General features: G+C 44.7%; 2 protein-coding genes across 3 annotated transcripts; one reads left to right on the top strand and one right to left on the bottom strand.

The window, feature by feature from the left end:
- Positions 1-30,196: 30,196 nt before the first annotated feature.
- LOC121574077 (teneurin-2-like) lies at positions 30,197-110,925 on the top strand. The gene is made up of 28 exons (XM_041886659.1): positions 30,197-30,486; positions 39,747-39,971; positions 52,340-52,562; positions 60,950-61,188; positions 82,493-82,615; positions 85,010-85,215; positions 85,440-85,635; positions 87,239-87,340; positions 87,724-87,918; positions 89,970-90,170; positions 90,506-90,691; positions 93,973-94,119; positions 95,850-96,057; positions 97,317-97,436; positions 97,589-97,850; positions 98,004-98,271; positions 98,773-98,916; positions 99,582-99,834; positions 99,945-99,965; positions 102,262-102,494; positions 103,089-103,243; positions 103,688-104,562; positions 104,932-105,107; positions 106,149-106,384; positions 106,788-107,084; positions 107,212-108,832; positions 108,965-109,095; positions 109,228-110,925. Exons 1-28 carry the CDS (start codon positions 30,471-30,473, stop codon positions 109,963-109,965), a joined length of 7,797 nt encoding a protein of 2,598 aa, XP_041742593.1. The 5' UTR covers positions 30,197-30,470; the 3' UTR covers positions 109,966-110,925.
- Positions 110,926-113,726: 2,801 nt separating this feature from the next.
- On the bottom strand, positions 113,727-129,812 carry LOC121574076 (cysteine-rich and transmembrane domain-containing protein 1). Of its 2 annotated transcripts, none has more exons than XM_041886658.1 (3): positions 129,501-129,812; positions 128,460-128,802; positions 113,727-114,309 (listed from the first exon to the last, which is right to left on the bottom strand). In XM_041886658.1, the coding sequence occupies exons 2-3, from the start codon at positions 128,800-128,802 to the stop codon at positions 114,203-114,205; spliced, it is 450 nt and encodes a 149-aa protein (XP_041742592.1). In that variant the 5' UTR covers positions 129,501-129,812; the 3' UTR covers positions 113,727-114,202. The 2 variants fall into 2 exon arrangements, with proteins under 2 accessions (XP_041742592.1, XP_041742591.1); XM_041886657.2 differs by having other exon boundaries at positions 128,460-128,826; positions 129,501-129,810.
- Between the last annotated feature and the right edge of the window lie 14,367 nt (positions 129,813-144,179).

Raw genomic sequence — 144,179 nt, 5'->3', positions numbered from 1 at the left:
CACACTCCAAAATGAAGCCATTAGGTGGCTCACCCAGGTCCCCACCCAGCTTAGGGAGGGATGGAGGGGCTCTGGCTGTTTGTTTTCCTGGGACCCGTCCTCACTAGACCATGTACCTGTGTCATCCCAGCGACTACACCCCCTCTGCTTTGTGCTGTAAGTCAGGGCTTTATGGCTGGCTTACAGACCCACCAAGGAGCCCCACAGTGGGGGAGTGGAAGGTGGAACAACAAGGTTAAAGGGAGGTGTATTCATTGCTCTGTATTCAGGTGTGGTTTTCCCCTTAGAGATGGGTGTTAAGGCTGACCGCTGGCCTGGAGTTGGGAGTTGGTTCATCAGACAGGGTTCGGTTTGAAACAGATCAATGGAGAGAGAGAAGAGCTGTGAGGATCTGATGGTCCCTCTCATTAGGTGTGCATGATAGCTATCGCAACCAGCTCTCACAGTCTCACGTCAGAATTAGACGTTCATCCATGTTTCTTAAACGTCAAATTTCGAAGTGTTTAAGGTTAAGTTCAGGCATTAACTCCAAATTCTTAAGGTTAGGCATTAACTCCGAATGGTTAAGGAAAGGGTTATGGTTTGGGATTGGCTTAAAACAAAAATAAAAAAAACTTTATCGCTGGATTCGAACTTATAATAATAATAATAATAATAATAATAATATGCCATTTAGCAGACGCTTTTATCCAAAGCGACTTACACTTGCAACCTTTGCCCCTAGTGGCCGGTTGTCCCGATGTCTTCAGACATGAATGGACGTCGAATACTGACTTGTATCACGGGTAACCTGGCTGAGCTATTTACCCATGTCCCACTGTCAGTTTTCTGTCTGTCAGTTTTCCTCTCTAGACAACAGTAACGGTAGGCGGAAGAAGTAACATAAAGCAATTCAAAGTACCCATCGTCCATGACTAATTTTGAATGTATCTATATCTGTGTTAGAAAGAGAAAATATGCACATCCAACAGGACAGAACAATGTATCAAAGAAAAAAGGAATGTCTGCAACTCTGGTATGCTCCTGTGGTGATTTAACCAGATGCACAAAAAAGACAACGTTTTGATCCGAGTTGGATCTTCGTCATGTCACAATCCATTGTAAAACACACCTACTTAAATAACCTCTAGAGGCATGTACATCCAGTCAATTGAATACATATAATACATTAACATCACAATCAATATTACACAGTAGAAATATATGGAAAAACTGGATTACATTTAGGTTTGTTTATCCATGTCAAGTAATATACAGTGCCTTCAGAAAGTATTCGGACACCTTAACTTTTTCCACATTTTGTGACATTACAGCCTTATTCTAAAATTGATTAAATTGTTTTTTTCCCTCGTCAATCTACACACAGTACCCCATGATGAGAAAGCAAAAACAGGTTTTTAGAAATGTTTGCAAAAAAAAGTATCACATTTACAAAGTACTTTACTCAGTACTTTGTTGAAGCACCTTTGGCAGCGATTACAGCACCGAGTCTTCTTGGGTATGACGCTACAAGCTTGGCACGCCTGTATTTGGGGAGTTTCTCCCATTCTTCTCTGCAGATCGTCTCAAGCTCTGTCAGGTTGGATGGGGAGTGTTGCTGCACATCTATTTTCAAGTCTCACCAGAGATGTTCAATCGGGTTCATGTCCGGGCTCTGGCTGGGCCACTCAAGGACATTCAGAGACTTGTCCGGAAGCCACTCCTGTGTTGTCTTGGCTGAGTGCTTAGGGTGGTTATCCTGTTGGAAGGTGAACCTTCGCCACAGTCTGAGGTCCTGAGTGCTCCGTTCATCTTTGCCTCAATCCTGATTAGTCTCCCAGTCCCTGCCGCTGAAAAACATCCCCACAGCATGATGCTGCCACCAACATGCTTCACCATAGGGATGGTGCCATGTTTCCTCCAGACGTGGGGCTTGGCATTCAGGCAAAAGAGTTCAATCTTGTTTTCATCAGACCAGGGAATCTTGTTTCTCATGGTCTGAGAGTCTTTAGGTGCCTTTTGGCAAACTCCAAGCGAGCTGTCATGTGCCTTTTACTAAGGAATTGCTTCCGTCTGGCCACTCTACCATAAAGGACTGATTGGTGGAGTGCTGCAGAGATGGTTGTTCTTCTGGAAGGTTCTACCATCTCCACAGAGGAACTCTGGAGCTCTGTCAGCGTGACAATCGGGTTCTTGGTCACCTCCCTGAACAAGGCCCTTCTCCCCCGATTGCTCAGTTTGGCCGGGCGACCAGCTCTAGGAAGAGTCGTGGTGGTTCCAAACTTCTTCCATTTAAGAATGATGGAGGCCACTTAGTTCTTGGGGATCTTCAATCTGACCTGCACTGTCAACTGTGGTACCTTATATAGACAGGTGTGTGCCTTTCCAAATCATGTCCAATCAATTGAATTTACCACAGGTGGACTCCAATGAAGTTGTAGAAACATCTCAAGGATGATCAATGGAAACAGGATGCACCTGAGCTCAATTTCGAGTCTCATGGCAAAGGGTCTGAATACTTATGTAAATAAGGTATTTCTGGTTTTGATTTTTAATAAATTTGCACACATTTCTAAAAACCTGTTTTCACTTTGTCATTATGGGGTATTGTGTGTAGATTGAGGATTTTTATTTATTTAATCCATTTTAGAATAAGGCAGTAACGTAAGAAAATGTGGAAAAAGTCAAGGGGTCTGAATACTTTCCGAAGGCACTGTAGTGCAATAGATAAAAAATGGGTGAGACAAATTTGTCAATCATTTTGTATACACTATTATATAGGGGAAATGGAAAAAAGCAGCCCCCTGTGAGCAGAACACGTTTATAGAAACAGTTTTATATCTAGTTCCTCGTTTAGACCTCTTAGAAACAGAGTGTTGAGGAAATGTATCCAAAAGGACTCTCGTCTCAGGAGGAAATTGTCAATATCGCCCTCTCTACATTTTTGCATGTTCAATTCCCAGGTAGCAGAGAGAGGACGAGTTATGCTTTGCCTGGGAAAAGTGCACAGCAAGGGGACATTTGATATCATTATTCCTTATGCAACTCCTGTGTTCTGTGATTCTTGTTTTAAGTGCTCTGTGTGTCTTTCCCACATATGCTAATTCTTATGGACATTTGATCAAATAAATGACATTGGTGTTGCAGGATAATTTGTCTTTAATTTGTATCTCTTTGCCAGTCTCTGGGTGATAAAAACCCTGGCATTTGTGAGTAAAGTTGTCCTGAGTGCAATGCCAACATATCACTAAGAAAGTGTCTCGCAGGGGGCGGGGTTGGGAGGTCTGCTTTCACTAACATGTCTCTGAAATTTTGGCCTCTTAAATACGACTCTTGTTGGTTTTCCACTCCCGAGTTTGTCTGTCAGACTTATAGGGAAGCGGATAATTGCAGCAGGTTCCTCCAGTTGGTCATTCTATCTATCTTGGTATCTATCTACATCAGGTGTGTGTGGGTTTTGTGGCTGTGTTTTGACAGGCAACCTACAAAAAACAATGCTGATGACATTTTCAGAAGTGCTTTATGTAACGTCATCAGCAGCACCCACTCAAGTAGGCCGGTGTTCCGTTGTTAAGGGACTGAACCTGAGCAAATCTTCTCGTTTGACGTCACCTCCTACGCTCTTTTTTTTATACCTTTCTAAACTGATACAGGGTGCCTGACATAATACACACATCTTCGTTAGCTCTATCTGTATGACTGTGTGAGTGGTGTAATGGAGGCCCTAATAACAGTGTTTGTGTGCTGCTGTGGGAGGCCTCTGATAAGGCAGCGCTGCTTCTCCACTGCCCATTATTCAGAGTGATGCTCTCATATCGGCCCGGTGATGTATGGCTTGATTTGTCTGCCAATTTCCGTCTAAGACATGCAGGGCGGATGGGGTGGGGGGATGGGGGGTTGCAGCACATGCTGTTATGTTTCCATGCCAATGGGCCTCCAGCTCCCATTACCCGAGATGTTATGGGCTTGTTTTAATTACAATTGAACCCTTATCTCGGATCTGCTCACCTATATATTTTTTAAATGTGTGTGCCTGTGCTTCCTGTGAGTGAGGTGTTAGCATGGATGGAGAGATTTATGTAGAGAACGTTGGTCCGCAGGTCGTGGGTTGCAAGGGTCTTGGCGTGTTAGGTCTCAAGGATAATTCACACACAGAGCGAGAACTGGATATTTTACAAGCATTAGACATACTGTGTTCTTTAAGCCCAGTGGCTGGGCCTTTTAGAGACTCCTGGGGGCACCCTGCAGCTGCCAACACACAGCCAATCCTGCCCCCTGCCCAGGCTCGGGAATGGGCACACACACTCCTCTTTCTTCTGCCTCTGAAGTGCAGTTAAAGCTTCTATCCCTGGGGGGCTGGATGACACAATCGCCATAATCTGCATTTTATGAAGGCAAGGGCGTGTTTGATTTCCCACACAGACACTAATTGTCTGGGGTCTTCCCCGGGTGGAGCGCCGCCCTGTCAGTGGTGGCCCCTTCTGCTTTGTGCAAAAGGCTAGATGTGTGTTTTTTACATATATCATTTTTCATCTTTTTATGCTCTCCTCTCTGGCCTCACTTAGCAGATAACAGTTGGACTTTGGGCTCTGTGGAGAGAAGGGAGAAGGGAGAGATAGAGAAAGACAGAGAAAGAGAGAGATGGAGAGGGGGAGGGAGAAAGGAAGAGAGATGGTATTGATCCTCCATGGCAACATGAATGGGGTTTAATTACCTGAACTGCATCGTGTGCTGCTCTGCTCCTAACCACTCTCAAAGGAGTGTGTGTGTTCGCGTGTGTGTGCGTGCATGTGTGGAGGGGATACTAATTGCTTGCGTCTGGTACACTCTTAGAAAAAAGGATTCCAAAAGGGTTCTTTGGCTGTCCCCATAGGAAAACCCTTTTTGGTTCCAGGTAGAACCCTTTTTAGTTCCAGGTACAGTGAGGGAAAAAATTATTTGATCCCCTTGTACGTTTGTCCACTGACAAATAAATAATCAGTCTATAATTTTGATGGTAGGTTTATTTGAACAGTGACAGACAGAAGAACAACAAAAAAATCCAGAAAAAATGATTTGCATTTTAATGAGGGGAATAAGTATTTGACCCCCTCTCAATCTGAAAGATTTATGGCTCCCAGGTGTCTTTTATACAGGTAACGAGCTGAGATGAGGAGCACACTCTTAAAGGGAGTGCTCCTAATCTCAGCTTGTTACCTGTATAAAAGACACCTGTCCACAGAAGCAATCAATCAATCAGATTCCAAACTCTCCACCATGGCCAAGACCAAAGAGCTCTCCAAAGATGTCAAGGACAAGACTGTAGACCTACACAAGGCTGGAATGGGCTACAAGACCATCGCCAAGCAGCTTGGTGAGAAGGTGACAACAGTCGGTGCGATTATTCGCAAATGGAAGAAACACAAAATAACTGTCAATCTCCCTCGGCCTCGGGCTCCATGCAAGATCTCACCTCGTGGAGTTGCAATGATCATGAGAACGGTGAGGAATCAGCCCAGAACTACACGGGAGGATCTTGTCAATGATCTCAAGGCAGCTGGGACCATAGTCACCAAGAAAACAATTGGTAACACACTACACCGTGAAGGACTGAAATCCTGCAGCGCCCGCAAGGTCCCCCTGCTCAAGAAAGCACATATACATGCCCGTCTGAAGTTTGCCAATGAACATCTGAATGATTCAGAGGAGAACTGGGTGAAAGTGTTGTGGTCAGATGAGACCAAAATCGAGCTCTTTGGCATCAACTCAACTCGCCGTGTTTGGAGGAGGAGGAATGCTGCCTATGACCCCAAGAATACCATCCCCACCGTCAAACATGGAGGTGGAAACATTATGCTTTGGGGGTGTTTTTCTGCTAAGGGGACAGGACAACTTCACCGCATCAAAGGGACGATGGACGGGGCCATGTACCGTCAAATCTTGTGTGAGAACCTCCTTCCCTCAGCCAGGGCATTGAAAATGGGTCGTGGATGGGTATTCCAGCATGACAATGACCCAAAACACACGGCCAAGGCAACAAAGGTGTGGCTCAAGAAGAAGCACATAAAGGTCCTGGAGTGGCCTAGCCAGTCTCCAGACCTTAATCCCATAGAAAATCTGTGGAGGGAGCTGAAGGTTTGCGTTGCCAAACGTCAGGCTCGAAACCTTAATGACTTGGAGAAGATCTGCAAAGAGGAGTGGGACAAAATCCCTCCTGAGATGTGTGCAAACCTGGTGGCCAACTACAAGAAACGTCTGACCTCTGTGATTGCCAACAAGGGTTTTGCCACCAAGTACTAAGTCATGTTTTGCAGAGGGGTCAAATACTTATTTCCCTCATTAAAATGCAAATCCATTTATAACATTATTTACATGCATTTTTCTGGATTTGTTTGTTGTTATTCTGTCTCTCACTGTTCAAATAAACCTACCATTAAAATTATAGACTGATCATTTCTTTGTCAGTGGGCAAACATACAAAATCAGCAGGGGATCAAATACTTTTTTCCCTCACTGTAGAACCCTTTTGGGTTCCACGTAGAACCCTCTGTGGAAAGGGTTCTACCTGGAATCCAAAAGGGTTCTACCTGGAACCAAAAGGGTTCTACCTGGAACCAAAAAGGGTTCTTCAAAGGGTTATCCTATGGGGACAGCTGAAGAACCCTTTTAGGTTCTATGTAGCACCTTTTTTTCTAAGAGTGTATGTTATGGACTGGATAGGCCTGAGTGGATGGTTTAACTGCATTTCTATCTAACTCAGTACTTAGCACTGCATGGATGTAGCTCTCCCCTTCCACCAGCTATGTGTAGCACCAACATGGCAGTTTCCCTCTGATCAGGATCGAACCTGCTTAGCTTCAGCATCAGACAGCAGAGCGAAGCAGGCAGGCAGGGTGGTATAGCTGCAGGCTACATCAGCATCACTTGGCTACTTGTGGGACTGGGAGTATGAGAACAGCAGGTTTACCACACCTGAGGTAGCTGAAACTATTATAGTATTTCTGTCATCCATTTCACATCAACCGTGGTTCATGATGAATGTTTCTTTCTTCTCAGTAGAGCATGGATTAAGTTTTTTATGGCATGCTAGTAGAATTGGATAAATCAATAGGCAATTACATGCAATGTACAATTTGCATATCCAGAGATAATGTGTAGCAGACATAGAATACATTCTCCTGAATAAAGCACCATTCTCTACAGCTAGATGGTTGCTGCTAATTGCTGTGTAAGATGATCTAATGAAAAGCCGTGCTCAGCTCTTAACTGGAAGTCGTAGCCTGCACCTTTGGGTGTTGGAAATAAACGCGGTCTGAACTCACAGCAAGATCAGTGTTGTTTTTTTCTGTTTTATTTCATAGCAGGAGTATCTAGCCCGTTCACTCGATAACGTGGAGCCCTGAGTGACATTTATAGCAAGCATGAGTGACACTCCGGTGTACAGTGCCTTATCATCATTCCTGGGTCTCCATTACTGTCAGGCCCAAAGATCATCTCTCACAGCTACCTGTGAGGCTGCAACGCAATGTGATCACTCTCTGATTACACTGATCATAGGCGGTGGGGAGCATTCTCCAGTCTTTTTCCCACTTTAAAGTATATCTGGTGAACAACTAGCCCAGTTTATTGTTGTTCTGTGTGGTGGCAGGTATTTTGGTGAGAGAGACTATTAGTTTCCATTGATCCATGGGGAGCCATATTGTTTCAGCCACACCCAATTAGCTCCCAGTTTGAGTGGCGGAGGGTCGTTTCACAGTCTGACGCCCTGGCCTCAGCGCTCGGCACGCAGGCAGGCAGGAATCTCACAGACGGCCATGCATGACAATGAGACAGTAGGTGGAGCAGCTCCATTCACAGACCAATTATGTGCCAGGCGTCCCTCCGCTGCTGACACACTTCCAGGAGGACATCCGTCTGGGCCCCGAGCTCCTTTGACAGGTCCACGCCGAGCTGTGATAGGTCAGAAGCATGGCTATAGACTACAACTGTTGTTGTTGTAAATCCTCACACTGTATAGTCAGGATGAATACATCAACATCAGCTGCTAGTTGAGATGAAATGTTGAAATGTCTCTTGAAATGTCTCTAGCGCTGTTGAAATGGGATTTCAGTTGGCAGGAGGAGTGCAACACACAGTGAAACTACACAAGGCCAGGTAGTATAGGGGGAGTATTAGAGTAGGCTAAGCATGATGGCAGAATGCTGTTAGTTGAAGTGATCTGCAGAGGCCTTGGGTCTAAACTAGGAACAGTGTTTTCTAGTTCAAATCAAATCAAAGTTTATTGGTCGGGTACACAGATTTGCAGATGTTATCACAGGTGCAGAGAAATACTTATGTTTCTAGCTCCAACAGTGCAGTAATATCTAGCAATACAAGAACAAATCACACATAATAAAAATCTACAATCTACAATGTTTTTTGTGCAAAATATCAGAATGAGCAATGTCAGTCCGGAATAAATATAAAGTGGTTAAAACAGTATGTAAACATTGACCAGTGACCAGTGTTCAATGACTCTAGAAGCCTCCAGAAGCCTTCAATAGAAAGACAACAAGGAAGGAGTATGTGATGACGTTTAAAGCATCCAATCTATGTCAGTATTGACCGGCAGCGCTATGGCCAATATCTCAATCTGACGAGCATTTCATTGATGAGTTGCTTCTCAACTATCTGTCTCTCTCTCCCCTCCAATCTAAATCAGGAACCTCATTTAACATCTCCCTGTTAATTAAAGCTCTTTACAGTTGTTTTTTCTCGCCGGTAAACACAGTTTCATCACAAACAGAGGCGTGTGTGTGGCTGCTTGCATGGAGGCCTGGCAGGGAGAAGGCAGGCAGGTGTAATTGGAATTCTGGTGTGAAGCGGGAGTAGGAAATGAATGTGACAGGATCAGAGGGATCAGGTCCTCTGCAGGAATCTCAATTAGAGCACCGGGCCCAGGGAAGGGAAGGAAACTCTTCCAAACTAAAGTTTCAACCTAATGATGCCAGCATAGACTGAGAGCCTTCCCCTGTTTTTGTGTCTGTACGAATCTGTAAAGAGAGAATATGACTCAGAATGCTTCTGTTGTGTGTGTGTGTGAAATGCAAAATACCCACGGTGTAGTCAAAGTGATGGTTTGAAATATGAAAATATGAACGCTGATAGTGTTTACATGTCATTTGGAAGTGTTTACTTTAACCCTCTCTCTACCTGGGTGGAATCACAGATGAGGCATGAATTATTTTTCAAATAGGCCAGACCCAAGTCAGTCAATTAGCATGGAACCAGCCTCTCCCTTTCCTGTTGTTTTACCCTTCCTCCAGTTCAAGCTAATTTTCAGTCCAAATTGTTTTTTTTGTGTTTAAATATGCCGTAGTTAAATGGTTTACTTTACACATGATATGGAGGTGTGCAGGGTTGGAATAAGGTTTTGTGCTTGTGTTTGGTTCACGGAGCACGCATACAGAATGGGGCAAATGGGTTTGTTTAGAGTGGAGGTGCTGCTAATGTGCTTGTTTGTCGGCTCATTGACCTTCTGGATTTGCATGCTAAGTTTTGCATGGTAACTGCTGCCAACGACAGGTTGTTTTGCATGTGTTAAGCCAGGCTACAATGCCTGCCCGCCCGCCACAGCGCTAATACTCCTCAATTAGAGCACTTTGAAAAAGGCTTGATTTAATAAACAAGGAGGAATTTTCATCTTTTACTGCTCATGCCCTCATTTGCTTTTCTTGACTCAGAATAAGTGACACCCATTTTCTCTGTAATAATGTTAATCCTAATGAGCTCGAGCCGTAAGCGGTTCCATCATGAGGCCTTAATGATGCGTATGTTGCCTGGCCTGTCTGATGTATTGAGTAAGGCCCTCAAATGAATCAGCGACTTACAGTCATCAGATAGCTAACATAACATCCCTCTCTGTTTGAGCCGGGTGTTTGAGTAGGCTAAACTAGCTAGCTGCATTAAGCTAGCTAAGTGAAAGTGAAAGTAAAAAAATAAATAAAAAAAAAAATCTCTCTCTCTCTCTCTCTCTCTCTCTCTCTCTCTCTCTCTCTCGCTTTCCTTAATTTGGAAGAAATTCATTTGTTAAAAACTGTTTAACTATTGTCTTTCTCTCTCTTTGAGTGAACTACTCACCATATTTTATGCACTGCAGTGCTAGCTAGCTGTATCTTATGCTTTCAGTACTAGATGCATTCTCTGATCCTATGATTGGGTAGACAACATGTCAGTTCATGCTGCAAGAGCTCTGATAGTTTGGAGGATGTCCTCCGGAAGTTGTCATAATTACTGTGTAAGTCTATGGAAGGGGGTGAGAACCAAGAGCCTCCTGGGTTTTGTATTGAAGTCAATGTACCCAGAGGAGGACAGAAGCTAGCTGTCCTCCAGCTACACCATGGTGCTAACCTACAGAGTGCTGCTGAGGCTACTGTAGACCTTCATTGCAAAACAGTGTGTTTTAATCAATTATTTGGTGATGTAAATATATTTGGTATAGTTTCATCTAAAAAGGATAACTTTTTAAATGTTTCAATATTTATATTTTTATGAAATTCACAGAGGAGGATGGTCCTCCCCTTCCTCCTCTGAGGAGCCTCCACTGGCTGAAGCACATTGTTCATCCAGCATTCTGATCAACAGGCTTGGCTGGCATAGGCTGCCCGTTGGGGAAGAGACAGACACAAGCTTTATCACTAGCACTCCTTAGCAACAGCCCTGTCAAGGTTTTCCTTATCAATAGTCACACCACAGTGTGTGTAAATGTTTTCCACACATTGTCCAGGCAGGATAATTAATGTGCATTAAAAAATGTCACAGGAAAACAACTATCAATACATTTTCCAGTCTGAATTCCCCTAGGGCTTCAACCTTACATATGTTGTAGTGAAGTTGCACTTGAAAAAGGTGAGGTGATTATGCGTTAGCCTCTCCTCTCCTCCTTCGGAGCTGTGTGTCTGTGTGTGTAGGGCTGTCATGCATCCATTATTTTAGAGGGGGCATGAAGTACATGAGAATTGTGCATTTTTCAAACTGCTTTTTCCTGCGATCTAGAGCCATAATCATTATGCCTAATTCTATGTAAAAAATAAAAATGAAGGGTACCGTAACAGTTTTCCGTGGGTTGGGTTCATTTTAATCCTACCCATATGCCCACAAGTAATCATCAATTAGGAGCGCAGCTGCAAGGTACCCAATCATAATGCCCATGGTCAATTTGGTTTGACATTTGATATCCCTATGGAGCTAGTTAGGGACCATCAGTAAATTACACAATGTACATGGGACAATATTTTTAAATGTCAATAGCTCTAAATGTCAATGACTTAAAAACCTCAAACCAACTATAAACTGTAGAAATACAAATATTGAAAGCATTTAATGAGACCACTGAAAGATGTGCAACATGAAAATATTGTCCCATTTACATTGTTTAATTTATTGACGGTCGCTAACTATCCCCAGAGATAGGCGATCCAAAGTCAAACCAACTTTACCACAGTCGCACACCAGGGCTGAGTTCAGTACGTTTTTACTTTCTGGAGCGTTCATCTGAACGGAAACGGTGCTGTACTGAATGACTAGTTCAATAATGGGGAGGGGTTGGGTTGTGGGTTGGGGAACGCTGTCAGCATGGCCACTGCCCTTTAAATACGTCACTCATTGCATCAAGCCACACCTCACCACACCCACCAAACAGGCGCAAACAAACCTAAAATCTGTTCAAGAATGTACAAGAACGTTTTGGGGAAACCATACAAACCGTTCCACAACGTAGCAAACGTTCAAGCGAACTAACCTCTGCCAGCTGAAGCTAATTGGCAAAATAATTTGTCTAACTCTTCCCACCTGCTAACACACACAAGAGACACCCACATCAAACCACAACCTGAAACCAACTCGCATTTGAGATCAGTCATGGCCGCTAGCATTTCTTAAAGGCCCATTGCAGTTTTTTTAATGATATTTCCACACTATAAGGTCAAAATAAAATTCAAATACAAATATTGAAAGCATTTGAGACCACTAAAAGATGTGCAACATGAAAATATTGTCCCATTTACATTGTTTAATTTATTGACGGTCGCTAACTATCCCCAGAGATAGGCGATCCAAAGTCAAACCAACTTTACCACAGTCACACACCAATGTAAATGTAAATGTAAAATAACACTGAAAGTATGAAAATTATAATAATGCCTTTTTTTTGTGTAAGAGCTGTTTCAAAAAAAATGCCTGGAATTTCAGCCTGTTCAGGTGGGATTTAGATTTTGGCTGCCGCATATCATTACAAGGTGATCTGATTATAGTATGTTTGTTATATGCAAATAAACGTTCATCGTATATATCCTCCTAGTACTGGTGCTGGTCCCGCCTAAAAGCAAGACATTTTGTGCAGTAAGGCTGTCTTTGTACTGTCTTCCATCCGAACAATCCTTTCGTCTGATTTGGCTTCGATTTATTTTAGGAGTTCAAGGGCGAATTGAGTTATTGCACACGTGCACTTCACAGAGTAGGCGTTCCCTAATGGAAATATGCAAATAAATGCTAGAACGCACCAATAGGATCTCACTAGCTCGTGCTTGGCTCTGCCCAACTCCTTGCTTGTTCTGCCCACTATGATTAATTTGCTCCCATTGGAAACGACAGGCTCTGGTCCATCTTGGGTTAGTTATAAAAATCTTTGACTATAGCATCTCCTCAGATAATGTTAGCTAGATTGCTAGCTACCAAAGTCTGTGAGCTAACTAATGGTAGCTAGCTAGCTAGCCTGTTGACTGTTGTTCAAGCTGCAGTCAGTCAGTCACCGAAAACAGACCAAGGTAGCCTACTTGATTTAGCTTGTGTCTTATCTTTTTGATGCTAATGTTTTCTTTGATGACATTGATAATTTCAAGAGTATTTGTCATTAGGTAAGACAAAAACAAACTGTCTTCGTATTAGATTAGTAGACTAGCCTGCCAGCCAGAAGAAAAAGAGAAGGTATATTATTATTAGCTAGCTACATATCTCATGTTTATCTGTGATATGATTACGAAAAAAATTGTAAGCTTTCTGCCTGTTGAATGTGAGAATGAATGTATAACCCTTATGATAGATCCCTCAAACTCAACTCTGGACCTCGAAGGCAGTTCCACTGCATTTTTTCATTGTTCCCCTCTAATCAGGGACTGATTTAGACCTGGGACACCAGGTGGGTGCAATTAATTATCAGGTAGAACAGAAAACCAGCAGGCTCCGAACCTCATAGGGCAAGAGTTGCATACCCCTGTGATAGATCATATGATTTATGAAAGCTCACTAAAACAGGTGTTCCTTATTTTGTAAGGATCAGAATAGAAATACCTTTTACTGTGAGTTATACCTTCCAGAGCTTAAGTTGTAAAACATTAACTTGGAAACAATGCCTTGATTTTGACTTTCATTATAACCCTGTTTATGATCTGTTTAGGACCCTATGGAACAATTCTTGGATAGCTTTTCAGAATGTACCGATAAATTGGCCCACATGGAAAACTAAAGGCATAGAAACCGTGAATGACTTTGTAACAGGAAATACATTTATTTCCATGACAGAATTAAAAAGCAATTGTGGACTGACCAATGTAGACATTTTCAAATATATGCAACTTAAAAGTTTCACGAAATTTTGATTTTAAATATTTTGGACAACAGAGCAATCTTGAGGGAATCCTATTTGAGTCAGAAAATGATTCTCATATGATAGGTTAGATCTACAAAACCTTGCAGAGAGCCTATCCAACTGACAATCTATTAGAAAAAAATATTAACTATTGGAACCAAGACTTAAAAATAACTGAAATTGGCACAAGATGGAAGGAATGTTGGAACATAACTAATGAAATTACAGGTAATGAAAATGTATGCTTAATCCAGTATAAACTAATGTACAGTATATCATTTATTATTCACAAATTCTACAGCAAAACAACAGAGTCATGTCTTAAGTGTAAAACTAAAAATGATTCAATAATCCATACCTTCTGGGAATGCTATGAAGTCACATTTACATTTACATTTTAGTCATTTAGCAGACGCTCTTATCCAGAGCGACTTACAGTTAGTGCATACATTATTATTTTTCATACCCCCTGTGGGAATCGAACCCACAACCCTGGCATTGCAAACGCCATGCTCTATCAACTGAGCTACATCCCTGCCGGCCATTCCCTCCCCTACCCTGGACGACGCTGGGCCAATTGCACGCCGCCCCATGGGTCTCCCGGTCGCGGCCGGCTACGACAGAGCCTGGATTCGAACCAGGATCTCTAGTGGCACAGCTAGCACTGCGATGCAGTGCCTTAGACCGGGAGACAGTCCAAAAGTATTACAATGTAAATGTACTTTTAATCCATCTGTCTGCATATTTCAAGACATGTCGTAGCTCAATTGGTAGAGCATGGTGCTTGTAACGCCAGGGTAGTGGGTTCGATCCCCGGGACCACCCATACGTAAAAATGTATGCACACATGACTGTAAGTCGCTTTGGATAAAAGCGTCTGCTAAATGGCATATTATGTCCTCTGTAGCTCAGCTGGTAGAGCACGGCGCTTGTAACGCCAAGGTAGTGGGTTCGATCCCCGGGACCACCCATACACAAAAATGTATGCACGCATGACTGTAAGTCGCTTTGAATAAAAGCGTCTGCTAAATGGCGTATTATTATTATTATTATTATTATGTCATATGAGGGGGCAGTGAGATACACGATGGGTTGGACAATACTCTTCTCGTCAATTATCTTGAAAAAACATATACTTGTTAAGACAATAGAAAAATCATATGCTTCATTATCGAAATATTGAAAGAGCGTTGGCAACGGAGAGGAACAAAATGGTGCAATTTGAGGACATGTGGCATAGAGTAGTGCAGGCACGGGAGATATGGGTGAGAACAAGTGGGTTTGGGAAGGAGTGATGTTGTTGATGTTTGTGTGTGTCTGTAAAGTGTGTTGCCTTTTGTATGTGTATGTTATTTATTCACTTTTTGAAAAATATAAATAAAATAAATAAAATGAAATAAAAAAAATATTTATATAAGTTATCTCCAGTATCATCACAAAGTATATTTCGCATAATGTGGATATATACACCACCGGTCAAAAGTTTTAGAACACCTACTCATTCAAGGGTTTTTCTTTATTTTTACTATTTTCTACATTGTAGAATAATAGTAAAGACATCAAAACTATGAAATAACACATATGGAATCATGTAGTAACCAAAAAAGTGTTAAACAAATCAAAATATATTTTATATTTGAGATACTTCAAATAGCCACCCTTTACCTTGATGACAGCTTTGCACAATCTTGGCATTCTCTCAACCTGCTTCATCTGGAATGCTTTTCCAACAGTCTTGAAGGAGTTCCCACATATGCTGAGCACTTGTTGGCTGCTTTTCCTTCACTCTGCGGTCCGACTCATCCCAAACCATCTCAATTGGGTTGAGGTCGGGGAATTGTGGAGGCCAGGTCATCTGATGCAGCACTCCGTCACTCTCCTTCTTGGTAAAATAGCCATTACACAGCCTGGAAATAAATTCCACAAATTAACTTTTAAGAAGGCACACCTGTTAACTGAAATGCATTCCAGGTGACTACCTTTTGAAGCTGGTTGAGAGTATGCCAAGAGTGTGCAAAGCTGTCATCAAGGCAAAGGGTGGCTATTTGAAGAATCTCAAATATAAAATATATTTTGATTTGTTTAACACTTTTTTGGTTACTACCTGATTCCATATGTGTTATTTCATAGTTTTGATGTCTTCACTATTATTCTACAATGTAGAAAATAGTAAAAATAAAGAAAAACCCTTGAATGAGTAGGTGTTCTAAAACTTTTGACCGGTTGTGTACTTTGTGATGATACTCAAGATTATATCATACTAAGTATTAGTGTCTTTATGCATCTCACAGGCCTAACACAGCAAGTAATACTGTGTTACTGTGTTTGGCCTCTCAGATGCAAAGGCCTATAATCTGCCCTGTAGATACAGTAATCATGGCATTCTGCAATGAATAGACAGCAGACAGGATGGTCCACCATGCAAACAGGCTTTTCTGGACCTGCATCTTCTGGTGAGCTACTTCTGGTGACCCATTGAAAACAGTACAACAATGATATAGCAAATTAAGATGCGTGATGGATGCTTTTTGTTTTGATGACAAAACAAAGTAGCCTACAATCCTGTGGAAGTTTGTCGCTTTCAGGGTCCAGATCCAGCTCCAACTGACAGGTTGAATACCATGTGCCTTTTATTTTTTTGATAGGGTAAGGGGGTTGGCTCTAGAGGATTCTATCAGCCAATCAGGGCTGTATGTAAATATATTCAAATTTGTATCCCCACGCCCACACAGTCAGACTGAGCATTTCAGTGGCCCAAGGAGGCTTAGGGAAATAAATTATAAAAAATATATTTTGAAGTTACATTAAAGAAATAAACACACACAGTGATTTATTAGACACATCTATTTACAAATACAATTATAAAGACTGCATGGGGGCTTTAATGAACCAAATCTAAAACGAGGCCAAATCAGGAAGTGCAGTCACACTTTAAGAACTTTAATGCCTTAGGAGTTTAGTACAACTGCCACACTGGTATATAGTATCATAACCCAATAATTAAAGCAATTTTAGCATTTTCTCAAGTCTACCAACCTTGTCAGCAGGCATGCCAACTAAGATAGTTTGACAAGCTACTCTAACTTGATTGATAGCCTGAAATGGCTTGGTAGCTAGTCATGAGGTTGGGATATTGTGAACCTATCTAGCTGGTTAGTAAAAAAAAAAAAAAAAGTTTAATTGTCAAATGCACCAGAATAAAATTGCTTGGTGGGTAGAATTACAGAGGAATTCAAGAAGGAATCAATAGGCTACATAGCTTGATCAAATTCATTTACAAACATACCTCCTGTGAGTCCTGCGCATCACCGGCAGCTAAAATCAAATCAAACTCTGTGTGTGTCATTCGACACTCTCTCTCCTCCTCCACTGACGATACTGTCTGCACGCACTAGAGCAGGCGTATTCAATTCTGAGCCTACTGGTTTTATTTTCTACCTGATAATTAATTGCACCCACCTGGTGTCCCAGGTCTAAATCAGTCCCTGATTAGAGGGGAACAATTAAAAAATGCAGTGAAACTGGATTCAAGGTCCAGAGTTAAGTTTGAGGGCACCAGAGTATCTAACGTCCTGCCTAGCATATCTTTGCTCCGTTTTGCACCTTGGAAGGAACCACTTACTAGGGAGAATAAGGAGAATTGCCTGGTCCAGTCAGTATGCCCCTTCTGCAAAATACAGCTGACAGATGTTTTTATAAATAATGATGATAAAACGTGGGCTTAAAAATTAAGTTTAATAATTAATTTAACATCTGAAAAATGAATGGTGTGAGAACAGAACCTGCTGTTGTTAAGGAAGCACTAATGAGCCTGCTGTACCTGCCTGGCATCCAGGTCCAGCTCTTGCTCTTGCTCTCCTCCATCTCTCTTTATTCCTCCTCTCTCTCTCCCCTTCCTTTCTCTCTCTCTCTTTCTCTCCTTCCTTCCCTCTCTCTCTCCTCTCTGTTTTAAAAACATATTTCTCTTTCTCTCGTTCTCTCTCTCTCTCTCTCTCTCTCTCTCTCTCTCTCTCTCTCTCTCTCTCTCTCTCTCTCTCTCTCTCTCTCTCTCTCTCTTTAAGAGAAGAGAACACAACACAGGACCTGGAGGAGCTATCTGCTGTGAAGAGCCCTGCCAGCCTCTCTCTGTCTCTCCCTCCAGTCTGGAGTTGCCTGCCATGCTGCCTGTTAGAGTCCACAAAGTCAAGGGCAGAGAGAGAGAGAGAGTCAGTCCTGGGCGACCCATGTGTGGGGAATGCCTCCTCGCAGATATCCTTGGTGTGCAGGTGTGGAGACGAAGGGAGAGTGTTGCTCACAAATCTCATAAAGGCAGCAGGCGCCAGGAAGGTTTTAATTGCCAGGCACGTCTTCTAAATCGCCCCTCTGATGGCTGATGGGGGAGGGCAAATCAATTGGCTGATGGTTTTGTCAGAGCGTAGTGCACCTGATGGAGCCGGTGTTGGCTGTCAGGACTGGAGGAGCTACCAGGGGCACAGTGAACAGAGACCAGAGGAGACTCATTCTTTTTCTGTCCCCCATTAAAGTTCAGTCCAAGCTAACTTTATTTCTGCTAATTAAGGCAACTTTCATCACCCTGTCAGGCAGCTCAAATATTGGGAATTAGAGTTCATCTCGTCAGCTTTCTTCCGTCTGACGGAGGGAGGAGAGTGTAATGAACCAGGGCCTGAGTTGAGTTCTGTCCTGTGTGGTTCACCATAGGTAGGGCAAGACAGAGGATGGCTACAATAATGAAGCCAGCTGAGTATTTTTAGCCTTTGGTTTTCTCCCATATAATTTATCTTTAAAGACATGAAGAAAAAAAGTATTTAAAGCAAACGTAGGATTGAGACAGACAGTGGTTACAAGATGTTCATTACGGATTTTGTTTTGCTCGGTGGTGCAACAAGTCAGCAACTAGATGATTTGCGATTTACCATGTCATGTGTTCCAGTTTCTAAATGAAGAATTCTATGCCTGGAGATGTACTCTGTAATTTATGCCTCTCTTTGCATAATTTATTCACTTGAATGTTGTTTGACTGCAGAATTGTGCCATCACTGAGAGAGAGAGAGAGAGAGAGAGAGAGAGAGAGAGAGAGAGAGAGAGAGAGAGAGAGAGAGAGAGAGAGAGAGAGAGAGAGAGAGAGAGAGAGAGAGAGAGAGAGAGAGAGAGAGAGAGAGAGAGAGAGAGAGAGAGAGAGAGAGAGAGAGAGAGAGAGAGAGAGAGAGAGAGAGAGAGAGAGAGAGAGAGAGAGAGAGAGAGAGAGAGAGAGAGAGAGTTATATTTATTTCTCTCTAGATCCTCCCAGGTGAAGTTTTCCCCCCGTCCATTTTGTTGGCGTTAACGTTGCATTTCATAATTTATCTGCTTTTAAAAAGCCAATGCCATTCAATTCACTGGAGGCCAGAGCTGTCCAATCAAACTGTCTAGTAATATTCCTCTCTATACCTCCTTGGAAGCTGGGAAAGTGGGTTGCTCTTGAGGGGCGGTGTGATGTGCTTGCTACTGCTTTAGCTGAGCTGTTTACCCCCACACAACACAGCACACCCCACCTAAATAAGGTAATTGGATTCTCTCCCCAGCAGAGTGCTCATATTGACAGTCCATAAATCGTGGGGCAGAAATAGCTCTGCTGTATTTTGTGTGTGTGTCACCTGGTCTACTGTTCTCTCATTGTGTATGTGATGCTGCAGGAGTTCTATCTGGGTGGCCAGGTAACATTCCTGAACTTCACTGGCTGCTGCACAGGCAGCCCAATTATTGGCAGAAGATCTGATTGTTCAAAATACCAATTAGTGGGGGGAAAAATCTGAATTGAGCTGCCTGTGTAAATGCAGCCGGAGTCTGCTCTTATCTCACCAAAAAAATGTGGTCTGAAGTGGCTTACATGTGATGGTCTATGGTGGTCCAAAGACTGTGTGATCATAACGGAATGAATGATGCTGTACATACAATATAGATGGGTGCACATGCCCCAAGCCCCCTTACTCCACGCTGGTCCAGACCTCAATCTCTCAGATACGGTAATGGGGCAATTCAGTGAGAGAACAATAAGTATTATGAAAAATGTATGCACTCACTAACTGTAAGTCGCTCTGGATAAGAGCGTCTGCTAAATGACTAAAATGTAAATGTAAAATGTATTAGTTGTGAGCTTTAGTCAGATCGGCTAGGTTCAGTGTGGAGTGAATGCTATGCTAATGTATTATTAGGATGTGTTCAAAAAGAGACTGAAAGGAGATGGCGTGGTTGAGAGAGAGAGCGGATTGCGAGGATTCTATATCCCACAATCACCCTCCATGAAAGAATATAGAAGGACGTTTTGAATGGAAGAGTCTGTAAACATGCATATGACCAACATGCTATCAAAGGCACCCAAGTGCCTTATCCAGCATAACTAAATCGATTAATTGTCCATCTGAAATGTACTGTTTACATCTGTCAAAACAATGACAGTTGTGGTCTTTGAACAGTAATCAATGACATTCAGTTGTAATGATAGTGACAACAACAAGTGTGGTTAATCATTGGTTGATTGATATCTTCTCGCCCCTACACTAGCTGGTCCCAGGTCCTTGTCATTGTCGCTGGTGTCCCAGCGAGTGGTGGCCATTTGCCACACAGTGAGTCGTCAACGTCAGGGTCGCTTATCCGCATCTGGCAGCGGTGGTTAAAAATGGACGGGGCTGAAAGGAGCAAGGGAAGCATTCCACACAGATATTGTCAGATAATAAATAACTTTCCCTTTCTGTGAGGTTATTCCTAACTCGACTGATTTGGACGGGCATGAGACCTTTGCTGTTGTTCTACAGCCCCCCCCCCCTCCTCTAGCTCTTCTCTCACAAAACCTCTATCATGCAGCCAGCTCCGCTCCACCATGCTGTCCTCCCACTCTCCCTCCACACCATCAATAGGTCACCTCTCTTATTAGACCCTCAGACGTATTCCTCAAATTCTTCCTTTTCCGCTCTCCTCTCACTCCCACTCTCTCCTTCGTCTCTCTCTCTTTCTCTCTCTCGCCTGTCTCCCTCATCCCCCACTTTCTCTCACCCTCTATCCTCTATTCTGGCCTCAGGGTCAGTGCATCACTAGATAGATCTTGGCTATTCTTGTACCCTTTAGATTCTGTCCAATTTTCTCTCCTCAGTCTGTCTCTTGTAATCCTGCCCTTTGCCCTGTCATTTCTCTCTCTTCCTCTCTCTCTCTCTCTCTCTCTCTCTCTCTCTCTCTCTCTCTCTCTCTCTCTCTGTCTCTGTCTCTGTCTCTGTCTCTGTCTCTGTCTCTGTCTCTGTCTCTGTCTCTGTCTCTGTCTCTCTATCTCTCTATCTCTCTATCTCTATCTCTATCTCTATCTCTATCTCTATCTCTATCTCTCTCTCTCTCTCTCTCTCTCTCTCTCTCTCTCTCTCTCTCTCTCTCTCTCTCTCTCTCTCTCTCTCTCTCTCTCTCTCTCTCTCTCTCTCTCTCTCTCTCTCTCTCTCTCTCTCTTTCTCTCTCTCCATCACTCTCTCAGTTGGATGGCTGTGTTAGGACTGTAAGATGACTGTTACGTGTTGGAACAGGTTGTTGCTGGATATATTTTTCTCACTAACACTTCCCGAGAGCAGTGTCCTGTTTCACAGGTGCACATAGAGTATATAGGTATACAGTATACGCAAAGATAACTGTCAGTTATGTCTGTCACGTCTTTTATTTCAGAAACTAGTCTCAACACCAGTCTTTGGATCTTGATTCTCTTTCCCGGGAATCAGCTAACGCTTGCATGGGTACAGACAGACCACTTTGAATCAGTGTGCAACAGGACTACCCATCAAGAAGCCCATCTATCTCTGGCTCCAAGGTGTGGGAGAATGTATTCTCCCTGTTTTTGGTCCGAGGGGTGACATCAGTGCCATGGCTCGTTAGCCACCAACAAGCCCCATCACAGGCCCTCATTAACATCCTGGAGTCAGCAGCAAGATACTAGTGGAGTGAATCACTGTCCTTAATGTGCTGTGTGCTGCACTTTCCATGATGTCCCTGTGCCCCCCCTCCAATGTCGCTAACAACCTAGCGCCCTGGCCCCATTACTCTCCCTTTCTAATTTAGCTATTTGTTTTGGGGTGTCCTCCTCTCTCTCCCTTCATCAGTCTCTCTCTGATATTCTGTATCTCCTCTCCTGTCCTCTTTTCTGTCTGTCTCTCTCATCTCATCTCTCTCTGTCTCTGTCTGTCTATCCCCCCTATCTCTCTTTGTCTCACCGCCCCTCTCTCTCTGACTATGTCTCTCCCTCCCTTTCTCTCTGTGTGTGGTGGTGTGACTCCAGGTTTTAATTAAACTCTCACAGCTGGCAAGGGCACATCATATCCTATCTCATCAGCCCTGCCGCCTGGCTCCCATCAGTCTCTCAACCAACCTGGCTGTGTTACAGCCCCTCACTCCATCTACCCCCCCCCCCGCCGCCATCCATCCATCCATCCCTCTCTCCCCTCTTCTATCGACGCCTAGGGCCAGTCCTGACACTCCACTCCTTCCCATCCAGTCGAAATTTATCACAAACCAAGCGCCACTGAAAATATGTAGAGGAAACGGTAGGGTTTTAGACATGTTGATCTGTTGTGTTGTGTAAGCTATTTAACCTGGAATGCTTTCATATGTTTATTATGTTATTTGTAGTAGGGTTTGTATTGTGTTGCTTGTATATGCATGTGTTGAGAGAAAGAAACAAGACCTATGTAAACATCCATTAGAAAGATAATGTGACAGTGAATGGAAGTCCTCTCTGTGGAGAAACCACAACGTTTACAAATGTGAGAAAGCAGGGAACAACAAAAACTCTCTCTCATTCAGGAGACTAAATGTTTGATGAATGGCGTTTGCCATGAAGAAATTGGCATTTTATCTCTCTAAAGGTTTTGTAATTGCTGCAGAAAGAGGATCCAGTACTCAGACATATTGCTGTAATGGGATAAAACAGGGGCAGGACTCTGGCAGAGCAGTGCCAGTAATCTGATTCTCCACAGTGTGTCTCGTTGCTTCTCCTGATCCTGTCTCAGATCTTCGGGTTCACTTCCCCTCCCTGGGTTACGGGGCAGCATGGGAACTTAGGACCCGGTCCTGAAACGTTTCAAAGCTGCCGGCTAGACCTGGATGGCAGCAGCTTTGGTGTTCTGGCAGTTGTTGCTCTCGCCTTTGTATGAAACAGGAGGCATTTCCAAAGAAATATTGAAGGAGTAAATACATTACTTTAAATGGTGTAATAATGTGTATTGCATTATTTGAAAAGCCTTTACGGTGATTGAATATGTGTTCTTAACAGGGCGTGGAAACATATGTGTGGGTTTAGCTCTGATTGGTTTGAGATGTGCCTGTTGATGTGGAGCAGTGGCTCACACGGTATCTGCATATTTTTACATAACACAGAGGTATTTCCATATGCTGTTTGAATCGGCCTACAGCTCTTAAGCCTTTATTGCTGGTGAAGTGGCTGAGATTAGGAAAACTGTTGAAGCGTTTATAAGGCTGAATATCCAATGCCAGAGAGCATGTGTGTCCAGACTGACCATGCAGCTATCAGTATACCCTGGCATATACCTTTTCTGGCTCCAGTCACTGACCCTGCAACCAAAATGGCAGCACGGACATGACTGCTTTTCTAAGTAAGAGTACTCAATAAAAGCTATCTGTCTTGCTCCAGATATCGAGCTTTTAGACCAGAGGTGGACATTAGTTGTCCTGGAGGACCCTGGCGTACTCATGCTTTGTGTCCCCTGATTAAATTACTTCATTAGAGGGAAGGTAATCCAATAAGCACTTTATTAACAGCTGGCGGCAGCAGTGTAGCGCAGGTGAGCTTGGTGACTCACTCCTTTTAATGACACTAGGATGGGTGGAAGGATGGTGGGTGTACCATGCACACAGGCTCATTGGACAACAGCAGGCTCTGGGTTAATCACACACACCTCTCTGTCTGGACTGGTTAGAATAGCTGAATTCAACTCATCTTTGACATATTGCACTGTGCAAACTGTCAATGACATAACTTTCTTTTGACTTTAAAGTTGCATGGTCAAGATTCATTGCGGTGCTTTTATACAAGGGATACAATGCCACTGTACACTGACAATGCTTTTTGGTATGGAAAACTGAGTGGAACCCTAGGTTCAAGAACAGCATACAGTGGAAATTGAATATATTTATGTGAGAAATTAATATTTTTAACAGTTCCATCACAAACAAAAGAAGAATGTTCAACATTTAAAACAGCACTTTTTCTGTTGTTTTCTCTTTCTTTCTCTCGTTTGCATAGCCATCTCTTTCCATCATAGCTGGAAAAATGACACCTGCACCTTAGCATGCCTCCTGCAGCGTAAGTCCTCATGTTGCCTCTGAAACAACCTGCTGGCTGCTCTGCTACCTCCATACGGCACTTGGCAGCAAGAACTCACACATTCACAGTGGTTCATTCAATGTAGCACACACACCACCCCTACTCCATGTGCCCTTCACTGTCTCTTGGGCTTTCTGTCAGCCTGCACCTCCATTTCTCCTTTCAGCCTCCCTCCCTTTTCCTCTCCTAATAAGCTCGGGGACTGACCATCCGCCTGAGTGACTGGGGGAAGCCTCCCGCTGCTTCGCTTTCCTCGCCAATTCCAGATAGAAGGCCATGATTCAGTGGCTCCGCCTCTGATGGTCCATAGCTGCTAAGTGAAATTTAATGAACAGGGACAGATACTTTGAGGAAAAATCTGGGCTCTCTGAGCATGAGTACAAGGATATTGGGAAAGCAAGCAAGTAAATCCGCACATTGGCTTACTGCTGACTTGCCTCTCCTCCTGCTACCGACCCTCCCTCCTACCACCTCAGATATTTATAGGACAAGTATTGGCAATGACATAGAATAGGATTATACAACTCCACTCCTGTAGGACTGCTATGTCTGCTGGTTTTAGTCTAGCCTCAGCACATAATTGATCAGTGACAGGCATTGATTGGATGGTAATCAAACCCGGTTTCCCAGGCCTTATCCTTTTGCTGATTGAAATGTGAAACGATGAAAGCAGCAGACCTGCAGGACTGGAGCCGTACTCCCCTGGTACAGAGGAACTCATAGTACTGAGTAAAGTCACACCTGCATAAATTGTTCTTCTCTATTCCTCACAAGCTTTAACTATTGGGGGGCAAAAGCATTAGGTATTCAATGGTGGTCTGGTCTCCCTGGCCTGTGGATGCAAGTTACATATTTCAGTTCTTTATGACAACAGCTAATGCAGCCTGAATGCATGCAAATGTACATGTTTTTACTTGACTGTTGTGTGCTATCTGACCGTTGCTGCTGTTTCCTGAAACATTGCTGATAATTGCATTTAGACTTCATTGAGGACGACCAGCTAGAAACCAAATTAGGTCAGTATATCTGATGGAAATATTCAATTTAAAAGAGAAAGAGAAAGAGAGGGGGAAAAGTCTTTCCTGTGACATTTGACTGGGGAGCAGTTCACATCAAGGACGTTTTGCGTGGCAGGGGGCTGAAAGGAGGAAATTGCTCCACACACATGCGAAATGTAAACAAACAAATCTCACCAAAAGTAAATGTTATGGCGCGCCACGTAGAAGAAAGAAAGGTAGGGCGAGGCAGATAACGAGAATTTAAACACAGACTGACACACCTGTGGGGATAGGTTTCAGGGGAAATGCGAACAAACCGCTCGCTGACACTGCACCAACTTTTCTCCCTCTCCTCCACTTCCTACTGAGAGAAGTAATAGGAAGGATGGATCTGGTGCACTTTCAAAGGCTCTCTCTGTGGAGAATACCCAGCGGTGCTGTTTTGACAGACACACATCCTGGAATGAGAGTGTGTTGCAGAGTTAGGTGCATAAAAGAGAATACAGAGCATGACTGAGAGCCCACCTGTATTAAAAAAAACAGACTCCTGCAAGGATAGCAAGATACTGGAGAGGACAGATAGACACAACAGAATCTTTATTTTTTTTAAACTGCTCTGTTTCATATCCCTGAAATTCACTTTTTATTACAGATATTATTTTTATCAAAATGGCCAGCTGTCCAATGGCTTTGTGAAAAAAAATGTACAGTCAACAATTAAAATCACAGGTCAGGATCCTTTGCCCTTGAAAGATTATTTTTATGATTCAAATGTAATCCCCCTGCTTAATTTGTTTAAGCATTTAAGCAGTAGTAGTTGTGGCAGTGTAACAGTGTAACATTCATTTCCAACGGGTTGATTCCACATGCAGCAAGGTAAGTGATGGTTTCATGTGTATGTGTGTATCCTGGAGTGACAAGGACAGATAGAGGAGAGTCTCCACATACAGGAGGCTAGAACCAGCAGTACAGCAGTCTGTACAGGAGGTTATTGTCCATTCCTTTTGGATTGGACATGAAACTTGTTCATAGGAATGCAACGCTTTCTGAACTGACTGGAATTGTGATGGAACTGAACCTAAGTCTTTACAGGGCCATAGTGTAACTGTGCTGCGTTTACTCCAGTTTACCTTGTTTTTTATTTCCCATCCTTCTCCTTCCCATCCCAGGATCCTGTGAACACCTGAGAAGTTCATTAGTGTTCTGGTTCCAGTCACTGCTCCTCCGCAAACAGCCCACTCCCCCTGGGGGCACAAACTCACGTCAAGAAATCCGTTTTACATAATGTGGGACAAACTTTCTCCCAGTGAAAAGCTGAGCACCCCTAAGTCAATTTGGCAGCGATACAGGGCTTTGTTCCACCCTGATTGAAACAAATGCCGGCTTTTGTCTTTATTTCCAGTTTGTACATGATGGTGATTGAGACCTGTCTGCCAGCCCACCTGATTAAAAGTGCTCATGATTAAACATCCCTACGAGAGAGGAGAAAATAACTAATTTGAATATGTATGGGGAAAAATGCTTAATTGCTTTCTGAAATCGTTTGCATCATCAAATTGGAAAACGTCTGTTATTGTTTTGTAGTGCAAATCAATGCTCAGCTTTGGGTGAGGCATTGAATAGTGTTCTGCATTTTTGAGCTATTGATATGTGTGTTAAGGAGGCCATAGAGGAATAGTTAAAATATTTTATCTGTTCAATCACGATTTGGAGTATGTATTCTACTATACTGAACAAAAATATAAACGCAACATGCAACAATTTCAAAGATTTTACTGAGTTACAGTTCATATAAGGAAATCAGTCAACAAAAATACATTAATTAGGCCCTAATCTATGGATTTCACATGACTGGGAATACAGATATGCATCTGTTAGTCACAGATATACCTTTAAAAAAAAGTAGGGGCGTGGAACAGAAAACCAGTCAGTATCTGGTGTGACCACCATTTGCCTCACGCAGCGCGACATCTCCTTCGCATAGAGTTGATCAGGCTGTTGATTGTGGCCTGTGGAATGTTGTCCCACTCCTCTTCAATGGCTGTGCAAAGTGGCTGGATATTGGCAGGAACTGGAACACGCTGTCGTATACGTCGATCCAGAACATCCCAAACGGGCTCAATGGGTGACGTTTGGTGAGAATGCAGGACATGGAAGAACTGGGACATTTTCAGCTTCCAGGAATTGTGTACAGATCCTTGCGACATGGGGCAGTGCATTATGATGCTGAAACATAAGGTGATGGCGGCGGATGAATGGCACGACAATGGGCCTCATGATCTCGTCACGGTATCGATAACATGCAATTGTGTTCGTTGTCGGTAGCTTATGCCTGCCCATACCATAACCACATCGCCACCATGGGGCACTCTGTTCACAACGTTGACATCAGAAAACCGCTTACCCACACGCAATACACATGGTCTGCAATTGTGAGGCCGGTTGGACGTACTGCCAAATTCTCAAAAAATACTTTGGAGGCGGCTTATGGTAGAGAAATGAACATTCAATTCCCTGGCAACAGCTGTGGTGGACATTCCTGCAGTCAGCATGCCAATTGCACGCTCCCTCAAAACTTGAGACATCTGTGGCATTGTGTTGTGTGACAAAACTGCACATTTTAGAGTGGCCTTTTATTGTCCCCAGCACAAGGTGCACCTGTGTAATGACCATGCTGTTTAATCAGCTTCTTGATATGCCACACATTTCAGGTAGATGGATTATCTTGGCAAAGGAGAAATGCTCAATAACAGGGATGTAAACAAATTGTGCACAACATTTGAGAGAAATAAGCTTTTCGTGTGTATGGACAATTTCTGGGATCTTTTATTTCAGCTCATGAAACCCTTTACATGTTGCATTTATATTTTTCAGTGTATTTGGGGGAAAAATGAAAACAGAGTGGAGGCATGGAGAGGTTCATGCTGGCAATAGGTGGAGTCAGAAGGGATTGCTGGGCGAAATAGCACTGGCGTGTACATACAGTATCATACTGCAGCAGATTCTAATAGAATTTAAATGGATTTTATGTCATTTTTTGATAAATGGCCCTCTTGGGTGTATGTGTTTCTGTGTGTTTCCTTGCGTATGCTTGCCTGTGTGTGTGTGTGTGTGTGTGTGTGTGTGTGTGTGCGTGTGTGTGTGTGTGTGAGCCGTGTTTTGCCCTGTTATTTTTAGGCTAAGGTTAAACTGTTTGTTGCTGTGTTCATGGAGCGAGCCTTGACAGTTTAGTGTGAAGAAAACCCATAGAGTTGGGCTGGGCTCTTTCATTTTCTCTCATTTAAGTGTGCTTTGAGAGGGGAAAGGCCAGCTCTCACCTCTAAGGGGCACTTGGGAGAATTGCGAGTGAAAGCATGTTTTAGCAGGGCTACACAATCTCAGGAGGGAGCCCAGAGTGTCTTAGGTATCACTGTGTGTGCGTTTGTGTGTGTGTGCTTGTGTGTGCGTTTTGCCTTTGTTATTGGGAGACATGTACTGTACAATCTGCATGCCTGCAGCTTTGAATGCTGGGAGATAAACAAAGGTCTGCCTCCATTGTTTTAGCTGCGGAGAGTGAGTGTGAGTGTAGCTGGGTCCAGGGTTTGGGGCCTCTGGGATGCGGATGCATTTTCATCAATTTTCTTCCTGTCAGGGAAAGAACAAAGGGCACACCACATCTTATCTCCCTCTATTTCTCCTTTTCTCCCTCTCTCCCTCTATTTCTCCCTCAATTTCTCCTTCCTTCCCTCCCTCCATCTCTCCCTCTCTCCTCGCTCGCTCTCTCCCTCTTTCTCTCTGCATCTACTATTGTTCTGTTTCCACCCCAACTCTCCGGTGCCGGTTTCTTTCTGTGGCACAGCCGAGTTTCTACGCCATGGCGCTCTTTGTGAGCTCTGGCAGTCGAGAACTGCCGTGGTTAATGAGGACGGATGCCCGTGCGTGGGAAGCGCTGGCGCTTTGTAGTGTCGCTGTACAATGGCGAGGCTCCTGGAAGCAGTCAAAGTATTGCCACACAGTAAACAGAGCTGGCCAGAAACACGGGTTTAGGAAAGACAGTTTTTTGAAATAGCACTAATTAGATTAATACTTATTCTAACTTATGCTTAACTGTGGGTTGATACTCTATGCTCAGTGTCACAACAAAAATATTAAAAGGGAGGAAAGTGTAGTTGACAATGATATTTCCTCACCTCATAGCACAAAGCTGTTGAAACCGAAGCAAAGCGGCACTGTGGTTATAAGTGGCTCCTTGGTGTAAGTGGCCTTTTTGTTAGCCTCTTGTGGTCTAAAAATAGAACAATGGACATTGGACAGATTTTATCATCTCAATCTCACTTTAGACGCACACAAACACACACACAGACAGTGAATGAACAACAGATAGGCTATTATATGTTTCCAGAACTAGGCTTGAATCTGGTTGTATAGCCTACATCAAGAACTACAATTGTATCAAATGCACTGATTAACCTTAGAATATTGTGTTTCTGGACTACCGAGACAGTGATTTAGAACAGACACAGATTAATCTACTTCTGGACTATTGATCATTTTGTTTCATGGACATGGTTTGTAATATTCAGCAATATAGTGTACATGAATATATAGGTAAACACACAGGCAGAAGGTTGTTATATAAAATGTAAAGTAATCAGGGAGATTATACCCTATCTGTGATGGCACTCTATATGGGTGGCACCCCCAGACTCTCAACATGAAAACCATGCCATTTCCCCAGTCTGTCTGGGCAACTGCAGTATGCCATGGAGAGTTTACCCATACTAGAGGAACACTGCCATGTCAGCTGTACAATACCCTACACTGGAGGATATTGTAAAGGCTCTTAATCGTGTGTGTGTGTGTGTGTGTGTGTGTGTGTGTGTGTGTGTGTGTGTGTGTGTGTGTGTGTGTGTGTGTGTGTGTGTGTGTGTGTGTGTGTGTGTGTGTGTGTGTGTGTGTGTGTGTGTGTGTATGTGTATGTGCAGCCTGTAGGAGTGGAGAGCTAGAGAAGCATCCTTAAAAGCCCTATGGTGCATGGCATGATGTCCTAAACACAATTTGACTGACCCCATCGCGAGATTATAATGGCACTAAATGTATCCCTGAGATACTTGCTGCAAAGGCAGCATAGCAAAGAGTTAGAGAGAGCTAGGAGTCGCCTAGTTGAGCACGCGGGAGGTACAGACAAATCCACTCCCTATAATGACACCATGAGCTCACCTTTACGCACCAGCCCGCCCCTCTGCAACATTTGTACTGGACACTAACTGCATGGCTCGTTGTCTTTGTCAGTTTGGCTGCGCGTAATTCATGGTCACGTTAGTGCACTGTAGCGCTGAAGATTTAAGTTGGATGTCTGTCTGTTCGTTTCGATTCGAACATAGCAGCAACAAGACAAGGCTACCCGCTACTCCCGCGGATGCTAACAACCTCATTTTCGCGCCTTTCACTGTTTTCTCTTGGTGCACGTCTGTGTAGCCGATACAGAACACAGTGCTCTTTGCTGATGCTGGAAAAATGTCCACCTCTCTTGGATGAGTAGAGCAGAAACTGAGTTCGCAGCATGGTGAAAAGCAAAGGTAAGCCGAATAAATCGACTTATCTTTCTTGCTGTGTGTGGCTGATTCAACTATGCCTGGATGCTGTTAAAATAATATTGGGCGGTTCTTGCGCTCCCTCTGGATATGGTTTTAAAGTTCGTTGACATATGGGGGTGCATCTGTCGTGAGATATCCTATTTCAGCCCGTTGAGTTTTTTGGAACTGAATTTTGGTCTGAATTCTGACTCCCATTCAATGATAATGTCAGCATGTTTTGGAATAAATCATTCCAACATCTACTGTTTAGGATGTAGTGTAGGATCAGAGCTGTAGGCAATATATTCTGTATTAGGGCTTCATCTAACAACACCTGGTTGCTTTTCATATGATTGTTTTATTTTATATCACATTAACAATGTATCCCCCATATCATAATTGAAGCGTCTTATGTAACCTATAAACAATTTATGAACTGCGTCTTGATATGTGTTCGAAATTGTGCATAATCTACACTCTTAAGGGCATTTTAAGTGTGTGTGTGTGTGTGTGTGTGTGTGTGTGTGTGTGTGCAATTAATTAGGTTGATGAACGTTGTTTGATTTTGTTGTTAGAATAATCGTGACGTTTTAATGGAGTCTAGGGACACTCCCAGAACAACTGATTGCAATCAAAGTAAGGGGTAGTGGTTACCAGCTTAAAATGCTAAGTTATTCTACATTATTCCTCAAATAATCAACATTTTCTGATATAGTCCACCTGTTATTAAATATTCCTGTTTTAGTGTTCTTCAGTAATTGTCAGTCTCAGGAAAATGTATATGGAACCAAATATTCATCTACCACTGAAAATCAGATTTACTAATCATCAACATGTATTGCACCATCTTCTATATCTATTTTAGGACATGCCCTGTGATGTGTTTTGAATTTGAAGATATATACTTTTTATATGTTCTGGATTTAGGCTGTTATTGTTTTTACAGAGAATTTCCACAGCTCTTGTTTGGCCTATATAAAGTGTTTACATAAATGCATTCAGGGAACATTCTCATTAGCATATTCTCTCTTTACAGGGCTGTAACACTTATACCGCCTTTTCTCCTTTTTATCATAACTACTATCTACGTAGTACTGTTTTCATCACTGTCTGTGTTTCGTGTCGCTAGGCAATATTCTTATTTAGCAGAGCTGCCTTTTCCTTCTCTGCCTCTTTTCAGGTCAACTCAGCGCCCATGTCTCAAAGGCTGATACTGTCATTACTAATTGACATGGTGGACTGTCCAATTCATAGTGCATTACTGTACTATATTCTAGTGATGGGGATAAAAATTGATAGGGTTACATATCGCAATATTATTGTTGGACGATATTATATCAATATTTGACTCCAAGTATCAATTTGTAAAAATGGATATGACGTCCTATAGCTTGTTCTCCATCTTCTTTTTAAATAGTGAGCCAGCATGTTTTCAGCACTTATAGTGGCTGATCATGGCTGATCAAAAGAAACATTGCAGTATCGAATCGCAATTCGATACTGTGATAATATCGTATCGTGAGGTCCCTGGCAATTCCCAGCCCTAATATATTCTGATATATGACCTCGCCACACGGAGGCAACCCTTCTCAAAGCCTCTGCCAAGTTTGACGCATGCAAAGTCCTAGATGGAGAGAGGGCTAGCGAAAGAGAGCTGCTTGGAGAGTTAAGGTCATAAAATAAGCCTAGTTTATTGTTGGAAATTTTGTGTACTATGTGGGAGCCAAACTATACATTTCTCTCAGAGGTGTAAATATGGTTAACGTGGTGATTGGCAGGGGATTATAATACTCTAAAGTTATATTCTTAGACTTAGCCTTTATGTGGGGCATAGGCTTTTGAACCAATTCTCACTTAATAAGTCAAAATGAGCACTTCCCTACTAAGACATTCACTGTTATCAGTGTATTGATTAGCCGAAAGGGGAATAGTTAGTGATGGATTGATGACATTTATAATAAATGTATTAGCAATGTAGGAAAAACACTAATGATTTAAACACTAAGGATCTCATTTACAACTAGGCAGTCCGATTTTCCACATCTGGAAAAGAAAACATAGTTCATAAATTGAGGAATGTTAATGACTTCCTCTGGTTGGAGAGGCTCGATAATATTGCTCTTCATGAATACTGGAGTGTGTGTATCACTGACTATCCTTGAACTGTCCAAGGAAGGAGCACACTTCGGTTTTTCAAGGCAGTGTTTTTTCTGTGTTAAGTGAAGTGAGTACATGCTTATGTCTGATTGGGCATTACGTACAGTACAGCCAAGTATATGCGCATCATACATATGTGTGTGGGTGTATGAGAGGGAAAGACAGACAATGACGAGCACATGTATGTTTGTTTGTGGTTTGCGTCAGTGCAGCAGGGTATTGCCACAGCCACTGTGGGGCTCTGTAGGGGGAGCTGTGCAGAACAACATCAGCCAGCCTGCTCCTCGGGGTCAGATGATGCAAAGAGGAGCAGCGTTTGCCTCAGTGTGCTGTGTGTGCTGATCCCAGAACCTGGAGTAGTGGGGCTGATCCTACTACTGGCTGGCCTAGCGCTGCGTGTCACACAGCCCTGGCCCTGTCACCATGCCCTGTCACAGTGCCCAGTGGGCTGCTGCTCACTAATGATCTGGGTCCTGCTGCTGTGCCCAGGGCCCCCTGGACACTGATGCTACCAGTTTTCAGATGGCTAATATATGACTGGCATTTGCCTCTGGGATTCAGGTAAAACATTCTGACATTATTTTATAAGGCACTATAAAGGTTTAGGAGGGGGTTGTGTGACTGTGTGTGTGTGTGTGTGTGTGTGTGTGTGTGTGTGTGTGTGTGTGTGTGTGCGTGCATGCATGTGTGTCTGCGTGCATGTGCGTGTGTGTAATTTGTGCGAGCTTGGGCGATATACCGTATACCGGGGTATTCCGAAATACCTACAGTATGATTTTCAATACCGACCACTGCTTGTAACTATAAGTATAACTATAAGAAATCTAAGATGTGTCAAATAAATTATATTGTTTGGTTTGCTAACTTGCTATCTAAGTGGCTAGATGTCAAGATCAAGCTGCTTGGTTACAGCAGAGACATTTTCGAGGCTTCACATGTTGTCATGGAAAATATTCATGTTATTTTCAACAACCAATGAGCAACTCCGCCGTAAATCCAGCTGCATATTGAACGTTGAGATTGCCGAAAGGCCAGTCTCTTTGGCAATGACATGGAGTGGCAAGGAGTGGAATGTTAGTTAAAAGACTGGTACCCAGGCTAGAGACATTCAATCCCCTCCTAGATCAAGATCCCTGTTGCCTAAATCATTTTGTGCGGAAAAATAATAATACATTTAAATTTCGCCCCTTGTGTGCACTTCTGGTAATATCGTATACCCTGGTATGGTACGGAAAATCTGGATACCGCCTAAACCTAGCATGCGTGCCTACACGCCTGTTCAACCTGGTCTCAGAGCATTTCGTATTATTCTGTACGTAAATCCATGACACTCAATTTAGTATGATATGTTATGTTTGGTATAGTTACATAAGACAGATGGTTACTTAAGGCAAAAACGAAAGGTGGTTGGTCGGGGTAGTTGTCAAAGGTTGCGAGTTTGAATCTCATCACGCACTACTTTAGCATTTTAGCTAATTAGCAACTTTTCAACTACTTGCTACTTTTTTGCAACTTAGCATGTTAGCTAACCCTTCCCCTAACCCTATCCTAACCTTAACCCTTTTAGCTAACCCTTCACCTAACCCTAACCTTAACCCTTTAAACTAACTCCTAACCGTAACCTAGCTAGAATTCATAACATATCATATGTTTTGAAAATTCGTAACATATTGTACATTTCACAAATCCGTAACATATTGTACGTTTTGCTAATTCGTAACATATAATATTAATTGTTATTCGTAACATATAATACGAAATGGGTGATGGACTTCCACAATTTTAATACAAAACCTGCGAAACTTAACATATCATACTAAATTGAGTGTCTCGGATTTACATACTGAATAATACGAAATGCGAACGTCTAGCAACCCAAAGGTTGCGAGTTCGAATCTCATCACAGACAACTTTAGCATTTTAGCTTTTTAGCAACTTTTGAACTACTTACTACTTTTAGCTACTATGCAACTACTCAACCCCTAACCCTATCCTAACTTTAACCCTTTTAGCTAACCCTTCAACTAACCCTAACCTTAATCCTTTAACCTAACTCCTAAACTTAACCTTAACCCTAACCCCTAGCCTAGCTAATGTTAGTGAGCTAACGTTAGCCACCTAGCCACCTAGCTAGAATTCATAACAAATCATACGTTTTGCATATTGGTAACATATTGTACGTTTTGAAAATTCGTAACATATTGTATGTTTTGCTAATTTGTAAAATATAAAACTAATTGAAATTCATAACATATCATACGAAATGGGTGATGGACATCCACAAATGAATACAAACCATACGAAACGTAACATCATACTAAATGGAGTGTCTCGGATTTACGAACAGAATAATACGAAATGCTCTGAGACCAGGTTGGTCTGTTAACAAGCCTTTTAGTTATCATTCATTTGGTTCAGATTTCATGTTTACAGTGCAGTATGTTGACTTGAGTAAATTAATAAAGATGGTGGCATCTTTGTGATAGAAGTGTATCCTCTGAGGCCAGTGACTCAAACTCATTACCGTTGAGACCTGCTTCAAATAAAACTCAAAGCAATATAGTGTGTCTGTGACAAAATCTTTATCCCCACTTCAAAGGCATCACTTCATTTGAGTAATTCCCTTATTTTGGGATTATGAGTGCTTTCGGTTGGTGGCATAGGAAAAACACTTTCTCCAAGTGAACGATCACATGCCTCCTAAAATCAGGGAGAGAGTGAGAGAGTGGCAGAGAGAGAGAGAGAGAAGAATTGAGGCGGGGGGGTGGGGAGGGGGCAGAAAGTGAGGATGCAGAAAGTGGGGGGGGACGCTCGAGGATGAGTCAGGGTATAGAAAAGTAGGCTCGTTTTTTGTTACTTTTGCGACACCGGATAAAAATAGAGCCTGTATGGAAGCATCCTACTTCAAAGGCAGCCGTACGGCTGGCGATGTAATAAGTAATTTATACCGTACATATATTATAAGGCAACAGCTGATGGCAGAAGTGCATCTTTTAGTGGAGCTTTGTTCTGTGTGATGGAGAGCGGAGTCAGCACATCTTAACTCGTTTCCCAGCTGTCTTTATAATGAAACATACATGGATAGAAAGATAGATGATAGCGATATTATTGCTCAAGTCTGGTTTTCCGATGTGCTTTGCAGCCGAGCCTAAGTCTTGCTTCTAGCCTCCCTAGCCTCCCTTCTGCTGTGCCACGTTGCCATGTTCTGTACATCTGCAGCGAGACACACAAATGACAGTAGGAGGGATGTGGGTTTGCTGCTGAGGTGGCTGCTGTGTTGTTTGTGCTGCAGGATTGATAAAAAACACTCTCCAAAACCATCCGTGTTTCTGTTGGGTTGAGGAGGGGTAGCTGGGTTGATGACTAGTGTTTTACTGGGGGTTGATTGATTGATGAGGTCATCTCATATATCATTGTACACATATATCACCATATCACATTGTGGTGGATCATTTCACCCATTTGCTCGAATGAAATTGAACAACTGAGCCGACGTTGAGATCCCACAATGCTCCATAGAGTTGTCTCCATGGCTGATGAGAACATAGTTGGATTTCCATTTCAATGTGGACATGGAGATGCCACTGCTGATGGATGTTAAGGAACCACATGCTCCAGAGTGTTGGTGAAACTGCTTGTGGTTGTGAGATCACAGGGAGAGGTAGTCTGAAGAGATGACTGGCCGGTGCAGTGTGTATAATAGTGGCCTGGTGGTGCCTGTGGAGGAGTGTGGAGGAAACCGTAGGATCAAGTAAATCCGAGGCCATGTTGGTGTAGACGGTTCTAGAGAAGAGCCACACAGAGATGAATAACTGCAAGTGACGGAGGCGATGGGAAGTTGTGGAACAAAAAGCTCTTGGTTGGTGGGGGCCATTTATCTTGCACTAGTTATCCCTGTACACAGCCAAGTGATATCTGACCTTGTGTGGGATTCTGTAGAAAATGATTTGAGAAATAAAACGTGATTCCATGTGAACGATGGTGCATGGGGCTACTGGGGCTGTGAATGTGCTGAGGATGCAGCAGGGAGCCATCCCAGTCACGGGGAGTGATGAAACAAAGAGGCCATGACAAAATGGAGTCAGGCCGATTGGAGCCAGTTCTTTTCAGACCTCGCTGAATGTTGTTGCGTGAAAAGGCCTTGGCCCAGGAGAGAGGGGGCAGTGGGACTCAGATGGATTAAAAGAAAGGGGGATAGAAATGTGCTATTATGGAGCCCCCACATATGAATGCTATCAGATATATATATGAATGCATATCAGGCAATAGAAAAAAGCGTACTGTACTACTTGGTCCAAAAAGACATTATGGAAAGCTTAGCATTCATTTAAATTTGAGGTGCATATTGAACTATTTATGGTGCACATCAAAGCCCTCAGCAATCAAAAGACCAACATAATCAGATGCTCATATGTAATGCAAGGCACATTAGGTAGTGTGACGTCTCTGCAATCCTTTGGAAGTGACATTTGTGAAGTAATCTTTGTCGACTTGTCACATTAGAGCTGGCTTGTCCTCACTTTCTCTCTCTCTCTTTCTCGCCCCTTCTTCTTGATGTCAGCGTCTGGAGCTGTGTTAAACATGACAAAGAGGACAGAGGCGAGGAGCTCTGGTTTCTTTTGGTCCTCTAGTTTTGTCTTGGTGTGTGATGTGGGAGGACACTGATATGATAAATCTCTGCAAATGTCACAGCTAAACCTGCTCTGTGTAGACAGCTTCAGCAGGAGTCAGCGAGGAGGAGAGACGAGAGAGGAGAGGGGGGGGAGGTAGCGGCCCTGTGTGTTGGCTTCCCAACACATTATGTGACTCAGAGGACAGGGACGCTAACAGCAGAGGATAAGGCTTGAAACAGCGATAACGGCTCCAAATGAGCCACAATGAAGGCCTGTGCCAAACATCCACACTGGAATAGGAAACGAGGGCTGTTTTGATGCTCTGTGACAGGAACCGATTTCATCCTCCAATCTTCCATTCAGAAAACCTTCCTATTTTATGTTGATGTTCTGATATAGTGGCTAATGTCTGTTGTTGACAGGAGAGAAAGATGAATCCTCATCATTAGAGAGAGATTTGCCCTCTATCGCCGTCCAGCCACTCCACAGTACTGTACTATATGTCCTCTTCCCCTCCACTGCCCATTCCAATGTTCTGCTAGCTTATTTGCTTTGAAGAGTGCTGTGTGCCAGCAAGCTAGTGATGCAGTGGTTGTCTTCCACTCCGGGACTTTGAAGCAGGCATATATTATTCAGCAAAAGCAGGCCACTTTTTTTTAAAACTACACATGACGAGAACTGACATTAAGTAAAAATCACCCGACCTCTATACAACGACGCGTTTGCCAAAGCAGCCATGGATGTTGGATCTGCCGACTTGCTCAGAGCAAAGTGGGTGGTGTTGTTCATTTAATTAGTGAGAGTATTCACACTAGCTGGGAGTGCTTTGCCTTGTACTAGACAGTTAAAGGGCCTTGGTGACACCATTCCATCACACCACAACAAGGTGTAGGGTTGATATATGTGTCTATGATCTTGATGAGATGCATCAAAACTAATCTGAAAGGACACCATGGATGCGGGGGAATAGCCCTTTGGAGGGAATCAGCCTTTAAATTCTCCATTGCTGTGTTGGACATAAGTAGGAAAACAGAATATATAAAATGGAATACTGTAATTGACTGAAATCAGAATATGCAGCAATAATTCTTTTGAGAAATGGTAGCCTTAAATAAATGTACTTTGCTTACAAATGCTCTTTATTGAAGAATGAGTATTTTATGGAATTTCTAGGCCACGCATGATCATACATTTTTTATCATTCTCAAAACACATTATAAAATCTCCTTTGTTATCTCCTTGAAATGTCCTTATAAGCAAGTTGATGTCCTATTTCACAAGATAAATACTTGTGGTTGGTGGACATAGTTCACTTTACAAACCAAATATTTGATGGCCTAAAATAGGATGTGAGTAAGGGTTTAGAATGAAACATAAGTAAACATGAGGCTACTCCTCGGATTTTATGTTCTTCTCGGCACTCTCCTGTCCCCTCCTCCATTCTCCTCTCCTATTCTCTTTCAACTCAATCTCTAATTTACTATGGCCAATCCTTAACCCTGCTGTATGCTTCTCCATATTCACGAGTCATTTCATATTTCACTGTTTACATTAACTACATCAAACAAACCTGCTAGCTGGGGCTACTGCCCATGTTTCCAACAGTTGATCTAGTATTCCAGAATATATTTTTGCACCACCAGTGAAAAATAGTTGTGGTGCCTGCCTGATCAGTTATAACTATGTAGGTAACATCATTAAATGATAGGCGATAATACTGGGAGTCAGCTATGATTTACTTTACTTTAGCCCAGGGTCGCAACTTTCACTGGAGACAGCTTTAGCCAGTTTTAATGACCATAAAGCAGAGGTTTGGGGTCAACCATTTTGCTTTAGCCAAATCTACAACTCTAGTTTCTGAAGTGTTACTGCAGGCTTAATCATGCAAATCAATGTTATTTTCTCAGTTCAATCGGTTTTGGTTGCAAAACATCCTCCATGATTATGGCAAAATAAAGAAAATTCTGCACCATTGATTGCACCAAGAATCATAATGAAAACTCATACGCTTTCACTATATATTTCTCAAGGTCAGAGTCAAATGCAGGAGTTCTTATTTCAAGGCAAGTCAAATACCTTACATGATGGTTAATTTAAAAGCCTGCATAGGACATCAAAGTTGACCTCCTTTCACTGTGCTGCTCTTAAAGAGCAAGGTTATCGGAGCGATTGAAGGAATTGAAAGCCCTGTAATAATTCCTCATTTTCTATATTTCTTTCTTGCTCTCAACTGTTTTTCTTGTCTTTCATTATCGTCATTATAGAATTGACAGTCTCGGCTTGAACACATGAATAATGGTAGCCATGAAAGACATTGACAGTGAGTCTAAAAGAGCATTGTATTGATATGGTGACGAGATTGTGTCATTTCTAGCACTTCATCATGTTCAAACAGGACGATGCCCGTCGTCCACCTTTAACTTACAATAGCAGTGTGTATAGTAACATGTACCCTCCGTCTTCTGTGTGTGTGTGTGTGTGTGTGCTCTCCAGGTCGTCCCTTACCTCCCACACCTTCGTCCAGCCTGCTACCCCCTGCCCCACCTCCACCCACCGGCCCGCCCCATCCTGCCCCCCCAGCCATCAGGGAGTGCCAAGTGCCTCTGCTGGACAGCGGCTCCCCCCACGTCATGCTGGACCCCCCTACTGATGACGAATTCTCCCCCAATTCTTACCTACTCCGGGCCTGCGCACCTCCACCCCAGCCCCCCTCTGCGGGTAAGACCTTCCCCAGCCAATGTAAAGTATCATAGATACGCCATCTACCATGGAATAACTCTCTCAGTCTCTATTCACTGTGGTTCAGGGATAGATACAGATCTCTGCAAAAATCTGTTGAATAGTTTAGATTTAGTTTTAAAACCAAAAAGTAAGCGCACATTAAACGATTATGCCAGAAGGATGTTCTACAACGATCATTTGTAATGTTAATCTATTTTATTTTTTTTATAACTCACTTGCTTCTGGTAGAATATAAAATGTATGTGCTAAGATTGAATTCATTGATATACTGCAATTCCAAATATTTTTCACACAACAAAGAAAGTAGTCATTATGAATTTACAATTATTTGCTCTTCTGCCACCCAAAGTCATAAAAATAGGAAAGCGTTTTGAAAGCAGCTCCTTTGAATCGGAACATATTATTTCCATATTAATAACTACCATTCCATAGTAAATTATGAATCCCTTATCATTGACTAAGTTTCTACCTGTGCTTGTGAGACTGGTTGCATATACAATGAGGAACACACTTAGGGTTTATATTTCCACTGTTCTCTGTGGTTTATTGGATAAAATGAGGAGAGCTTGTTAGTGTACATTAGTATTAAAAGAAAATACAGACCTTTTAATTGGCTAAGAATATATTATTTATAAAATGGAAGTTCTGTGTTCATTTTCAGTTCAAAAAAACCAAACAGGTGAATTTACCAATGCTTTGGAAATTGATAAATATCACAATGGATAAATTGTGGTTTAATAAAGTATTATTGAATTGAAGTAGTATTAAATTGAATTATTGGATTGAATTGAGTCTGAAATGCAAAAATATGCTTGAAAGATGTTGAATTGAGGGAATTTGTGGAGTTTAATTTAATTTCATTGAGTTCAATTTGTGAAACTGTCCCCCACTGTGAATGTCCATCAAAAAACTTTATTCAAAAGCATTAGTCATTAGGAATGGTGTAGAAATAGACTTAATTCATTTTCATATTTTCTGCCCGTAATTGCTTTGCCTTTTTCTGCGCTACCATGAACAAGCAAGAAAATTGTGCGTCTTTGAGTGTGCTTTTGTTCCAAACACCGGGAATGCAGCTGTTAGTTTCTAATCACGTCAGTATTCAGAATGAGAGTTCCTAGGTGACTGAATTCTCCTCAGTGGGAGAGAATGGTGGAAGGAAAGGATTTGAGACGATTACTGCGATGTCACACAGAGACTCTGCTTGTAGCCGGAGATACAGAGGGGGCTTTGTCTGGGTTTCCAATGGTTTCTCGCATTCATTTATGTTTTTCTGACTGTAAATTCGACACTAAAGCTATATTACTTGTATATTTATGTCTTCTAAAATGTGGATAGGAAGCACAGCTGTTGGCTATTGTCGTTTCATGTTGAATAGTTCTGGGACTACACTTTTATTTTTGTACGTACCAGTGAATATTCCCTTGATGAAATTGTGTACTGTAGGCTTTGTATTTTTCTTGCCAGTGCACTTATTTGTAGGTAATGAATTGTCCCAAAATAGCACATCTTTACATGGTATTGTTTATATTTCAGTGTTGGAAAACTGCTCGGCCTACACAGAAATATGACGTTTTTGAAATGCAATCAGTGTGAGGTTGTAGCCTACGTTTGAATTCCAGCACAGGTCACAAAAAGAATACGTATTGTATAGCTCATTGGACACGTTGCCTTTACATATTTCCAACCCACTGCATCTGTGCACCACAAAGTAATAGTACATTATGGAATAATACAAGTAGGAATATTACATTAACCAAATGTTCCTGTTTATGGTCCGATTAGCAGGTAACAGATCCCTTTTGTGTCACTGTATCAACAGGCTGTAGATCTGCTCCTTGAAATGGGCCTGTCCTTCTCCTAAGTTGTCTTCTGATCCACATCATCCCATTGCCTTTGAGTTGAAAGGCCACTGACTCCCATTGTTGGGGTCATGCGTTTTCCTCTGTGAATAAACTGAGGTGACACCTCACTAACTCGAAGATAAAAATATATATTCTCTGTGCTTGGTCACTCTGGCTCTTTCTGAACCTCAATGCTCCACGTGAAGTCCATTCCCTCTGAGGAGGCAATCAGGAAAGCTACTCTGAGCAATAACTGCCAATAACTCAAATAATTATAGAATCAAGTCAACATACTGACGCATGATGGGAATTAAGGGCAGAAAGCTGTAAAAGAGACTTCCTTCCTCTTCTATGGATCTAAATTGGTAAGTGATAGATCAATTTGATAAACGCAAATCTGTTTTTCAAAATCAGTTGGAACCGTTTTTTTGCTCGAACAAGGTCTAGTCTTAATTAGATTAGCCTGTCCTTTAATCAGCCATAACTCTTTATTAAAACCATTGGGGGTGGGGTTCAGAATTTGAGAGTAATGTGATTATAGCTAATTTCAAATGACTTTGCATTAGGGCTCAAATTGGTTTACTTTTCAGAGGAGCCACATCAATCATGGCGAAAGCAGTGACAGATATCATAACAAATAGGTTAGTGAAACGTTTAGTCCTCTTAAGACAGATATTTTGACTTAATTAGATTTTCATTATGGTAGCCTATAGGTCTTGTTTTCAACAGATACACATAGTAGTATGATATTCCTATTGATGATTGTGTTTGATAATATATTGCTGCATGCCTTTTCTGCTCTTAAAGGGTTTTCTGGGAATTGGAGTTTAGTGTAACATTTCTCCATGCTGTGTTTTCATTAGGCCTAAATGTGGAAAAGAATCAGCACAGAGTAGTTTAGTAAACAGTAAGATGCAACAACTAGAGGGTGCTAGCCATTTGGTGAAAATACTGTATGTGCCATTTTTCAGTACAGCCGACATGTTGCTCTGGCAGTATTCTACTGCAAAATGATTACGTTACTCTTAAAATATGCTGTACTGCATATTACCGAGTATTGCATCTCTCACTGTTCACCTACCACCTCCTATCACGTACCACATTAACAGGGAGTAACTAAGAATACTTTGAAAAAAGAAAGAACAGTCACCCTAGTTACTAGGATTTTAACTTTTTGTTTTTACACAGTACTTGGTATGATGAGTTTTTCAATTAGATTTTTGCATTCATTATGATATTTGTTGTACATACCATAATTCATATTGTTTGCATTATAAAAACAATTAAATATAATTCTACATTTTGTTCACACATTTTCAATCGCTAGACATAGTTAAGTAAGGACAAGTTATTTCATAGAAGTATTTATTATTATGTTTAGAGATCTAAATGTGCGTTTGGAAAAGATGTGATGAAATAATGCAAATGTATTTGTATTTTATTGACTTGACCATGGCACTTTAAAGGGGCAGTCCGCAGTTGCTACATTCATACTTGGACTTATAAATCAATTATATATACCCATTGATTCATGACGAATATAACATATAAATGCCTCATGAGCTTAGTTAATATGTTGTACCCCATCAGAATCCAAAATATAAGCTTGCTTTACTCCATTGTTTATAAACAACAAATGTAAACAAACACTGTATAGCCTCAAAACATGGTTAAAACTATAATTTGGATATCATGGATGGTCAGTCCTTGTATCCATAGCTCTGTCTATGAATTTGAGAGCAGTTACATTTCTTCACCCCCATCCCTCAGCTTTTTTGGAAACAGCGGTAGTGTGAATGCTTCTGTTATTGTTTCAACAGTGGATTGGCCCTTTAACATCCAAAGTACATATTCAAATATTGCAAAAATATAAATTATCTCCTGTTATTGATTTTAAAATATGTGAATCAATACGTTTCTGACCTAAACAAGTAAATACGTATTATATCTATGCACATTGCTTAGAAAATCAGTCATACCAGCTTTTACTCATCACATGCATGCAGTTAATAGAAAATCTATGCAAGAAGTAAAATAAAATAAATCAGTCAGTCAGGCGGTTAAAAGACCATAGAATGATTTTTCCATGGAAGTGTCAATACTTGTAGGTATCACGAAGTGGTATGTCTACGACATGAAATAGCATATCACCACAGCCTTATGGAAGTTGATGGCCTGGTGCTGCAGTATAAAAGCCTTTTATATGATTATCTGCTTCTCACGCCGTCCTGTTTGGAGTCAGAACAGAAGTGATATTTTCGACTAAACACAATTAACCCAGATTGTTAGACAGGTAGGCGCTGTTAGACACTGTAGGCAAACAAACACTGTTTTACATGGAAGGAACGTTGGAGTATTTTTAGCTCTGAGAGGTATAACAGATCTAAAGCGCTTTTTAGATTTCCTTGTCATCAATTCCATTGAGATTTCAAACACATCTCTTCCTTTTGTCAAGTTTTTCTTCATTGGTTAGGTAGCTGGATAGAATAAAGAATATTTTAATTGCCTGTTGTTTTCCGCTCTGGCATCTCTTTCCCTGTTGATTCTGATAATGAATCCTACTATCATTTTAGATTGAGGTTCCTGTGTATAGAGCACATACATTCACATACTGTATTCTGTAATAGGATACTATAGTTCTCTACAAAGCATTCTAATGGGCTGTTTTGTAACTTACTTTTTCCGCCATCTGCACACATTGTGTAATTTCATTCTGGTCTTTACTTTTCTAGTACAATCACCTCTCAGAGGGAAACATTTTCACCAACAACCACCAAGAAGCTAATTGATGAAACAGATCATGAACAATTTTTTCCTTCATTTCAGTTGGATTTCCTGCCCATATGCCTAGGGTTATTCAGTTATCGACTGATTCCCTTAGAATGATTATGACAACTCAGTCATCAATCCCCTCTACTCCTCCTGCCTCATTACATATTTTGCTATCCCAGTTTAAATCACTGTGTGTTGAAGTTGGATGACTGTTGATTTTTGTGTTTCCTGCTCCTAAATTCGACATAATATTCTTGTAGCGGCTTTTTCATTCTCATGATCATATTTGTATCCAGAGCGTCTTACATATTGTGGCAGTGTTGCATCTCTCCAAACAAATGCTAAACGTTGCCTTCAAATGTATAGTCTGCCCCTGAAGCCTCCATTCTTAGCCTTGCTCTTGTGGCTTATCCCCAGTGCCGGCTGTGCGTAATTGGTATGCATTGTTAGTCTCCTGCAAATTTTTTGCACTAACCCATGCTACAGCATTAGCACCTTGTGTACACTCCCTATCTCTTCCTGAGGCTGTCAAATTCTCAGGTGTCATGGGGGAAAAGTGAGGTGTCTATGGCATCAGCACTGTACTGTGTGCCTGTTGGGGCCTGTCTCTCCACACCCACACTCTTTGGGAAGGTTTAGCCAGACGCAGTAGCTACTCCTGGAAAGAGCCAGGCTCTTAGCGCACTAATGCTACCAATGCATTATTCATCTGTTGTTTTTTTCCCTCTTGCGATTTCCGGTGTCTTTGCGTTTGGAAGTAGAAAAACATTCCAACAGGGAAATCACAAGAAGTTTGTGTGGTGTGTTGAATGTTTGATCACTCCATTCTCTACACCGCTTTGTTACCAAAGGAAAATTCATTTGTCTGGTCTTAAATTTTGTATTAATAAATTGTATTAATGCGACAGATTGTGTCTCTGGTGATGAATGTAATTTCATAGCATTGGGGCATTTGATTTGGAGGGGTTTCAAATTGAATGTGCAGTAGTCTCGTCTCCTTGACTGTTGCTGCTGGGCAGTTATTATTGTCTAATTAGTGGAGATGAGTGGCCGAGGCAGAGATATGCTGTGCTCTGAATATTTAAAAACTATCCGTCTCATCCCCCCCTCCTCTCTCCATCAGTATGTCTCTGTATTTCATTTGCACTAACGTACTGCAATCTTTGCTTTTTAATTAAATCCCCAAGAAATAAAAACTTCAAGGGGACAGGGCTAAGTAGTGCACTCCGAAACTGAGCTGTCCTTCGGCACTTCCAGATCCCCAGCTCTTTAGAAGAGTAGGGGTATGATCCATGGCTTGTCAAGCATGGCCGCTCACTGATCTGACCCGGTGTGGTGTTGCTGCGGGTCTGTTTTACCACCCATCCTATTGCTCTGGAAACGCCCAACAGAATTGTCAACATAAGGTTTATTCATTGAACAGAAGTCCCTGGAAAAATCGAATTAAACTGCTTCTGCTAATCCTGCCATTCTCTGTTACGATATGATGTACTAGTAGTGAAAGAAAATGAAGTCTGCACACCCTCAGCTGAATCCTGGGTCTTGCATATCCATTACACCGTTCTTACCAATTTGCAGCCGAAGCCAAATGTTAACCCATTCAACTAGGCATATGTTGAGGCTTTGAGAGCTGTCATGAGTGCACTGACCTTTGGGCCTGTTTCAATGAAGACATTTGCACCTTTCTTTGGTTTGTGTAAAGAGATAGGTGGAACTAACAAAAGAGTGGAAGACAGAAAAATGCCCCCTTTCCAAACATGCCACCTCATTTCTTTTTAAGCAGGCTGAGTCACAGTAAAAATCACAATTTCTATTACCTTGTGCTGTCTTGGGGCGTCTCCTGCCCCGTTTAGATTGTGTCTTTTATCATTCCAAATTGACATTTATGCTTTTACTCGTATTGTTTTTCCAAGGTTCCCACCACTCATGTTGGGCAATTTATTTTAATCCTTGTCATTCTAGTCCGTAGCCTGCGAATCTGAGCTGCAGTAATTTCAACATCGCCATGCACCACTAACAACAACAAGCGGACCCGGGAAGCTGTTGTGCTGTGCTTCCATTTTTCCCTGCATTGCCTCTGAACTGTAATTGCTTTTAGCTCTTTTATTCCCTTTCAGCATTCTGTCTCTTTTCTCTCTCTACATGTATATTTGATAGCTGACGTGGCTATAAAACACATTCTACACCTGGGTCATTATCTACAGCAATTTTTATTTTATTTTGCCTGGACTCCTAAACATTGGAGAAAGAAATAGACATGTAGACCATTTTATGTGTTTGTGTGTTTTCCTCTGTTCCCATACTGTTTAAAGAGAGTATTCAGTTGGAGCAGATTTTCAAGTTCAAACTGAGTGATTTTCAAGTTCAAACAGAGTTTTGTAGCAAATTGCCTTGAACGCTCATCCAGTTTTTTGTTCAGGAATGATACAAAAACAACAAACATCAAATAGTAGCTTATTTGACATGGGCTCTCGTCTGTGTTTTATTGAGTTGTCTTTTACATGCTGTTGGTGTGCACAGTAAATTAGAACTTAATTATAAATCAACTCTGTTAAATGACAGGGAAGAGAAGGCATTCAAATAAAAACACATTTAGAAAAGCAAGTTGAGGTAGAATGGAGGGAAAATGAATGTCATTTTATTGGTGGAGCTACAGCTCAGTGCTGTTTCCCATCTCAACAGTTTTTACATTAAAGGAGCTTATGATGCAGGATGAGATCTAAAGCTACAGAACAAAGTTTTAGTCATGCTCATATGGATGTTGCTGCAGCTTGGCTAATACCACATTTACTTGGATAAGACCCACTGCCATAAATCTGTGTTTTTAATGAAAACATTATTTATAATGTATTTATAATTGAGCAAATTTTTTTTTTGGGGGGGGTATTTTTGGTATTACAATATCCCAATTTTCTTGGAAAAATGTGAATTTTTTTCTGATTCATATAAAGAAAACAGACACGCTCTCAATTTCAATGTCTGCCACTCTGTAGCGAGGAGCTGCCTTGCTGACAGAAAAGCAATTAACCTTTTAGAAGTTTCTTCATTCTATATCCATGGAGTGGTAATTACCAACATGTCTGCCTGTTATTAAGTTTGTATCCTCTATTGCGAATTTCTAGTTTGCCTCTCTTGCTCCTCATAGGACTTTGTTCGTTTGGAATTGGAATGATTGTCTTCCAGGCTGAAAGAGAAAAGGCATAATTCTCCGGGGATAGGTTGTGTGAGTGCCCTTGTTCTGCCTGGCTGATGTTGTTGCTTTCTGTTCATGTGTATGTATGTGTGTGATCATGTGTGTGCCGTGTTAGGGACCACTCCACTGTGCTGCATCTCTTTATTGTGCAGGGTTAAGTCATCATGTCACCCATTCTGAAAAAGCTGCTGCCCCCACTACTAAAACAGCAGTGCAACCCCGCCATTCCTCTACTGTGCAGCACAACTGTTTTTTTAAGATGGAGTATGTCGTTTTAAATAGGTATGAAGATAGTAGTGCTGAGCCACAGTGGGAGGACTGATCCTCTGTGGAAGGACTGGCTGTGGCAGGTAACCGGAGGGTTGCCAGTTCAAATCCCGGGTCAGACCGGAAATATCTGGCGGGATTTCTGATATCAATTCCTGGATGCCATTGCCTGCCGATGTGCCCTTGAGCAAAGCACTTAACCCCTCCACAACAACAGGTCCCCAGACTCCCAGTGTGGCAGCCCCCTGCACCTACATTTACATTTACATTTACGTCATTTAGCAGACGCTCTTATCCAGAGCGACTTACAAATTGGTGCATTCACCTTATAGCCAGTGGTCAAAACTGTATGTATGTGTGTATTTCGGAGGGGTTGGGCTAAAAGCGGAAGTGAAATTGTGCAATCGACCAATAAAGTGATCTATATCTTAGAGGGCCTTTGTATTAGAGCTATTAAACACACAATAGAGTAAACTAATAAAGGCCAGCACGCTGCAGAATGCTGTAATCTGCGTATTACAGTAGGGACTTTGACAACCCCCCTGCTCAGATCTCCACTGTGATCTCGGCAGTATGTTTAAACAGATGAGGAGCCGGCCATTGTGTCTGTGGGATTTCACTGGTTCACACAGGGATGTCGTTCCTGAAGGTTAGAAACTGAGGGCTCTGACTGCAACAGCCCTTTTGTGTGCCCACAGACCTGTTGAGGGTTGGTAAACAACCTCCACGGCTGTCAGCTTAATTTGAGTTTGAACAGCAGTTTGCGGGGGGAAACAGAGGAAGAAGCATCAAATCAGAGCCCGACCAAGCGTTAGTACCAGAATGCCATTGTGTTTAGCCGGGGCTGCAGTTTGGAGTGGTGCTTTGATGGACACGTCACACTTTATAATCCACTGCTCTCAGCCCTATTGTGCTGCTCAGATTGTTCCCTGCGTCCCTGCAGTCCAAACGCAGCTTTTGTGAAATGTGGGTTTTGTAGCACTAGGTCTTTCTGCAGTTCTTACACAGTGTGGTGTGGGAGATTACACACCCTGGCCCTCCAAACCATGACTGATCTCAGCTCGGCCCAATCCCTCTTTCATTTCTCCTCTTTTCACAAGACGTTTTGTGTAAAGGGCCTCTCCCTTTCTTAGCTCATGTCTTATGTCTTGGTATGAGTCTCATTCTTCAGTTATCAGTGCTGTATATGTAATCACTGTTTTTTATCATGTTGACTTTATATACTGTATGGGTAACTGATATTTTGATGTTACTTTTGAAATGTTCTATAGCTGACATTAAGTATACAAGGAGAGGAAGACGAAACCCAATGGAGAATATACACAGAGTGGACAAAACATTAGGAACACCTTCCTAATCTTGAGTTGCACCCCCTTTTGCCCTCAGAACAGCCTCAATTCGTCGAGGCATGGACTCTACAGTCGTGGTCAAAAGTTTTGAGAATGACACAAATACTAATTTTCACAAAGTCTGCTGCCTCAGTTTTGATGATGGCAATTTGCATATACTCCAGAATGTCATGAAGAGTGATCAAATGAATTGCAATTAATTGCAAAGTCCCTATTTGCCATGAAAATGAACTTAATCCCCCAAAAACATGTCCACTGCATTTCAGCCCTGCCACAAAAGGACCAGCTGCCATCATGTCAGTGATTCTCTCGTTAACACAGGTGAGAGTGTTGACGAGGACAAGGCTGGAGATCACTCTGTCATGCTGATTGAGTTAGAATAACAGACTGGAAGCTTTAAAAGGAGGGTGGTGCTTGAAATCATTGTTCTTCCTCTGTTAACCATGGTTACCTGCAAGGAAACATGTGCCGTCATCATTGCTTTGCACAAAAAGGGCTTCACAGGCAAGGATGTTGCTGCTAGTAAGATTGCACCTAAATCAACCATTTATCGGATCATCAAGAACTTCAAGGAGAGAGGTTCAATTGTTGTGAAGAAGGCTTCAGGGCGCCCAAGAAAGTCCAGCAAGCGCCAGTACTGTCTCCTAAAGTTGATTCAGCTGCGGGATCGGGGCACCACCAGTGCAGAGCTTGCTCAGGAATGGCAGCAGGCAGGTATGAGTACATCTGCACGCACAGTGAGGTGAAGACTTTTGGAGGATGGCCTGGTGTCAAGAAAGGCAGCAAAGAAGCCACTTCTCTCCAGGAAAAACATCAGGGACAGACTGATATTCTGTAAAAGTTACAGGGATTGGACTGCTGAGGGCTGGGGTAAAGTCATTTTCTCTGATGAATCCCCTTTCCGATTGTTTGGGGCATCCGGAAAACACCTTGTCCGGAGAAGAAAAGGTGAGCACTACCATCAGTCCTGTGTCATGCCAACAGTAAAGCATCCTGAGACCATTCATGTGTGTGGTTGCTTCTCAGCCAAGGGAGTGGGCTCACTCACAATTTTGCCTAAGAACACAGCCATGAATAAAGAATGGTACCAACACATCCTCCGAGAGCAACTTCTCCCAACCATAACTAGGTGGCTCGGGGAACAAAACATCGACATTTTGGGTCCATGTTCAGGAAACTCCAGACCTTAATCCCATTGAGAACTTGTGGTCGATCCTCAAGAGGCGGGTGGACAAACAACAACCCACAAATTCTGACAAACTCCAAGCATTGATTATGCAAGAATGGGCTGCCATCAGTCAGGATGTGGCCCAGAAGTTAATTGACAGCATGCCAGGGCGGATTGCACAGGTCTTGAAAAAGAAGCGTCAACACTGCGAATATTGACTCATTGCATAAACGTAATGTAATTGTCAGTAAAAGCCTTTGACACTTATGGAATGCCTGTAATTATACTTCAGTATACCATAGTAACATCTGACAAAAATATCTCATAACACTGAAGCAGCTAACTTTGTGAAGACCAATACTTGTGTCATTCTCAAAACTTTTGACCACGACTGTACAAGGTGTCGAAAGCATTCCACAGGGATGCTGGCCCATGTTGACCCCAATGCTTCCCACAGTTGTGTCAAATTGGATGTCCTTTTGGTGGTGTACCATTCTTGATACACATGGGAAACTGTTGAGCATGGAAAACCCAGCAGCGTTGCAGTTGTTGACACACTCAAACCGGTGCGCCTGGCACCTACTACCATATCTCGTTCAAAGGCAATTCAATATTTTGTCTTGCCTATTCACCCTCTGAATGGCACACATACACAATCCATTGCTGGTTTGTCTCAAGGCTTAAAAATCATTTATTTAACCTGTCTTAATATACACTGATTTGAAGTGGATTTAACAAGTGACATCAATAAGGGATCATAGCTTTCACCTGGATTCACCTGTTCAGTCTATGTCATGGAAAGAGCAGGTGTTCCTAATGTTTTGTACACTCAATGTATGCGTTTGTGTGCTTTTTTACACAGTAGGCGTTGCCTTTTAGTCAATAAGACTGTTATTGCATTATGGAAGAAGTATATATTGTCCTTTCTTTTTGCCCTTTCGAGGAATATGTCAATTCATTGATGTCTTGCCATTGTCTGATCAGTCCATCAAACAGGCAGAATGTGTGGAGGCGGAGGCAATATAAGATTTGAGTCATGTTGCTACACAATTTGTCCTCTGTATCATACAATATATGTCGATAGAAATTATAATTATCCAAATATTTCTCTTTAGACTTGAGTAATTAGTGATATTTTCTAATACCTTAATTTAGAGATATTTAGATCTCATTGGCCAAAATCGGAAGTATTTACCTACTTTCATTATCTTTTAATTAAATGGTATAATTCAGGGCTGCTACAAAAATGCATACAAATATTTGTATCATATTATTTGATTAAAGGTTTAAAAGTAAACACTTGATTCCAATATTTGGGTAGTTTTAATCATAATTAACATTTTAAACTTTCACAAAGTTATAATTCACAGCTTTCAATTGTCTTATATGTTACCCTTTTTTAGTTAAAGAATGGATAAGGTGAATTGGTCACTCTACAGGAGGTTGGATTTAGTCTGTAAAATATTATACTTGTACAATTTTAGTTATTTCTTCAGAGGTGTTTTCGTATTTGGATCTCATATAGCAATTTGTAACACATGAAATGAAAAATGTTCTATATGAAACTAAAGCATCCAAACATACATCACTGTCAATGGAAAATGCTTCCATTAAATCAGTCAAAACAGGCTGTGAAGTAGTACACATTTTAAAAAGCCACCGTCAAGGCTACAACAAATGAAATATACACTATGCGCTAGAACACCATTCCTGTCAAACAATAAGCCCTAATTTGTTCCTGTGTTCTCCTTCAGGTCCTCCCAACAACCACCACAGTCAGTCTCTGCGGCCGCCGCTCCCTCCTCCCCACAACCACCACCAGTCGTCGGCCAACTCCCTGAACCGCAACACCCTGGCCAGCCGCCGCGGCCCAACCCATGCCCCCTCGGCGGCCCCCGGGGAGGGCCCCTCCACGCCAGAGTCAGTCCAGCTCCAGGACAGCTGGGCGCTGAACAGCAGCGTGCCCCTGGAGACCAGGTCAGTCACACTGTCTCCCTGCCTGCCTGTCTGCCATCCGTTCATGTTTGGACATATTTATCCAAGTGACAAAGGTCTTTACCTTAAACCTAAAGGCTCTGGTCAGGTTTGTGGGTGCCCTCTGCCCAGCTGCTAGAGCTCTGAACTCAACATCCCCTCCTGCCGTTGCCCATCTTCCCACACAGCCACACTGGCACACAGGCAGAGGCCCTGCCTGCTGCTCTCGCTCTCTGGTGTTCTGGTAGATGGAAGCTGGTGCCCTCCTCTCTCCCTCTGTTCTGTCTTCTGTTTGGTGTGTGATTGCCCGGCTCCTGCTGGGTTGTGGGTCGCTCCTCTATGTTCCCAGATCACACCCCAAACACGCCGCATGCACAATTCATGAGGCCGGGACTACAGGGCGTGTCTCTTTAGATGTTTTATTCACCAGGAGCACAGGCGCAGCTCCTGCTACTCCTGCTACTGCCGGGCGCCTTCATCTACCTGCTCCCTCCTCTCCAGTCACAGCCAGCATGCCTCTACTGAGTGAGGAAATCAGTTTGAAAAAAGAGTTATACTATTGGAACTCCAAATGATGATATACTGTGCACAGTATAGATATTTATCAATGTTTCTCAATTCCATAATGTTAGCTGAGATACGCAGGAATAACGAGACAGTGTTCAGGATGTTAGGGTTGTATTTCCTGATTTGGTGTCCTAGCAGCATGAGTTTTTAGGCCAGACGTTTCCCCAAACGTCTCCAGTATGGTGGTTTGTTAGTTAGTTTATTAGGTTTTATGACTTCCCTTTCTACCGTGGACAGCAACCCAATTTCCTCTTCCTAGTCCTACACTTTACACAGACAGCTATATACACATACACACTCACACAAATGCACACAAACGCCAAATACAAACAAAACAAAACAGTACAAAAACACTGCGTCTATTCCCTCACTATCTTCTCCCCCTAGTGCTCCTTGCCCTTTTCTCCTCTCCCCCCTTCTGTCTCTCCTCTTCTCTCTTCCCTCTCTCCCTGCCCCCTCATTGCCTGTTCTCAGCAGGCAGATTAATATAGCTTCTGTCGGGGCATATGGGCCTGACCTCACACACTTCAGTTCATAATTCTTTGTCTTTCAGATGCCCCTGTCTAGGGCATCTTGCAGCGCTAGCACTTTTACTTAGTTTCACCCATTAATACTGCTTGGTCTTTGTAGAGTCTCCCTCATAGGCACAAAACAGCATTTCATCTGGGGCCTGACCCTTTACCCTGTGACCTGGAACCACCTGCCATGCTGTCCATCATACCACTGCTGGAGATAATATAACTCATACAGTACATTCAAACACACACTAACACGCACACGCACACGCTCTTCTCTCTCTCTCTCTCTCTCTCTCTCTCTCTCTCTCTCTCTCTCTCACACTCACACTCACACACACACACACTTGGGTTTGGCTTGGAAAAAAAAATTTTTTTGCAATGGAGCAAATCAACTGTAAGCTTACCATATTGCACATGACTACAGTAGAAAGACACATAACATAGTGCAGGGGTTTTGAAACTTGGGTCCGCGGACCCCTAGGAGGTACTGCAGGAGTCCGCAATTTTATTGAATACATTTTTGGGATTTTTTATATGAAAAATATGAATATCGCTAGCTACAACATAATACCATTGTGGATAACAGTTTTATCTCTCTGCGTCCAGTATGAAATAAGTTAGAGGTAGTTTCACGAACCAATGCTAACTAGCATTAGAGCGTTGTTCATCCAACTCTGGGGAAGTAGATAAATGGCTTCATTGCCAAAATCTCTAACTATCCCTTTAATATGGAGGAAATTACAGTCATTGGAGCTAATTACAGTTTTTCTTCTGTATATAAAATTCTTAGGCGGGCCGTCTAAGTGGTCATTTTTGGGATGGAAAAACAGTTTCAGTGTCAACTTAAACGACCAAAACCAGATAGAAAGCATGCAGAAAAGATATTGAACTATATATTTTTTTTTATAAAACAATCTTTGAAAACTAAGAATCGAATAAAAGCTAGACAGTCAAGGAAAATCCAAAATTAAATAAAAATGGCATTCAGGGCACATGCCCATTGATTTTGTTGTGATGTTTGAGCAGAGGAACACAGCATTAGACATGGCAAAATGCATAGAATTGCAGGAAATTAGCTTTAAAGCTGCAGAATTGTCTCTCAGCTCCATGCCAAACTGTGTAGGATTGCTGGAAATTAACTTCAAATCTGCTGCAGTTCAATGGAAAGATTTGAAGAATTGCAGACAATTACCTTTAAAACAGCTAAATGTTCTCACCACCGCCAAGATACCTTTACCTTTCTAGCTAATAGGCTATGTTAGAGTTGACACTTCCTCTTCCAATTTAACTGTGGGGTGGTCAAAATAATGAAACTGTCTACCAAATCTATTAATTAAAAAAAAAATATTACTTCTACTTGCCATTATCATTCACCTTTTTGCTAACATATGATGGGGGTACCTGGGTCGCCAGTTTGCATGGGCAAGAAAAGTTTGAAAACCACTGTCATAGTACAATATTTTATATAATTCCCTCATGAAATGCTTGCCCTAGTCTTTATGTGCCATGGAACTAGAGTGCATAAATGAGCAGCAAAAATGTTCAGGGTGACATCGATGTTATCTATAAAGGATCCATATTTTGTTGTGTTACAAAGTGGGATTAAAATGGATTTAATTGTAATTATTTGTCAACAATGTACACAATACTCTTTAATGTCAAAGTGGAAGAAAAATGTGTACATTCTTTAAAAGATTAATAAAAATATAGTTGTTGCATAAGTCAATGCATGTTAGAAACACCTTTGGCATCGATTACAGCTGTGATTCTTCTTGGGTAAGTCAGAAGAGCTGCACACCTGGATTGTGCAATATTTGCCCATTTATTATTTTCAAAATTCTTCAAGCTCTGTCAAGATTTTGGGGATCATGGCTAGACAGCAATTTTCAAGTCTTGACATAGATTTTCAAGCAGATTTAAGTCTAAACTTTAACTTGGCTACTAAGGAACATTCACTGTCTTCTTGGTAAGCAACTCTGGTGTAGATTTGGCCTTGTGTTGTAGGTTATTGTCCTGCTGAAAGGTGAATTCCTCTCCCAGTCTCTGGTGTAAAGCAGACTGAAGCAGGTTTTCCTCTAGGATTTTGCCTGTGCTTAGCTCTATCCCGTTTCTTTTCATCCTGAAAAACTCCCCAGTATTTCGTGATGTCAAGCATACCCATACCATGATGCAGCCACCACCATGCTTTATGCAAAAAAGTGTCTTTCTTTGCTGTGTTTTTTGCCGTATTACTTTAGTGCCTTGTTGCATACAAGATGCATGTTTTGGAATATATATTTTTTCTGTGTATTTGTATTCTTCTTTGCACTCATTTAGGTCCCTACAATGTTGTTGATCCATCCTCAGTATTCTCCCATCACAGCCATTAAACTGTAGCTATTTTAAAATCACCAATTGCCTCATGATAACATCCCTTAGCAGTTTCAACCCTGTCCTGCAGCTCAGTTCAGAAGGACGACTGTATCTTTGATGTGTCTGTTTGGTTTAATACATAATCCACAGCATAATTATTTACTTGACCATGCTTAAGAGATAATCAATGTCTGATGTGTCATTGTTACCCATCTACCAATCACTGCCCTTCTTTATGAGGCTATTGAAAAGTTCCCTGGTCTTTGTAGTTGAATCTGTGCTTGAAATTCAATATTTGACTGAGGGACCTTCCAGATGTTGTATGTATGAAGGACAGAGGAAGGGTCAGTCATTCAAACATCATGTCAATCCCTATTATATCACACAGAGTGTCCATGTAACTTATTCTGTGATTTGTTAAGCCACATTTTAATCCTGAACTAATTTAGGCTTGCCATAACAAAGGGGCTGAATACTTATGCAGTGACTATATTTTAGTTATGAATGTTTTATTTATCTTAAAAAATATATAAAAATGACATTACAGAGTACTTTGTGTAGATTGTTGACAAAAAAAGGACTATTAAATACATTTTAATCCCACTTAGTAGCACAATAAAATGTGAAGAATTCCAAGGGGTCTGAATACTTCTGCAAGGCACTGTAAATCTGTCATACTCTAGGGTCCAGTCTCATCACATTCCAGAAATTGTGAATTGAAATGAAATAATAAAAAATCCATTATCCTGAGAGGTGAGCTGAGTCACTGCCCGGTCCGCTTTCTCCCTGTATCCCAATGGGCTTGTTTGAGACGTCTGGACCATTCCTCTCTCTCTCTCACTCTCTTCCTCTCTCTCTCTATCTGCAGATTGAATGTCCTCCTCCAGCAGTCGATTTCTGCTGAGGAGCCCTGAAATTAAACAGGTTGGGGGAGATAAAAAATCACAAAGTGTAGCGAGTAGCGGCCACCTGTGCAATGGTGCTGTAGGACTATAGGTGTTCCTCCCTATATTCTCAACAACAGAATGCATAGCCTGTATTTACTCAATGTGCATGTATGAGCCGAGCCCTACTACTGTATGTATTAGACAATACTCATGAGCAGTCTGCTCATGTAATATGAAGACCAAGCCACTGATTATTATGGTGCTGTATTAGCATGTTCATGGCATCTTTATTGAAATTCATTATGCACTATTAATGGCTGCCATGTTAAATGGTAGTGTTTGTAGCTTGTTCAATTTCCAAATGGAGACCTAATGTGAAATGCCTTTTTTCACTGTTTCAACCCCACTGAGACCCAGTTTCTTAACCGTGAGCTCTGTCAAGGAGAGACATCTTCTGAGAATAAGATATTTTTCTCTGTGTTCAACTGCGGCATTGTGGTTGCTATCCTGTCAGATTTAGTTTTGTTGTTGTGGAAGTCTTCAAAAGTTGATTGATTCTATTCTATTTGACAGTTTTAAAAAAAATGACATATACACACACACAGTACATACATTTTAAAAACTAGTCTGGGATAACAAAATAAAGTCAATGACTTATTTTTATTGTGGTCCCTTAAAGTGCATGGTGCAATACACTACATAAATACAATTAAATGTATTGCACAATTGCAAGGTCACTTGAAGAGTTAACTTAAATTCCTTCTGAAGGTAGTAAACAAAATGATCCAGCCACACTAGGGGGGTTCAACTCCCGAACCTTTTGATGTTGCTTTTTATTAGATTAGATTGACTGACTCTGGCACCGTCGGTATGGTCAGGATGGTTCAGTGTGTTAGCACCCAGCTCAATGTGTTGCCGTGGTTGCACCTTGCAGACAGACCTGGCCCTGCCTGCCTGATATTCTGGAGGTATTCGTATTGAGAGAGAAGCAACCAGAACATCCAACAGTTCAGCCCTCCGTGCCTTGAATGCCAAACAGGGTTCATTACATAAATTCTTATGCTACATTTCTGTTGCCCTTGATAGCTTTACCATTATGTCCTGGCATGTCTGGTAGAATACTAATAGAGCTAGACTCCAGTTGAATTCCTGTTCATTATCTGTAAAATCTCCATTTACTCGTTAATTGCGCTGGCTTTACACGCCCTCCCCCAGGATGAGAGAAGTGTTTACTGTGAAAGAGAGACTATGAACACAGTTTTGTCTTGCTGTTTTGTTTTGTTCTGTTTGACTTGGTTTGTATTCATCTGTGGTTTTGTTTAACTGTCTGTGTGGGATAAACTCCTCTGAGTGGCATGTTGTGGCCAATTTACAAACAGGAGCAGGAAGGAAAGAAAATACTTTCACCATTAGTGCTATTTAAAATGATGATAGATTAACATCTGGATAAAATAAATAAACAAAAAGGCAAAAAGTCTCACCTGAAAGAAAATAGTTTTTTGGGGTGTTCTTATTCAAATGAAGCTTTGAAGCTGGCTCTCCTCTTTTAAAAATGTAATAACTGCTGAATAGGACATTTATTTTTACTATTGACTGATTTGGATACAAACGGCCTTCTTTGTCATGTCAGGACAGAGAATATTAAATGCTCTTCTATGTTGTGATAATATTGTGTTGTTTCATTCAGGTGGTAATACCCACACATTATCAACTGTGATATCATCCAACTCATCTCATCTCTTGTGTGCTTGCCAAAGCTATCTCTGACGACGGCTATACGACTTGTGCCCTGGTGAATAAAATATGATTGATTTATGGATTCATTTTCCTGCCGCCTGCTCTGGTGCAATTAACATGCATCTAGTTGAGAGGATATTCTCTCCACTAACACGGTGTGACGTGATGGCCGTGGCCAGCCGCCTGCCTGTCACCAAGGGACAGGTCATTAATCAGGCAGTGTCAGCGGGCAGGCCAGGGTAAGGGGCAGGGCGCTAACCTCAGCCATGTTTTCATTAGTGCACATACACAGCCGTCAGGAGGGGCCGCTCCCAGTGTAACACCTTCTCAGGTTGCCGCGGTGACACCTCTTTTCACTGTCTTCATCCCCCTTTAGTATATACAGAGGAGGAGGTATAGAGGATGATACTCTGAGGAACCATAATGGCCATCTGGAAAGTCAGCATATGTGCATCGTGTTAGGCTGAACTCATATTTAACACAAGCAAAATGGGGATCAACCAAACATACGTACATCAAACATATTTTTGGATGTCATCCCTTTGATCGCCGCTATACAGCCATATACAGTATATTCAATATATTATGTTCAGACAAACCATTCCTGAAGGTGTTTATTTCTCTTCACATGAGATTGTTAGAGTGAATTGAATGTTGATTATTAGCTCACATGTTGCAGACCTTGGGATTAGTTGATCTCATCAGCGAGCCATCATTTGATATTAACTGATAATTGGGTAGACAGGCAAGTCAGCCCACTTTATCATCACTATTCCAGGGTGAGGAATGCCGATACACAATCAAAATGGCTATGAAAACAGGCTGTTGCCTTGAGCAGGTTTCACAGTTGACCTTGCCTGCATGTAAATCCCAATGTAAGACTGATCAGAAATGTAACGACTGAGAGAGACACATCGAGGTAAGACCTTGAGTTATGAGATGTGCGCACGCCTCCTACAGCTTGTTTGTGCATACAACCTGTTTTTTTTTTTTCTCTCACTCCTCCTCACTTTGTCTCTCACTCATATCTAAGTCGTTCTGTTCCTTTCTCACCCCATGAAATTATTTCTGAGCTGACGCTGTCATTTGGACACAGACCACCAAACCGGTGAATTGAGAATTGACGGTCAATCCATTTGTTACTCTCTCTGCTGCTTCCCCTTACCTACTTCAAAGAAGAGCTCTTTCCCTTTACAACACATATAGTCGATTTAACAGACATCTTTGACAGATTTCCTACTTATTTCTAATGTTAATTCCCAGACCTTTTGTTACAAGTCATCCTTGGTGTTCTCCATCGGTTCTTCGGTTGGTTGAGAGATGGGCTGTGGAGAGCCTGTTCGTGTTGATGTCAGTCTTCTACGGCTAGGATTGGTCAGACACCAGCTCAGGAGTTGAGACGCGTAATTGGTAGATATGCACCATTGATCTAGTCACTACTTCTCCAATTGAGGAGAGGAGAAGAAACTGTCCTTTTGTTGTGTGTGAGTGAATAGAAGGGAAATTTAGTTTTTTGAGGCGAGAGAGGAGTGACACCATGATGATTGATGCGGGGGGTTTTGGACTTCCTTCCCTGTCCGGGCTGGAGCTGTGGAACGAGATCTGAGAGGAGAGTGTTTTGGGGTTCAGTGTGGGGCAGCAGCTTGTGAGAGCTTCCGACCGGCATCAAAGCGGCACGGTCAACTGTCTTCCACTTTCATCCCCATCCCATCTGCCTCCTCGTAGACCTCCCCGCGGGGTCTGCCACCCACCTGGCACAGGCCAGCATTGCACTGGCCTGGCACTGGGGTCTGCCCGTAGCCAAGCTGGGCACTGGACACGGCCCACAGAGTCAAACCGACGGCAATGAGGTGCTGGGGGAGAGATACTGTTGAAGCGGACTCCTTTAGCTACAGTATTTACTAATCTTCACATTGGTATATATGCAGTATGTTGTTGTCGTGCAAGACGGGTAGAAATTAGACTGCTGATGACGAAGAAGCAGTTGATTTTTATCCTTAGCCTAAGCACTAACCATGATAATGAGTATAATAATGAAATGCCAGGAAGGAGATCATCTTTATATTCTGAATGCTTTTAGCTGTATAATTCAGTGTCCTTAGACCGCTTTGAGTAGCGTGAATAAGAAAATCAATGCAGGTGAATAATTGCTGGTAGAATATAGAGGGGCACTTCATTGCTCCAGATGTCCCATTATATTCTGAAAGCTACTGTTCACTCCAACACAATTTGCACATTCTATTGGCAATAGAGACCCTGTAGCAGCTGATTGTAACTCTGTGTGTCCGCCTCTTTCTCTCTCCTTTCCCTTTTCTCTCCTTCGCTGTAGGCACTTCCTGTTTAAAACCCCATCTGGGACCACTCCCCTGTTCAGCAGCTCGTCTCCAGGGTACCCCCTGACGTCTGGGACCGTCTACTCCCCCCCACCGCGGCTGCTACCCAGAAACACCTTCTCCAGGAGCTCCTTCAAGCTGAATAAACCCTCCAAGTACTGCAGCTGGAAATGTGCTGCCGTGTCGGCCATCGCTGCTGCCGTCCTGCTGGCCGTGCTGCTCTCCTACTTCATAGGTAGGCAATGGTACACTTCAGAACAGTACTGTAGGCCCCCTTGTTATAGTGATATGCTATCTGCTATCAGATTGGCTTGGCTCATATCACCTGTTTGGGAATGAACTGGAAAATATTCCACCTGAAAATCAAGGGTACCATAGGCCTATCAAAATAATGATATTAAAATTCATAGATACTTGACATGGAAAAGGAATTGCTAGAACCTTGCACATATATCATAATTAGCTTGACATTTGACACACAATGAATCAGTACGTGCCGTTTTGCATATTATGTTGGTTATTATAAAATGGAATATGTATTCATGCTCATGACAAATGTATGACCGTGGATGAAGCACATTGAAAGAACAGGCTATATGAACACTCAACCTACTCTAGCCTTACTCCGTGATCGGTTTCATCCCACAATATTTACTATGAGCATTTTGTTTTGTGAGGTAACGATTTATAGCCAGAATGAGGCCTCTCAGGCAGTGTTCAGATCTGACATGCTGATTGTGAGTCATCGCAGCACTGCTGTTAGCTCCCCACACCAGGCTGAGAGAGGGAGCCTGTCGCTCCCCAAGCCTTGCTCCTCAGAGGACTGTGGACACAGTCGATACTGAGGCGTAGAGCGCTAGAGTGAGAGAGGGAGCAGAGCCCACTGCAGGAGGGTTGGAAAATAAGAGCAAACACATCAAAGGGCTTTGATGAGCTGATCAAGAGCCTCACTGTGGTCGTGTAGCTCAGTTGGTAGAGCATGGCGCTTGCAATGCCAGGGTTGTGGGTTCGATTCCCACGGGGGGCCAGTATGAAAAAAAAAAAAATATATATATATAACATGTCTGCAGTGGAGAGCTCAGTAACTCTGGATAAGAGCGTCTGCTAAATGACTAAAATGTCACATAATAACAGCTAAGGCCAATCTCCTGTGGGGGGTGGGGGTTGCCTGAATGTGTTGTATTAAGGGCTCTGTGTGGTAGAAACCGATACATTAGTTGTGGTGGCCAAGCCTATGTGGTTTTCGGTCGACTTCACCCTGCTTTCAGGGCTTCACTGTTTGGAATTGCAATGTTTGTGGATATATTTATTCACTGTGAGATTGCGTTGACACGTTTGTCCTTTTCAAAGCTGGAGAGACACACACAGAGGGGGAGAAAAAACAGAGAGAGAGAGGGAGAGCTGTCTCATTGTCTCTGGGCAGCCATGGGTGGAAGCTGGCTGTGTGTGTGCACTGGTGTGTGGTGCGTGGTGAAACTCCCCCATTACCTGTGGGATTATGTTTCGCATGGCGTGGCACTCAGGCACACCGAGGGAGGGAGGCAAGGTCACCACTCAGCAGGCAGAGTGCTCTGTATCCCAGCGCGGGGATGGGGTTCGAGGCTTTACGGGCTGAGCGGTTCTGATCCAGCCCCCGGGCCAGGCCAATACTCAGTGGGCCTGGACTTCTGAGCAGAACCGGCCCCTGTGCGTGCGTGCAAGCTGCAGAAAGAAATGTGACCGTGGCTTTTTACAAACAAACAAATCTGGGCGGCTGCAGCTGAGCTCTCCACTGCAGACACATCCATAGCCACAGACTACACAGAGAGAGGCCCAGACTCTGTTTACGTACCTGGGAGATCTGCACTAATGCATCTGAAAACGCAGCAGTCAGACAAATATAGGTTATTTCTGTTTCCCTCTTCCATAAGTGTCTAAAAAATGATTCTATCTGTCCTTTTTTTGAACTCCACAATTAGTATTTGAAGAGAACTTCTCTCAGAGACTCAAGACAAAGAATATGCTCTGAAAGAGTTGAATACTAGTCTCTGTTTGAGTCTGCGTAGCAGCATGCCTCTTAACCCAATACACTTGTGGGATAGGACTAAATTGAAATGTTTCTTACAGAAGAAATATGGAAAGCGTATGCATAAACCATGGTAGCAAAGAGGAATCGATATAGGTTCTAATCTCGTCTTTATGTGCATTTTACATTGACTGTACTTTTCGCCACATTTGTTGATAACGAAATCTGTAAATACTCTGGATACATTCAGTAACATGACTCGACTATTCCTGTAAAATGTGGGGTAGGTGCAACATAAGACAAAAAATTGACAAGGGTTTGAGTGAGAGGACTAACTGGAGTCTCCAAGTGGCCACACACCTCTCCAAAGTGTGCACAGTTCCTACGTAATTTTAATGCACCTTTATGACTCAAAGAAGAGTCTTCAACTATAAGGTGCTATTTTGAGCTCTCCTAGCTGTGCTGTTGAGGAACTAGAGCAAGCAGACTTGTAGTTGTTGTCTTTGGAACACAGCCCTGCATCCCCGCCTACACAATTACTGTTGTTGTTTACACATTCCAAAAACAGTCCATTATAAATCGCAATCTGGTCAGGTGGGCATCATTTGAAAGCGTGTTCTATTGCCAACATGGCTAGCTAGCTAAATTACTAAATACGATCTTACAGTGTTAGGCTTTCACAAGGCAATTCAGAGAAGCAGATCCTAATTTTGGTGCATTCAGATGCGTGTTCCCCGCCAAAGTTCTTCACAATACAACAAACCGGCTCATTCTGTTCAGGACAACCCAGGGTATAAGGCCATGTCATCTTGGAACTGTACATCAAACATAGTGATCATAAACGTTGACACTATATTACGAGTTTTATGATATGGAAATGGGAAGTGCACATTTGGACTCACGGGTGTTTGGCTTGTATGACATCAAAGCGGTATTTATTATAATTCTCAATGTCTCATCTTTCGACATACATCGATTCCTCTTTAATGACAGCGTTTCCCTAACTCAGACAACAACACATTTGCAAAAGTTGCCCAATTAGTGGGAGGGATCGGGGCAACGTCTTGTCACACGCGGTGTTCACGTTCAGAATCGCTGTCAGTCGAAACCAATACTGCACTGTGAAGATGAGACCTTGAGCTCTGACGTCATGAGTAGCATGTTGTTGTACAGCCACTGCGTTCCAATTTAGGCACAGTGTCCATATCTGCTATTTTGAACCCGTATACGGGTACGAGTGTAAAGAACTACTGGGCCAATCACAGGGACGTTGTTACATCATGAAAGACTGACACCCACCAATTGTCCTTGTATCTCTCCACTCGTCCATTCCTCTAAAGACACTTGTTTGCCACAAAGGTGTTTTTATAATCCTTGTGTTTTGTTTGGAAACACACTCGCTCACAGACCTACCGCATCCAAGGGGCTGAGAGGTTTACTGTTGCTAGGACACAGGTGAGGTGAGCAGGCCTGATGCAAGCCGAGCAGGTCTAGCATCATTATGCTAGGTGGGGATGGCGATGGGGAGTGGAGAGCCCTGCTGCTGCTGCCTCCTGCGTCTTTCTCTCTCTCTCTCTCTCTCTCTCTCTCTCTCTCTCTCTCTCTCTCTCTCTCTCTCTCTCTCTCTCTCTCTCTCTCTCTCTCTCTCTCTCTCTCTCTCTCTCTCTCTCTCTCTCTCTCTCTCTCTCTCTCTCTCTCTCTCATTTCTTAAAGGACAGCAGGTCTAATTTACACTAATTGGTGAACGAGGATGAAAGGAAGAGATAAATGATGAGTATGTCTAGGCTAAGCTATCCACCTCCCAAACACCCTGTTGATATAGGTTCTACTCTTATCCCTGTCTTGTTTTGTACGCTTTGTACAAAATAATAAAATGCAGGACGACAGGATATTTATAAACGTACCTCTTTATTAACTAGCTATAACGTGCATGTCCATGTGTCTCTGGCCATGATCATCTTAGAATGACCTCACCACCTGGGTGGTCTTAACCAATCATTGCACAGTATGATGCATCCAATTACAATTCAGTATGGTGACACATATGAATATTACATCCCCCTTCTTTTAAAAAAAAGAAAAAATATGTGGAACAATAAAGCGTTTCTTTTGAATATATGCTCTGTAGTTTGAACTCGAGGTAAGTAACCATTTAAACTGCACCAACTGCATCAACATAACAGACAAACAATGATTCAGCATATTGTTATTTTTAGAACAAATATTTCTCAGCAACTCAGCTTTTCACTGTAGCAATGACATCTCAACATATCAAACAAATACAATACCAAAGCATTTCAAGTTAACTTTCAATAACAAGTTTACAGTCTGGAAACTCTTTTAGGGCAGCGATCCGCCTACACCCTTTGACATTTCACAGGTCTAGGACAGCTCTAGGCTTGACCTCTCTTCCTGACCTTGTGTGATATGAAGCTGAGCATGCTTCTGTGTCAGTCAACAGTTATTGTGGTGTTGCAGGTAAGTATGGTGTATGTTGTGTTGTGTCTGTGTTTAGTCCATCCCGTTCTCTTTCAGGGGAACAGTTCATCTCGTCAGTGTGTTGTTCTTTTGTGTTCAGTAGGTGACGACGATTGCGGCGGTACACCGCTCCTTCTGCGGTGCGAACGTGATATGAACGTTCAGTGTCAGCTGGTTGGATGACGACTGCTGGCTTCCAGTAGCCATGCTCCTGGATTCTAACTGACTCTCCGTCGTTCAGTGGTGGCAGTGGTCTGGCTGACCTGTCGTAGTATCGCTTTTGCTGTTGCTGTCTCTGTGCACGTTTGCATGCACTTCCTTGTAGCTGACGACCTCAGGTTGCAGCTGCTGGTTGGTGCTGGGGAGGATTGAGCGAAGTCTGCGGCTCATCAACAGCTGGGCTGGTGATTTGAAGTTGTCAACTGGAGTGTTGCGGTATTCAAGGAGACTGAGGTAGGGGTCTCTCTTGTCTGCTTTTGCTTTGTCCATGAGTGATTTAGCGATCTGCACAGATTTTTCAGCAAGGCCATTACTTTGAGGGTAATGTGGGCTTGTGGTGACGTGTGTGAACTCCCATGCTTTTGTGAAGGATTCAAACTCATTTGATTTGTAACAGGGCCCATTGTCAGATATTAAAGTCTCTACAATGCCATGCCTGGCAAAGGCTGCTTTCAGCTTGTGTATCACAGCTGCAGATGTGGTGCTGTGAAGCTTGTCGAGTTCAAAGTATCTGCTGTAGTAGTCCACTGTTATAATGTAGTCCTCGTTGTTCCACGTGAACAGATCGGTTGCCACGACCTGCCAGGGTCGGTCTGGGATACGGTGAGGTAACATTGGCTCTTTGGTGTTCGAGGGGCGTCGTTCAAGACACGTGGGGCATTTACCAACCATGTCCTCTATTTGTTTGCACATTCCGGGCCAAAACAAAATGTCCCGTGCTCTCTGTTTGCACTTTTCCATGCCCATGTGTCCAGCATGGATCTTTGTCAAAATCTCTTCTCTGAGACTGGTAGGAATGATGATTTTCTCTCCTTTGAAAATGATTCCGTTGATCTGTGATAGTTCGTCACGATGGTTCCAGAACTCTGAGACGCTCTGAGGGCATTTTCTCCTCTCCTCAGGCCATCCTGACTGTATGACTTTCCTCAGCTGTGTGAGTTGTGTGTCTTTTTCTGTTTCTGCTCGGATCTCCTTCAGTTTTGTGTCACTAACTGGTAAGTTGCTGTACACAGTGTGCACCTGCATGTCCATGCCTTCACTGAGGCTGCTGTCCTTGTAGGTAAGAAACTTCCTGGAGAGTGTGTCTGCGACAGGGATGTCTTTGCCTGGACGGTGAGTGATTGTGAAGTCGTATTTTTGTAGTTGAAGGATCATTCTCTGTAGCCTTGGCGGGGCTGCGGCTAACGGTTTCCTCATGATTGACTCGAGGGGCTTGTGGTCTGATTCCACAATGACTTGTCGTCCATAGACATACTGATGGAAACGCTTACATCCGAACAGAATGGCGTACAGCTCCTTTTCGATTTGAGCGTAGTTGATTTCACAGTCTTTTCTTTGTTGGGGTCGTAGTAGGCAAGGATTGAACCTGGTTCTTTCGTGATCAAGTCTTTCACTTTCTGGAAAGCGATGTCGTGTTGGTTGTCCCAGAGGAACTCACTGGACTGCTTTTGTAACGATCCCGGCAGTCTGAGTCGGGTCCTGTCTGGTGACTAGTTTTTCCTGTTCGTGATCTCCAGTTTCCCGAGGGTTCGGGAACGCTCCGGGGAGCTCTCTTGTTTTCCGCACCTGCATCCCATCAGCAATCTGCACACCTGGTCCTGATCATCACCCTTCTTAGGCTCTGGCCAAACATCCAGTTCCTGCCGGATCGTTAGCCATGAACAGTAGGTTTATCAGAGTATCAGTTCTAGAGCTTCTAGCGTTAGTTTTGTTGTTTTGTACCTTGTTGGTTTATTGTTGACTTACCTCCGTTTTTGTTCCATCTCCAGTCACTCGTCCGGAACCCTCACCCTACCTCTGCCTGATGGTCGGCGGCTGCCGAGCCATCATTGGACCAACAACTGCACCCTCAACAACTCATCCACGCCGCCCGCTCTGTTCCCTGGATTATCCTGCACCTTTTTGAATCTGTAATAAACCCTCACCTTCGTTCAACTCTCCTTGTCCTGGTCTGCTTCTGGGTTCTGTCTGAGGGAACCGTGACAGAACGATCCGGCCAGTAATGAACCCAGCGGACCTGGACTCTGTTCGCCATGCCATTACCCATCAGGAGAAGATGTTGGGCCATCATAGCACGGTACTACAGGAGATCGCGTTGTCAGTTCGGAACCTTTCTACCGGTCTGACGGAGGTCCAGAACCAACGCAAGTTTCCGGTGGAGGATCCACTACCGGTTTCACCCATCTCGCCTGCCGCTTCTGGAGCTGTGTCCTTCCGTGAGCCCGAGGTTCCGACGCCGGATAGATATGAGGGGGAGCTGGGAAGATGCCGTTCCTTCCTTATGCAGTGTGGATTAGTGTTCGATCTACAGCCCTACTCTTATGCCACAGACAAGGCTAGGATAGCCTTTGTGATTGCGTTGCTGCGTGGTCGAGCGCTGGAGTGGGCTTCAGCCGTTTGGGAACGACAAGACCCCTGCATGGCTTCATACCAGGGGTTCACGGCCGAGATGAGGAAGCTCTTCGACCATTCCGTCCGAGGGAGGGACGCAGCTAGGCGCCTGTTTTCGCTTCACCAAGGAACTCGCAGCGTGGCCGACTTCGTGATCGAGTTCAAGACGTTGGCGGTGGAGAGTGGGTGGAACGAGGAGTCTCTGCAAGCGGCCTTTTACCAGGGTCTGTCGGAGCAGCTCAAGGATGAGTTGATCTCCTATCCGGAGCCTAGTGACCTGGACAGCTTGGTAGCCTTGTCTATTCGGGTGGATAATCGAGTCCGAGAGCGAAGGAGGGAGAAGCAATGGGGTCCGTCCAATCGATCAGCTTCTCAGTTCCCAGTCGGGTCGGGTGGTGGACCAGAACACGTCGATCATTCTCCACCACAATGGATTAGTGGAGAGGTCCTCTCTCCCGATTCTGAACCCATGCAAGTGGGGCGGCACGGGTTAACCAAGGAGGAGCGTCAACATAGACGTAGGACCAACTGCTGCCTCTACTGTGGTAGCTCGGGACATTACATCTCCACTTGTTCCCGGCGGTCGTCAAACTGCCCGGCTCGCTAAAGTTGGGAGGACTTTTAGCGAGCCAGTTTCAACCTCTCAGTACCTCTGTCAGACCCCGTTTCCCGGCTACCCTTGTGAACAGGAATCAGAGCTTAGCGCTTAACGCTTTTATCGATTCAGGTGCCGATGGAAGCTTTCTTGATGCCGAGTTGGTGGAACAGCTGGGGCTTTCCAAGGAGCAATTGCCGGAAGCCATTGAAGCGACCACTCTGAACGGCAGTAGTCTGGCACGTATCACGATGAGGACTGAACCGGTTAAGATGCGGTTGTCGGGGAATCATTCTGAGATGATTTCATTCTTCATTCTGCCGTCTTCCCATGTTCCTCTGGTCCTTGGATACCCCTGGCTGAAGGAACACAATCCCACGTTCGATTGGGTGACGGGCAAGGTAACGAGTTGGAGCCTTGATTGTCATGCTAACTGTCTCAAGACTGCCTGCCCCCATTCGGTTCCCAGTCAGGTGATTGAGGCTAAACCCCCAGATTTGTCCCTGGTTCCCGAGACATATCACGATTTGGGGGAAGTTTTCAGTAAGCAGAAGGCTCTGTCACTCCCTCCCCACCGACCATATGATTGTGCCATCAACCTGGTTCCTGGAGCTGTCTACCCCAAGGGAAGGTTATACAGTATCTCCCGACCTGAACGTGAGGCGTTGGAGACCTACATCAAGGAGTCCCTAGCTGCTGGTCTCGTTCGTCCTCGTCATCACCCCCTGGGGGCAGGATTCTTCTTTGTGGGTAAGAAGGATGGCTCTCTTCGACCGTGTATTGATTATCGGGGGTTGAATGACATCACGGTCAAGAACAAGTATCCCCTGCCCTTGATGAGTTCTGCCTTCGACTCCTTACAGGGTGCTACGGTGTTCACCAAGCTAGACCTACGCAATGCGTATCACCTGGTCCGGATCAGAGAGGGGGACGAGTGGTTGACGGGTTTCAATACACCGATGGGTCACTTCGAGTATCAGGTGATGCCGTTTGGACTGACCAATGCTCCAGCGGTATTCCAGAGTATGGTGAACGACGTCCTGAGAGATATGATCGGTCTCTTTGTGTTTGTTTACCTGGATGACATTCTGATCTTCTCGAAGGAACCTTCCGACCACGTCCAGCATGTCCGGCAGGTTCTGCAGCGATTGTTGGAGAATCGCCTGTTCGTGAAGGCCGAGAAGTGCGAGTTTCACGCCCACACGACATCCTTTCTCGGGTACATCATCTCCAGGGGAGAGATTAGGATGGACCAGGAGAAGGTTAGAGCGGTTCTGGAATGGGCCCAGCCCGGTACGAGATTGCAGCTCCAGAGATTTTTGGGGTTTGCGAATTTCTACCGCAGATTCATCCGGGATTACAGCCGTGTGGCCGCTCCATTAACTGCCTTGACTTCCAGTATCAGGACCTTCAAGTGGAATCCGGAGGCGGATCGAGCGTTTCTGGATTTGAAGAGGCGATTCACCAACGCACCGATTCTCTCTCAACCGGACACGGCCCGTCAGTTCGTTGTTGAAGTGGACGCGTCTGATGTGGGAGTTGGCGCCATCCTGTCGCAGCGATGCTCCACGGACAGTAAACTCCATCCCTGCGCCTACTACTCTCGTCGCCTTTCGCCTGCGGAGAGGAATTACGATGTGGGTAACCGGGAGCTTCTCGCGGTGAAACTTGCCTTGGAGGAGTGGCGCCACTGGTTGGAGGGGGCGGAGCAACCGTTTATTGTCTGGACTGACCACAAGAATCTTGCTTACGTGCAATCGGCTAAACGTCTCAACTCCCGCCAGGCCAGGTGGGCGTTGTTTTTCGGACGATTCAAGTTTTTCCTGACGTTCCGACCTGGATCTAAGAACGGCAAGGCGGACGCCTTGTCCCGGATGTTCTCCAAGACGGAGGAGAGTGGGTCCAAGACCGAGACAATTCTCCCCGGAACTGCGTCGTGGGAGCAGTTATGTGGAAGATTGAGGAGGAGGTGCTGGCGGCCCTTCGGACTCAGCCCGGTCCCGGTAACGGTCCACCCGGTCGGTTGTTTGTGCCTGAGTCGGTTCGTCCTGCTGTCCTCAAATGGTCCCACGCCAGTAAGATGGCTTGTCACCCTGGCGTGGCTCGGACAATGGCGTTTCTTCGCAGACGTTTTTGGTGGCCTGCCATGGCCGAGGATACTCGGGGTTTTGTTGCTGCCTGTCCAGTGTGTGCGCAGAATAAGAGTACCAATCGGTCCAGCTCTGGACTACTTCACCCCCTTCCTATTCCCCGGCGACCATGGTCGCATCTGGCCCTGGACTTTGTCACTGGGTTGCCCGCTTCTGAGGGGAACACGGTCGTTCTGACTATCGTGGACAGATTCAGCAAGTTCGCCCACTTTGTGCCAATTGCCAAGCTTCCCTCTGCCTCGGAGACGTCCGAGATCCTGGTTAGGGAGGTTTTCAGGGTCCACGGTTTGCCCAGTGATATCGTTTCCGACCGTGGCCCTCAGTTTACCTCTGCTGTCTGGAAGTCCTTCTGTTTGGCCATTGGAGCTACAGTCAGTCTCACATCTGGTTTTCACCCCCAATCCAATGGTCAGGCGGAGAGAGCCAACCAGAAGATGGAATCCACGCTACGCTGTCTGGTCTCTTCCAACCCCACCTCCTGGGTCTCTCAGTTGCCTTGGGTTGAGTATGCCCACAATACTCTCCCCTACATCTGCCACTGGGATGTCTCCCTTCCAGTGCCTGTATGGCTACCAACCTCCCTTGTTCCCTTCTCAGGAGAAGGAGCTCTCAGTGCCTTCTGTTCAGGCCCATATTCGCCGTTGCCACCGGACCTGGCATCGGGCCAGAAAGGCACTCCTTAGAGTTTCGGACCGGTATCAGCTCCAGGCGAATCGTCGCCGGATCCCCGCTCCCACCTACACCATCGGAGATAGGGTCTGGTTGGCCACACGGGATCTTCCTTTACGGACTGAGTCTAGGAAGTTGTTACCGAAGTTCATTGGTCCGTTTGTGGTGGAGAAGGTGATCAATCCAGTGGCAGTTCGACTCAAACTACCGAGGACGCTCAGAGTCCATCCCACCTTTCATGTCTCCTGCCTCAAGCCTGTTTTCCTCAGTCCTCTGTTGCCTCCTCCGCCTCCTCCTCCTCCTCCTCGGATGATCGGAGGTGGTCCTGCCTACACGGTGCGTCGCATCATGGATTCCAGACGGCGGGGCCGGGGTTTCCAGTATCTCGTGGACTGGGAGGGGTATGGTCCTGAAGAGAGGAGTTGGATTCCGCGGCGACAGGTCCTAGATGCTGACCTCATCAGTGATTTCTACCGCCTCCATCCTGGCGCTCCGGGAGGTCCGCCCGGTGGCGTTCGTCGGAGGGGGGGTACTGTAACGATCCCGGCAGTCTGAGTCGGGTCCTGTCTGGTGACTAGTTTTTCCTGTTCGTGATCTCCAGTTTCCCGAGGGTTCGGGAACGCTCCGGGGAGCTCTCTTGTTTTCCGCACCTGCATCCCATCAGCAATCTGCACACCTGGTCCTGATCATCACCCTTCTTAGGCTCTGGCCAAACATCCAGTTCCTGCCGGATCGTTAGCCATGAACAGTAGGTTTATCAGAGTATCAGTTCTAGAGCTTCTAGCGTTAGTTTTGTTGTTTTGTACCTTGTTGGTTTATTGTTGACTTACCTCCGTTTTTGTTCCATCTCCAGTCACTCGTCCGGAACCCTCACCCTACCTCTGCCTGATGGTCGGCGGCTGCCGAGCCATCATTGGACCAACAACTGCACCCTCAACAACTCATCCACGCCGCCCGCTCTGTTCCCTGGATTATCCTGCACCTTTTTTGAATCTGTAATAAACCCTCACCTTCGTTCAACTCTCCTTGTCCTGGTCTGCTTCTGGGTTCTGTCTGAGGGAACCGTGACAGCTTTAGCAGCTGACGCAGGGGTGCATTAGCATTGGAGAGGCTGGGTGCGAACTTGGCTAAGTAGTTGACCATGCCAAGCACTGTTTCCAGCTCTGCGCGGTTCTTTGGTGGCTCCATTTCCTTTATGGCTGAGATCTTCTGCGGATCTGGCTTGATTCCATTCGCTGTGAGAAGATGCCCGAAGTAGCTGACCTCTGTAGCGCCGACTGTGCTCTTCTCGGGGTTGAGCCGGACTCCTCTCTCGCGGGACCTTTGCAGCATCGCGCTGAGGTTTCTGTCGTGTTCCTCTTTGGTTCGACCATAGACAAGGATGTCGTCCACAATTGCCACGACTCCGTCGAGGCCTTCGTACACCTCGTCGATCTTTCGCTGAAACTCGTCTTGGGCTGAGATAATCCCAAAAGGCAGGCGACGGAACCTGTAGCGTCCAAACGGTGTGTTGAACGTTGTGAGCTTAGATGACTCTTCTGTGAGCTTGATAGCCCAGTAGCCTGATCTGGCGTCCATGACACTGAAGTAGCGTGCGCCCGCTAGCTTGTGTGTGATGCCATCTAGCGTCGGTAAGGGGTAATGGGGGCGTTTGATAGCCTTGTTCAAGTCTCTTGGGTCGAGACATACTCTGAGCTTGCCTGTCCGTGGTTTCTCCACCACCACTAACGCGTTGACCCAATCCGTCGGTTCTGTAACCTTGGTGACGATGTCAGATTGCTCCATGCTCTCCAACTCTTTCTTCAGACGGGCGCGGAGAGCAAGTGGAATCTTTCTCGGTGGGTAGATCACAGGGGTTGCGTCTGGGTTAAGGTGAATGGTACATTCTCCTGGGAATAGTCCTATTCCTGTAAAAACATCAGCAAACTCCTCCATGACATTCTCTATCTCTACTGGTGCTGTCACTGATAAAACTAGCTTGATAAGGTCCATGTCTAAACATGCTTTAAGACCTAGCACTGCAGGTGCTCGAGTGTCAACAACGTAAAAGTCCAACATCATGTCCCTTTCCTTGTATTTGCATTTGAGAGTGCATGTGCCTTTTACTGGGAGCTGTTCACCACCATAACCAGTCAGTCTGCGCGTGGTGGGCTGTAGCTCACACTCAGATGTCAAGCTTCTGTACTTACTCAGAGGAATAATGTTTACTTGTGCACCAGTGTCTAGTTTGAATTTTAGCTCTGTGCCTTGTCTTCCTATCTCAATGTCAGCAAAGGCTTGCTCTGTCTCTGATATCTGACTTTTCTGTGTCACTGAATCAATAAACAGTTCATCAGCATTTGACTCTTTGATTGACATTTCATCTTCACTCACTGTATGTACTGTTTTTCCACGGTAAACTCTGCACACTTTTGCAAAGTGATTCCATTTTCCACATTTAGTACACTGTTTGCCTTTAGCTGGGCAATTCCCCTGTTCGCCATGCACTTTGTATCCACAATATCCACATGTTTTGGGGGCGTTTGGAGTCTGTGTCGCTCTGTTTTGGAGTTCTGTCTGTCTCCGTTCTGAAACATGCTCTCTGGGCACTGGAGGTGTGCTTTGATGTCTGCCTGACTGCGTGCACTGCTTGTTCACGTGATGCGCTCATGCTGCCGCCTGAAATGGTTTTCATCTGAACCTGTGCTAGCTCGTGAGATCTGGCTATGTCGATAGCTTTGTCCAGCGTTAACTCTGATCCAACATTCAAAAGTTTCTCTCTCACTCGCGGTGATTGTATTCCAAATACAATACGGTCCCTGACCATCTCATCCTTGTTTGCATAATCACAGTCTTTCACAAGCAGACGCAGCTCAGTGACAAACTGTTCAAACGATTCACTAGCGCCTTGTACTTTCTCATGGAATTTGTACCTAGCGAAAATTGTATTGGTCTTTGGCAAAACATATGCTTCAAAACGATCGTAGTATGTTTTCAGTACCTTTGATTCAGCCTCGGTAAGTGTCCATGTGTTGTAAATGTCTCTCCCTTTTTCACCGATCCAGAGGAGCAGGTAGCTGCACTTTTCCTCTTCTCCTCTTTCCTTCAGAGGACCCGTGAACATCAGCTCCACATGCTGTTTGAACTTACGCCATGCATCGGGTAGATTTGTAGACCCCCAATCCATTCGAGGTGAAGGAACTCCAGCAAAATCCATCTTTTAGTCCTTTTACTCTGACACCATGTCTTGTTTTGTACGCTTTGTACAAAATAATAAAATGCAGGACGACAGGATATTTATAAACGTACCTCTTTATTAACTAGCTATAACGTGCATGTCCATGTGTCTCTGGCCATGATCATCTTAGAATGACCTCACCACCTGGGTGGTCTTAACCAATCATTGCACAGTATGATGCATCCAATTACAATTCAGTATGGTGACACATATGAATATTACAATCCCCTTAGTTACAGTGCATTCAAAAAGTATTCAGACCCCTTAACTTTTTCTACATTTTGTTATGTTACAGCCTTACTCTAAAATAAAAAGAATCCCTCATCCATCTACACACAATACCCAATAATGACAAAGCAAAAACTGGTTTTTAGAATTCTGTGCAACTTTATACAACATTTAAAACTGAAATATGACATTTACATAAGTGTTCAAACCCTTTACTCAGTACTTTGTTGAAGCACCTTTGGCAGCGATTATAGCCTTGAGTCTTCTTGGGTATGACGCTACAAGCTTGCCACACCTGTATTTGGGGAGTTTCTCCCATTTCTTCTCTGCAGATCCTCTCAAGCTCTGTCAGGTTGGATGGGGAGCGTCGCTGCACAGCTATTTTTTAGGTCTCTCCTGAGATGTTCGATCGCGTTCAAGTCCAGGCTCTGGCCGGGCCACTCAAGGACATTCAGAGACTTGTCCCAAAGCTACTCCTGCGTTGTCTTGGCTGTGTGCTTAGGGTCATTGTCCTGTTGGAAGGCGAACCTTCGCCCCAGTCTGAGGTGCTGAGCGCTCTGGAGCAGGTTTTCATCAAGGATCTCTCTGTACTTTGCTTCGTTCATCTTTACCTCAATCCTGACTAGTCTCCCAGTACCTGCCGCTGAAAAACATCCCCACATCATGATGCAGCCACCACCATGCTTCACCGTAGGGATGGTATTGGCCAGGTGATGAGCGGTGCCCGGTTTCCTCCGGGCTGTCATGTGCCTTTTACTGAGGTGTGGCTTCCGTCTGGCCACTCTAACATAAAGGCCTGATTGGTGGAGTGCTGCAGAGATGGTTGTCCTTCTGGAAGGTTCTCCCATCTCCACAGAGGAACTCTGGAGCTCTGTCAGAGTGACCATCGGATTCTTAGTCACCTCCCTGACCAAGGCCCTTCTCCCCCAATTGCTCAGTTTGGCTGGGCGGCCAGCTCTAGGAAGAGTCTTGGTGGTTCCAAACTTCTTCCATTTAAGAATGATGGAGGCCACTGTGTTCTTGGGGACCTTGCTGCAGAAATGTTTTGGTACCCTTCCCCAGATCTGTGCCTCAACACAATCCTGTCTCGGAGCTCTTCAGACAATTCCTTCGACCTCATGGCTTGGTTTTTGCTCAGACATGCACTGTCAACTGTGGGACCTTATATAGACAGGTGTGTGCCTTTCAAAATCATATCCAATCAATTGAATTTACCACAGGTGGACTCCAATCAAGTTGTAGAAACATCTCAAGGATGATCAATGGAAGCAGGATGCACCTGAGCTCATTTTCGAGTCTCATAGCAAAGGGTCTGAATACTTATGTAAATAAGGTATTTCTGTTTTTATTTTTAATACATTTGCAAAAATGTCTAAAAATCTGTTTTCACTTTGTTAATATGGGGTATTGTGTGTAGATTAATGAGGGAAAAATATTTATTTAATCCACTTTAGAATAAGGCTGTAACGTAACAAAATTTGGAAAAAGTGAAGGGATCTGAATACTTTCCGAGTGCGCTGTATGTTAGCTGGACTGGTGCTGGAGCTGCTAATCTGGCCATAACATTACGCATGACATGAAACCGGGAAAGTTGGGTAATTGACACTGAAATCAACCTAATGACTCATAAAACAGGATTATAACGGGCATATTTAGAGTAAAACACTACCTGACACACACAGGCACAGGCACACACACACATATATCCACTCATATTATTCACCCTCTGTCTCTGGTATCAGTGATGGAGCAGGGTTGGCGGTTGTCAATTTTATGTGTGTGTTCCGATTGTAGTCATCTGTCCATCATTAGTGACAGGCCATGTGATAAAACGTGTGAGACAGGTGGTAGACGTCCTCAGCCCTGCGTGGATTTCCTCTCCTCTCCTCTCTCTGGGTGAAGCTAGTGCTCCATCAATACACTCAGTCTGTCACATTCTTTTTTCTTTCTCCCTCATCAGACTGGCTCTGCCCTGGAAAACACGACCCCCAATGTCCCCAAGCCTTTGGAGACTTTGACCTTCATGCCGGCAAAACTTTTAGAGTCATGTGCAGAATGAATCCGGTGTACACTGGAGAGAGCCCAACCTGAAATTCCTTCCCTTCCTGTTTTGGAGATGAGGCTTTGAGTGAAGGTTCTCCTGATGCCGCATGTCATGGATGTGTTAGATATTCTATACAATGCACACGCTTTAAACTGGAGAAAAACAATCCACAACCCTGAGTCCTCATCTCTTCATTCTACTCTAAATTCTGCTTCTGGCATACAGAAATAACAATCAAAATTCGACTTTATTTCCATTCCACTTAATTTCATATTTTTACCTCTCGCTATAAACAAATGCCAGCCTGCATAGTAATAGTAAATTCAGGTCTGTTTCTGTTTAAAAGCAGCGGAGAGCAGAGTGCCCTGGCAGTATTGCTGGAATGGCCAGCCACCACTGGTGAACTTGGCCGGTTACGGTTAGACACATATAGTATGAGCTGTATGGAGATGCAGCTGTGGAGAGGGTGGCTGAGCATGTGGCCTGACTCCAGATATTATAATAATAATTAATAATTGATTGGATTTATATAGCACTGTTCTACCAACTGACGTACTCAAAGCACTTTACATAGTAGGGGGAAATTCACCTCATCCACCATCAATGTGTAGCACCCACCTCAGTGATGCAGAGCAACCATTTTTGTGCCAGAACTCTCACCACACGTCAGCTAGACAGGTGAGGAGTGATATATGCCAATTAGGAATGAAGAGGATAATTAGGTGGCCATGATGGAATGGGGCCAGGTTGGGAATGTTGCCATGACACTGGGGTTAACACCCCTACTCTTACGATAAGTGCCATGGGATTTTGAATGACCACAGAGAGTCAGGACACCCGTTTATCATCCCATCCGAAAGACGGCACCCTACATAGGGCAATGTCCCCTTCACTGCCCTGGAATTGGGATCTCCTTAGACTAGAGGGAAGACTGCCCCCTAGTGGCCTCCAACAACACTTCAAGCAGCATCTGATCCCCCATCCAGGGACCAACAGGACCAACCCTGCTTAGCTTCAGGGGCAAGCCAGCAGTGGGATGCAGGGTGGTATGCTGCTGGCATATGTGTGGATGTTCTCCCTGGCACTCCTTCATGAGACCGATAGTTTGTGTGACAGCGCTATATACCCCTGTCTCCTCAGCACTTGCACATGGGCAGGATGGTGACATGGTCCATTTGGAGTCGGGGAAAGAGTAAGAGAAAGAAACTCATAACACGAAGGTTGTAATTATAGAAGAAGAAAAAGGTGTCTGGGGGACTGATGGTTGAGCTCAGGGATTTTGACAAGCGGAGTGGAATAGATTGGATCCATCTCGTTACGCTGTTCTTCACACCCACATCTCGCCCTCGCCGAGTGGGGGTGCTGGCAGAGGGAGGGGGGTGCTGGTGGGGTGGTAATCCTTTTTAGATTCCATGGGTCTGCAGAGAGGGTGATGAACAGACAACAAAATGACTCAGCAGCACAGGCATGTGGCATCATCTCTCAGAGGTGAGGTGATGAGGCTGGGGTCCCTCAGTGGTCAGGGATAGAGTGGTGGATACAGATACACGCTGTGGAGAGAACGCTGCAGTGGGGATGGATAGACCCCAGAAAGGGCTGCTGTTATTGGCTTGGCTTTTCATTGTTAGGAGAGACACTGTCGATTCTCGTAGTCACACATTTGTATTCACAACAGTGTTGCTAGAAGCTGTGAATGACAAATCAAACAGACTTCAAAGATGGAAACACGCCGGGAGATCAGTGGGAATAAAAGCTTTTTATTTCATAGTGCGCTTTTGTCCATGCAAGTGTTTGTGTGTGTGTGTGTTTGTTTGTTTGTGTGCATGTGTATTAGTTTCTGTCGATAAGTGTATGACTAACATGGTGTGTATTAGAGAAAGAGCCAAGTGTCAGTGTTTACACACCTATCATTTGAGTTGTCTCTCGGGGATGGGGGAGGGGTGGTGTTGCACAGACTGCACACCTGCTTTTAGCTTCCTGTAATCCTGTCCTCAGATTGCTGTGAACTGCCACTTAGTTGCATCAGTCAGAGGGGGTGTAGCCCCCAGGGAGCAAGGCCCATGGCTGTTTTCATTACCGGTTCATCAGAGGCTGGTCCTGCCAGGGGACCAACCGAGCGGGCCTGAGCTCCTCTCCTCCATCACATCACGGCCCATCCTCAACCCCAGCATGGCCTGCTTTCCTCTCCTCAGCCGGCCCGGCAAGCTCCATCCCTGGCCCCTGGGCCTGCTCCACTTTGTGGTTGAACTTGAAAGCCTTTAGACTTAGCTGTGTTTGCGTTTGCAGGAGAGGGAGCAGCTGACATGGGCGTATTACAAGAATAAAGGGTTAAATAAATCTGCCACACCCAGTCTCAGTCCCCAAACTGTCTTTCTGAAGTCTCTTCACCTGTTAGATTCATAGAATTCATCAGACTCCCCAGACCAATTTATTTCAACTTGATCTTTTTTGGAATGTCACATTGAGTTTTGATACATAACCAAATGAAGTGAGTGGTAGCCAATAATAAATCATTATACTGCATTATTCCACCGGGGGTATCTCTCTGGGCTGTTCGTTGATGAGGGTCTAACTGCCTGTACAGAACAGAACAGAACAGAGCAGAGATGTGATGTGAAGTCGGAGCGTCCTGCTACTGCAGAAGAGACAGAGACAGAGACGGGGGACTCACGGTGCCGTCCCGGTAGCATTGAGGTCATCTCTCATATGAGTCCTTCTCTAGGTAATATTATACATCACTTTGAGGAGCTGAATTATAGATAAAGATTACATAAATTGTTATGCACCATCTCATGAATTTCTCATCTAACACATTTTCTGTTAATTATTCATGTTTATTGCGGGGCCGAAAATGAGTTTGTGAAAGATTTTCCCCCAGATGTGATTAAGCAGTCTAAGTGCATTGAAGCGACACAGAGCATTTAACACTTGCCATGCTAGTTTATTGACAGACTGATTAACCACTGATTACCTAGCTTACATTGTTTTCCATGTATGCATGTGTCTTTAGAGAGGCCTGTGTTGTACCGAAAGACGCTAGGGAGGGATAGGATCCCGAAGGCAAGGATCTATTAATGCCTCTGTAGAATTTGGGTTCTTGTACTGAATGAACTGAGGATGACCAACAGCTTGAGGGGCCCGCCTGTCATTTAGGTATATTTTGACTGTCTCTTCGCCTCATTGGCAAGCTTTTATTCAATCAGCTAATGATTATCTAGGTAAACCTTGGGAGTTGTACAGGCAGTGTGCAGACAGCAGTAAGGAGTGCAGTGCTGCTGCTCTTGTCTTTGAGCTAATGCATGCAAAGTGCCTGCTTTTCTCTGATCCTTTTCCTACACTCATCCCCATGGGCACATTTATAGTGTGCATAACTATAGCTGCACAGCCAGCCTGATTTGTTTACTTTGTTTAAATGTAGGATGACTGTGTGCACGCCTTAAGGAGATGGCTTGAAAATAGTCATTGAGAAGTGCTATTTTTAGAATAGCATCATTTGATTGTTGTTAAATGATGTAATAGAATGGACAATTGACTGTATTTGTCTTTTGGCACCATCCTGGGTTGAGGAAGGTAGCGCCATTGCTGTGGAGTACTGTATAGAGGTGTGTCTCCCTGCAATACAGAGCCGATATGCAGTATGGCTCCCCATGCATAGACCTTATCAATAATTCCCCTTTGAACTCTGCAATGGTTTATAGCAAGGGTGCCCTCTACAGGCTGAGTAGAAAGACGACAGGTTTCTTGCCAGCATCGACAGAAATGCAGTGAATTGTGTCACATTAGACAAAGCTTTCAGAGAGAGCTTATTATTGATAACGTTTCTGGACTTCTTTGTCCCTGATCTGTCCTAGGATCAGCAGCAGCAGCCCAATGTCTCGATAGCAAAGTGTATCTGGGACATAGGCCTAGTGACTGCTGAGGGTGAAAAGAAAGGTTGCAGAGAGAGATGAATGAAGGAGATGTGGATTGAAGGAGAGAGATTGTGACAGATAAGCAGATAGAGGAGAGAAAGAGCGAGAAAGCGGGAGTAAATGGATTTAGTGGAGAAAGGCTGTTCCATCTCTGCCCCTCTGTGGCAATAGAGAGAGGTTAACAGTGGCGTGGCACAGGAGCATAGACTGCCTGCCTGACTGCCTGCCTGCCTGACTGACTGACTGCCTGACTGCCTGTCTGCCTACAAGTCAAGCTGAACAGCTCAGACAGGAGCGATACTGAGGGGCCCATCCTGCTCCATTCATTCTTCTCAGCCTACTGTCTGCCTCAGCCCTCAGTCTGTGCTCCAGCTCACTGGAGAGGGGGTGGGAGGAGATTTAGGTGGGCTAGTAGGGCACAGATGAAAGTGAGTCATTAACACTAATACTGCATACGTCTGCATCGTTGTGTGTGTGTGTGTGTGGACGTGTTTATCTATACTTATGGGGACAACTGGGGACATTTTGTTGGTCCCCACAACGTCAAATGCTATTTCTAGGGGTTTTGGGTTAAGGTTAGAATTAGGTTAGGGTTAGGAGTTAGGGAATATACGATTTTGAATGGGACTGAATTGTGTGTCCCCACAAGGTTAGTTGTACAAGACTGTGTGTGTGTGTGTGTGTGTGTGTGTGTGTGTGTGTGTGTGTGTGTGTGTGTGTGTGTGTGTTTGTGTGGCCTCTCTGCTTGCATGCATACTCCTGTGCCTGTACATGCGAATGTCAGTGTGTGTGCTGGTGTGTGTCCATGTGGAGTAGGGAAAGAGGGACTGGGTAGAATATTAAGACCCCCTCTGCCTCTCCCCACATAGCCCTTGGACCACTCTGCATGCTGTCATGTAGATGACCTTAGGAATACTGACTGACAAAACGACTGTTCCTTTTATTATCATAGAGCATCGATCTGTCTGACTTGTTATAGTGAGGTTGATGTGTGCTTCAAGCAGATTACATCCCTGTCCCAGCCTAATAGCTACATTTTTGAATTTTGATATATCTGAATGATCTACTCTCTGGGTTTCGCTCTGTGCAAAAGGTCATTGGCAGCAGTAATTGGAGTTCTGAGGAGCAGATGAAAAAATTGCTGAGATATTAATCCAAGGTCTTTTCCTGGCAATGAATGTAAGAGCTGGTTAACTCAAGAAGAATAGTCATCTTTGCTTATGTCACTTTGTCACTGAATTCATAGCATTATATATATTATTTTTTATTATTATTCCGATTCCGCCTATTTGTCTTTTTTTAATCAAGATTTACGATGTCCCAGCATTTAATCCAATATACAGGAAGGTATTGAGACAAAGCCAGTTTTCACTTGAGTATTGGAATGAAGTGATTTACCTAAAGGCCATTGTGATTAAGTAATGAAGTGAGAGGCTGATTAAACTGTTCTCCTGGGCTGTGGTCTTACAGTCTACCTGTGTGAGCAAGCTGCCTGGCCATTGTGGCCAGCCCAACCCAGCACAGGTCAACAGCTCAGCTCTGTGTATTAGTGGTATATACACTACTTTATTCACACTATACTATTGTGCTCTCTCTCTCTCACACAACTCCCTATCTCTCTCTCTCGCTCAGTTCTGAATCTGCTGGGGCTCAACTGGCAGCTGAAACCGGCCGATGGTCACCTGATCAACAACGGACTGAGCACTGGGCTACCGGGCAGGAGCGACGTGGCAACAGTGCCCTCCGGAGGCAGAGGTAAGAACAGCCAGAGTCTGCACGGCTACCGCCCCTGGCCATGGTGCTCAAACCATCCACTACACTACACTGAGGCTGCATGGATGGCTGGAAACTGTACTGGGGGCTCTAACAACTAGTGAGGCCTGCAGAACAAACTGGTCTGGTAGCTCTGGGCTAGATTTGTTTATGAATGGAGGGAAGGATGTAGTGGAAACCTACAACCTGCTAATGTGCAAGAACAAACAAACAGAGAAGAACAAGAAGTGCCTGGCTTTCATTTGTTGATGAACAAATTACAACGAGTTCTCCCTTTTCTGCTGTCGGGAGTGTTTGAATCATATTGAAGCTTACCCTGTCTAGTGCAAAACTCCTAATAGAATACTAATCACATCAACAGAGCTTACACAGGTTCTATTAAAGGAGCTTTGCCAATTGCATTAGAATTCAGATGATTTACCTTGTGCTTTGAAGTTTGCAGTTGGAGCGTATTCAAAGGATGACACAAGGCTGACCATCCGTCCACCATAGTGCATGTAATGCCTCATTTCCCTTGTGAATTAGTAACACATTAGAAAGGAAGTCTTCAGCCCTCAGATAAATCCTTAGTAATTCCTCACACATACCAATGCACATTTTGTTTGATTGCTGTTAAAACGCCATATCACTCCCTCCTGTCTGTGGAATTTGCTGGCTGCGTCAGAAGCGCGTCTTAATTTAGGAGGACTGTAACGACACATTCCATCTAATCCAGCGAGAGGAGGCGTAGTGTGGGCGGAAGGAGCTGTGAAATCGCTCTCGGAGACTCGAGCTGTGAACTCGTCCTCTGAAGTGTTTTTCCAACAGTGTGACGTTGGCTTTGATGGAGGGCCGCTGGAGTGGCTCTGAGGAGCCGCCAAGCACGGGCTGTCTGATGAGCCGACACGCACTCACACACACAAACACACAAACACACACACACACACACAAACACACACACACACTGCATGTCTGTGCCAAGCTAGTTTGTTTAAGGCAGACGCTGAAATTGAGCGTTTGAATTTGCTGGGCTTCATGTCATTAGAGAAGGTTGTGGAAAGGACAAGATATGAGTGAGAGCACATCTGTCATCTGTTGGGAATGGCATCAAACACCTCTTTACTGAGAGATACAGCAGTCATGTTGGGCTCTCCGGAGTTTGGCAGGACTGGGAACAGTTTTTCATAAGACTGTGTTGTGAGGCAGACCTCAGACTAAACGGTTGATGCCTCCCTAACCTCCAGGGCTTGGATCCTGGTGTCTAGATGAGTTGAGGTCACTCTGCAGTAAAGACAGAGAGAGGGAGCTGTGAGACTGTGCTGGAGGCGAGCCAGAGCATTGTGGGTAGTGTGATTCTCTTGCTGTGTGTCTGTGATCCTCACTGTCAGGAGGACTTTGCAGATCTGCCTGATGTGTTCAGGAGGAATAACACCCCTGCCTTAATACTGTGGGAGGAACATATCGCTACCCAGGACCTTGTTTATTTCTCTGTCTCTCTGTATCTCCCTTCACTCTCTCTCTCTCTCCATCCCATTCTCTGTCTATCTCTCTCCCTCATCCATTTTTAATACAGCCAGAGGTTTCTCAGCTAGGAAAATAAACTATTTTGGGTTAACTGCTCAAAAACAGAGAGGGATAGCAATGCTTGCAGTTATAGTTAATACTAGGAACTTCATGTTCCTGCACCAATTTCTCAAGTGTTTTGAAGGGGAGATACAGTATGTTGCACTACAAATGATGGTGGACTACAACGATTTAGCAAAGTCTTCACTATTGTCGACCCCCTCAGTCCCATGAGAGCTGCATGACAAACAGGTCTGGGAATACTGCCATCCTCCTCTCCGAGGGAGGAGGATAATGGTAGCAGATCTTTAGTTCCTCGCCGTCCCCATAGGGAAACGGAGCTACAGGAGCTGTGTGATGCTGCATCCGACAGTACTACAGTGTAAACATTCATCTAAAACCCTTTTACTGTGTGAGATGATTAATAGTGTCGTAAATACACACCTTAGTAAAACAGCATCTGTATGTTGGTTTTATCCGCTATGAAACACAAATATTTGCATTGCCTCTCCATAAGCTGGAGACATTGACTTTCTTCTGGGTTTCATCACAGCAGAGGTGTTCTTTCAACAGAGATCTGAGGGATACTCACAGGGACCTTTACCTTGGATTTGATATGTCTAACCTACTCTTTCTCTCGCACTCTCTCTCTCTTTTTCTTTCCCCTCATCCTCTCTCTCTGTTATTCTTTCACTCACCCCCTCTCTCTCTCTCTGTCTCTCTCTCCCTCTCTCTCTCTCCCCTCCCCCTTCCCTCCTCCCCCTCTCTCCTCCCCCTTCCCTCCTCCCCATCTATCCTCCCCCTTCCCCCTTCCCTCCTCCCCCTCTCTTTCAGGACCATGGGTCTACAGGAACAGTAGTATAAGTACAGGTGAGCTGGATGTAGGTCGGCGGGTGAGCCAGGACATCCCCCCAGGAGTGTTTTGGCGCTCCTTACTGCACCTCCGCCAGCCCCTGTTCCTCAAGTTTAACATCTCCCTGGGCAAAGACGCACTCTTTGGGGTGTACATCCGCAAGGGTCTGCCCCCCTCCCATGCACAGGTACCCAGCAATGGCCATCTATATTGTTTTAGACCTAGATAGGTCATGTTTTAAGACCTGGATATAGCTATCATAGAAGTATATTACATATGTCACAGATATGTTATAGACCTTGACATTATTCCACCTGAATTTAATAAACAGGGTTTATTCAGCAGAATTGACTACTTCTTACCATGCCCCTTCCTTCCGCACTCCGCACTAACCCTGTTCTCTCTGTTCAGTATGACTACATGGAGCGTCTGGACGGGAAGGAGAAGTGGAGCGTGGTGGAGTCTCCTCGGGAGCGCCGCAGCATCCACACGGTGGTTCTGAACGAGGCCATCTTTGTTCAGTACCTGGACCCTGGCACCTGGCATCTGGCCTTCTACAACGACGGCAAAGACAAGGAGTCTGTCTCCTTCAGCACCGTGGCTCTAGGTGGGTGCTGTTATGGTATTTACCTGCTAGCTCTATATTTCTATTTTCTCTTTGTAAAGGCAGGGAAAACATTTTAGATTCTGGTAGTAAGTAACACCTCTGAGTTCTACAAATGTACCATTCCAAGTTTGCAGCCCTTTTGGCCAGATAGGGTTGGACTGATATTGGGAGTGAACTCTGAATTTGAAGGAAAGGTTGGAGATTGAGTGGGAGAGATTGAGTTATAAAAGATGTATCCCTGTGGAGTCCTCTCCGTCTGTACGCCCCTCCTGTCACACAGTTCGCCATTGCTTAACAGTAAACAAGCATGCAATAGCTGAGAACAATCTAGAAAAGAAAACACAGGAATTTTTGCGCTCGCTTTGGTATTGAAGTTTTCATGACTGTCGGGAGCTCCCCCGAAGAAAAACACTATCTCTACACGGCACGCAGTCTCTGGTGCAGTAAAGGCATGAAACAACATCTTTGATTTAGAGATCAGTTGGAATGATAACCAGCGATGAGAAAGACTGGTCTGAAGGATGATGCTACTGAAAAGAGAACACAGGCCAACAGAACAGGGCGTGGGCTTAAACTTGACTAAAAGAGAGGGGAAAGTGGGCTGAGATGGATGGGTCGGCTTGGCTACTGGCTACATTGATATGCACAAGGTCAAAGTGGAGTTTTTGTATTCAACAGTAGACTCTCTTAGTACATGAATACACATCTGCTCATTATTCATTTGCCTTATATGCTTCCGTGAACCTCTAATCGTCCATGGGGAGGCACACAGGACATGCAAGAGTGGCAGCAGCATACAGTGGTGGGGTCAACTCTGCCACTGGCATACTGCCGTAGGGACACTGAGTGATTGAGGCAATTATATTACAGTAATTGTACTTAACTGAGCAGTGGGGATGAGTAATGTTGTAATGGGGGAGGTTTTCACTTGTGGCAGGGGGGTGGAGGAGGGAGGGTGGTTGGAGGACATTTGGGGTATGCTAAAAAGAGTTGTAGTGTACTGAATCATTTGAATAATGTGTTAGACAGTCACGCCACAGAGGCATTTTGAATTATCTGTGCAGTGCATTTTCTTTTTTGGGGGAAAAGCTTAGCTAACTGTTTCTCTACTAATGGATATTTACAGAGACATTTTTTTTATAAAAATGCCAGAATCTCAAAAGATTATCTGTCTTTACCCATCCTCTTAATACTGAGCTGTAATCTTTGTATAGCTATACAGTATATGTTGACAGCTGCATCTTTTTGGATAATGTCAATGAGTCCACACAGTATAGTGCTTCATTGCATTCTTCCATCAAACACTTGACGTTCTGCATTAAACTCTTATTATAACAGACTATTGTATTAGCTATAGAAAGGGTAGCGGGTTCAGCCTCCAGTAAAACGTTAATGACTGTTAATTATTTAGACGTATCTAATTATGAACGGTAAGGAGGTAAGAGGTGATGAGGGAGGAGGTCTGCCTAATCAAAACAGGTGAGGGATAACATAGAGGGAGGTGAAAGGAGAAGGAACAATCACATACTTCTCTATTAATATTATATCTCATAATTCTGGTTGTAATAACTTGTCTTTTTCAATACTTGCTGTTCAATCATAGATTCAGTACAAGAATGCCCGCAGAATTGCCATGGAAATGGAGAGTGCATGTCGGGCGTGTGCCACTGCTTTCCAGGATTCCATGGCATGGATTGTGCCAAAGGTACATACTTTGGTATCGCTAAGCTAGGCTGTATAGTTATGTATATGTATATTGTAGAATATTTTACCCTTATCTTGAAAATCATCACGAGCAACCATGAGTTGTTTTGAGATATGTCCAATAGGATCATCTCAACATAAGTTACTCAATACTGATATATAAAATGAAGCATCACTCAAATGTATATTGTAGAATATTTTACTCCTATCTTGATCCTCGTAACAAGAGCCACCATGAGTTGTTTGAGACATTTCCAATATGACAATCTCAACATAAATGTCTCTCTACTGACATAAAAATGGAGCATGACTCAAATATGACCTAAAGCCCATGTCTTTCACCTTGTCTCACTTGCTGTATCTCACTCCTCTCACGTTGTCTAGCTGCCTGCCCGGTCCTGTGCAGTGGCAATGGCCAGTATGACAAGGGCTCGTGTATCTGCTACAGCGGATGGAAGGGTTCCGAGTGTGACGTCCCAGTGGGCCAGTGTATTGACCCAGTTTGCAACGGCCATGGCACATGCTCCGAGGGCTCCTGCACGTGCTCTGCAGGTTATCGTGGCGACATCTGCGAGGAAGGTGAGGTGTACAGCGCTGTACATCACTCACACACTTGTTCACACACACTCTCAGACACACACACACCTGCCTTCAGGGAGATTCACAATTTAGTGCCATATTACGTTTCAGAAAGTCTGACTGTAGAGATATACACTGAGTGTTTCCATGACTGACCAGGTGAATCCAGGTGAAAGCTATGATTTCTTATTGATGTCACTTGTTAAATCCACTTCAATCAGTGTAGATGAAGGGGAGGAGACAGGTTAAAGAAGGATTTTTAAGCTTTGAGACAATTGAGACATGGATTGTGTATGTGTGCCATTCAGAGGGTGAATGGGCAAGACAAAATATTTAAGTGCCTTTAAACGGGGTATGGTCGTATTTGTATTTATTAGGGATCCCCATTAGCTGCTGCCAAGGCAGCAGCAACTCTTCCTGGGGTCCAAACATATTAAAGTACTTACATTACATATAAAACAAAATATAAAACAGTACATAATATGACATTATTACACCTCTACTTATCTACAATACAAAATGTTTAATACCACCATACAACAATATCACAATGTGTGCGTATGCATGTGTCTATACCCTTGTGTGTGTGTGTGTCTCTTCACAGTCCCCATTGTTCCATAAGGTGTATTTTTACCTGTTTTTAAAATCTGATTCTACTGCTTGCATCAGTAGTAGGTGCCTGGCGCACCGGTTTGAGTGTGTCAAGAACTGCAACGCTGCTGGGTTTTTCACGCTCAACAGTTTCCTGTGTGTATCAAGAATGGTGCACCACCCAAAGGACATCCAGCCAACTTGACACAACTGTGGGAAGCATTGGAGTCAACATGGGCCAGCATCCCTGTGGAATGCTTTTGACACCTTGTAGAGTCCATGCTCTGACAAATTGAGGCTGTTCTGAGGGCAAAACGGGGTGCAACTCAATATTAGGAAGGTGTATACTGTATACAGTGGGACCCTTGATAAAGATGAGCAAATATTGTCTGTATATAATAAATAATTAAAATACTGAGCTATAAAATGTATAAAGAAAAAAAAATACAATTGCTCAGAGAAAGAGATTTTGCATGTTATTACCATGTCATCAGACCAAAGCTCCGGTTCCAATCCAAATGCCAATGCCGTTTATGCACACCAGTTGTGGGTTTGGCGTCAAAATTAGAATGCATGATCAGAAAATAATCTTTGATGTTATGCAGCTATTTTGCTACCGCTGGTCTTGGGGCCCTTGTTAAGGTCAACGGCCTTCAAAAAGAAAAGGTTAATTGGCAACAAAATCTACATTTTTGCAATGGCAGTCTCAGTCTCCGGACTTGAACCCCATTGAAAACCTGTGGTTTGAATTGAAGAGGGTAGTTCATAAGCACAGACGAAGGATATCAAGGATCTGGAAGGATTCTGTATGGAGGAATGGTCTAAGATCCCTACCAATGTGTTTTCCAATCTCATAAAACATTTTAGAAAAAGGCTCAGTACTCTTATCCTCACAAGGTGAGGTATTGAAAGGTATTGAAAACAGGGGTATCAATAATTTTGACCCCTACCTTTTTGAGAATTGTTTTTAAATTAGTTGTTAAACAAAATCTCTTTCTCTGAGCAATTGTATTTGTATAAAATAATAAAATTTCCTTTTTTTTTGCATACAATATAGCTCAGTATTTAAATTATTGATTTTATACAGTCATTTTTGCTCATCTTTATCAAGGTTATCAATCATTTCAGACCCCACTGTACATCAGAAACGTTATTAAGGGAATGGAATCCATTTTATTGATCCAGCTTTTAAATAATTGCCCTGGAGCTGATTCATTCACCTATGTTCTGATGGGTTTCTGCTCATCTGGGATGAAGTGGAGTTGGAGGGTAAGTAGAGAAGGGATGGAAGAGGAGAGAGAGTTCTGGTTATACGAAGAAATTGAGAAGAAAATGGCCATTTTACCTCCTTTCTTTAAGTATATTCACTACTTTAAGTATATTCACAATTACTGCTACTACGTTTTTGTTAACGTGGTGCATTGACATCATGCCTCTGTTTCTCTCTATCTGTGTTTCAGTGGACTGTCTTGACCCAGGCTGCTCTGGCCATGGTACCTGTGTGAGTGGGCAGTGCCACTGTAAGCCAGGCTGGGCCGGCCCGCTCTGTGAGCATCCCAGGGCCCAGTGCCCAGACCAGTGCCACGGACATGGGGCCTTCATACCCGACACGGGCATCTGTAGCTGCGACCCAAACTGGATGGGACCAGACTGCTCCATGGGTAGGTAACACCCCACACACACACCTCCCCCTCTGTGGTCCTCTGTAGCTCAGTTGGTAGAGCATGGCGCTTGCAATGCCAAGATGGTGGGTTTGATTCCCGGGACCATGCATGACTAAGTCGCTTTGGATAAAAATGTCTGCTAAATGGCGTATATTATATTACTCCTTTCACTCGTCTCTACAACTCAGAAACACACTCAACACACGCCATGGCCACATCTCTTTGTGACTACCTCCTCTGTGAAACCCATCCATTTCCCATTTGTCCATCTACTATACTGCTTTCCTCTCCTATTACTGTGCTTATGTGCCTACATGTGTGTTTCTCCACAGAGGTGTGCTCGTCGGACTGTGGCGCCCACGGCGTGTGTGTTGGCAGTGTGTGTCGCTGTGAGGAGGGCTGGACAGGCACCGGGTGTGACCTGCGCGTCTGCAACCCGCTGTGTGTGAAGCACGGGACATGCCGGGACGGAAAGTGTCAGTGCCAACAGGGCTGGAACGGAGAGCACTGCACCATCGGTATGCATCCGGCCAGCCAGTCAACACCCTGGCACGCTAACACACTAACACACACAGCAGTATCCTGCCTCTATCCTCACACCATACTAACTCTCAGCCAGAGAGAGGAACTGTCACTACCCCCACATGTTTAAAAGATACATCCTGTTTGCTGCCTTAACTATACACTTTGGTTGGATTATGAGAAGGTTGGGGATGCTGTCGAACCCCCCGACAGCACCCCCAACACAAAACATGTCCAATGTCTCTCTTTCTGTGATTATAAAAAGAGCATTATAAACTGGCTGGTTCGAGCCCTGGATGCTGCGTTGCGTCGTGCTTCAGAACAGCCCTTAGCAGTGGTATATTGGCCGTATACCACTCACCCACTGGCCCTATTGCTTAAGTATAGCACTCAGCAGCAGATACATCCATCAATGCTGATGAGTGCCCTCCTTCCCTGCTCTGTTCCTCCATGTCATTAAGAAGCGCTCCCATTCATTTGGAATGGTTCCTCCACTAGAGTGCAAATGTTTCATCCATGGCCAAAGTACCCACCTCCATCTGCAGCCTCGCCCCTCCAGCCTAGTCAGCCACTCTCCGGTGGAGGAGGCCGGGCAGCAGGCCTCTTGGTGCTCCCTAAAGGCGTCCGCATGCTTTGCCATCCGAAACAGTTCGGAAACAGTTTGTGCATATATTATGACATCATATTTGTGACGTTTTTGTTAGTTTTGGTCTTCGGCAAGGGTTTTTCCGGCTATTAGTGCACAATTTGTCAAGGCAAGCCGAATTCCAGTAGCTGAAGTCTACGCCCCTTCGTCAGTCATTGGTTAACAGTAGGGATTCTTCAATGAAGTGTTTGTTGCCATTCTACGATAGATGACTCATTTTCATGCACATTGTTTCATTGAGAAATAGTGCACCAAACATCTTAGTTAGATGTCAAATTGCAGGACTAAGAGCTCCTCAGCAAGAACATCAAAATGAATTACCGATTTCTTGAGTTAGCTTAGATTAATTCTGACCATTTTGAGGTGTATACTGGCTACGGCATCTCAAGATGGACAAACAGTACTATTGCCGCTTTTTTCTTGTTTTTTAAGCGAAGGTCTTTTAAGGGAGTATGCCAGCACACTCGTTCGGTTTGCCTAGCCTAGTTCGGCTAGGCGCCAGCCGAACCGAAGCTTGCGGAAGCCTTAAGACCCACTCTGCCTCCCTGGGAGCCAACAGAGAGGGACAGCCACTCTGCCCCCTCATTCTCCCCCAGAGTGCTCTTGAGTGCCGGAGGGCTTTACTTTCCTATTTTCCTCCCTTTATCTTCCTCCCATCTGATGAGAAAAACACCTCCCTGGGGCTCCACTGTGGGCTATGTTGTTAGAGCCATGTGAAAAGGCCCGTGCTGTGCGCCAGCTCTCATTCTCTGTTCATTATGTGTCTCTCTCTTTAATTAGTGTTGGAGAGTTGAGTGCGAAGGAGATTTATCCCCCTCCATCTCGCTCCTATTTACTTGTGATGAACCATGCCATGTTAAGAATGCCAACCCTCCTCCACACGCAAAGATCTTATCAAACCTGCCATATTTTGTTTTTATGCAGACTTTTGGGATAGCTTGGAACAAGGTATTGTATTTGGACAAGAGGTGATCTGATTTGTGCGTTAGTTCCCCACGCCTCAAACAGACCACTCTCTTGTGTAGAAGAGGGATGTAGAGGGGTCCTTTTTAGTATTGTGAAGTGTTGAATAGTGTTTGCACTCAATGTCTTAGTGGTAGTTGGAGTTTTAGTGTTCCAGTAGAGTGCTGCAAAGTCCCATTTGCTAGTATCCCCAATCCCTATTGGTCCCTCATATTGGGATATTCAGCTAGTGCACACTTTCTACCACTTCCTAATATTAGTTAACCCAGAACTAAAACCTGGTGTAATTTGGTCAGATGGTACCATTTATGTTGACCTAGTCTTGTCCACGACAGATTAACCACTTCCTAACAGACTTAACATTCGTACCCATTGCATTAATTTCTCTCTTGTGCATTGTTAAACATAGGACTATTGTGTGTCAGTTTGTTCTTTCTGAGTCTGTTTGTGAATGTCGGCCTTTCAGTCTGTCTATCAATGTTTTGTTGTAAACACACAGTTAGCTAGCAGTGTATGTTAGCGTTGCTACTCCATGTTAAGTAGGCTCAATGGAGACCGGTCGGCTGCTATTTCTGCTGCAGCAGTCTGCTCCCTCCATAGGAATATTAATGGACTTGGCCTTTTAACTGCATCTGCCCAGCAGTAGGTAGAATACTAATAGATGGGTTGGACCAGTGAAGCTGCATGCTCATCCCTGTTGGGAGAATACTAATGACTGTGCTGCTCCACATCGGGACAGGACGGCGGACATGTTGTTAGGAGGCTGTCTTAAATTAAAGGTTAATACGGTTTAATTAGATTTTAGTCTGTTCGGGAAAAGTCTTAATGTTAATTTTGAGGTTTCCCATTTTGGCGAAAGTGTCTGATTTTTAAATGCAGTTTATGGATTAATATTTATCACCTTTTTTTTTTTTTTGTGAGGTTTGCTCTTTTGACCTTGGTGATGGTAATTCATGGAACAGCATGGGCGAGTTATGTAGATTTACAGTCCAATAGCACCCACTGCCTGGTCCCATACCTCTGGTCTCCTGTACAGACTATACTACACCACTGAGACAGATGTCGCAGCAGCATTCATCATGTCCTCTTCATTAACCTAGCCTGGGAGAATATTACATCTGCTGAGGGTGACTGCAGTCATCAATGATATGTAGCATCTCTCCTGTTGTTCTCCCTCCCTGTTTTCAAAGTCTAGGTGGCTTGTAATCTCATCAGTTTTGCCTAATCAAATTCTCTCATGAGGCAGCATTACACCCCAGCCAGCCTCCAGAGGCAAATCAACCACCACAAATTAATCGGCTGTGAACTTGTGTACTTTCTTTTATTGAATACTTTTAGCTATGAATGGATATTGAACAAAACCATTTACCGCACGCCAAAACCCTCCCTTTTGCCACTAGGGTATATACTGTAGCTGTATGAAATCCACATCCACAAGAAGAGCATTGTTATGATGAAATGCAATCCCCTTGCCATGTAATCAATATAATTTTTTTATTGCCCTTGTTGTGTGATGCAACGGTAGACAGAGACTAAAAATATAAAGTTTGTGTGCTGCTCTCCCTTAGCTGGTACAAGTTACTCTGTCACTAAATCACTATTACTGATCAGGCCTCTCCTCTGATCCCTGTCCACTCCTCCTCTATTTCCCTCCTCCCTCTCTCTCAGACGGGTGCCCGGGCCTGTGTAACGGGAATGGCCAATGCAGCCTGGGACAGAACAGCTGGCACTGTGAATGCCACACTGGCTGGAGAGGACCTGGCTGCAGCGTTGCCATGGAGATCTCCTGTGCTGACAACAAGGACAATGAAGGAGGTGAGTGTGGTGAAGAGGTGAAGGATCACAGCACAGGAGGCAGGATGGTGAAGGCTGTGTCCACTTTGTAGATTTGCCTATGAAAAATGCATGTAATACCCGTAATTTGGAACCAGCTGTGGCGGAGTTACAGTATTTGTGCAACTGTACTGTTGATTTGGTCTAGATTTGAAATCTGTTTATTTCCTGTTAGTAGCAGTGTCTCTCAGGCATGACAATTATTTGATTCTCCCTGATGACCAGCAGTCAGCCAGACAGCCAGACAGCCAGACAGCCAGACGCCTGCCTGGGTTTCTCTGAGAGGTTTCCTCCCAGTGAGTGTTTTTAGCGGATCAAAGAGGTGTGATTGTGGGGCTAGTGCTATCAGGCCTGAATGGCCCCATTATGGCATCCTTCTGTCTGTGTGAGCTAGCACTGAGCGGGCTGGGGAGAGAGGAGAGGCTGGCTGAATCAATGCCTCCTCCACCATGTGGGGATCAGTGACCTGGAGTTTGCTGAGATGGATGCCCCTATTATTTCCTCCCCCTCCCTCCCTGGTGGAAGATGGAGTGACCCCCTCCTGTGACCATTTGTGAGAGGATCAAAGAGGCCTCGGGAATAGATGCTTTTCACAGGGCAAGAAGCAGCTCCAAGCAGTCAGCCCCAGTCAGTCTGTCAGGGCAGGGTTATCTAACATGAAAATGATACCCAGGTGTATTTTCCCTTGATTAACGGCTAAGTAGTTTGCAGAGGCCAGAGCTGTGTCAATTTTAAAGAGCGCTTTCTCTGTGGCATGTCATGCAGTTGAGGATGCTTTGCTTAGCCCCTGTCGCCTAGGAAACGGGATGGTGATTGAACAAGTGTCTTAATGCAGCCCCTGGAAGCCTTTAATCTTTCATCTCCCCCGTCTGCGTCTGAGCAATAAGGTAATGTGCTCCGAGGACAATGGGATTTTAAACATGGCTCACTCGAACAGCCCTCCAATTACCAGACTGGCTCAGTGCATGTTTCAATGTGTGGCTGGCTGCCTGGCTGGCTGGCTGTCTGACTGGCTGGCTGTTGTGGTTAATCCAATCATCTTCCTTCTTCAATGGATACTTCCTATTCACATCCTTAATCTCAGACACTCTCTCGCTATGTCTGTCTATGTGTTTCTCAGTCTCCGTACCTCTCTGTTTGTCTCTGTCTGGGTTTTATTTCACCAAATAATACCTGAAAGATCAAACAGAAAATGTTTACAAAGTCTCAAAGTGGTTGGCAGTGATTGTTTTGGCAGGTCTGAAGCGGATGGGAGGTGTAAGGGAGGGAAGGAAAAGAGAGTAGTGTGAGTGCACGTGCGTGCTCCTGTTGATGCGTAAAGAGAGATGAAAAGGACCCCCACAGGGTTGTACGTGATGTCCCGTTTGACTTTGATGTCAGTGTTATTGGGTTTGATTAAAAGGAGGACATGCAGGCACTGTACCACTTATAAAGGAGAACCTCGAGAAAATAGAGCATCATTAGGAATGATGAAAAATACCACGCACCCATCCTAATGAAAATATTACATTATATGATGAGATTAATTAACTGTCTCATAAAACAATCATGAAAAGAATGGAAAGGGTTAATACATTTTGAATCATGTACACGTTGTTCTGTTCTATTCTGCCCAACAACAAGAGGAACAATTTTACATGCCATTCAATCATTATTTAGCTGCGGCGGTGTATGTCTGTCCAGAATAGATTTCTGTTTGTTTCCCCTTGCAGACGGACTGACAGACTGCATGGATCCCGACTGCTGCACTCAGAGTCTGTGCCTGACCAATCCACTGTGCCTGGGAGCAAGGGATCCACTGCAGATCATCCAGCAAAGTCAATCACCATCCCAAGTCAGGTCATTCTACGACAGGGTCAAGCTACTGGTGGGGAGGGATGGTACCCACATCATCCCTGGAAACAACCCCTTCAACTCAAGGTAGTGTACCCATCTGTCCATTTCACTTCCTTCAGGATAGAATCAACTAGCTGTACAGTAAATATCAGCATATATACAGTACCAGTCAAAGGTTTGGACACACCTACTCATATCGAATCATGTAGTACCCAAAAAAGTGTTAAACAAATCAAAATACATTTTAGGTGGGAACTACACATGTAGAGATAATCTGTTCACCCACATCGCATCTCACAAACAAAAAATCTAATTTGGACTCCAGACCAAAGGACACATTTTCAACGGTCTAATGTCCATTGCTCGTGTTTCTTGGCCCAAGCAAGTCTCTTCTTCTTATTGGTGTCCTTTAGTAGTGGTTTCTTTGCAGCGATTCGACCATGAAGGCCTGATTCACACAGTCCCCTCTGAACAGTTGATGTTGTGATGTGTCTGTTACTTGAACACTGTGAAGCATTTATTTGGGCTGCAATTTCTGAGGCTGGTAACTCTAATGATTTTATCATCTGCAGCAGAGGTAACTCTGGGTCTTCCATTCCTGTGGCAGTCCTCATGAGAGCCAGTTTCATCATAGCGCTTGATGGTTTATGCGACTACACTTGGAGACACTTTCAAAGTTCTTGAAATGTTCCGTATTGACTGACCTTCATGTCTTAAAGTAATGATGGACTGTTGTTTCTCTTTGCTTATTTGAACTGTTCATGCCATAATATGGACTTGGTCTTTTACCAAATAGGGCTATCTGGGGTATACAGAAGATAGCCCTACCTTGTCACAACATAACTGATTGGCTCAAATGCATTAAGAAGGAAAGAAATTCCAGAAATTAACTTTTAAGAAGGCACACCTGTTCATTGAAATGCATTCCAGGTGACTACCTCATGAAGCTGGTTGAGAGAATGCCAAGAGTGTGCAAAGCTGTCATCAAGGCAAAGGGTGGCTATTTGAAGAATCTCAAATATAAAATATATTTTGATTTAACACTTTTTTGGTTACTACATGATTCCATATGTGTTATTTCATAGTTTTGATGTCTTCACTATTATTCTACAATGTAAAAATAAAGAAAACCCCTTGAATGAGTAGGTGTGTCCAAACTTTTGACTGGTAGTGTATATCAGAGTTTCAAATATATCCAAACGTGTATTTTTCTGTCAATAAGTAATTACCACTGACTTTGACAGCCATTCATTGAGAGTTTTGGATCACGTGCAGTTACACCCTCTTCATGCCTTGGCTGTCAGTTAGGAAGCAACTGTATCCCCTTTCACCTCCTCTTGCAGCCTGGCATCGTTGATCAGAGGCCAGGTCCTGACCACGGACGGGACTCCCCTGGTAGGGGTCAACGTGACGTTTGTCAAGTACCCTCACTATGGTTACACCCTGACTCGACAGGACGGCACGTGAGTGACTGTTTGGGTTTTGAATATGACAATGACAACCGATTTAATGTATGTCCCTTAGTTCCTCCATGAATTACATCTAAGAGTGAACGGAGGACAGTGTGGATCAAAGTCTTTATAACCCCTTGTCACCTGTCTTTGTTCCTCTGTAGATTTGACCTGGTGGCCAATGGGGGTGCGTCTCTGACCCTGCGCTTTGAGCGAGCGCCGTTCTTGAGCCAAGAGCGCACGGTGTGGCTGCCCTGGAACCGGTTCTATGCCATGGACACGCTGGTACTAAAGATGGAGGAGAACATCATCCCAGCCTGTGACCTCAGTGGCTATGTCCACCCTGACCCTGTGGTGGTGGCCTCACCCCTCTCCTCCTTCTTCAGCTCCCATCCTGCAGAGAGGCACATCATCCCTGAGACTCAGGTACTTACATACATACAGTTGCTCTCTCTCTCCCTCTAGCTCTCTTTTCTGTTACTTTCTTCTCTCTCTACATCTCCTTTTCTCGATCTCTCTCTCACGTCTCTCTCTCTTCCCCTTTCTTCCACTAACTCTCTCTCTCCCTCCTCCTCCTAGGTGGTTCATGAGCAGCTGGAGATCCCGGGCACAGGTCTGAAGCTGTGCTACCTGAGCTCTCGTGCCTCGGGGTACCACGCCCTGCTGAAGGTGACCATGACCCAGACCCTGGTGCCCCTCTCCCTGGTCAAGGTGCACCTGATGGTGGCCGTGGAGGGACACCTCTTCCAGAAGTGGTTCCACGCCTCTCCCCACCTGGCCTACTCCTATATCTGGGACAAGACGGACGCCTACAGGCAGAGGGTCTACGGGCTGACCCAAGCTGCTGGTGAGTAGCAGTGTGAGATTCTGTAGTGTTTGGATTATGTTTGGTTCGGTTATGTTAGATGTAACTCTGTAGCTCTATCTGTCAAGACACAGGACCATGCCATCTATTACCACAACAGGCTCTCTGACAAAAGAAAGCCACAACACAAGCGTTTAATTCAGTTGACACCTACACAGTAAGATACTGTGTGATGCTGTGTAGGTGTGAACAGTTGTCTACCTCGAGCCCCATGCATTCACAGAAACAGTATGTGATCACGCTGAATACGTTTCTCCCTACGCACACGTCTCATTCAATCTCACTCACTTGATTAACATTCTCATTGAAGCATACTTAACCTGATGCGTTTGTCCACATGTATGTATATCACGTGTGATTCCTGTGACCATGAAGAGTACATTTAATGCAGTTAATGACTGTATGTGATGGAACCCTGTGTTACTTTGAGGTGGTGCTAAAGTTTGGATGGAGAGTCAAATCCTATTCTCTGTTTTTCTACAGTGTCAGTGGGGTTTGAGTATGAGACGTGTCCCAGTCAGATCCTATGGGAAAAGAGGACAGCGGTGCTGCAGGGCTACGAGCTGCTACCGTCCAACCTGGGGGGCTGGTCCCTGGACAAACACCACGCCCTCAACATTGCCAGTGGTACGACCTACAGCCTTTGAAACACACTTAGAACACGGACATTTTAGAACTAACCTCACTCACATCAGGACAGATAGGCTACTGTCACAGTCAGATCATTTACAATTGTGTGTTTTCTTTTGTTCGTATTTAGTGTTGAGAAATGTTTTTAAAAAAAGGTGTAGCTACATTAAACTTATTGGAATGCATGAATGGACGTTCAACATCCAAGTAGTCTTGTCTTTTCTTGTCTCACATCTGTATATCAATGCAGTTCCACTGAGGGTCTCCTAAAACAGTGTTCTTTCACCTCCATGTTTGACAGCACCACGTGTGCCCTGAATACCAATGCAATATTCCTGTGCCCAGGCAATGACAGACGAGGGACAAGCAGGGAGTCAATAAGATGACAAACACTAATAATATACTACTCTGACTCTCACACCTTCACACTCACTCCGTTTCTATAGCAACAGTTTGAACAGTGTTATTGGATTACTTTATTGTTTTATTTTTGGGTACACAGGGAATTGAAAGTCTAAAATGATAAGGAAGCCAATATTAAGATAGAGGCTGATTAAAAAGTGACTCTAGGTCTTTGTTCCCGAGCTCTATTCATGGCGTAGTTGTGAAGTTTAGGATCTAAAAGGATATTGGTTTGAATCAGAATGCCTCTACTGTTTCAGGGATCCTGCATAAGGGCAGTGGGGAGAATGTGTTTGTGTCGGAGCAGCAGCCTCCAGTCATTAACAGCATCATGGGGAACGGGCGCAGGCGCAGTATCTCTTGCCCCAGCTGCAGTGGTCTGGCTGAGGGCAACAAGCTGCTGGCCCCCATGGCGCTGGCCTGTGGGGGGGACGGCAGCCTGTATGTGGGAGATCTGAACTTCATCCGCCGGGTCTACCCCACTCTAAACACCACAGCCGTGCTGGAGCTCAGGTAGGCTGGCAGACATGAGGGATGGACAGAGGTTATCAATGGAGGAGGGGTTGAGTAACATGATAGGTGGGAACTAACAAGGTTGTGTTCTTTCTTTTCTTTTTCTCCAGAAATAAAGACTTGAGGCATGGGTAAGTTATGTTTGTGTGTCCTCTAGGACTGACCCTATAGGCTGTTGGTCAACCGAGATTTATTTAGTCCAGCAGTAGATAACAATTTAAAAAATAAATAATGGTGTACAAAGACACCTGTCTGATTCACACCTGTCTGGGTGGACTAATCTATTGTGGAGGCAGTGGGGATGGCACAGTCCATCACTCTAAGGCAGGACTGCCCAACCCTGTTCCTGGAGAGCTACCGTCCTGTAGGTTTTTGCTCCAACCCTAATCTAGCACACCTGATTCTAATAATTAGCAGGTTGATAAGATGAATCAGGTGAGTAACACCTGGGGTTGGAGCCAAAACCTACAGGAGGGTAGCTCTCCAGGAACATGGTTGGGCAACCCTGCTCTAAGGCACGTGCTGCTGAAAATGTATATGGTTATATTACGTAAGAACAATGCAACACTAATAAAAATACATTATATCAAATGTGCGTTCTCCTGCGTTGGATAGCAGTCGCTGTCCGCGGTTCTGAAATACATCACTGCGCTGTTGAATTGGTGCCTTTTCCTAGACCATGTTGCTATGTGTCTATAATCAATAGTGTCACTGTTAAATGTGCCTGGCTTTATAAATCATCGATATATTGTACATATACAGTGCATTCGGAAATTATTCAGACCCCTTGACTTATTCCACATTTTGTTACGTTACAGCCTTATTCTAAAATGGATTAAAGAAACACATTTCCTCATCAATCTACACACAATACCCCATAATAACAAAGCGAAAACAGGTTTTTAGAAATTTCTGCAAAAAAAAACTAACATATAAAACGGAAATATTTTATTTACATGAGTATGCTGACCCTTTGCTATGAGACTCAGAATTGAGCTCAGGTGCATCCTGTTTCCATTGATCATCCTTGAGATGTTTCTACAACTTGACTGGACTCTACCTGTGGTAAATTTTATTGATTGGACATGATTTGGAAAGGCACACACCTGTCTATATTGACAGTGCATGTCAGAGCAAAAACCAAGCCATGAGGTCGACGGAATTGTCCGTAGACCTCCGAGAAAAGATTGTGTCGAGGCACAGGTCTGGGGAAGGGTACCAAAAATGTCTGCAGCATTGAAGGTCCCCAAGAATACAGTGGCCTCCATCATTCTTAAATGGAAGAAGTTTGGAACCACCAAGACTCTTCCTAGAGCTGGCCGCCCAGCCCAACTGAGCAATCGGGATTGAAGGGCCTTGGTCAGGGAGGTGACCAAGAACCTGATGGTCACTCTGACAGAGCTCCAGAATTCATCTGTGGAGATGGGAGAACCTTCCAGAAGGACAACCATCTCTGCAGCACTCCACCTATCAGGCCTTTATGGTAGAGTGGCCAGGTGGAAGCTTCTCCTCAGTAAAAGTTACATGACACCTAAAGGACTCTCAGATCATGAGAAACAAGATTCTCTGGTCTGATAAAACCAAGATTGAACTCTTTGGCCTGAATGCCAAGCGTTCTGGAGGAAACCTGGCACCATCCATACAGTGAAGCATGATGGTAGCAGCATCATGATGTGGGGATGTTTTTCAGCGGCAGCGACTGGGAGACTAGTCAAGATTGAGGGAAAGATGAACGGAGCAAAGTACAGAGAGATCCTTGATGAAAACCTGCTCCAGAGCGCTCAGGACCTCAGACTGGGACGAAGATTCACCTTCCAACAGGACAACAACACTAAGCACACAGCAAAGACAACGCAGGAGTGGCTTTGGGACAAATCTCTGAATGTCCTTGAGTGGCCCAGCGAGAGCCCGGACTTCAACCCGATCGAACATCTCTGAACAGACCTGAAAATAGCTGTGCAGCGATGCTCCCCATCCAACCTGACAGAGCTTGAGAGGATCTGCAGAGGAGACTGGGAGAAACTCCCCAAATACAGGTGTGCCAAGCTTGTAGTGTCATATCCAAGAAGAGTCAAGGCTGTATTCGCTGCCAAAGGTGCTTCAACAAAGTACTGAGTAAAGGGTTTTTTTTTTATCTGGAAAAATACACGTTTAAAAATTTAGCATACTACTCTCGGTCAACCAATATTTTTTTTTTGTCGGGGACAGCCCTAGTGTCCTCCGTCAGCTTGGTGACATTGCCTGACATACAGCTTTAGTAAAAGTGATGGCTCCCTGTATGTCATCTCTCTTCCTGTAGCTCTGTACTTTTTTCTGCATGTGAAACTATCCAATTATTGTGAACCCTGAATGCATTCCTATAGTCTCTGGCTCAGTCCTTTGAGGGATTATCTATCTAAAATATTCTCTCATATCCTATCTACGTAGGAACAACCCAACACACAAGTACTACCTAGCGGTGGACCCACTGTCTGGGGTGGTCTTTCTCTCGGACACCAACTCTCGACAGATCTACCGCGTGCGCTCACTGACCGGCGGCCGGCAGTTGTTGGACAATGCCCAGGTGGTGGCTGGGACCGGCGAGCAGTGTGTCCCCTTTGACGAGGCCCGATGTGGGGACGGGGGCAAGGCTGTGGAGGCCACACTCATGAGCCCTAGGGGTGAGTACCAGGGGCATGGGGTATCAATCCTGACTGGGGAGGTGACTGTGACTGAATACAGATGCCTTTCCTTATTTTAGGGATGCTCTGCTCCACATGTTCAATATATAATCAGTTCCACTCATCTAATTTCCATTAGTATTATTTTGTTATAGCTGATTGTTACTTACAGTCTGTCACTTATGCCCCCTTGTAGGAAGCACTCATATTGTGTGATTTTACACATGTTCACCTGCTATTCATTTGGGGTCTTTAGCTGTCACTCAGTATCTATCTAGTGGTATCCTCAGGAGGGAGGGTGTATGTAAACGAGAGTGATTTGCAATCTGTTTGTTCAGAGCAGTGACCTGGAACAGAAACAGCGAGTCTTCTTGACACTAAACTGCCAGGCGGAGTGTTGCACTGTCACTTGGTGTCAAAGCAGAGATGACACTCTAACACAGAGACATTCTGATGTCAGTGTGAGGTTACAACCCTGCAGAATGCCTGATGAGCCCAACATTGACAGTGTTTTGACTGTTTGTGTTAGCAGCCCCAGATGTAAAGTAGAACTAGTTTTCACACTCTGCCTTCATATTTATTTCTGTCTGTCAGGGATCGCTGTGGATAAGAACGGCCTCATGTACTTTGTTGACGCCACCATGATCCGTAAGGTGGACCAGAATGGCATTATCTCCACCCTGATCAAGACCAATGACCTCACAGCGGTCCGTCCACTCAGCTGTGACTCCAGCATGGACGTCAGTCAGGTGAGGAGAAAACCTGGGGAACCAAAAATCAATATGTTTCATATCTTTATATGTTGGACTTACAGGCCGTTTGGGGCAGAAAACATGTGTAGTGCTGAGGCTATATGTATTTCTTAATAGCCAGGTGGGAAGAGAGTCTGCAGTCTAAATGATATCCCGATCTGTCCTATTTTTCCCCCTCTGTCTTATGGCCAAATACAATAAGCATGGCCAACTACAGATACTTTTCTTTAGAGGGAGATATCTACTACTGTCCAACATAATAGTGCTGCCTCTTTGCAGTCATAAATTGACAGTATTGATACCCACCTATCCAAGCTACCCTAGCTGTACTCTCTTCTGAATGGTGTGTGTGAGAGATACATTTGGATAAAGACTTGGAGATCTAAAGAGCGCTGTGGAGTTCCAGTGGATTTGTGTTTACTCATGTAACTGTTGATCCAGGTGCGTCTGGAGTGGCCCACAGACCTGGCGGTGAACCCCACAGACAACTCCCTGTACGTGCTGGAGAACAACGTGATCCTCCGCATCACAGAGAACCACCAGGTCAACATCATCGCTGGGAGGCCCATGCACTGCCAGGTCCCGGGCATAGACTACTCCCTGAGCAAGCTGGCCATCCACTCTGCCCTGGAGAGCGCCACGGCCATCGCCATCTCCCACAGCGGCGTGCTCTACATCGCCGAGACGGACGAGAAGAAGATCAACCGCGTGCGGCAGGTCAGCGCCTCCGGAGAGACCTCTCTGCTGGCTGGCGCCACCTCCGAGTGCGACTGCAAGAACGACGTCAACTGCCAGTGCTTCTCCGGCGACGAGGGCTACGCCACGGACGCCGGGCTCAACGCCCCCTCCTCGCTCGCTGTGTCTCCCGATGGCACGCTGTTCATCGCTGATCTCAACAACATCCGTGTGCGGGCAGTGCGGCGCGACAGGCCCGTGGCCACGCCAGTGGGGCTTTACGAGGTGGGGTCGCCACGGGAGCAGGAGCTCTATGTGTTCAGCAGAGATGGGATCCACAGACAGACAGTCAGTCTGATCACTGGAGAACCCCTCTATAACTTCACCTACGGGCCGGACGGGGAGCTGGCTGCTGTGGCTGATAACTGTAACAACACCCTGAGGGTGAGGAGGGACGGATCTGGCCAGCTGAGGCTGGTGCTGCTGCCTGAGAACCAGGTGGTCACCCTGGGGTTGGACCCTGCCGGCGGCCTGCGCTCCGTATCTGCCCTCAACCAGGAAGTGGCGGTGATGAGCTATGCTGCAAACACAGGCCTGCTGGCCTCCAAGGCTGACGAGACTGGATGGACAAACTTTTATGAGTATGTGGGAATTTACTTGTAAATGTGTAATGTGTATATGTGACTGTAAATTAGCCTAACGTATTCAGTGATATAACTCACAGTGAAGTGTGTTAATATGGGGTGAAGAACAGGAGCAATAGCCATTTATTGGTGTGGAAATAATGCATTAGTCAGAGAGAGTGAAAGAAGTCTGGATTCTGTCAGGCCACACTGAGTCAAATCAACAGTATGGTCATGTCACATTGTCACCATCTGGAGTCTGACTCTGGTACTGCTCTGAGTACTAGAAGTCATCTGTCGGTCTCACATTCGACAAACATTCCAGCACATGTAGGATTTTTCCTCCATGGCCCCTAGACTCAGCTGCATCCTACTCTTCCCATGCAGGTATGACAGTGAGGGGCGTCTGACTAACGTCACCTACCCCACGGGAGTGGTGACCAGCCTACACCGGGAGATAGACCAATCAATCAACATCGACATGGAGAGCTCCAACAGGGACAATGACGTCACTGTCATCACCAACCTGTCCTCTGTGGAGGCGTCCTACACTGTGGTGCAAGGTAACAAACATGTCACCTAAAAGGATCATTCTCATATTTAAGCTACAGTACTATAACCCCCTGCCCAGCTCGCTCTCTCTGTCTCTCCAACACCAACATCCTAGGGAACCTGACACTTTTTACAGTCCGATGACAAATGCGATTAAGGGGAAATGCATTACCTGGGACGCAGTAAATCTTCATCTGTGTCTGTGGGTGCCATAAGAGGTGGCTGCTGCCCAACAAGAAGGCCCCTGATCCCAGAGCTTATTTCAGCCGTTTAACAGGGAGGGGGAAAGAGCAGGAGAAAGTATAGATTTCCCTACTGACCCATGGGGGTGTGACAGAAAATAAATGCAATCTCATCTGTACGTCTGGAAACTACTGGAGCCGTAAGAATAAGAATTGAAGAGATTTATATGAAAGTGTGCCCTGGGGGGCTCGTAAAAGGGGGAAAGCGACTTGGCTACCTTAAACTGCACACTTTATTTCAATCTAATGTGGGAGTTCTCACTGAAATTGACTTTACAAAGTAAATCTGGCTATAAAGGCTTGCAAAGTTTGCTTCTACTGTTTCAGGGAGATAAATTGAGTTTGAAAGCCGTTAAAAGCTGGTTTTGAGTACTCTTGTCTGGTTAGACGTGTTCGGGAAGTTTCCCGCGTTAAACTCCATGGATTATTTTGCTTCCAGGTACCTTTCCTCCTCAAATGTAGTACATGATCTCATTACTGCATATAAATGGAATAAAAGTCTCATGTTCTGCATTTTGCTGAGACTAAAAACCCTCTTATCTTTGGTCATGTCATTATGAGAGAGGATACTTGTTATTGTCTGGGAGAAAAGTACACAGATCCAGCCCCAGAGACCGCATTTCCCCTAATGCAGAGCATTCAATCAGATCAAATGTAATGTCTTCTCTGTAATAAAACGTGCCCTCAGTTTCTCACTTCTAATCCAACCTGTGTGTGTGTGTGTGTGTGTGTGTGTGTGTGTGTGTGTGTGTGTGTGTGTGTGTGTGTGTGTGTGTGTGTGTGTGTGTGTGTGTGCTGCTCCCCCTGCAGACCAAGTACGGAACAACTACCAGTTCTGTTACAATGGTACTCTGAGAGTATCGTATGCCAATGGCATGGGCCTCAGCTTCCACACAGAGCCCCATATCCTAGCCGGCTCAGTCAGCCCTACCATTGGTCAGCGCAACATCAGTCTGCCCACCGACAGCGGGCTGAACTCTATCGAGTGGAGGATGAGGAAGGAACTCATCAAGAGCAAAGTGACCGTCTATGGCAGGAAGCTGAGGGTAAGCTGGACACAATGCACTTAAAGTGCTCAGTCTCTAAAGTCAATCCATTTCTGGAGGTTTTTTAATCAATGCAGCTTGCTCTCTGTCAAACTGAAATCCCCCTCTGTATGGTAGCATGTGTCACTGAGAAGGAAAATAGAGCTAAAATATAGGATTTGGAGAGTAATATTGTTGTTTTTAACTATATATGATACACAGCCAGCTCTGCTTGTACTAGCATTGCTAGTTAGCAAAAGAGAGGAAATTGAGTTTTTCACCCATAAAAACATCCTATTTTATCAGAATGCAAATGGTTTTACAGGCTTAGGATGTCTTCCTCTCATGTCTCATGTACAGTCAGGTGCCAATCATTTTTGACCTGACTGTACCTACTGTATGTCCTCCCTCACACTCTGCACAGGCCCATGGCAGGAACCTCCTCTCCATTGATTTTGACCGCAACACTCGCACAGAGAAGATTTATGACGACCACCGCAAGTTCACGCTGAGGATCATGTACGACCAGCAGGGCCGTCCAGCCACCTGGCTTCCCAGCAGCAGCCTGGCTGTGGTCAACGTGTCCTACTCCCCCACCGGACACCTGGTGGGCCTGCAGAGAGGCAGCATGAGCCAGAGGAGCGAGTTTGACACCTTCGGACGCATCCTCTCACGCACCTTTGTGGACGGGAAGGTTTGGCGCTTCAGCTATCTGGATAAGGTGGGGCATTCTGCTATACTACTGTGTGTGTCTGTGTGTGTGCTGTAAGCTGCCTGGGAACAGAGCTTTTACTCTTGCCTGTCCCTGAGTTTTGTTGTTTGAAGTTATTCTCTTTCTTCCTCCCCAGTCCATGGTGCTGCTCCTCCAGCAGAGTCAGAGGCAGTATGTGTTTGAGTTTGACACCTCAGGGCGTCTCACCTCTGTCACCATGCCCAGCATGGCCAGACACACCATGTCCACCCACGTGTCCATCGGCTACATCCGCAACATCTACAACCCTCCCGAGAGTAACGCCACCGTCATCCACGACTTCAGCGAAGACGGACGACCCCGTGCCACTTTTTACCTGGGCACGGGTCGACGCGTCATCTATAAGTATGGCAAGCTGGCCAAGCTGTCTGAGGTTCTGTACGACGGCACAGCTGTGACGTTCGGCTACGACGAGACAGCCGGAGTGTTGAAGATGGTTAACCTGCAGAGTGGGGGATTCTCCTGCACCATCCGTTACCGTAAAGTTGGCCCCCTAGTGGACAAACAGATGTACCGCTTCTCTGAGGAGGGCATGGTCAACGCCCGTTTTGACTACACCTACCACGACAACAGCTTCCGCGTGGCCAGCATCAAGCCTGTGATCGGCGAGACGCCCCTGCCCGTGGACCTCTACCGCTACGATGACATCTCAGGCAAGGTGGAGCACTTTGGCAAGTTTGGCATTATCTACTATGACGTTAATCAGATAATCACCACGGCAGTGATGACCCTCAGCAAGCACTTTGACGCCCACGGCCGCATCAAAGAGGTGCAGTACGAGATCTTCCGCTCGCTCATGTACTGGATGACGGTACAGTATGACAGCATGGGCCGGGTCATCAAGAGAGAGCTGAAGATCGGGCCGTATGCTAACACAACACAGTACCGCTATGAGTACGACGGCGACGGCCAGCTTGTCGGGGTCAAAGTCAACGACTGGTCCACCTGGCGGTACAGCTACGACCTGAACGGCAACCTGCACCTGCTGAACCCTGGGAACAGCGCCCGCCTGCTGCCGCTGCGCTACGACCTGCGCGACCGCATCACCCGCCTGGGCGACATGCAGTACCGCGTGGACGAGGACGGCGTCCTGAGCCAGCGCGGCGCCGACGTCTTCATCTACAACTCCAACGGGCTGCTGGAGCAGGCGTACAGCCGCACGCCGGGGGGGTGGAGCGTCCGCTACCGCTACGACGGCCTGGGCCGCCGCGTCTCCAGGAAGACCAACGAGGGAGAGCACCTGCAGTTCTTCTACGCAGATCTCAACTACCCCGGCAGGATAACCCACGTGTACAACCACTCTGGAGGGGAGATCACCTCTTTCTACTACGACCTGCAGGGCCATCTGTTTGCCATGGAGGTGACCGGCGGGGAGGAGTACTACATCGCCTCGGACAACACGGGCACGCCGCTCGCCGTCTTCAGCAGCAATGGACAGATGGTCAAGCAGCTCCAGTACACTGCCTACGGGGAGGTGTACCACGACTCCAACCCTGACTTCAACATGGTGGTGGGCTTCCACGGGGGGCTCTACGACCCACTCACCAAGCTGGTGCACTTTGGCCAGAGGGACTACGATGTGCTGGCAGGCAGATGGACTGCTCCAGACCATAAACTCCTACCTAAAATTGGCAAGGAGCCGTCCCCGTTCAATCTGTACATGTTCAAGAACAACAACCCACTCAGTGATATGATAGACATCAAGAGCTATGTGACAGGTAAGGATGATTGTGTTAGCTTTTTTTTTTGACCTGTTATGAAAAAAGATCCATCAAGTAAGGTACTGTAAGTATGTTGTTATGACATCTTGACATGTTTTAATTCATTAATACGCTTGCCCTATTTTGCAGATGTGAAGAGCTGGCTGGTGATGTTTGGTTTCCAGCTCAGTAACATCATACCAGGCTTCCCCAGACACCCCATGTATTTTGTTGACCCGCCTTATGAACTATTGGCAAGCCAGGACTGTGAGACTGCTCAGGTGAGTTATTTATCAAATACGTATTTGAGCTACTGATTACTGGGACTACACAGGCAAATCTCCATGTATTTTATGTTTATTAATTTAAACAAAACAATCAAGTGACTGGCTGACCCTCTGCTCTGTCTCCAGCTGATCACAGGGGTACAGCATGCAGCGGAGCGCCACAACCAGGCCTTCATGGCCCTGGAGGGGAGGCTGCTCAACAAGGAGCGCCGGGCCAAACGGGACAAGCCTGGGTACTGGTTCGGCACGAAGATCCCCATCGTGGGCCGGGGCATGATGCTGGCCATTAAGGAGGGCCATGTGGTGACGGGAGTGTCCGGCCTGGCCAGTGAGGACAGCCGTAAGGTGGCCCAAGTCCTGAACAACGCCATCTATCTGGAGGGAACCCACTACACCATAGACGGGAAGGACTGCCACTTCTTTGTGAAGTTGGGCCTGGCTGACAGTGACCTGCTGTCTCTGGGGCTGAGCAGTGGGAGGAAAGCCCTGGAGAATGGCGTCAACGTGACCGTCAGCGGGCGCTCTCGTCGGGGCGTCACCGTGGAGATCCACACGGTAGCGTTGTCCCTGAGTGTACGTTACGGCCTGGCGGCTGACGTGCTGGAGAAGGAGCGGGGTCGCCTGCTGGAGCAAGCCCACCAGAGGGCCCTGTCAGGGGCCTGGATGAGGGAGCAGCAGTCTCTGAGAGAGAGCAGAGAGGGCGGGAGGCTGTGGGCAGAGGGAGAGCGGCAGCAGCTCCTGGCAGCAGGGAAGGTGCCAGGTTACGATGGGTACTATGTGCTGCCTGTGGAGCAGTACCCAGAACTGGCAGACAGCAGCAGCAACATCCAGTTCCTCAGACAGAACGAGATGGGCAGGAGGTAACAGAGTACAACACAACACAGCCCCTCTGATACTTCATCTCCTAGGGAGAGTAAACATGGGGTTTCCCTGACAGTGCTGCAGGCGCATCTGAGAGGACACAATCTCACAAAACCGATGTCTTGCTGAAGGCAAAAACAACGCCTGAATGAGTTCAGACTATGATTTGAAAAAGCACCCTTAACTACTGATGATATGAACTGTACTGACTTTTTTATGAGGGAAAAAATAGAAAATATGTGTCACTCTTTTTTGAGGGATTGGTATTGATGCCAATGAGGTTAACTGCTATTCCAACAGCTTATCAGACGAATCCTGCACAGCACTGACAATGACAACACAGTCAAGGCTTTTATTTCTAATGGCTAAACAACTCTTGAACTGTCTCAGGCCACTATCTGAAGAACATAGAGCCATCACTTGCCAACACCATCATAACCATGAGCAATGTTTAAGGATGCTCAATTGTTCTTCATTCAGAGTACATAGTAAAATATGGTTTAATTTAACAACAGCGATTGAGGATATGACATATATGTAGATTTGTATGTTCCTGTGCTGTAGACTTTGAAACAAGACATTCACTTGGGCACTCCTGTTGACTTATCCAAGATAAGTCAGGAAACCATCTCTCACAATTTCAAGAAAAATACAAATGGAATCAAAGGATAGTTGTTTTTTCTTGCTCTTTTTGTTTGCACTATATGACAATCATGAAGAATTTGTATTGAGGATGAAATATGTCTTTTAAAATATATATATATATATTAAAGTATTCTCAATTCACATTTTTTTATTTAAATTTGCAGCCCAAGACATATTACAGATCAAATATGGTAACACTTTACTTGATACCCGCATCATAACACATTATTAAACGGTCATAGCCATGTCATAATATGTCATAACATCTGACATAACTTGTCATAACCTGTTATAATATGGTCATAACACTGTCATGACACATATTTAGACCTATTGTGACATATATTGCATTATATTATGGCTGGTTATGACACCTACATAAGTGTCAAAACCCACCAAACCTACCACACAAGGCAAAACATTCCATTACACCATAGCCTATATGTCAACAGTATGTTTGTTATATAACATTTGTTTTAAATTGACCATATTCAATTATCATTGTAATTGCGCACACATTGATGTCAGACCTACCCTGATGATCTGTTGCTGATGACTGGGATGAATGCAGGAGCAAATTTCAGGAGCAGGACAAGACAAATGACAGTGTTTTGACCATATTATGACAGGTTATGACAGGTTATGACACTGGGTGTCAAGTAAAGGGCTACCTAAAATATGGTGTATGTTGTGTTTTTATATTGTTTACATTTTTTAGTCTTTACAACTGTGAAACCTGTTTCTCCTATACATTACCAAGTTAAATGTGTACATTCACATTCATTCAGCAACAGAGACCCATGTCCTGAAAGCTGTCTAATTTGTACATTTCTCAAAGGTGGCTTAACTATTGTTCTGTGAAGATCCATAGAAGGGATGTTTACATACTGATCTTATTACATTTGATTGCCAAAACTCAAACATCCCCTTTTAAACTGCTTTGAATTTATTTTTTACCTAGTGGCATCTCTGTAACCAACCATATCTGTAAAATTAGATTTTCACTGTGAAGAACCACAGTATGGATGTCAATATGTACATGAATAGGGATCATGAAACATTCTTTACACTAGGACGAGGATTATGTGGAAGGTTTATCAGAATAAACGTGTTTTTTCATGTTATATGAACTTATTTTTCCACTTTCAGCAAGCAGCTGTGAATCGACGTGCTATCCTGAGGGTCATTTGGGAGACTATTTGGGAACTACCTACCCTCAACTTCCATTGAGCACTTACAGTATTTTTGTCATTAGCCTAAATTAAGCAAATTGTGAATAAATCAAAGCAATTTAATCTGTCAAATACTGATTGACAGGTAAAATTGGCTTCCTTTGTAGTACTGAGGTAAATGTATATTAAAGGCAGGTATTGTATTATTCAAATTGAGGTCATTGGAGGCAAACCTCTTCTGCAGTGGGTTCTCATTGCTCCCAGGTTATGTGTACAATTTTAATTGGCACCTGCCAGAAGCATCTTTGACCCTCCGGCACTAATGTATATGAAAGACTGGAGTACTGCAGTGAAGTGTGAGGTTGGGACTCCAAGCTAACAAGCAGATGTAATCATTAACATCTCCATTGACATGACATAGGACTGAGCCCCTCCATGACCTTAGAATCATCTACCGCTATAGAACAGGGGTAAGCAGAGATACTCAGCAGTCCGGACTGTTGTTCTGAACGACTTACACCTCCCCCTTTGCAGCTATTTTCAGATCAAACTCACTGCTCCCTGTCCAAAGCCCTGTTTATACCCTGGTGCGAACATGTGTCCTGATCTTGTCCACATTCTGATTGGGCCCACATTTTTAGACAGGTGTAGATGATTAAAATAACTGATGCTGATCAGAATGTGGACAAGATCAGGACACAGGACACATGTTAGCACCAGGTATAAACAGGGCTCAAATCTCAACTCACAGAATGACCTTTCAGAAATAGAATCACAGACCTCCTTGGCCCCACACTCAACCCACATGAGAGCGTTAAGCCAGAGGGGTGAGAAGCACTGCCCAAAATAAGTTGTGCAAACCTAGGCCCCTGACTAAAACACACAGCTAAAAGGCACATATTTAAATGTGTATAGTATAGCTCTAACTATAAACCATTGGAGGCTGCTGATGGGAGGACGGCTCTTAATATTGGCTGGAACGGAATCAATGGAATGGCATCAAACACATGGAAAATTGTGTTTGATGTATTTAATACCATTATACCTATTCTGCTCCAGTCATTACCACAAGCCCATCCTCCACAATTAAGGTGCCACCAACCTCCGGTGCTGTAAACCTATAAGATAGCTATAACTGGTTTTAACTGCAGTAACTCCTTTGACTAACTACTACAAGTAAAGTCTGTTGTCTGAATTATTAAACTTATTTTGTGGAGAAAAATGAAGTTCCCTAGTTATCTTACATATACTGAACAAAAATATAAACGCAACATACAATAATTTCAACTATTTTACTGAGTTACAGTTCATATAAGGAAATCAGTCAACTTAAATAAATAAATCTATGGATTTCACATGACTAGGCAGGGGCGCAGCCATGGGTATAGGCCCACCCACTGGAGAGCCAGGCCCAGCCAATCAGAATGAGTTTTTCCCCACCCACAAAAGGGCTTTATTACAGACAGAAATACTCCTCAGTTTCATCAGCTGTCTGGGTGGCTGGTCTCAGATTGTCCTGCAGGTGAAGAAGCCAGATGTGGAGGTCCTGGGCTGGCGTGATTACATGTTGTCTGCGGTTGTGAGGCCAGTTGGACGTACTGCCAAATTCTCTAAAACAATATTGGAGGCGGCTTATGGTAGAGAAATTAACATTCAGTTCTCTGGTGGACATTCCTGCAGTCAGCATGCCAATTGCATGCTCCCTCAAAACTTGATATCTGTGGCATTGTGTTGTGACAAAACTGCACATTTTAGAGTGGCATTTTATTGTCCCCAGCACAAGGAGGACCTGTGTAATGATCATGCTGTTTAATCAGCTTCTTGATATGCCAAACCTGTCAGGTGGATGGATTATCTTGGCAAATGAGAAATGCCCACTAACAGGGATGTAAACAAATTTGTGCACAACATTTGAGAAAAATAAGCTTTTTGTGTGTATGGACAATTTCGGGGATCTTTTATTTCAGCTCATGAAGCATGGGACCAACACTTTACATGTTGCGTTTATATTTTTGTTCAGTCTAGTTCTTTACCATGAAAAGCAAATATTTAAAAGGAGGGGATGAAAGAGAAACTTAATTTTCCAAGATCTCCAATATGAAAAACAAACAAATATAATTCAATATAAACTGTTAATAATTAAACAGATTTTTAGTATACATTTTTCTTCGGTGAAGACGTGTCAATATTTAAAAAAACGAAAGTTAGCTTTAGTACTTTGAGTGTTCAGGCTAGGTTTTTAGTTGGCGTATGATGTACAAAGTCATGTGTGCAATAATTTAGCAAGCATAATAAAGTTACAACAAATAAGACAACGAGACAGGAAGTAAAAGATCAGTTAAAACTTCCAGACGGTTTTACACCGTGGTAGATTTCTCTGGGGAGGACATGGTGAGGTCGTCTCGTCTCGTCAGGCTCAGTGATCAGGTCATCATGTCCCACAAACAGCAGCAGCACAGGGCCGTCCAACAGGCCGTGAGACAGGCGTGCTCCCCTCCGCCATCTCGACTCCTGTCCTCCACCACATACACTGATAGAGACGAAGACAAAGAGAAGTTATTCAACGCTGTATTCCCAGTCCCTCTTATCTACACACATCACAGGAGGTTGGTGGCACCTTAATTGGGGAGGACAGGCTCGTGGTAATGGCTGGAGTGGAATGGTATTAAATACATCAAACACATGGTTTCCAGGTGTTCCATGCCATTCCATTGATTCCGTTCCAGCCATTATTATGAGCCATCCTCCCCTCAGCAGCCTCCACTGACACACATGCATGTTCATAATGTTGGGAAAAACTAAAAGCTTGTGTCCGTTATTTACACACTTACACCAGTAGTTGGCAAGAGCTAGGCCACTCCATGTTACGACACTCATTAACTATCAGACATGAATTCGTATTACTGTCCAGGCACTAGTATAGTCAATGTGTGGGCAGATCCACAAACCCTCACTTCCAGCAAGAGAGAGATGGGTTTAGACTGGGAGCTGGAATTGGATGCCCCTGGGGTCTGATCAGACTCTCACTGACTGGAACTCCATTGATTATGGGTGACCACTGTCAGAGGCAGGGACCGAAGGAAAATGGATCAAGCCAGAAGTTCTGCCATTAGTGTCATATCCCTTCAATGGGTGGCGGGATTAAGTTGAATTTCATGCCTATGAGCATTCAAAGCCATTTAATCACTTTGGCCTCATCACAACGCCAGAGATTGCCTGGCCCAGACTGTCTCCATGCTGGGAAAATTATATATTAGTGTTCATTGAGTTGTACTGGCCTACTCTACAAATATCACTGACAGTTCTGCAGCTCAACTAGTCATCAAGAATAATGAAAGCAAGCATTATCCTTTCTATAAAAATAGTTGATTTATGCATACAGTGTGGGAAAAAAGTATTTAGTCAGCCACCAATTGTGCAAGTTCTCCCACTTAAAAAGATGAGAGAGGCCTGTAATTTTCATCATAGGTACACGTCAACTATGACAGACAAACTGAGAAAAAAATATCCAGAAAATCACATTGTAGGATTTTTTATGAATTTATTTGCAAATTATGGTGGAAAATAGGTATTTGGTCACCTACAAACAAGCAAGATTTCTGGCTCTCACAGACCTGTAACTTCTTCTTTAAGAGGCTCCTCTGTCCTCCACTCGTTACCTGTATTAATGGCACCTGTTTGAACTTGTTATCAGTATAAAAGACAACTGTCCACAACCTCAAACAGTCACACTCCAAACTCCACTATGGCCAAGACCAAAGAGCTGTCAAAGGACACCAGAAACAAAATTGTAGACCTGCACCAGGCTGGGAAGACTGAATCTGCAATAGGTAAGCAGCTTGGTTTGAAGAAATCAACTGTGGGAGCAATTATTAGGAAATGGAAGACATACAAGACCACTGATAATCTCCCTCGATCTGGGGCTCCACACAAGATCTCACCCCGTGGGGTCAAAATGATCACAAGAATCCCAGAACCACACGGGGGGAACTAGTGAATGACCTGCAGAGAGCTGGGACCAAAGTAACAAAGCCTACCATGGTGGTCCTCCGTAGTTCAATTGGTAGAGCACGGCGCTTGTAACACCAGGGTAGTGGGTTCGATCCCCGGGACCACCCATACGTAAAAATGTATGCGCACATGACTGTAAGTCGCTTTGGATAAAAGCGTCTGCTAAATGGCATATTTACCATCAGTAACACACTACGCCGCCAGGGACTCAAATCCTGCAGTGCAAGACGTGTCCCCCTGCTTAAGCCAGTACATGTCCAGGCCCGTCTGAAGTTTGCTAGAGTGCATTTGGATGATCCAGAAGAGGATTGGGAGAATGTCATATGGTCAGATGAAACCAAAATATAACTTTTTGGTAAAAACTCAACTCGTCGTGTTTGGAGGACAAAGAATGCTGAGTTGCATCCAAAGAACACCATACCTACTGTGAAGCATGGGGGTGGAAACATCATGCTTTGGGGCTGTTTTTCTGCAAAGGGACCAGGACTTCTGATCCGTGTAAAGGAAATAATGAATGGGGCCATGTATCGTGAGATTTTGAGTGAAAACCTCCTTCCATCAGCAAGGGCATTGAAGATGAAACGTGGCTGGGTCTTTCAGCATGACAATGATCCCAAACACACCGCCCGGGCAACGAAGGAGTGGCTTCGTAAGAAGCATTTCAAGGTCCTGGAGTGGCCTAGCCAGTCTCCAGATCTCAACCCCATAGAAAATCTTTGGAGGGAGTTGAAAGTCTGTGTTGCCCAGCGACAGCCCCAAAACATCACTGCTCTAGAGGAGATCTGCATGGAGGAATGGGCCAAAATACCAGCAACAGTGTGTGAAAACCTTGTGAAGACTTACAGAAAACGTTTGACCTGTGTCATTGCCAACAAAGGGTATATAACAAAGTATTGAGAAACTTTTGTTATTGACCAAATACTTATTTTCCACCATCATTTGCAAATAAATTCATTAAAAATCCTACAATGTGATTTTCTGGATTTTTTTTCCTCATTTTGTCTGTCATAGTTGACGTGTACCTATGATGAAAATTACAGGCCTCTCTCATCTTTTTAAGTGGGAGAACTTGCACAATTGGTGGCTGACTAAATACTTTTTTCCCCCACTGTATACTGTATTTACATTTACATTTCAGTAATTTAGCAGACGCTCTTATCCAGAGCGACTTACAGTTAGTGAGTGCATACATATATATTTTTTTTTCTTCATACTATGTACAGGCAGTGGTTAAGTTGTGCCTCAGCTTCACAAAACCAGGCTCCTGCACCTTGGGTCAAAGGCAGGGTTTTTCTGAATAGAAAAGTATTGGGTGAGCCGCCTAATATTTATTTTATGGGCCGCCTAAATCCAAACAGAGACTAGAAATTAGACAATCTTTTTCGGGATGGAAAACCTTTTTCAGTGTAAACTTAAAGAACTAAAACAAAATATACACTGAGTATACCAAACATTAGGAACACCTTCCAAATATTGAGTTGCCCCCTCTTTTGCCCTCAGAACAGCCTCAATTCGCCGGGGCATAGACTCTACAAGGTGTCGAAAGCATTCCACAGGGATGCTGGCCCATGTTGACTCCAATGCTTCCAACAGTTGTGTCACGTTGGCTGGATGTCCTTTGGGTGGAAGACTATTCTTGATACACACGGGAAACTGTTGAGCTTGAAAAACCTTGCAGCGTTACAGTTCTTGGCACAAACCAGTGCGCCTGGCACCTACTACCATACCTCGTTCAAAAGGCACTAAAAATGTTTGTCTTGCCAATCCATCCTCTGATTGGCACACATACACAATCCATGTCTCGATTGTATCAAGGCTTAAAAATCCTTCTTTAACCTGTCTCCTCTCCATCTACTCTGATTGAAGTGGATACTACACTGATTAACAAGTGACATCAATAAGGGATCATAGCTTTCACCTGGATTCACCTGGTCAGTCTATGTCATGGAAAGAGCAGGTGTTCCTAATGTTTCGTACACTCAATGTAAAGAACGTAGAGAAGATAATGGGCCTATATATTTTTTTATGAGATCATCTTTGAGTACTAACAATCACCAAAATAAAAGCTAGACAGTCTAAAATTCCCCAAAATGATGCATTCAGGATCATTTATGTCATGGTATGGGGCCCTTATTTTTGCCATGGTATGGGGCCCTTATTTTTGTTATTTTTGTCATGGTATGGGCCTTATTTTTGTCATGGTATGGGGCCTTATTTTTGTCATGGTATGGGGCCCTTATTAGTGTCATGGTATGGGGCCCTTATTTTTGTCATGGTATGGGCCTTATTTTTGTCATGGTTTGGGGCCTTATTTTTGTCATGGTATGGGGCCTTATTTTTGTCATGGTATGGGGCCTTATTTTTGTCATGGTACGGGTCCCTTATTTTTGTCATGGTATAGGGCCCTGGGCGCCGATGACTTGGACATCGATTAAGTCAGCCCCCGAACCTCTCTGATTCAGAGGGGTTGGGTTAAATGCAGAAGAAACATTTTGGATGTGCAACTGACTAGTAATCCCCTTTCTTGATTTTGTTATAATGTTTGAGTAACTCAGATAGCATAAGTCATGGCAAAATGTGTAACATTTAAGGAAATTACACTACATTACCAAAAGTATGTGGACACCTGCTCGTCGAACATCTCATTCCAAAATCATGGTCATTAAAATGGAGTTGGTCCCCCCTTTGCTGCTCCACTCTTCTGGGAAGGCTTTCCACAAGATGTTGGAACATTGCTGCGGAGACTTGCTTCCATTCAGGAACAAGAGCATTAGTGAGGTCAGGCACTGATGTTGGGTGATTAAGCCTGGCTCGCAGTCGGCGTTCCAATTTATCCCAAAGGTGTTCGATGGGGTTGAGATCAGGTCTCTGTGCAGGCCAGTCAAGTTCTTCCACACCGATCTCGACAAACCATTTCTGTATGGACCTTGCTTTGTGCATGGAGGCATTGTCATGCTGAAACAGGAAAGGGCCTTCCCCCAACTATTGCCACAAACTTGGATGCACAGAATCGCCTAGAATGTCATTGTATGCTGTAGCGTTAAGATTTCCCTTCACTGGAACTAAGGGGCCTAGCCCAAACCATGAAATACAGCCCCAAACCATTATTCCTCCTCCACTAAACTTTACAGTTGGCACTATGCATTCGGGCAGGTAGTGTTCTACTGGCATCCGCCAAACCCAGATTTGTCCGTCGCACTGCCAGATGGTGAAGCATGATTCATCACTCCAGAGAACGCGTTTCCACTGCTCCAGAGTCCAATGGCGGCGATGTTTACACCACTCCAGCCGACCCTTGGCATTGCACATTGTGATCTTAGGCTTGTGTGCGGCTGCTCGGCCATGGAAACCCATTTAATTAAGCTCCCGACGAACAGTTCTTGTGCTGACGTTGCTTCCAGAGGCAGTTTGGAACTCGGTAGTGAGTGTTGCAACCGAGGACAGACGATTTTTACGCGCTTCAGCACTCGGCGGTCCTGTTCTGTGAGCTTGTGTGGCCTACCACTTCGCAGATGAGCCGTTGTTGCTCCTAGATGTTTTCACTTCACAATAACAGCATTTACAGTTGACCGGGGCAGCTCTACCAGGGCAGAAATTGGATGAACTGACTTGTTGGAAAGCTGGCATCCTATGACAGTGCCACATTGAAAGTCACTGAGCTCTTCAGTAAGGCTATTCTACTGCCAATGTTTGTCTATGGAGATTGCATGGCTGTGTGCTCTATTTTATACACCGGTCAGCATGGGTGTGGCTGAAATAGCCGAATCCACTAATTTGAAGGGGTGTCCACATACTTTTGTATATATAATGTCGCTTTAAAACTGCAAATGTTCTCTCAGCCCCATGTCAAGCTGTGTAGAATTGCAAGAAATTAGTTTTAAAACTGTAATTTTTTATCTCAGCCCCCATTGTAAAATGTGTAGAATTGCAGGAAATTAGGTTTAAAACTGCAAAATGTTCTCTCCGCCCAATGGCAAAATGTATAGATTGCAAGAAAAGATCTTTACAACAGCAACATTTTGTCATTGCTGCCAACAGGTGGGCCTCAAACATTTTTGGTCGTTGACGACGCCATTGGCCACGCCCACTGTCACGCCACAACACGCCCACAACCATTTTGATCCAGAAAAAAAAAACTGAAAAGGAAAGCCAGCACCTTACGGGTCCAAAGAGAAAAGTAGAATAAAAGTATGATAAAAAAAGGTTAGGGTTAACCTACAGTGGGGAAAAAAAGTATTTAGTCAGCCACCAATTGTGCAAGTTCTCCCACTTAAAAAGATGAGAGAGGCCTGTAATTTTCATCATAGGTACACATCAACTATGACAGACAAAATGAGAAAAAAAAATCCAGAAAATCACATTGTAGGATTTTTAATGAATTTATTGGCATATGATGGTGGAAAATAAGTATTTGGTCAATAACAAAAGTTTCTCAATACTTTGTTATATACCCTTTGTTGGCAATGACACAGGTCAAACGTTTTCTGTAAGTCTTCACAAGGTTTTCACACACTGTTGCTGGTATTTTGGCCCATTCCTCCATGCAGATCTCCTCTAGAGCAGTGATGTTTTGGGGCTGTCGCTGGGCAACACAGACTTTCAACTCCCTCCAAAGATTTTCTATGGGGTTGAGATCTGGAGACTGGCTAGGCCACTCCAGGACCTTGAAATGCTTTTTTACGAAGCCACTCCTTCGTTGCCCGGGCGGTGTGTTTGGGATCATTGTCATGCTGAAAGACCCAGCCACGTTTCATCTTCAATGCCCTTGCTGATGGAAGGAGGGTTTCACTCAAAATCTCACGATACATGGCCCCATTCATTCTTTCCTTTACACGGATCAGTCGTCCTGGTCCCTTTGCAGAAAAACAGCCCCAAAGCATGATGTTTCCAACCCCATGCTTCACAGTAGGTATGGTGTTCTTTGGATGCAACTCAGCATTCTTTGTCCTCCAAACATGACGAGTTGAGTTTTTACCAAAAAGTTATATTTTGGTTTCATCTGACCATATGACATTCTCCCAATCCTCTTCTGGATCATCCAAATGCACTTCAGACGGGCCTGGACATGTACTGGCTTAAGCAGGGGGGACACGTCTCGCACTGCAGGATTTGAGTCCCTGGCGGCGTAGTGTGTTACTGATGGTTGGCTTTGTTACTTTGGTCCCAGCTCTCTGCAGGTCATTCACTAGGTCCCCCCGTGTGGTTCTGGGATTTTTGCTCACCGTTCTTGTGATCATTTTGACCCCACGGGGTGAGATCTTGCGTGGAGCCCCAGATCGAGGGAGATTATCAGTGGTCTTGTATGTCTTCCATTTCCTAATAATTGCTCCCACAGTTGATTTCTTCAAACCAAGCTGCTTACCTATTGCAGATTCAGTCTTGCCAGCCTGGTGCAGGTCTACAATTTTGTTTTTGGTGTCCTTTGACAGCTCTTTGGTCTTGGCCATTGTGAAGTTTGGAGTGTGACTGTTTGAGGTTGTGGACAGGTGTATTTTATACTGATAACAAGTTCAAACAGGTGCCATTAATACAGGTAACGAGTGGAGGACAGAGGAGCCTCTGAAAGAAGAAGTTACAGGTCTGTGAGAGCCAGAAATCTTGCTTGTTTGTAGGTGACCAAATACTTATTTTCCACCATAATTTGCAAATAAATTCATTAAAAATCCTACAATGGGATTTTCTGGATTTTTTTTCCTCAATTTGTCTGTCATAGTTGACGTGTACCTATGATGAAAATTACAGGCCTCTCTCATCTTTTTAAGTGGGAGAACTTGCACAATTGGTGGCTGACTAAATACTTTTTTTCCCCACTGTAACCCTAAGCTTGTGATAACGTTGGGTTACGGATATAACCTTGGTTCTCTGAGTAGAGTAACGGGTCGCCAAACGACCTATGGGAACTCCTTTCCTTTCATGCGATGTGATTGAGATGCTAAATATCAAAGATGTTTACAGCCATGCCACACAGTAGTCACGTGACCTGTCACTATAAAAGGCGGTGTATCGTGACATTTTTTAAACATTTTTTTTTAAAACATTTTTTGTCATTTAGCAGACGCTCTTATCCAGAGCGACTTACATGAGCAATTAGGGTTAAGTGCCTTGCTCAAGGGCACAGACAGATGTTTCACCTAGTCGGCTCGGGGATTAGAACCAGCAACCTTTCGGTTACTGGCACAACGCTCTTAACCACTAAGCTACCTGCTGTAATACTGTCTATTACTTCACTCGAACCCCACGGAGGTGGAGGAACAACATGAAAGTTTGGCGACCTGTTACTCTACTCAGAGCACCAAGGTTATATCCGTAACCCAACATTCTCTGTCGTTTTTATAACGGGTCGGCAAACGACCTACGGAAGTGGCTGTACCAAAGAGGTTGTTTGGACAACAGAGTGGGATAACTCACCATTTAACTTAGTCCATTTAACTGGGTCGTCCTTGTATCCACCACAGGATGCAACAGATTATAATTACCCAACAGAATTTCAACTGTGAGCAAGCTGAAAGCTAGAACTTACAACATCAGGCTTCAATTGGGTGCAACAGCACCAAGAGTGGACGGCCTCTGTATTGAACATCCATCTCACTGATGGTTGATAGGTATGTACAAGGTTCACAGTATGCTCACTTACTGTATCTGGGTTGAGAGAGTGTGCGTGTTCAGAACCACAGACCCCACTGATGGTGTGGACATAACATTGAGTCTGTAGTACCTCATGAAAGTAATGGGTGTTTCCCAACTTGCAGCAGCACAGATAGTGTCCAGAGAGGCATCTCTGAACGTGGCCCATGAAGTGGCCATACCCCTGCCGTCTGGAGTTGGTCTACCTGCTGCAGTATATGATTTTGACACTGCATTGGTAATCCAATGTGCCAGTCTCTGCCTCAAGACAGCGCGCCCTTTGGTGTTCTCGCCATAACATACAAAAAGCTGTTTTGTTTGACAAACAGTTCTTGTTGCAGCAAGATAGGCACTCAATGCCATAACCGGGCAAAGTGTATGCAACTCACAACTCTCCTGTGAGGAGTGGGGAGGCAGGTGAAATGCCGCTATGATTAAGGGCTGGTTAGCATGTGATGATGAAAGGACCTTAGGTAAGAATGTTGGATTTGTCCAAAGCACTGCCTTAGAGCCATCTTCTGCTAAAGTGAGGCATGAAGGATGGGTAGAAAGCGCATGTAATTCTCCAACACGCTTGGCTGAAACAATAGCCAATAGAAAACCAGACTTAACTGAGAGCTCCCATAGCTCAAGTGAAGACAGGGACTCAAATGGTGGGCTCATAAGTGATCGTAAGACAACATCTAACTCCCATGAGGGTACTGAAGGAACCTTGGAGGGCCGTAGCCTGAGGACACCTTTCATGAATTGCGATAGAGGGTGTGCCCCTAGTAATGCACACGCAATCTGGTCATGACCCATACAGATGGCTGCCATATACACTTTCAATGTAGATGGGGACTTCCCTGCAACCATAAGCTCCTGGAGGAAAGTCAAAATGACAGAAATTGGGCAGGAAGATGGCAATTCTGCATGGCCGGCACACCACTTCCTGAACACATTCCACTTGTAGGAATACAGGTTTCGCATAGAGGATGCCCTGCCTGCCTGAATTTTATTAATTAACAAAGAGGGCAACCCTGCATCTACAAGGCGGTCACGTTCAGGTGCCACATCCACAACTTCAGTGTGCTGGGTTTGGGGTGCTAGCTTTGCTTGTGACAGGAGGTCCGCTCGAAGAGGGAGTTCCCATGGTTGGGAGGTTGTTAGCTGTACAAGATCTAAAAACCAGTGATGCTGTGGCCAATGTGGATCAACTAGTAGAACTGACGCGCTCTCGAGACTGATCTTCCTCAAGACCTGATGGAGTAAGGGAATTGGTGGAAACGCATACAGCAGCTCCCTTGGCTGTTGTATGACAGGGCATCAACCCCGAGTGGGGCTGCTGGACCCTTTATGGAGAACCACATAAGACTATGGGTTGAGTCTTGCTATGCGAACAGATCGGCAATGGCCCTTTCGAATCACGCCCAGATCATCTCCACTACTGTGGGATGTATCGTCCAGTCTGAAGGAAGAGGGCCTCCTCTGGAGAGAAGGTCTGCTGCCTGATTCTCCACCCCCAGCAGGTGTATTGCTCTGAAGGATGTAAGGTGTCTGTTTGCCCAAAGCAGTAGCGCCCTTGCTACCTGGTGTAGTCCCATTGACCTTAGTCCGCCCTGACGGTTGATGTGTTCAACCACGGTTGTGTTGTCTGTCCATATCAGTACATGTTGTCCTCTCCGTACTGGGAGGAGTGCAAGGTGAACCGCCTTGAGGTCCAGTATGTTGATGTGAGCTGTTGTCCATGATGCTGATCATACACCATGGATCCCTGACTGGTTCAAGACTGCTCCCCATCACTGTAGGGAGGTGTCTGTGGTCAAAGTCACCCTGTTGTGAACTGTGCCTAGGAGAACTCCACTGGGAGTTTGAAGTGCTAGGCACCACCATTGTATTGCTCTCCAGCAACTCATTGAAATTGTCAGCTTTTTGTGTTTGTCCCTTTTGTGTCTGTTGTACCAGCGCTGTATTGGCCGCATGTGGAGCAAGCCTGGTTTCTTGGCATCCCAGATGGGGCCCTGGGACTGGGGTTATGGTTTGCTGGCTGATGCGTTCTAGGCTTTGGAATGAGACGCTGAAGCTCCATCTGTGCTTCTCTGTCCTCCTTAGAAACTTGGAGGTGGTGTGCCGCTGCTGGGCCAAATGTCTGGCCAGGTGATATGGTTACACCTAGAAGCGGAACCTTCTCTTTGCCGGGGAGCTTGGCCTGCGCTAACCATAGGTGGCGCCGTGCAACACACAGTGTTGCCAAAGATTTCCAACCATCTGAGCATTGCCCTGAAGGCATTGGATGAGCAGGTCTGTAACTGTAGACAGTTCTTTCATGGTCTCAGCATCATCAGAGAGGCGTTCCTGCAGCTCCTTCTGATAGAAGGCAAGTATCGCTGCCAAATTGCTAAGACTAGCGGCTGAAGCAGTGCCGTCATGTTCCTGCATAGGAAGCAATCAGATGCCCTGCATCATTTATTAGGCAGCTCTTGGTCTGAACTGTCACAGAGAGAAGCAGGCAGAACAAGCGAAGCAAATGATTTGTCCATATGGAGGAAATGGCCAAAACCATTCTCATCTGCACCATGAACTGTAGCTAAGCGAGTGCATATGCTTGGCATGGCAGGGGTTCTGTCATTTGGCGTGCTCCAAGTGCATTGGAGCTCACACACGACGTCTTTGAACAATGGGATGGATTTCTCAATCTTTGAAGAACTGAATTAATCAAACTTCGATGTGGATGCCATGGCAGTAGGTGCATGTACCATGTTGAGGTTCCTGCTTACCCTCTCAACATTTCAGACAAGGATATTTTCTATTTGACCGTCACTGCCAGGCCGGCAGGCTGGGACTGGATGATGCTAGAGCTGTGGTACAACTCTAGCCTCATCAGAGCGCTCATAGTCTGTGTCATAAGAGTGGGAAGCTCTAGTGGACAGTACGTCAGTGTCATCCAATTCAACAACCACACTCTGTTCAGTGGTATGGGTTGGGTTTGGTACCGGCGGGGGAAGCCTGGCCAGGATGTGGTCGAGGGCAGACTCTCCAGTGACTTAATCTCCAGCCCTTCTCAGTGCGTCGAAATACAAGGGGAGGGAGATCCGTCATTAGACCTGGAGCGTTTGGAATGATCACTGATCTGTGTGGCAGACTCATCTGATGGGAATCCAGAGGCTCCGCCCCTAAAGCCCACAAACAAGATTTCAATGCTCTTGGTTTGAATTTCTGACAGTGAGTGCAAGAGCTGCTACTCTGTGCAGCCGCTTGAGCATGTTCAGCTCCCAAGCAAAGAACGCAAAGTGTGTGCTCATCTGAGGCTGGGAGTTGTTTTCAGTTGTGTAAAGTACTTCAGTAAAAATACTTTAAAGTACATTTACGTCATTTAGCAGACGCTCTTATCCAGAGCGACTTACAGTTAGTGAGTGCATACATTATTTTATTTTATTTTTCATACTGGCCCCCCATGGGAAATGAACTCACAACCCTGGCGTTGCAAACGCCATGCTCTACATCCCTGCCGGCCATTCCCTCCCCTACCCTGGACGACGCTGGGCCAATTATGCGCCGCCCCATGGGTCTTGCGGTCGCGGCCGGCTACGACAGAGCCTGGATTCGAACCAGGATCTCTAGTGGCACAGCTAGCACTGCGATGCAGTGCCTTAGACCACTGCGCCACTCGGGAGGCCACTACATAAGTCGTTTTTTTGAGTATCTGTACTTTACTTTACTATTTATATATTTTTTAACAAATTTTACTTTTACTTCACTACATTCCTGAAGAAAATTATGTACATTTTACTCCATACATTTTCCCTGACACCCAAAAGTACTCATAAAATGTTGAATGCTTAGCAGGACAGGAAAATGGTCCAATTATGCACTTTTACTTTTGATACTTAAGTATATTTTAGCAATTACATTTACTTTTGATACTTAAGTATATTTAAAACCAAATACCTTTAGACATTTACTTAAGTAGTATTTTACTGGGTGACTTCCACATTTACTTGAGTCATTTTCTATTAAGGTATCTTTACTTTTACTCAAGTATGTAATTGGGTACTTTTTCCACCACTGGTTGATTTTCACACTGCTGACATGGGTGGAATGACATCCTGTGTACAGCACTGAATCAGTGTGCAAAGAACAGATTTTCACATAAGAGAAGTGTGTTCCAAGAAAAATGTCAAATAAAATAGCTTTTTGTTTCAGTGCGTCTCGTCTATGCTTCGATTGCCTCGGTATCGGCTTCGAATGCATCAAGAAAAAGTTATACTTACCGTTGGCTCCGACCCGTCGTGCTTCGTGGTCGAGACTCCCGCCTAAATATGTATCCGGGCTCGAAACACCTGCCTATATGAAGCTATCTAACTGGCAGTCTCTGCGTTGGTGGACTCGGTCAAGCGAGGACCGGTAGCCTACAGCACTGCTGAGCTCCGTGATCACAGCAAAACTCCAAGCGAGGGAGTGGTAATGCTGGATCAACGGGCTGGTATGGCAGTCAAGCGGGGACTGGCACGACCCTGCGGGTCAACAAGCTCAAACTACAGGTACAACACAAGCTAACTATGGTAAGTATGTGTGGCTAACTTAGCAAGCTAGCTACGAGCTAACTTCTGAGGTAATGGGATAGACCCGGAGCTAACTAGCTAGCTAACACACAAGGATGGAAATGCTTGGCAAAAAGCAATAAAAGTTAGCTTGTATGGGCAGGCACAATAATAAGAGAGAGGGGGAGAGTTGGTGTCCACATCACCAACAAACTATCATGGTCCAAACACACCAAGACAGTCGTGAAGAGGGCACGACAACGCCTATTCCCCCTCAGGAGACTGAAAAGATTTGGCATGGGTCCTCAGATCCTCAAAAAGTTCTACAGCTGCACCATCGAGAGCATCCTGACTGGTTGCATCACCGCCTGGTATGGCAACTGCTCGGCCTCCGACCGCGCTACAGAGGGTAGTGTGTACGGCCCAGTATATCATTGGGGCCAACCTTCCTGCCATCCAGGACCTTTATACCAGGGAGTGTCAGAGGAAAGCCCTAAAAATTGCCAAAGATTCCAGCCACCCTAGTCATAGACTGTTCTCTCTGCTACCGCATCGCAAGCGGTACCGGAGCGCCAAGTCTAGGTCCAAAAGGCTTCTTAACAGCTTCTATCCCCAAGCCATATGGGTTGTGGGTTCGATTCCCACGGGGGGCCAGTATGAAATTTTTTTAATATATAATGTATGCACTCACTAACTGTAAGTCGCTCTGGATAAGAGCGTCTCCTTTTTTAATGCTGCTGCTACTCGCTGTTTATTACCTATGCATAGTCACTTTACCCCTACCTACATGTACATATTACCTCAATTACCTCGACTAACCTGTACCACCGCACACTGACTCTGTACCGGTACCCCCTGTATATAGCCTCGTTATTGTTATTTTATTGGTTGTTCCTTTATTTAGTAAATATTTTGTTAACTCTTATTTTTCTTAAAACTGCATTGTTGGTTAAGGGCTTGTAAGTAAGCATTTCACAGTAAGGTCTACTCCTGTTGTATTCGGCGCATGTGACAAATAACATTTGATTTGATTTGATTAAAATCAACTACCCGTTGAAGAATCGTAATTCCGTAAGAAAGTAAACCGAAGGGGATTAATAGCAATCTCGTAATGTAAAACACAAACGTGAGCTTGAAGAAAGACAGAATGTCACGCCACACTACCTTTTATAGTGACAGGTCACATGGGTACAGTAAGGGTGTGGCGTGACTGTAAACATCTTTGATATTAACCATCTCAATCACATCGTGTGAAGGGTAAGGAGTTCCCATAGGTCATTTGGCAACCCATTACGAAAACAAAAGAGAACCCTAACCCCAATCTTGGCATATTATCTATCTCTAACCCCTAGTCTTATAGTCAACCCTGGCTTAACCTGCCCAAGATAGGGCTCCCCCACCTCTGAATTCCCAATTTAACCCCTGTATACAATCATCTATTCAGATACACAGCCAGACAAAAGTGGGTCAGTGGGTTACTCTTTGCACTCATTTCCGTAGCTGCTTCATAATTCCAAGATCTCACCTGTGTTCTTAGGGGCCTCTCCATGCGTTTGTGCACCAGGGGGTGTATCCTGCCATCCAAACTGTGGCTGAGGGGGCATCTGGTAACCCTGGTAACCTGGCTGCCCTTGGTATAAACCTGGGGGTCCTGGGGGGAAGTTAGAGTAGGATGGATCTGTTGGTGGGTAACCCGGAGCAGGGTATCCCTGGGCTGGGTATCCCTGATCTGGGAACCCTTGGGGTTGGTATCCCTGGGGTTGGTATCCAGGGGCCATGGGGGCAGAGTACCCAGGTGCTGTAGGGGCAGGGTATCCTGGGGCAGAGGTGCCAGGGCCCCCATAAGGAGGCGGCTGATCAAAATTCATCTGTGGACAGCAAGACAAATCCCCCTAGGAATGTGGGAAATCACAAAACAACCAGAAAAGCATAAATATGTCAGAAACATAATGAGAAAGCCACGACAATTGACTGTCAGATTCCCTTGTCTTGTAATTGGAGTGGAGAATGTGCATGCCACTTAAGTTTAACTGAAAACAGTCAAATCTAGTGAATGAGAGCTTTGTTGCCTTGCTGCTGGAGGGAGTGGGGTGATGTCAGCCCTGTGACTGACTGTGAAAGACTGACTCAGTCAGAGGTGACATTCCACTTTGGAGGCACAACTATTTTAACAGTCAATTGATAATGAGTGAACAAGGCCAGGGTCTGAATTGAATTATGTGCAATACTTTCCACTTCCAGGCACAGTTAATAAGGAGATGTATGTGGGTCATATGGCCAAGAGCCCATTCAGTGGCTGGCTATTCCAATCCATAAAATACTATTCTAGGGTAATTTGTTCACAGTTATTGGCGTTTCAGAAAAGTTAAACTATAGTGTAGGCAGCTTCAGCACCAAAGTTATATTCGAACTTTCCTTAGTTTACTTAATTAGACAGATTGTAGAAATTCAACATTCAGGAATAAATCAATCAAGCAGACAATTTCAACTCTTCCCTTGTTAAAACGACCTATAATGTGTCTGGGTGAATAATGTCAGTATTACCTCGGGTTGAATGAACTGTTACCTGTAATGTGCTTTCTTTCTCCCTTTTTAGTTCGGATTGGCGTCAACACAGCCTTTTTCTTGATTTACGTTGTATAATCCATCGAGTGTCGCTTGCTGGCGCGCTCCTCCGTTTTCACAGGCTGCAACGGAAAACTTGCTGATGGGTGCGTTGATGGCTTCGAGACAGCTGAGCCGGTCTGATGATTTCGCCTACTATCATCTGACTCGGTTTCCCCCCCACCTCTCATGACCTTACGTCACAACCATGAGTAATTTCACTCTCTGCTGATCACACTCACATTTTAACTTCACATTGGTGTTATTTAATTGTAATACTACTAGGGGGTAACTAGCCCCCTGGGTAACTGCCCCCCCCCCCCTTGTAATTCACATAAAGACCACAAGATGTCACCAAATTATTTTCCCAACACTTTCGCTGGCTGCCACTGCTCTTGCTCAACAAAAAATGTCCTCTGTGTCATCACAACTTTTGCAGATATTTCAACACAACGATTGTGGTAAATTGATCTAACTTTTTGAATTTTGAAAAAGTTGTAGATATATTCCAATGAAGTTAGATCTATAATTGTTTTTTAAATATACAAGTAGGAAAGCCTTAAGATAAATAATCCATTTGTTTAGAGAGGCTGCTAATGAAGTTGCTAGCTAGCAAGTTAGCATAAACTAGTGCTAACTGGGCTAGTCATTGGGCAATTACCCCGGTACTTTAAAAAAACGGCCCTTTTCTAAAAACAACATTTCATGAAACAACTATTATTCGCTTAAGCATGACCTTCATCCACATAACATTTTATTTCCAAACATTGCTTTTTTGTGTCAGCAATTAGACATTATTCTTAGGGGGGCTAGTTACCGCTTGGTACCCTAATATTTGTAGGCCTGTAATATTACAGTACAGTTGTGGTCAAATATAGGCGGCCTTGCACTTTACATTGGAGTTAAATGACGCAGAATGCTCTGTTTTCTCTTTTCAAAACTGGTTGAATGGCTATTTTTGCATCCTGGACTCAGGGCCCTTATAAAAATGTACCATGGTACTTTCATTCATACCATGGTACTACAATGGTACCTTCACTTATACCATGGTATAGTCTGAATCATGGAAATGTACCATGGTTTTAGCCTTGAAGTATGATGGCACTACCATGGTACTGCCATTGTACCTAAATATTACCATGGTATTGCATAATTTATACCATGGTATTGATGTGGATCATGGAAATACCATGGTAATGCACAATACCCTTGCGAAAGAAGATTGCCGTCAGAGTGCAGTATAACTGCAGCACACTGGCCCAACAGATCCACAGAAGATGCAATCTCTATTGTGCTCCACACTGCCCTTTCCCACCTGGACAAGAGGAACACCTACGTGAGAATGCTAATTATTGACTACAGCTCAGCGTTCAACACCATAGTGTCCTCAAAGCAAATCACTAAGCTAAGGACCCTGGGACTAAACACCTCCCTCTGCAACTGGATCCTGGACTTCCTGACGGGCCGCCCCCAGGTGGTAAGGGTAGGTAACAACACATCTGCCACGTTGATCCTCAACACGGGGGCCCCTCAGGGGTGCGTGCTCAGTCCCCTCCTGTACTCCCTGTTCACCCATGACTGCATGGTCACGCACGACTCCAACACCATCATTAAGTTTGCCGACGACACAACAGTGGTAGGCCTGATCACCGACAACGATGAGACAGCCTATAGAGAGGAGGTCAGAGACCTGGCCGTGTGGTGCCAGGATAACAACCTCTCCCTCAATGTGATCAAGAGAAAGGAGATGATTGTGGACTACAGGGGAAAAAAAGAGGACTGAGCATGCCCGCATTCTCATCGACGGGGCTGTAGTGGAACAGGTTGAGAGCTTCAAGTTCCTTGGTGTCCACATCACCAACAAACTGTCATGGTCCAAACACACCAAGACAGTCGTGAAGAGGGCACAATAAAGCCTATTCCCCCTCAGGAGACAGAAAATATTTGACATGGGTCCTCAGATCCTCAAAAGGTTATACAGCTGCACCATCGAGAGCATCCTGACTGGTTGCATCACCGCTTGGTATGGCAACTGCTCGGCCTCCGATCGCAAGGCACTACAGAGGGTAGTGCGTATGGTCCAGTACATCACTGGGGCCAAGCTTCCTGCCATCCAGGACCTCTATACCAGGCGGTGTCAGAGGAAGGCCCTAAAAATTGTCAAAGACTCCAGCCACCCTAGTCATAGACTGTTCTCTTTGCTACCGCACGGCAAGCGGTAACGGAGCGCCAAGTCTAGGTCCAAAAGGCTTCTTAACAGCTTCTATCCCCAAGCCATAAGACTCCTGAACAGCTAATCATGGCTACCCAGACTATTTGCATTGTCCCCTCCACCCCACCCCCTCTTTTACATTGCTGCTACTCTGTTTATTATCTATGCATAGTCACTTTAACTCTACCCACATGTACATATTACCTCAATTACCTTGACTAACCGGTGCCCCCGCACATTGACTCTGTACCGGTACCGCCTGTATATAGCCTCCCTACTGTTATTTTACTGCTGCTCTTTAATTATTTTTATTTCTATCAATTTTTTACTTAACACTTTTTTTCTTAAAATTGCATTGTTCATTAAGGGCTTGTAAGTAAGCATTTCACTGTAAGGTCTACACCTGTTGTATTCGGCGCATGTGGCAAATTGTCACGATCGTCTTGAGAAGAAGCGGGCCAAGGCGCAGCGTGATATGCGTACATAATATTTATTGAATGTACAACACAACGAACAAAACAACAAACGATACGAAACGTGAAGTCCTACGGTTACACAAACCAAACGGAACAAGATACCACACCAAAACAATGCCAAACGGCTACCTAAGTATGGCTCCCAATCAGAGACAACGAGCTACAGCCGTCTCTGATTGGGAACCAATACCAAACTAGAACACAAAACAATGAAAACTCACACCCTGGCTCAACATACAAGAGTCCCCAGAGCCAGGGCGTGACACAAATACAATTTTAGAGTGCAGTATAACTGCAGTATGCTGCAAATAATGCAAAATAACATGTTTATTTTCTGCAGTAAATTTGCACTGTAATTGCAGTTCAACTGCAGTACACTGCAGTTATTCTGGAATTACTGTATCCAAAATAAATTTTACATTTTAGTCATTTAGCAGACACTCTTATCCGGAGCGACTTACAATTACCACAGTCGACTGCAGTTACTACATGTTTACTGCAGTTTCAAAACTTTTTTTGTAAGGGTTATGATAAATGTTTTAAAAAATTATCATATGGTACCATCTTTATTAATTGTGCATTACCATAGTACAATGGCAGTATAATTTACATTTTATCCAGAGCGACTTACAGTTAGTGAGTGCATACATTTTCATACTGAATAATGCAAGGTCAAAAGAGGTTGGTTGGCATTATATTGATAGTTTCTGATAAAGTCAGAGGCAGTCTACTATTGTTGGTCCTAGTTAGTCTGTCACATCAAAGAAAAAGGAAAATAGTCGCTGTGAAAAAGGGTAATACTTTCTGTATTAATAGTACCGTTTTTTGCTCATGTTTGGGTTCCCTGTGTTGCCAACCTGAAATGTGGGAAAATGTGAGAGATATGGTGGCCTAATCTTTGGCATGTTGTAATCATTTACAGTATTTATAGTCGAGGGTGTTGTGCTTGTTTCGGCCCGGAGAGGGAGCCGCTCGCTATAGTGGTTGCTTCACTCGCGCTAGCCTGCCTAGTCAGTGAGTCAGTTGAATGAGAGTGCCAACTGAAAACGACTAGTTACCGGAGTGTAACTCCAGTTCTATGAGTGGAGCGGAGCCCCATAGGGGAGCTATGCTCCTAGTGGTTTACCCTCTGCCCTACGGCAGAAACAGCCTGAAGCTAAAATTATGCACACACCTGCAGCCAATGGGAGCACAGGTGCCCCTATATACAGGGACCCGTTCCCTCAATCTGCCTCCCGGGATATTATCTTCAGCGAGACTAGAGAGGGTCGGCAGGGCCTTAAGTCCTATGGGGCTCCGCTCCACTCATAGAACTGGAGTTACACTCCGGTAACTAGTCGTTCTATATCGTGGAGCTCCGCCCCATAGGGGAGCTATGCTCCTAGTGGTTTAAGGCGGAGCGAAACGCTCCAAAATGTACTCCCTGCCGAGCCTAACACTTCCCATTAAAAAAATGAAAAAGGTCAAGCCCAGCAATGGCTGCAACCAATTCCCGCAGTACTGCGACTAAAAAACCCATCCGGGCGTCACAATATACCGCGTCATCGGTTATAGACCCGCCCCATCTAGCTCAATGGCAATACCAATGGCTAGTGGGCAGACCATCAGAATAGAAGCCATGCTAATCTGTACTAGCAGATAGCCGTGCCTCAATATTCTGTGACAACACTATCGTCCACTAATGGAATGACATAAAATGTCACTCTACATTATGTGTCCAATAGACCGCCTTACTCACTCAATGGAACCCAGAGATTAGTAGGCAGGAACAAAATATACTAGTCATACTAAACTGAACCATCAGATAGATGACCTCACATTCTGTCCACTCAATACATGTCTCTACCATACTGACACTGTCAGTCAGGAGACATGCCACAAGATATGCTTTTCATCCAAAGCGGACCTGATAGAGACCTGTCTATCATCCTGCTTCTCTCTCCTCCAACTCAAGATTCTCCTTCAGCTGTGCTGAGTACAATCGAGCTTGAGAGTTAAAAGCTTGTCCTAGACATAACAAGTTTTCCTAACCAAAGCGGACCTGATTGGAACCTGTCCAAGGTCCTGCTTTGTCCATTCTTTCCTAGCTCAAAATCGCCTTTCAGCTCTGCTGAATGCCGACCGAGCTAAAGAGTTAGAAAACATGTCCATCCATAATATGTCTCTTCTAATAAAAAGCGGACTTATGAGCATGGTCACAATCCTGCTTTCTTTCTCTGTTTTTCTCAAGATCTCCCTTCAGCCACGCTGAGTACAGACCGAGCCAAAGAGTTAGAAGACATATCCAACAGATAGAAACGGATAAAAGGAGACGGTGTCGACCATGACGCTGCTCTACAAATATCCTCTACCTCTGTTCCTCTGAAAAGGGCAGTAGAAGCTGCTACTCCACGAGTGGAGTGCGCTCTAATACCCTGAGGCGGTTGTTGCCCCGCCGCCTCGTACGCCGTCTCAATCCCTTCACAAAGCCAATGAGACAATCGCTGTTTTGAAAGTGGTCTACCTAATGCAGCCGCACCGTGACACACAAACAGCTGAGGCGATGACCTAACCGCTGCTGTGCGCTCAATGTAGCACGCCAAAGCGCGTACTGGGCACAGACAATGAAGCTTTTCCTCACTCCTCTCCCCATGGGGAGGGGGATGAAAAGCCCACAATTCCACGATCTGTGATCTATATGCACTGTTAATAACCTTCGGCACAAATGCCGGGTTAGGACGTAACACCGCTCTGCTCAGATCGCCATTGATGGCAAGGCAGTCGGGTCTCGTCGACAGTGCACACAAATCACTGACCCGCTTAGCAGTAGTCAAGGCGAGCAACAGCGCCGTCTTGATAGACAGCATCTTGAGGGGTATTTGATTCAATGGCTCGAACGGCGACTTACATAGCGCTTCGAGAACCAAGGCCAAATCCCACTTGGGCAGCGTAGCTCTAGACATCGGCCTAAGCCGTCGCGTTCCCAATAAGAAACGTTTCACTAATGGGTGACTGAACACGTTTTTCCCTTTAAACCCTTCATGACCAGCTGAAATTGCCGCTGCAAAACACTCGAATGGTGGAGGGCGATTTCTGCTTATCAAACATAGACTGCAGGAATGAGAGCACACTCTCTACCTGACAGCTCATGGGGTCCACGTCCTGTGTGTCACACCATTGTGAGAAAACATTCCATCTGCTGGTATACACCTTAGAAGTGGAACTGGCTCTTGCGCCCTGTATGGTTCTGATCACTGCATCAGATAACCCACGGCGCCTCAACCTGTCCCATTCAGGAACCAAGCCTTCAGTGGTTGGCCGATTATGGGCCACTGCCCTATCGAGCCTCCCGCCTGGGTCAACGCTGCCTCGTCGATGTGGAATTGGCCAAGGTGGCGCAATCAACATCTGACTCATCTCCGCAAACCACGGAGCCCCCGGGCGATCGGGCGCTATCAGTATCACTGACAGCTCCTCTGACCTCACCCTGGCTAGCAGTGGGAGAATGCAAGACAGCGGAGGGAATGCATACAGGAGAACTTTCGGCCACGGGTAGTGCGCGAATGCGTCTCTTCCCAGTGGTGGTTCGTCCTGTTCCCTCAGGGAAAACCATAGGAGACACTGCGCGTTCACACGTGACGCGAACAGGTCCACCTCGGCTCTCCCGAATTGTTCCCAAATTCGTAGAACAATGTCCGGGTGCAGACACCACTCGTCGTCTCGAGGACCCCCTCTTGACATGAGGTCTGCCCCTACGTTCAAGTAGCCCGGAATGTGCGCTGCTCTCAACGAGCGAAGGTGCTTGTGAGCCCACAGCCACAATTCCACTGCCGCCCGATGGAGAGCAGGAGACCTGACTCCTCCCTGGCGGTTTATGTGAGCTACTGTGGTCCGGTTGTCTGACCAGACCAACACATCGCGACCCCGAAGGGTAGACGCGAAGTGGGTCAAAACCAGTCGAACCGTTTCCAACTCTAGGAGGTTGATGTGACGACCTGAGGCCATGCACCTCCTATCGCTTGAGACTGACATGTCCCTCCCCATCCAGTCAGAGAGGCATCTGTAAACACTGGAATGTGGAATGACACCTTGCCCATCGGGACTCCGTGCGTGAGAACGCTCGGGTTCCTCCAATAGTCCAGGTCTGCTCTTAGCGAGAGAGGAACCACCACCAACCGATGACGTTGACGCACTGGGTCTAGTCTTAGTTGGGCGAACCACCGCTGTGTTCTGCGCATGTGCAGAAGCCCCAGCGGGACCACAGAGTGGGCTGCCGACATGAGACCCAAAAGTGACATGATCGATAGCGCCGTTACTGTGTGATTCGGACGACACCTCCTCAGGGCTAGTAACAATGCTGCCCTTCGAGGGTCCGAAATTCGAGCCCTCATCATTACAGTGTCTAGCTGTAGTCCCAGGTAGACAATCTGATGACTGGGCCAGGGTGCGCTCTTTTTCCAATTCACAGCGAACCCCAGACGCGTGAGATGAATCACCGTCTGTGTCGTGTGAGTGAACGCCAGCTCTGCTGACGGGGCGAGAACCAGCAGGTCGTCTAGGTAGGCTAATATCCTTATCCCCTGACGACGCAGCGGTTCCAATGCCGCCTCCACACATTTGGAAAAAGTTCGAGGTGCCAGGGCGTACCCAAACGGCATCCTCGTGAACTCGTACGCCACCCCTTGAAAGGCGAACCGCAGAAACTTTCTGTGGCGTGATTGTATTGGCACATGAAAGTACGCGTCCTTTAGGTCTATGCTTGTACAAAAGTCTCCCTTCTGGACACATTCCAGTAGACGTTTTGTCGTCAGCATTCGGAAGGGCCGTTTGGTTATGCTCTCGTTGAGAATGCGTAAATCCAAAATCGGCCTCACTCCCCCCGTCTTTTTGGGCACTAGGAAATAGGGCGAATACAGCCCTTTGTTCCTTTGCTCTCGGGGAACTACTGTGACCGCCTCCTTCGCCAAAAGTTCCGTAATCTCTGACATCAGAGCGGCTACTTTGTCTGGCGTTTTCATCACCGTTTCCACCACTCCCCTGAACGGGGGTGGGGTCCGATGGAATTGGAGGGCATAACCCTTCTGCAACGTCTGATCTAGCCAGCGTGAGAGGGTACAGCTTCGTTGCCACTGCCAGCGATGCAGAGAAAGCGGGCGCGCACGAAGCTGTGGTGCATCCAGTAGGAAGGACCTGTATTCCTCTATGGCCCTCGCCGCCGCTATTCCCCAGCACTGAGTTGGTGGAATAGCCCAAGGCGGGCCCCCCTCGAAAGGGAGAGGAAACATCAGCTCGTTCTGGGTGAATCGGGGGCCTTGATACGTTAGTTACGACCGTAACTCCAGTAATCCGGCCCTCCGTGAACGCAGCACGGTTCTGAACTGCACTGACTGAGGCATTGGCCTGAGACAGAGCGCTCTCCCCGGATAGCAATTGCGTCATCACGTCATTGTCTGACTGAGACTGCTGCTTGCCATGAGACCCATCCATTGCAGCACTCAACAGAGTCTGAAAGATGTGATCACTGACTGGTACCACACGGTGGTGCCACAATACCTCCTCACTGGTCTCATGCGGCTGCTCAACGGCACACTCAATGTGTGGTGAGCTGCGCTCAGAGCCATGGGCATTGTTACGTTCTGAATAGACCGGAGGCGTCCATACCTTGGTTATACTTGTAACTCTGGTATTCCCGCTCTCCGTGAACGTCGCACGGGTCTGATCTGCGCTGGCTGAGGCATTAGCCTGCAGCAAGGCGTCATTCCCGGCTAGCGGCTGCGTCTTCATGTCACATTGGGACAGAGACAGCTGCCTGCTGTGTGAGACCTTTACTACAGAGCTCCTAGGAGTCTGTAGTAAAATATCTTTATTAAGTGAGCTAAGGCTGCGCCTTGCTACCTTTTCCCTTTTCCTCTCCTGAGCGCGCTCAACTACGCACTCTTGGTGGGTTGAGCTACACTCAGGATGGTGAGGGAAAACCATAGAACGTGAAGTGTTCTGTACCTTATGGAATAAATGTCCTTCTTTGACAATGTCAGTGAGAACCAGCTCTTTATTCACATAATCAGAAAACACACCCTCCACGCCCTGAACAGTGGGGTGGGGGGGAACAGTAGGCTCAATTGCGTCTTGCGCCGAGCCGTCTTCCGTCCTCTCCCCCTCGCCTCGTCATTGGTGCCGACTCTTTTGGGAGACCTTCTGGTGCTGCCAGGCCGGCTTGACGACGACCTCCCTCGCCGGCGGGACCGTCGCTGCCACTGTCGCTGCTGGAGGGGCCGAGCCCGCTCTCTTGCTGCCTGTGGTGGACGCCTGTCGCCTGGCCCGTCGCCTCCCCGTAGCTCTACTGGGGGCGTTGGAGGTGGACGGAGTAGCTGGGGCTCTGCTGGCCTTCATTGCCAATGGCAGATGTTTGGCCAGGTGCTTCCTCTCCTCATCCAGTTTGGCGATACGCTCTGTTGCGTCTTTCACAGCGACCCCAAATAGGCCCTCGCTGGAGACGGGAGCGTTGAGCAATGAGGCTCTGTCGGTCTCCTTCATGGCCGTCATGGACAGCCACAGGTGACGCTCTGTCGATTTCCTCGCCGGTCAACTCAGACCTACCCGTTGTGAGACGGGATAGGGAGGCCGCGAGGAGGGCGATGTTATTCGCCGCTGACACGCCCTGGGCTCCCAGCGTGAAGGACTTCTCAGCCAGCTGTGCTGTGAGCCTGTCCTTTTGTGCTGGCAGGGTGGCCTTCTTGGAGGCTGCCCAGGGACTCGAACCTGGCACTAAGTACGCCGCCATGGCGCCTTCGAGCCTAGGGATTCCCTTAGCCGCCCACTCGTTACCGGCCACTCTGGTGAATGGGATATACGCTCTGGCCGGCGAACGCGCCGCCAGAGGTGAACCCCACGAGCCCTCGACATATTTGCCAAGGGAAGGCATGGCTGGAGCCATAGGCTCAGCCGCCCTCCTTGGCTTGGAGTAGGGGCCGCCTTCCATCAGGTCCACTTCCACAGGAAGGGGAGCTGGGGGCAGCGCTATCTCCAGTCGATTAGCCGCCTTCTCAATGAGTTCGGGAAAGTCCGAACGCAGAGAGGCTGCCGCGAAGGACAGGGCTTCTGATCTCACAGAGCCCATGTCGTCATCGTATAAGGAACCTTCAGACCTCGCACTCTCCAACGGAAAGGGGGTCTTGAAAGCTGGCGCCAGAGCTCCGGATTGTCCCACTGGGATATCCATCTCTGCGCCCTCCTTGTCATCCTCTGAGCCAGCACTGTCCGTCGACGCCTCTGAAGCAGAGGCGAGAGTGGACAATACATCCTCTAGAGGGACGTCCTCTCTAAAGAACGCCCAACGCTGCTTCCTCTCCTTCATAGGAAGGAGGGCGCAGGAGGCGCAGTTAGGAGGGTTGTCGAGACCGTCCTTAGCATGCTGCGGTCCCAAGCACACGAAACAAAGGTCGTGGGGGTCCGTAGCCGCCATGTCGGTGCATCGACATAGAGCCCTAAAAAGGGCTTTTGGGGGTGGGAATTTCCCTGGTGTGCTCATGCTGGAAGACGTTGATGGCTGGATATCAACGACGAGATCTTCCTGAGTCTTCTATGGCTTCTTCAATTCTAGTCCAGTCGCTGAAGATAATGGGAGGCAGATTGAGGGAACGGGTCCCTGTATATAGGGGCACCTGTGCTCCCATTGGCTGCAGGTGTGTGCATAATTTTTGCTTCAGGCTGTTTCTGCCGTAGGGCAGAGGGTAAACCACTAGGAGCATAGCTCCCCTATGGGGCGGAGCTCCACGATATAGAACTGAAGAGAGAAGCACCAGATAAACTAAATATTTTAAATGTTATCAACACGGAACACGCGGAGTGTAATGGTATAATTGTTATTATTTGTTGATATTGTTTTGATAGTTTAATTAATTTATAAAAAGTACGTTAGCATAGAAGCTAACGGCGGCTAAAATTAGCTCCAGTCAATCGAGCCTGTGAACTAACGTTCGTTCATACAGTGTAAACTAAGGCAAACAATGTAAATCAAATCAAATTATATTGGTCACATACACATATTTAGCAGATGTTATTGAGGGTGTAGCGAAATGCTTGTGTTCTTAGCTCCACAAGTTCAGTAGTATCTAATAATTCACAACAATACACAAATCTAAAAGTAAAAGAATGGAAAAACTTGCTGTTTTTAGGGATATGTTGAGAATTACATGATGAAAATGTATCTATGAGATAAGATGATAATTTATACCTTTTTACAAATTATTTTTTAGTATGTTGGCTATTTATAATTGTATACAGTGGGGAAAAAAAGTATTTAGTCAGCCACCAATTGTGCAAGTTCTCCCACTTAAAAAGATGAGAGATGCCTGTAATTTTCATCATAGGTACATGTCAACTATGACAGACAAATTGAGGAAAAAAAATCCAGAAAATCACATTGTAGGATTTTTAATGAATTTATTTGCAAATTATGGTGGAAAATAAGTATTTGGTCACCTACAAACAAGCAAGATTTCTGGCTCTCACAGACCTGTAACTTCTTCTTTAAGAGGCTCCTCTGTCCTCCACTCGTTACCTGTATTAATGGCACCTGTTTGAACTTGTTATCAGTATAAAATACACCTGTCCACAACCTCAAACAGTCACACTCCAAACTCCACTATGGCCAAGACCAAAGAGCTGTCAAAGGACACCAGAAACAAAATTGTAGACCTGCACCAGGCTGGGAAGACTGAATCTGCAATAGGTAAGCAGCTTGGTTTGAAGAAATCAACTGTGGGAGCAATTATTAGGAAATGGAAGACATACAACACCACTGATAATCTCCCCTCGATCTGGGGCTCCACGCAAGATCTCACCCCGTGGGGTCAAAATGATCACAAGAACGGTGAGCAAAAATCCCAGAACCACACGGGGGGACCTAGTGAATGACCTGCAGAGAGCTGGGACCAAAGTAACAAAGCCTACCATCAGTAACACACTGCGCCGCCAGGGACTCAAATCCTGCTGTGTCCCCCTGCTTAAGCCAGTACATGTCCAGGCCCATCTGAAGTTTGCTAGAGTGCATTTGGTTGATCCAGAAGAGGATTGGGAGAATGTCATATGGTCAGATGAAACCAAAATAGAACTTTTTGGTAAAAACTCAACTCGTTGTGTTTGGAGTACAAAGAATGCTGAGTTGCATCCAAAGAACACCATACCTACTATGAAGCATGGGTGTGGAAACATCATGCTTTGGGGCTGTTTTTCTGCAAAGGGACCAGGACGACTGATCCGTGTAAAGGAAAGAATGAATGGGGCCATGTATCGTGAGATTTTGAGTGAAAACCTCCTTCCATCAGCAAGGGCATTGAAGATGAAACGTGGCTGGGTCTTTCAGCATGACAATGATCCCAAACACACCGCCCGGGCAACGAAGGAGTGGCTTCGTAAGAAGCATTTCAAGGTCCTGGAGTGGCCTAGCCAGTCTCCAGATCTCAACCCCATAGAAAATCTTTGGAGGGAGTTGAAAATCCGTGTTGCCCAGCGACAGCCCCAAAACATCACTGCTCTAGAGGAGATCTGCATGGAGGAATGGGCCAAAATACCAGCAACAGTGTGTGAAAACCTTGTGAAGACTTACAGAAAACGTTTGACCTGTGTCATTGCCAACAAAGGGTATATAACAAAGTATTGAGAAACTTTTGTTATTGACCAAATACTTATTTTCCACCATAATTTGCAAATAAATTCATAAAAAATCCTACAATGTGATTTTCTGGAATTTCTTTTCTCATTTTGTCTGTCATAGTTGACGTGTACATATGATGAAAATTACAGGCCTCTCTCATCTTTTTAAGTGGGAGAACTTGCACAATTGGTGGCTGACTAAATACTTTTTTTCCCCACTGTATGAGTAGCCAAGTCAATTGAATAAGAGCGAGCCAACTGAAAACTATTAAAGAGAGAAGCACCAGATCTTCAAGGTTTCAGACACCCTTCATTCTTCTCACCATACCCTATCCAGGTCCCAAGGTTTAAGACGGTACACTACACTACACCATGTATGTTGTGGTTTTTCACTATGAGCTAAATGGGTTTAAGAGGGTACTAAGCCTACGCTTTGCCATTGCAGAGTGAGTAGTCAATGTTGCATTATGTGAGTACCATAAATTACTACGTTTTTAGTCACTTTACCCGAAAAACAGTGGGACACAGACCATCATAATACATTGTAAACAACTACCATGCTTTCATGTTTCACTACATGCTGCTAGTACAAACCATGGTATTCTTTTCATTGTACTATGGTAGCTATTTAAATGAAGAAAAATAATGTTTTATTTGTCACTACCTTGGCAGGAATATACCATGGTATTTTCCTGCGATGGTAGTACAATGAAAAAACTACCATGGTACTATCATGTTTTTTTGGTCACTACCATGGCAGGAAAATACATAATAGTACCATTGCATTTTTTTCATTGTACTACCATGGTACAATGTACCATGGTACAATTTTGTAAGGGGGATGGACATAACCAGTGGCGATCTGTGCCGTTTAAGATGAGGAACGATGATTATCATAAATTTTTTATGAACATGGCCTTATTTCTATAACAGCAAATTGGATGACTGTCATTCATATTCCATTCACCCAGCTCAATGTAACATCGATAGGTTTAGGCTACTATTTTATTTTTTATTTTTATTTAACCAGGTAAGCCAGTTGAGAACAAGTTCTCATTTACAACTGCGACCTGGCTACATGATACTCTAATTTTCCCTGTACCGATCATGAGGTTGCTACAACCTAGCCTATGAATGAAAGTTTACAACGTAGGTGCACAGGTCGAGATAATTTTTAGTAATCAAGGTGACAGACAGTGACACATTCAATACTGCCTTGCACACACTTGCCTGCATCTAGCTGATCTAGGGTATAATCATTAGTCCAACAGTTGCAAACAAGAGTTTCTATTCCACAAATGTAGGTATGTTTATCCCCATTTCGTTCCATTTGCTTCCGTTTAAGAAACATTTTAACAGAAATCGGCACAATGAATACACCCCTGAAAGTTAACTTTCATAGCAGCCACATACAAACAGCTTGTTGTATATATAATTCCTTCTCGCATCTATCTACGCGCTCTCCTCTCACCTTTTCCCTTTGCTTGTGGACTTCAGTGCCCTGTAGCTCAGTTGGTAGAGCATGGCGCTTGCAACGCCAGGGTTGTGGGTTCGTTTCCCACGGGGGGCCAGTATGAAAATGTTTGCACTCACTAACTGTAAGTCGCTCTGGATAAGAGCGTCTGCTAAAGGACTAAAATGTAAAAATGTAAACACATCAGCTGTCTGTGACCAAGCGAAAAAACCTTTCCAAGCCAAACCTTCATATCATGACCACTAACTGCTACACACAGCCTACATCGTTGTCAAGTCATAGACAACATAGAACTAAGGTGTTAGTAAACCCGCTACAATCATGCAGTACCGTGTAGTCAGCAGCAAGCAGTTACACCGGTGGGCCCCGGTGGCAATAAATAAACAAAACCAAAAGCTTACCTTGACTTGAAAGAGTTCCAGTGTTGGATAGCCATCCAGCTAGCTAACATAGCATCCCTCTCTGTTTGAGCTTGGTGTTTGAGTAGGCTAAACTAGCTAGCTAAGTAATTGAAAGTGACAAAATATATACTATGAAATATAGCTAGCTCTCTCTTTCTCTCTTGCATCTCCTTAAATTTTGGAAGAAATGTATTTGTTCAAAACTGTTCAACTATTGTCTTTCTCTCTCTTTGAGTCAACTACTTACCACATTTTATGCACTGCAGTGCTAGCTAGTTGTAGCTTATGCTTTCAGTACTAGATTCATTCTCTGATCCTTTGAATGGGTGGACAACATGTTAGTTCACGTTGCAAGAGCTCTGCTAGGTTGGAGAACGTCCTTCGGAAGTTGTCATAATTACTGTGTAAGTTTATGGAAGGGGGTGAGAACCATGAGGCTCCTAGG

Source organism: Coregonus clupeaformis, chromosome 9 (assembly GCF_020615455.1).
Source record: "Coregonus clupeaformis isolate EN_2021a chromosome 9, ASM2061545v1, whole genome shotgun sequence".
Classification (NCBI taxonomy): Eukaryota; Metazoa; Chordata; class Actinopteri; order Salmoniformes; family Salmonidae; genus Coregonus; species Coregonus clupeaformis.
This window is presented reverse-complemented; position numbering and strand designations above follow the sequence as displayed.

Coding starts and splice junctions, on each gene's coding strand:
- LOC121574077 (XM_041886659.1), top strand. Junction 87,919..89,969: donor TGGCGACATCTGCGAGGAAG/GTGAGGTGTACA, acceptor TCTGTGTTTCAG/TGGACTGTCTTGACCCAGGC. Junction 106,385..106,787: donor TCTATGGCAGGAAGCTGAGG/GTAAGCTGGACA, acceptor CACTCTGCACAG/GCCCATGGCAGGAACCTCCT.
- LOC121574076 (XM_041886658.1), bottom strand. CDS start 128,802: ATGAATTTTGATCAGCCGCCTCCTTATGGGGGCCCTGGCACCTCTGCC. Junction 114,310..128,459: donor AGAGGCCCCTAAGAACACAG/GTGAGATCTTGG, acceptor CGTCTCTATCAG/TGTATGTGGTGGAGGACAGG.